This window comes from Canis aureus, chromosome 27 (assembly GCF_053574225.1).
Source record: "Canis aureus isolate CA01 chromosome 27, VMU_Caureus_v.1.0, whole genome shotgun sequence".
Lineage (NCBI taxonomy): Eukaryota > Metazoa > Chordata > Mammalia > Carnivora > Canidae > Canis > Canis aureus.
The window spans coordinates 10,338,778-10,457,875 of NC_135637.1; the positions used below are offsets into that span (position 1 = coordinate 10,338,778).

The 119,098-nt window shown below is 38.8% G+C and overlaps 2 protein-coding genes across 11 annotated transcripts; one reads left to right on the forward strand and one right to left on the reverse strand.

Annotated features, from left to right (window-relative positions):
* Positions 1-1,140: 1,140 nt before the first annotated feature.
* KNTC1 (kinetochore associated 1) lies at positions 1,141-92,302 on the reverse strand. 8 transcript variants are annotated; one of them, XM_077875437.1, is made up of 65 exons: positions 91,786-91,972; positions 89,052-89,222; positions 80,622-80,742; positions 78,170-78,285; positions 77,740-77,818; positions 76,198-76,275; positions 75,288-75,322; positions 74,802-74,912; positions 73,454-73,547; positions 73,039-73,091; positions 72,707-72,822; positions 72,321-72,372; positions 70,906-71,004; positions 69,619-69,662; positions 69,452-69,517; positions 69,291-69,366; positions 65,125-65,250; positions 64,944-65,033; positions 64,521-64,574; positions 63,684-63,745; positions 61,817-61,928; positions 60,539-60,682; positions 60,291-60,347; positions 60,097-60,198; positions 57,599-57,718; positions 57,360-57,503; positions 56,500-56,598; positions 55,755-55,858; positions 55,247-55,346; positions 54,281-54,415; positions 53,623-53,742; positions 51,563-51,635; positions 50,892-50,959; positions 46,117-46,397; positions 45,385-45,557; positions 44,832-44,929; positions 44,050-44,188; positions 43,460-43,516; positions 42,781-42,944; positions 41,476-41,580; positions 40,958-41,086; positions 40,214-40,330; positions 38,891-39,000; positions 36,562-36,769; positions 33,942-34,031; positions 32,898-33,069; positions 32,751-32,809; positions 32,410-32,626; positions 31,098-31,171; positions 30,625-30,835; positions 30,399-30,508; positions 27,369-27,415; positions 25,259-25,337; positions 23,939-24,057; positions 23,077-23,212; positions 22,146-22,241; positions 21,719-21,775; positions 19,001-19,055; positions 18,849-18,912; positions 17,750-17,879; positions 16,552-16,641; positions 15,942-16,087; positions 15,049-15,139; positions 2,917-2,974; positions 1,141-1,667 (listed from the first exon to the last, which is right to left on the reverse strand). In XM_077875437.1, exons 2-64 carry the CDS (start codon positions 89,178-89,180, stop codon positions 2,960-2,962), a joined length of 6,618 nt encoding a protein of 2,205 aa, XP_077731563.1. In that variant the 5' UTR covers positions 89,181-89,222; positions 91,786-91,972; the 3' UTR covers positions 1,141-1,667; positions 2,917-2,959. The 8 variants fall into 8 exon arrangements, with proteins under 8 accessions (XP_077731563.1, XP_077731560.1, XP_077731559.1 ...); XM_077875434.1 differs by lacking the exons at positions 2,917-2,974; positions 91,786-91,972 and adding an exon at positions 91,979-92,302; XM_077875433.1 differs by lacking the exon at positions 2,917-2,974.
* On the forward strand, positions 92,132-113,201 carry RSRC2 (arginine and serine rich coiled-coil 2). 3 transcript variants are annotated; one of them, XM_077875444.1, is made up of 12 exons: positions 92,147-92,292; positions 95,636-95,743; positions 96,227-96,383; positions 97,806-97,849; positions 98,659-98,736; positions 100,318-100,530; positions 101,772-101,975; positions 104,201-104,323; positions 107,444-107,523; positions 109,646-109,878; positions 110,312-110,401; positions 112,218-113,201. In XM_077875444.1, exons 5-12 carry the CDS (start codon positions 98,729-98,731, stop codon positions 112,395-112,397), a joined length of 1,131 nt encoding a protein of 376 aa, XP_077731570.1. In that variant the 5' UTR covers positions 92,147-92,292; positions 95,636-95,743; positions 96,227-96,383; positions 97,806-97,849; positions 98,659-98,728; the 3' UTR covers positions 112,398-113,201. The 3 variants fall into 3 exon arrangements, with proteins under 3 accessions (XP_077731568.1, XP_077731567.1, XP_077731570.1); XM_077875442.1 differs by lacking the exons at positions 95,636-95,743; positions 98,659-98,736 and having other exon boundaries at positions 92,132-92,292; positions 100,340-100,530; positions 109,649-109,878; XM_077875441.1 differs by lacking the exons at positions 95,636-95,743; positions 98,659-98,736 and having other exon boundaries at positions 92,132-92,292; positions 100,340-100,530; positions 112,218-112,864.
* Positions 113,202-119,098: the final 5,897 nt, after the last annotated feature.

The following is a 119,098-nucleotide window of genomic DNA, read 5'->3' on the forward strand; positions in this document are numbered from 1 at the left end:
TCTTCACAGCATTTATCACACTGTGAATTAAATAATTATTTGCTTGACTATTCCTTTAGTTTCAATCTCATCCACCACACTGTAAGCTCTGTGAGGACAGGAGCTAAGAGCCTCTGGCTTACTACCACTTCCGCAGTGCCTTGTGCGGTGTGGAAGTAGTAGGCACACAATAAATATTTGTGGAATAGAAGCATAAATGGCTTCCATATGATGGTGGTGGAGGCAAAGGCAAATCTGGGTACACAAATCAAAATCTAGAAGACAATTAAATCAATGAAGCACATTCCCATTTGAAGCATCTCGCCAGGGTCTCTGCAAGGGTACTAGAGGGAAAGTGCACTCTGGATCCACCAGGGTCATCCCTCCAATATTTTTTAAGAGCTTCTACTTCACATGGCTTTGAACCACTGGCATGCTATTTATTATGACTCTAGTTCCTACACTTCTTCATTAAGACAACTGTTTATAGAATAGACAATCCATAAAGGAAAGGTTGTTTGACAACTAGAACAGAGAAGTTCACACCCATGAACAGGATACAGATTACTCTAATAATATTGAGGGGGTGGTTGGCAGAGAACTTGCCTACCTGCGTCATGGTGTTTGTGCTCATGGTTACCACCTTCTGCAAATGGCCTTCCTCCAAGCATCTGTGTCCTTCCGAGGTGACTGGGTTCAAACCTAGCTACAGGGTGTGAATCTTGTGAGTTTAGCCAGTCATAGTGGTCTTATTCTCCTTGCAAAGACATTGTTGCAGGCCTGGGGTTGTGAAGCAGTTCTGACCAGTATGATGTGAGGGTTAGTCTTCTAGGGATACTTCTCAGAAAATGTCCCAGCGATGTCATTGCTAGGTATATGCCCCAAAGAACTGAAAATTGGTTACTCAAACAAATACATGTACAAGCATGTTCATGGCAACATTATTCAATAGCTAAAAGGTGGAAACAACCCAAATGTCTGTGGACATGGATAAACAAAGTGTGGTGGATTCATACAATAGAATATCACAAAAAGGAATGACATGTTGTTACAAGCCACACTGTAGATGAACCATGGGAACATTAGACCAGCTGAAAAAAGCCACAAAAAAGGCCTCGTATTGTATAATTCCAATTTAATGAAACATTTAGAATAAGCACATCCTTAGAGACAGAAGGTAGATGAATGGTTGCCGAGGGATGAGGGAAGGAGGAATAGGGAATGATTGTTTAGTGGGAATGGGGGTCTCCTTTGGGAGAGATGAACATATTTTGGAACTAGAGAGAGGTGATGGTTACACAACACTGTGAATATACCAAATGTCCCCGAATTATTCATTTTAAAGAAGGTTAATTTCATGTATGAATTTCACCTTAATTTAAAAAGAGGATTTGGGGTGGGGAATAAAAAAGGATTTTTGGAAATTCTTGCCTACAGATGTCATGCTGGAAGCTGATGAAATCTTTTGCATTGTGAGGAGACAAACTAAGGACAAACCAGCACCCTAGAGGATGGCCAAGTGGAAAAAATGGAAAGGATCTGGGCCCTTGATTATGTCATTAGCAAGTTGGGGGAACTTGTTCTCCAGTCTTCTGATTATGTAAGATATAAATGCCTTCTTTGCTTCAAGCTGCTTTTAGTTGGGTTTTCTATGACTTGCAGCCAAAGTCAGTATAGATTTCAAGGTTCTGAAAAAGCAAGGCAAAGGCATTAATTTTATCCAGACGGGAGCAAGAATCACAATACCAACAGCATCCACCTTCACACACTTTAAGTGTCCTCTCATGGGAGAGAAAAGATGACATAACGCATTGTTACGGCTAACGTGAAAGAAATATATATACCTCTTGAGCTTGTTAGGTAAATAGCAAATTTGATGACAAATTCTTGAGAGCAGTTAATCCTCCAGGTTAGATGTGGAATGTGTATGTGTCTATGTGTGGTGGTGCTCTTCAAGATGAACCCAGATCTCATCCGCCCTGTGGTCTCTAGCCAGTCTTAGTATTTCAAAAACAGGATGGACTAGCTTTAGATGCAATCTTGACATAATTATAGAGTTGTTGGCTCTGAACACTATAGGTGAGATGGATTCACTGGCCACGCCATGGAGTTTGTGTGGCTTCTCTTGGGATTTGAGAGCATAGCATCTAACACTGACATGTGACCAAGCATTATAGAAAACTCAGGCTTTCTCTGTCCAATCTATTCAATGAAGGTGAACACTTCCCTTTTCAAAGACAGGTTGACTTTTCTGCATCACTAGGCTGTGACAGGGGAAAGCAGAGGGAGATAAGTAGTCCTGTCTCCACTGCCTTTCTCTCACTTTCCCACAGCTCTGGAAAGTCCTGGCAACGCCACCCTAAAAGGTTCCTGCTCTACTCCACACATAGAAAGCTTTCAAGAAAAGGATAATGCAGCTAGGTGGACTTTTATAAGGGCATTTAAGGGCTAATATTAGGGATTAGTACTTGAAGTGTTGTTGGATTTGATCTGGTTCTTCCAGAGTTCTTGGCACCTAGTCCTAAATTGTTGTGTAATGTGTAAACTATGAAAATAAATGACTTAAGTTGCCTACCATAAAAACCTGTTTCACAGCTGTTGGATTAAAGGAAATAGGTCCTTTGCCTGTGCTGATTAAGGTGCTACATTTGTTTATAAAGGTTGCAGGGAATTAGCCATGATGAAAATGAATTAAGTTTTATCCCTCTGAGAATATTTGACAGGGATATTGCATTACATTCCTCCCTGTTTTCACTCAGTAATTTTTTTTTAAGCTAGGAATTCAGATAGTCAATGCGTCTTATCTATAAAGAGGTGAGTTATTTATTCAAGGAGTCTTGAATCTCCTGGAATGTGAGGTATTTACAAAACAATAGGTAAGTATGCTAAAATAAAAGGAAACAAAACACAAATCTTGCTGCCTTTCAGAGGGCTTACCTGCATGAGGATATTGAGTTGAGTCTACCGATGTCCTGGGGGGTTAGCCCGGAACCAGCTTCAAAGAAAGGTAGAGGATAGAGAAATAAAAGATTGTTTTTTTTTTAATTAATTATTTATGAGAGACACAGGGAGAGAGAGAGAGAGAGAGGCAGAGGGAGAAGCGGACTCCTCCCAGGGAGCCCGATATGGGACTCGATCTTGGACCCCGGGATCACTCCCTGAGTTGAAGACAGATGCTCAACCACTGAGCCACCCAGGCATCCCTAAAAGACTGTTCTTCGAGAATTGTCCTTCTGGTTACTGTTATCCATTTTTTAAGTCTGTTGATTCCTTAGCTTTCCTATAGACTCAGTAGTGGGATAATTAAAATGCACATGATGTTGGTTCACATGGCCAAAACTGATGAGGGAACAGAGGACTAGCTCAGGACAAAGCACATTGACAAGCCCTTGAAACAGGCAAAGGGATATTCCTCTACAGACTCAACTGCCTCGATATTCATACTTTGCTAAGGGCAGAAGGCAATCTTAGCTCGTAAGTCTACTTTAACATATAAAAATTCCTTTAGGGGATCCCTGGGTGGCGCAGCGGTTTGGCGCCTGCCTTTGGCCCAGGGCGCGATCCTGGAGACCCGGGATCGAATCCCACATCAGGCTCCCGGTGCATGGAGCCTGCTTCTCCCTCTGCCTATGTCTCTGCCTCTCTCTCTCTCTCTCTCTCTCTCTGTGTGTGTGACTATCATAAATAAATAAAAATTTTAAAAAAATTTAAAAAAATAAAAATAAAAATTCCTTTAGAATGATGGTTCCTGATGTGAAATGTTGGGGTCTGGGAGTGAACGGTCAAGAAAGAATTCCTGAGGTGTCTTCAGTGCAAAAAAGGTAGTGTTTTTTTGTTTTGTTTGTTTGAAGCTCAATCTGTCTATTTAAGAGACAGAGTGTGTGCATAGAAGGAGAGGGAGAAGCAGACAACCCACTGAGCAGGGATCCTGATGTGGGGCTCTATCTCAGGACCCCAGAGTCATGAACTGAGCTGAAGGCAGACGCTTAACGGACTGAGCCACCCAGGTGCCATCCCCCAAAAAGGTGGTTTTATTAAAGGAGCATGGGGACAGGACCCATAGGCAGGAAGAACTGCACTGGGGTTGGGAGGGGTAGCTGATTCATATACTTTATAGGTGGCGGTTAGAAAGAAAGAAAATCTCTAAAGAATTTGGAAACAAGATTTCCAGGAATTTGAGGGGCTAGCTACTGTTAAGATAAGGTCATTCTGGGCGGCTCAGGTTGTGATCTCAGAGTCCTGGGATGGAGCTCCTTGTTCAGGGGGGAGTCTGCTTCTCCTTCTCCCTCTGTCCCTCCCCCTGCTTGTGTTTTCTCTCTCTCTCTCTCTTTCTCTCTCTGTCAAATAAATAAATAAAATATTTTTTAAAAAAAGTTAAGGTCATTTACTACTGTCCAGTAAACCCTTAGTCATGAGACTCTTCAGATGTACATCAGTGCCCTGTATGCTTGGAGGATGATTGCTAACATACATCTGGGAGGGACAGAGATAAAAGAAGTCTCTAAAGGGATTTTCATATGTTAAAGAAGACTTACAGGATCCTGGAGGTCTGGCTGACATCAAGCTAAGGTTGCTTTTCTCTTCTAGCAAAGCATTAACTTTAAGGCAGTTTCAAGTTCCTTGAGGAATGCTGTACTCTGCCCCCTGAAGTATTTGTCCACGGCCTGCAGGTTGTAAGGAGATTTAATTTTATCTACATTTCTTTTGGGGAGTTAGATTATTTGATAAGAATGCTTTTTTCTTGTAAATCACCAAGACATTTGTAACTTGAGGGAGACTTATCTTGCAGGACTGTGATCTCTATTAGTTAACCATTCGTCTTTCCTTTCCTCAGGTTTAGGGCAGCCAGGAGGGCCTAAGGAAGGTCACAGCTTCCACCCCAGAGTGGGGGGTGTGGTTTGCAGGATGTCGGTTTCTGCTACGCTCCCAGCTAGTCTTCTGCTCCCTCATCAATGACCACCTGGAATATGACCTTATTTAGAAATAGTGTAAATGCACTATTGCAGATGTAATTAGGGTAAATATTAAGATGAGATCACACAGGATTAGGGCGGGCCCTAAATCCAATGACAAGCGTCCTCCTAAGAGACAGAAAAGGACGTACGGAGACACAGGGAGAAAACCATGTGATGATGGAAGCAGAGACTAGAGTAAAAGGAACATAAGCTAAGGACACCTTGAGCCACCAGAAGCCAGAAGCTACACGGTGGGATTTTCCCTTACAGACTTTGGAGGGAGCATGGTCCTGCCAATGCCTTCATTTTGGACTTCTAGCCCCCAGAACTGTGAGGCAATAAATTCCTGGTTTGTTTGTTTGTTTGTTTGTTTGTTTGTTCAGGCTCCATGCCCACTGTGGAGCTGGTGCTCACAACCTGGCATCCCCGATTCCTGTTGTTTTAAGGCTCTCAGTTAATGGTAATTTTTTTATGGCAGCCCTGGAAAGCAAGAGACATTCGGGGCAAAACTGGGGAGAAACTGTTTTCTACCACTGCCTTTCAAGAGACCTAACACAGGAGGCCAGCAGAAGACACGGCGAGAGTGTGGCTGGGTTTCTGGCCTTCGCCTTTCTGGGCCTTTCTTCCTTCACACTGAAGATCTCTTCAACTCCCTATGACCCTCACCACTTATATTTTCTTTCCTTCCTCACTGTCAGCGTCTCTTTTCCTCCTCTGAGCCCAGAAGTAAAAATAAAAATACAGAAAAATCCCACCAGCAATCCAAACTGAACCAAAAGCCTGTCATTTTCTGAGAAAAGGTGACCCATTAATCCATGACTATGCAGAATTCTTATGTCTGCCTGGCAAACTTGTGAATGATTGAACTCAATGTTGAAGACTGGGCTTGGTTAGGAGTCTTTTAAAATTTTTTAAATTTATTTTTATTATTTTATTATTATTTTTTAAAGATTTTATGTATTTGAGCACGCATGCATGCCAGATGTGGAGCAGAGGGAGAGGGAGAAAGAATTTCCTGCAGACTCCTCGTCAAATGCGGAGCCAGATGCAGGGCTTGATTTCACAACCCCAAGATCACAACCTGAGCCCGAACCAAGAGTTGGATGCTTAACCAAATGAGCCACCCAGGTACCCCTTAATTTTTATGTTTTTTGTTTGATTTGTTTAAGTAATCCATACACTCAACTCGTAACCCTGAGATCAACAGTTGCATGCTCTTCTGGGACACCTGGGTGGCTCAGTGGTTAAGCATCTACCTCTGGCTCAGGGCCTGATCTTGGTGTCCTGGGATCGAGTCCCACATCGGGCTCCCTGCAGGGAGCTTGCTTCTCCCTCTGCCTATGTCTCTGCCTCTTTCTGTGTGTCTCTCATGAATAAATAAATAAAATCTTAAAAAAAAAGAGAGAGAACTAGGGGAGTGCCTGGGTGGCTCAGCCAATTAAGCATCTGAATCTTAGTTTTGGCTCAGGGCGTGAGATTAAGCCCGGTGTTAAGCTCCACACTCAGCACAGAGTCTGCATGTCTGCCTCCCACATTTTAAGATTTTAAAATCTTAAAAAGAGAGCAAGAGAAGCACCAGCATATGCACTCATATCATTTGATGATGAAGTTTTCCTACACATTCTGGCTTCTATGACTATAAAAACAGCAATTACAAGACATGTGACATTATAGAGTGGGAAGGAGGGGAGGAAATTTCGTAAATTACTACTTCTTCTTTTTGATGACATAACAGAAGGCAAGCTGAGGGCAAAAGGCAACGTGACACGCCACATACTCCCCTGTCCCAAGGTGGAGTGGAATACATGTGACATTCTGAGGTACTCATGGCTGCCCAAGAACAAAGGAAGGAAAAAGCAAATGGTCAACTGATAAAAATCACAGTCATGAAGGATATAAAACTCCATCAGTCTGTAACTGTCTTAATGATTTACAAGAAAAACACAATCTTGAGAATAGTCAGATTTCCAGAAACCTATAGAGACTCAATTTCCTGGAGCCCTAATGTCACCTTCCCCTTCCATAGGATAATATGTATTCAGTCACTCCGCACTTACAATTTGGCTTTTTCTGCCCACGTGTGGTGTCCCTATGCTTTAATAAAATCACCTTTTTTGCACGGAAAATGTCTCATGAATCCTTTTTGGCCGTTTGCTCGCAGACCCAAACTCCAAATTACACTATTTTGAGGTATGAAATATAGAATGGATTATGAGTAATATATCATAAGACTAAAAAAAAAGACTTAAAAAAATCAAGTCTATACGAAGAACATTAGAAAAAAATGAGTTGGGAATAACTTTGGTTTCGAGGAGGACTAGGGTGGCTCCATGGTTAAGCAGTCAACTCTTGATTTCGGCTCAGGTCACGGTCTCAGGGTCATGAGATGGAGCTCTACATCTGGCTCTGAGCTGAGCTTCAGTCTGCTTGAAATTCTTTCTCCCCTTCGTCCTCTGCCCTTCCCCCTGCTTGTACTCTCTCTCTCTAAAAATCAATAAATAAAATCTTTTAAAAAAAATCTTGGGAGGGCCCCTGGGTGGCTCAGTCAGTTGAGCGTCTGATTTTTTAATTTCAGCTCAGGTCATGATCTCAGGGGGTCAGATCAAGCCCTACATCGGGCTCTGTGCTGGGCATGGAGTCTGGTTATGATTCTCTCTCTCTCTAAAATAAATAGATCTTTTTTTTTTTTTTTAAAGATTTTACTTATTTATTCATGAGAGATACACTGAGAGAGAGGCAGAGACATAGGCAGAGGAAGAAGCAGGCTCCATGCGGGGAGCCAGATGCAGGACTCGATCTTGGGACTCCAGGATCACGCCCTGAGCTGAAGGCAGACACTTAACCGCTGAGCCACCCAGGTGCCCCAATAAATAAATCTTTTTTTTTTTTAATTAAAGAATAATTCTGGTTTTGAGATTCTCCTGGTTATCACTTATCTTTTTGATTACAAGGAATATCCTAATGCTTCATCGGTATACATGTGCATAATCACATAAATTAGATGTTCTCTTAAGTGATTCAAGGAACTTGGATACTGAGTAAATATGTAATGAAGAATGAGGGCATCAATTAGGCAAAACAGAAGGAGCAAAGACTCGAAACTGCATAGTATGTGCAGAGAATTGCTCCTCAAGACAGGTAGGGAATGGAAAACTCTGATCATTGAATCTTATCTGATATTTTGGATAAGTCTGGGTATACATGTTGAAAAAAACCTAGAGTATCTAGGTGGTTCAAAAGCTATAGGATATAGTGATGTTTTTCATAATAGCCAAAAGGTAGAAACAACCTGAATGTCCATCAGTCGATGAATAAACAAAATATTCCATCTATAATATGGAATAAAATTATTACACCATAAAAAGGAATGAAGCTGTGACATACAGAGTTTTGTTTAAAGGTAATGTAAATAGGGATGCCTGGGTGGCTCAGCGGTTGGGTGGCTGCCTTCGTCTCAGGTTGAGATCCTGGGATCCGGGATCAGGTCCTGCATCGGGCTCTGGCGAGGAGCCTGCCTCTCTGTCTATGTGTCTCTCATGAATAAATAGATAAATCTTAAAAAAAAAAAAAATAGAGGTAATGTAAATATTCTGAAATTGACTGTGATGATGGTTGTGTATATTTGTGAGTATGTTAAAAACCATCGAAGTGTACTTTTTTTTAAAAGATTGTATTTATTAGAGAGAGAGAGAGAGAACGGATGTGAGCATGAGTGGATGGGAGGGGCGAAGGGAGAGAGAGAAGCAGGGCTCCTGATGAGCAGGGAAGTCAAATCAAGGCTCAATTCCAGGACCTCGGGGATGACCTGAGCCAAAGGCAGATGCTTAACCAACTGAGTGAGGCACCCAGGAACCCCCCACTGCGGTGTACACTTTAAATGGGTGAATTGTATGGTATGTGGACTATATCTCAATAAAGCTGCTTTTTAAAAAGCTTTAAGAGTAGTTACCAAGGGAAAGTCAGTTTAGAGGTCACATTCTTGAGTACTATGAACACTGGAAGGAGAATTCAAAAAGAGAATACTCCAGAAATTTCTTTAATCCCTTTGGAAAACACTCAGCTTTGGTTGAGTCTAGAAGCACATGCTCTTGTTTTCTAGTTGTTTTCAAATATGTAAAGAATGCCAGAAAACCACACCACCACCACCACTTTGTCTTTCTCTAATGTTTTGTAGAGTTAATGGTAAGGCCTAGCTGTTGTGAGTTAACATTCAGACTCATTTCAAGGGATGCAATGTGTTAACATAAACACTGCCAACAGGTTCTGAATCTTTGGGCCCCAGAAGAGACAGTAGAAAGAAGACTGAATATCTTATGTTTTGCCAGGCCAGGATTTCTATCCAGAAGAGAATGAAGGGAGGACACTTCACTAATAAAATTCTTTACTCCAAGTAGTGAAAGTAACGAAAATTTAGCCAACTCATTCACAGCAAGAGATGATGAAAGAATGGGCATGAGTCATGAGAATTAAATATAGTAGTGCCTTTACTTATTTAGAAGTTGTTGACTTCCCCCTTTCTATGTAATGAGGTGCTGTCACGTGTTCACATGATCATGACACATTCATGGAAGGAATTTTACCCTGAAAATGGATAGCTAATTTATTTCATAACATATTTATTACATCTTTTTTTTTTAATTTTTATTTATTTATGATAGTCACAGAGAGAGAGAGAGAGGCAGAGACATAGGCAGAGAAGCAGGCTCTATGCACCGGGAGCCCAACGTGGGATTCGATCCCGGGTCTCCAGGATCGCGCCCTGGGCCAAAGGCAGGCGCTAAACCGCTGCGCCACCCAGGGATCCCTTATTACATCTTTTTTATGAGACTCTGTTCTAGGGTTTGGGGTCAACATAATGAGTAGTGAGACCATCAATAAACAGATCAACCAAGAAAAATAAAAAAACCAGATCAACCATGATAACTGGATTGCATTGAGAAGGAAGTAAATACAAAACACACACACACACACACACACACACACACAAAGAGAAGGAAGTAAATATGTTAATGCCATAGCCAGTGACTGGGGTGGAGGAGGGGAGGCAACTTTAGTTTGGCTGGTGGGGAAGGCTGGTGAGAGGAGAAAGTGGTAGATATACAGGCTAGAAAGGTAGGTGGGACCTTCTAAGCCACTGTATGGATGGGCAGGTAACAACAGGCACTGAAATCCAGCTTTTTATTTATTTATTTATTTATTTATTTATTAAAGACTTTATTATGTATTCATGAGAGACAGAGAGAGACAGAGACACAGGCAGAGGGAGAACCAGGTTCCATGCAGGGAACCTGATGTGGGACTCGATTCTGGGACTCCGGGATCATGCCCTGGACTGAAGGTAGGCGCTTCACCACTGAGCCACCCAGGGATCCCCTGAAATCCAGCTTTTTTAAAAAGAGAGAGAGAGAGAGAGCATGAGCGAGTACGCACACCAGTGGGGGAGTGGCTGAGGGTGAGGGACAAGTACACTCCCCACTGGGCAGGGAGCCTGAGGCGGGGCTTGATTCCAGAACTCTGAGATCTTGACCTGAGCTGAAGTCAGATGTTTAACCAACTGAACCACCCAGCGCCCCTGAAATCCAGCTTTTAAATCCAGTGCTTTTTACAAATGTAACTGTTCCCAGGGAGTGCCTTTCTGTACTAGGAGAGCCCCTTTTTTAAAAAAGTGGCTCCACTCCCAGTAGGGAGCCCAACTCAGGGCTTGAACTCATTACCTTGAGATCAAGGCCAGAGCTGATATCAAGAGTCGGATGCTTAACTGACTGAGCCACTCAGACATCCCTGAGGAGAGCTTTTATAACTCATCTCATCTTCCTAAAGAGGTTTGTTTCTATTTTGAACAAAGGTGCCTGTGTGCCTCAGTTGGCAACTTAGGTCTTGTGCTAAGTGAAATGGGGAAGCCAGTGAAAAGGGTGTGGCGGGCATAGACAAGATCCGGCTTGTTTTAAGGAGAAACAGTATGGATAATGGCTGTATGGAGACAAGAGTGGAAAATAATCAAGGCTAATAAAAATATAATAAATAGAACAAGGATCCCAGCTAATTGTATATTTGAACTACAAATGAACTGAAAATAAATTTAAATATATGTGTTTCAAAAAATACTTCTCTGGCAGACCTAAAGCTAACCCTCTGGCTATCAGAACTTTTTTTTTTTTTTTTTTTTTTAAGATTTATTTGGGATGCCTGGCTGCTCAGTGGTTGAGCGTCTGCCTTCGGTTCAGGGCATGATCCAGGGGTCTCGGGATCGAGTCCTGCATTGGGCTCCTTGTGGGGAGCCTGCTTCTCACTCTGCCTATGTCTCTGTCTCTCTCTGAGTGTCTCATGAATAAATAAATAAAATCTCTAAAAAAAAAAAAAAAGAAAAAAAGAATTTGGGGCAGCCCAGGTGGCTCAGCAGTTTAGTGCCGCCTTTAGCCCAGGGCCTGATCCTGGAGACCTGGGATCAAGTCCCACATTGGGCTCCCTGCATGGGGCCTGCTTCCCCCTCTGCCTGTGTCTCTGCCCCTCTCTCTGTGTGTCTCTCGCGAATAAATAAATAAAATCTTAAAAAAAAAAAGATTTTATTTATTTATTCATGAGAGACAGAGACAGAGACATAGGCAGAGGGAGAAGCAGGCAGAGACTTGATCCTAGGACCCCGGGATCATGATCTGAGCCAAAGGCAGACACTCAACCACTGAGCCACCCAGGTATCCCTGCCTATCAGAACTTTATTTGAAACAATGAAACCAGTGTTAAGATTGGGAAAAGGATCATTCAGTTTAGCTTGAGCCCATCAGGCATGCAGTCATTTCATATTTGTTACCTTCTGGTGCCACCATTTGACCCCTTCCCTTCCTTTCACTTTTTATGGCCAGGAAGACAATTCCAGGCTCTGCTTTCAAATACAGATAGTTTTCTTAAGGTTCAATTAAAGAAGTATCAAAGAAATACAGATGTAAATAGTCAGATACCATTTTCACCTATCATGTTAGCAAAAGGTTTTTAAAAGTCAGATTGGTCCATGTTAGGGAGAAGAGGTAAAGCAGACATGCTTCTTGCTGGTAGGAAGGGACATTTGTGAAAAAGATCTTTTGAAACACATAGTCAGGCAACCCATATCTAGAGCTTTTAAGCTGTTCTTCATTCCCTTTGATCTGGTCAACCTGTTCCAAGGAATGCATCTCAAGGAAATAATCCCAAATATAGAAAAAGCTTTTTGAAAAATGTTGTAGTCTAAATAATCAGAACAGAGCAAGGGGAGGAACATTTAAACCTCCTTAGGAGGTTTTACAAATAAGGGAACTAAGGCTTTGAGAAGTTATATAACTTGTCCAGGATCACACAGCTAGTATGGGACAGAGCCAGGATTCAAATCCAGACTAGCTTTACCCCCAAAACCCACGTTTTTAATTACAATGCTACATTGAGTTTTCTGTATAGAAATAATGTTTTTCCTAACTGGAAAAGCAAAGGGAAACTCATTCTGTTTTATAAAATTCAATTTATTCAAGTTACACACACACCTAGAAAAAGATTGCCAAGGGGGAGAAAGGTGTGAGGAGGTCTCTGCACGCTGGGGGGGAGGGGCGCAGCGGGGTGGGGCGCCCCAGGCCAGCCTCCGTACTGCAGCGGCTGACAGCCAGGAGGTGCCTCTCCCGGACCCCCTGCCACACGGGTTACGGTTTGGTTCTGTCATTCTTGGCCTTGGCAGGAAAATCAGAAGGTTGAAAAAGGCAAAGACTTGCTTCTTTTCTCTCTTGGGGGTGGCCTGGTAGCAGCAGCCATTGCTGGGGGTGACTGAGGGTTGCTGTGGGCAGCGGCTCCCCCAGGCTCAGGGTTGCGAAGCTCCCCCCACCCCCAGCCTCCAGCTCTCAGGCCCTCCCACTACTGCCTCTCTAGCCAAAACCCCCTATCCATCCTTTGCCTTTCAGTCCTTTCAACACCCTTGTAACCAATTCCTGGCATCCAATCCTTCTCTGCCTGAAATACCTAGAGTGGTTTCTATTTTTCTGGCTGGCCATTAATATGTTCTGCAGCAAAACATAAGATACATATTTGCTAGACTTACATTAAAAATATTGACACTATTCTTATTTGTAAATGAAGATACAGGATATAAGCAGTAGCTTTTCTTATGAGGGGAGCAAAATATTTTTGCATAGTTTCCTTTATGTGGGGTGCAAAAGATAGTCTCTGTAAGTCATGCAAGTAACTGGTGAAGAAAAGGTTTATTAGTTTAAGACATGAGTTCTTTAAGGGATAATCATACTGCTATTAAATGCTTCAGCTGTTACTTGTTGGTTAACATTTGACAAGTTAGAATACATCAATTGCACAATTTTGAATCTGTAATAAATATGATTAGTTAATAGTAGACTCCAGACTTCCCTCTGTTCTTCTTATAAAAGGTTGGATGATCTACTATGATGCACTAAGAAACATCTAAATGGGAAGAAACATAGAAGCATTTTCATTAGTGTCACTTAGTTTTTTCAATAGAAAATGGTCTGATAAACCATAAAATTTAAGACTTAACTATTGCTAAACTGCTACATATATAATTATTTGGCATTTAGATAAGATAGGACTAGAGAAAAACTGATATATTTTAAGGGTCACAAATTTGTATCCTGAATCAATAATCTCTATTTAAAAAAAAAAAAAGTAATCCTATGCCATTGAACACAACAAACTGGAAGTGAACAAGAGAAGTTATTAATGAAAGTTAACAAAATGGGGATCCCTGGGTGGCGCAGCGGTTTGGCGCCTGCCTTTGGCCCAGGGCGCGATCCTGGAGACCCGGGATCGAATCCCACATCGGGCTCCCGGTGCATGGAGCCTGCTTCTCCCTCTGCCTGTGTCTCTGCCTCTCTCTCTCTCACTGTGTGCCTATCATAAATAAATAAATAAATAAATAAATTAAAAAAAAAGAAAAATTAAAAAAAAGAAAAATTAAAAAAAAAAAAAAGAAAGTTAACAAAATGTAGGCTTATTTTAACATGCCTGATCTGGACAAAGGGAAGGAAAAGCCTCCACAGTAACTTTAATAAGTTTACTAAAACTACCAAGACGTGATCAAAGTAAAAAATATTAGGGGTGCCTGGCTGGCTCATTCAGTGGAGCAGATGACTCTTGGGCCTCAGGGTTGTGAGTTTGAGCTCCACGTTGAGTATAGAAATTACTTAAAAAAAAAAAAAAAAAAAAAAAAAAAAGAGGCAGACTTTTACCTTATATTTTAGTTAAGAATAAAAGTAAGAGGGCAGCCCGGATGGCTCAGCTCCCTCTTTCTCTCTCTTTCTGTGTCTCTAATAAATAAATAAAATCTTAAAAAAAAAAAAAAAAAAGAATAAAAGTAAGAATAGTTTACATGTGTATTTTACACATGAAAACATTTGGAAGGATGTATACTAAAATGTTAACAGTGATCCTATTTCTGGATAGTGAGATTTCAAGAGATTAGGGTTTTGTGGGTTGTTGCTTTTTGGCTCTTGTAAAAATTTTTTCTATAGTGAACATATGTTTTTGGTAATTAAAAAGGAGAAGAATTAAAATCAATTAATGCCCAAGTACAACATTAATTAATGCTTTTTGAAATTTAGTTTTTCTACTTCTTTTTTTTAAGGACTTTATATATTTATTCATGAGAGGTCACAGAGAGAGAGAGTCAGAGACATAGGCAGAGGGAGAAGCAGGTTCCCCTCAGGGAGCCTGATGTGGGACTCGATCCATGAACTCCAGGATCATATCCTGAGCCAAAAGCAGAGCTTAACCATGAGCCATCCAGGAGTCTCTCACTTGCTTCAATATGAAAAATAGGATTTTATGAGGAATCATAATGCTGTAGAGCACCCAAGAGACCATGTGGTCCAAATTACAAAATTAAACTCCATGCAGGCTCAGTGAGTGACTGGCCTGAGGCCACACTGTTCAGAGAGCAGAACCATGGCCTCTTGATTTCTGGTCTAGGACCCCCTTATACTAAAACCAAAATTTCAAAATACATTTATGTATTTTTATACATAAAAATACATTTATCTCCACAACACCAGAATAAGTTGGTTCAATATCAAGACCCTAAAAATATAAATGGTCCCAGGTTAGAACCCAAGTAATGGTGGGCCAGCTTTACCTTCAGGATTTCAGAGGGAGTGGTATCTGGTGGTACAGGTTTCCCACGATGCTTTGAATATTCAGTTATAAAGACTGAAGCTTCATCTAAACTATGGAATCAGAAAGAAAAAGCATCATGAGGACATTCTTTTAAGTGATAAATATGTCTGCTATCTTGATTGTGGTGATGGCTTCACGGGGGGAGGGGGGGATATATATGTCAAAATTTATCATACGGCATATTTGAAATATGTGTCGCCTACATATATATGTGTGTATACCATGTCTCAAAAAATAATGTTTATAAACAACACATGATCTATGGTTAGATCACAAGTGGTAAACAAACAGAAGGAAATGCATGGCATGGTAATGAGAAAGGGACACATCCCAAGTGGCTAGCATAGTTAGACTAAATGTGGTGATGGCCCAGGAAAGACTTCTGTCCTGACCAGGTTTTCTTTCCTTAGTACTAGCCATTCCTCCCTTCTCCTTTTCACTTTCTAAATCCATCCCAACCCTATCCCAAGAAGCTGACTTCCAAACTTGTGGATGTGGGAAAATTAGACAATCAAGTTTAGCAAAAATTATATTACATAAAAGCCCCCAATTCTGAGCAAGTGTCTAAGGAATAAAGCTGTAATTCAGGTTTTAAAGTAGGATTGTGAATCACCTATTTTGGGGGTTCAGAAAGCTTACTTGATTGTCTGATTCCAAGTTCATGTTTGAAGGGACTGAATTATACAACTAGCCTCTGGGTATGTGTAATAATGCTACAACTTAATACACAGAGCCCTTCATTACAACCAAATAGTTGTGCAACTGTTTGATCTTTTCCTCCAAAATAAAGGTAAATTTTAAGGAAATTCTATGGTAAGGCATTTTTGTTTAGTAGCTTGTTAATTAACTTACCTTATCTCGCTTGCCAAATAGTTTACCAGGTCTGTGATGTTGTTGGTATTCATCATGTGCAATTTCAACACTTGAAAGTATTTTGTCTTTGCCAAAATCCCAAAGTCTTTCTTACTTATGATATTATTCAGAATCAGATTTCTGATCTATAGAATAACAGGTATTTTTATATAAAAAATGTGTGGAAATGGAAAAAATTCCAAGGCCTTATTCAATACCCCAAAATTTCTTATAATCACAAGTTAAATTACCATTGTATTGTGACTAAGCCTCTTTTTTCAGGGATTGGGGAAGGGGAGATGTTTTGGCCCATTTTAGTAACAGATTAAATCAATAAGTAATTACTGTTAAGCACTCTGGGACTTTTTATGAGGAAGATCTACTTACAACAAGCATTTAAGGCTATAGATTTTCCACTGAGCATGGCGGCAAATAAGAGAGATGATGTCTCTGTCTTTTAAAAAATTTATTAAGGTTTAATAAAAGCAAAATGATTTTATATATTACCAAGCAGAGATAGTAGTTTTCAGCTTAATTTTGATTTCGGAAAAATTATTACCTTCTAATATCAAATTTTTCATAGTGAAAAGAAGAAGAAAATGCCTCTTACTTGATGTGAAAATCCTGCCAACTGGCCAGTATTCATATGCTCTTCTAATTGCTGTAAAATGATCTGAGGATTACATGACCCCAGAAAATTCTAGAGGAAAAAAAATCAAAACACAGTTAATGGGAAAGTATTATTACTATTCTGTCAAATCTGAAAGGTTTTCATTTTTAAATTTGGAATATCTTTAGGAATTTCTATTATAGGAAAAAAAGCCCACCTCTATCATATAACAAAAAATTATGGAAATAAGGAAGGAGACATTTTACAAATACCTATTGTAATAGTAAGAGCTGTTTGACAAGCATTTTGTCATCCTAGGTGCCAAAAGGAATCTATTTAAATACTGAAATTTTGAAAAGCATCAACGGATGAGTTTATGAATAGTAAAAACAAACAAACAAACAAACGAACAAACCCCAAGTCAAAGACAAGCACAGATGGCTGTGAAAAAATGCAATGAACAGACAAAACGACAGATAAAAAAAAAAAAAAAAGTGTGTTTATTTATATAGTTCTCTATCTACTGGCTTATCTACCTTTGGGGAAATACTGCAAAACATTCCCAAGTGCTTTGTTCTATTTGTCTGTGTTGTAAAGGGAATGAGTTATTTTTTAAAGTTCTGTCCTCAAACTGCTCATGGCTCCTTTTGTCAGACACCCACATACAAAACCTTCTCTCTTATCTCTCACATCCAATCACTAAGTCAAGCTGCTCCATCCAGTTCATTCTCACTGCCACCATCCTACTCTAGGGACATATCCCCTCAAGCCTTCCCTGCCCATCCACATCCCTGCTGTTGTGTGTGGATCAAGTGAGATTCACCTCCAGTCAAGTGCAACAACTTCTCACTCATCTCTTCTTGCCTCCTCTCTCCTCTGATCAAGCCCATGGATTGTTCCTTATAAAACAGTTCCTGAGCAATTAATTCACTTTACTCTTCCAGGAAAAGTGATTGCCCTCCCCACCTGCACCCGATAAAGGTCCAAATCCCTCTGAAGGCATCCCTCAGATGGATCTTGATCTATCTTTCAGGGTTATCGCCTGCTAAACCTGCATACAAATCTCCCACCCCAATCACACTGATGCACTCATGCTTCACAGGTCTGGTAAAAAGAAAATGCAACACTTTTGCAGGGGACATACAGCATGAGACTTTCTGTTTCTTTGGCAGCCCCAGAGGAATAATTTGCGAGATACCTTAATTTGCTGGTGTCTTTTTTCCGAGTGGGGCATGAGCATTAGACAGGCTAGTGCAAAAGCTGGAAGCTCTAACTGGACATACTGCCTGGCTACTCCAATCATGTCGAGATCATCTGAAACTGGACATCTTCAAGAGAGCACATGAATTTGTTAATACCAATCAAATTAATTTATGAATTAATTTGCTACCTGACTCTGCTTAAAAAGATTTTAAACATTGAAGTGCTGAGGCATAACATATGCTTAGTAATGAGCAACTTGAGTCTTTCACTGCATTCTTCGTGGAATAAAATAACCTGCCTACTGGAACACAGAGTACTGGTTGCTGCTGTGATTATGTCTGAAAGCCCACACATGCCTAAAGATACATGTCTTCTGAGTGTTCTCAGAAGACTCAAAACTTATGAGGTAACACTGCATAATTTAGGGTAGTTGTAAAAGTACTGTGTACATACATTAAAACTAATTTTAGAGAATGCTCACTGACCATGAGTTTATTAGCTGCACTGCATATGGAAAGTAGACATGGTAAAAATAGAAGACCGTCTATCTTAAAAGCAAGTGACTGGGCAGCCCAGGTGGCTCAGTGGTTTAGCGCCACCTTTGGCCCAGGGTGTGATTCTGGGGACCTGGGATTGAGTCCCACATCAGGCCCCCTGCATGGAGCCTGCTTCTCTCTCTGACTGTGTCTCTCCGCCTCTCTCTCTCTCTCTCTCTGATGAATAAATAAATAAAATCTTAAAAAAAAAAAAAAAAAAAAGCAAGCAGTGTGCTTAACTTCCCCAGAATGAATTATTGGAAAGAGAGGGGTTTTTTGTTTTTTTGTTTTGTTTTGTTTTGTTTTTAAGATTTTTTATTTATTTATTCAGAGAGAGAGAGGGGGGCGGGCAGAGACACAGGCAGAGGTAGAAGCAGGCTCCATGCAGAGAGCCCGATGTGGGACTCGATCCAGGGTCTCCAGGATCACGCCCTGGGCTGCAGGTGGCACCAAACCGCTGCGCCACCGGGGCTGCCCGGAAAGAGAGGTTAATTAGAAATGAATTTTATAAGCAACACAGAGGACTTTTGGGGGTAGGAAAACAAGTATCTTACTTACTCTAGAATAGCGACGAGACTCTCACAGCAATCTGATAACTGACTGGGACTCAGAGGACAAGATGCTGAAAATAAACAACAGTAATGTGCACATACTCCCACGTATAGAGTTATAAAATGCTACTGTCAATGTTTCAGGGGAGAGAAAAATACCTGAAAGTAGGGGTATCTGAACCACACGCTGCCAAGCTTTGCTGAAGTAGGGAACCTGGGGAAACAAAAACACAATGGGATTCAAGCCTGGGGTATCACTAACTCTCTAGGTTCTGCAGTCGCAGAACTAACTATACTGAGAGGTTGTGTTCTGGATGCTAAGACCAAAATCATAAATTGGTATCTCTCTGTTCGAGATGGTTAGATTTTAGGATAGTATTCTTTCTTTTTTTTTTTTTTCCCAAAGTAAACTCTACACCCAGTGTGAGGCTCAAATTCATGATCCTGAGATCAAGAGTCAAATGTTCTACTGACTGAGGCAGCCAGGTGCCCTTGGATGATTTTCTTCATAAGCGTATGGTTCAAGATCTTATCTTGATCTTTTTTTTTTTTTTTTTAATTTTTATTTATTTATGATAGTCACAGAGAGAGAGAGAGAGGCAGAGACACAGGCAGAGGGAGAAGCAGGCTCCATGCACCGGGAGCCCGACGTGGGATTCGATCCCGGGTCTCCAGGATCACGCCCTGGGCCAAAGGCAGGCGCCAAACCGCTGCACCACCCAGGGATCCCTCTTATCTTGATCTTAACGAATCTTGGCTGATTCGTTATTGTTTCATTTGAGGAAAAAAAGTGTCAGAACCAACTTAGAAAACAAAACTTACACTGCTGTGTGCCAGACATTGTGTAAGAGCCACAGGAAAGGCACAAGCATGTAAGAGAAAGGATTTCAAAAAATGAATAAGGCAACAACATCAATTTCCACTCATAGGGGAGGGGTAAAGTGACTTAATACATTTTACTCCTTATTATAGAGAAAAATTAAGAGTTAAAACTAATGAGATGCTAAGAGCATTAAATATACAGGTCTCTTAAGATCCAACAATCCCACTCGTAAGGATATGCTGAAGAGAAACAAAAACATACATCCACATAAAAACTTGTACACAAATGTTCGTGGAACAGCATTATTTATAATAACCCAAAAACCCATCAACTGATGAATAGATAAATAAAATGTGAGTCTGTCCATACTGTGAACATTAGTTTAGAAAAAAGGGATGAAACCATGAAACGTGTGACCACACAGATAAACCTTGAAAACATGATGCTGAGTGAAGGGAGCACAAAAGGCCACATACTGCATGATTCCACTGATACAACATATCCAGCATAGACACTTCCAGGGGCTGGAAGAGGAAGGAATAGGGAGTGACTGCTAATGGATCTGGGGCATACTTTCAGGGTGAAAAAAACGTTCTAGAATTAGAGAACGGTGATGGTTGAGCAACATTATGAATATACTAAAAGCCACTTAATTGTACAATTTTTATTTCTTTATTTTTGAGAGTTTATTTATTTTTTTAGTAATCTCTACCCTCAATGTGGGGCTTGAACTCACGACCCCAAGATCAAGAGTCACATGCTCCATGGATTGATCCAACCAGGCACCCCTTAACTTTATGCTTTAAAAGTGTACATTTTAGGGATCCCTGGGTGGCGCAGCGGTTTAGCGCCTGCCTTTGGCCCAGGGCGCGATCCTGGAGACCCGGGATCGAATCCCACGTCGAGCTCCCGGTGCATGGAGCCTGCTTCTCCCTCTGCCGGTGTCTCTGCCTCTCTCTCTCTCTCTCTCTGTGTGTGTGTGACTATCATAAATAAAAAAATTAAAAAAAAATAAAATAAAATAAAAGTGTACATTTTACATGGGAATTGTATCTCAATTAAAAAAAGAAAATAGATCTCTATGAGTTCTGTGGAACAGTCTCCGAGGCACCAAGGTTATATGGGAAAAAAAATTTTATCTAGAATGTCACTGCATTTATATGTACAAAAATGTATATACACCCACAGACACACAGACAAATACCTATATAATAGGAGAGTTCTAGAAGAAAACATAAGATCGTGTAAATAGTAGCTATTTCTGGGGAGATAATTTTTCCCCCCCTGGGGAGATAATTTTGATGGGAAATGGTAAAGGAGAATTTTCATGTTTTACTCAATATATTTCTATACTGTTCTAATGTATTAAGCTAAGAATAGATTACTTATTTCCACATTATACATCATTATACATAGTAATGATTATGTGGTACACAACTTGTGAAATTTAGAAAAGATTAGTATGACATGGTGTCTGATTTAACTATCTTCCAAGTCCAGGAGGGGCAGCCAAATTACACTGAGACAGGTGTTACTGTAGAACCAGGGTCTGGAGAGCAGACATGAGGGTGTGGCTCCAGAGGCCTGGAGGGCTGGGACTGGTGAGGTCCTCCTCTGAGAGGTGACCTCTGAGCGAAGTACTGGTCCCGACACCACCTTAATGGGACATCGATTCCGTTCTTTACCGAGGAACCAGTTACTTTACCTAATGCACCCGGGTGCCACAAGTCCACTGAGTATTAATATTAAATTATTTTTGTTGTTGTTAAAGATTTATTTATTTATTTGAGAGAGAGAAAGAGAGAGCGCGAAGAGCGAGAGAGTGAGAGAGCAAGAGCATGAGTGTGTGTGAGCAGGGGGAGGGGCAGAGGGAAAGAGAGAGAATCGCACTCAAGCAGACTCCCTGCTGAGCACAGAGCCTGATGAGAGGCTCCAACCCACCACCCTGAGATCAAGATCTGAGCCAAAATCAAGAGTCCATACTTAACCAACCAAGCCACCCAGGCGATCCTAAAGATTAAATTCTACAAAATTTACTTTAGGAAACTACATACCTGCCATAAAGAATGGATACTAGAGATGGAGGTTAAAACTTTCCTTAGATAAGGAATCTGTGAAAAAAATAAAATACAGTTTGGAAATTACCAAAATGGAAAACTTAAACATAAAATAGCAGATTCTTCAATTTTCAAAAGAAGTATCAGTAAAATGTATTTGCCATGAGAACGATCAGGGAAGCTCACTTACTAAATCACAAATATCAAAAAGGGTCAGGGAAGCTTCCATTTCTTTCCAGCAAAATTTATGTCATTTTTGAGTTAGCACTTTCTCTGGTCCAACACCAAGTTAAGTTTGGCACAAACCCAAGGAGAGTGAATGTTTGCAGCATACAGCTGTTCAATCACAAGTATGTGCAGAATGCTGAAGAGTTGCTCTGCAAGAGCTTTTACAGAACCCTCAGCCCAGGGCATGGAGTCTTACCATATTGAAGCCAAGGAGCTTTTGCAAGAGTCCATTCCAAAGCTGCAGGTCATAGATTTTGTATTCTAAGCAAAGCTCAGTCACCAATCTGACTGCCTGAAGAGAAAAGAAAAAAACAAAACAAAACAAAACAAAATCATACTGCTTCAAAATACCAGGAAATGAAACCACCCATAGAAAAGGTAGGCAGGGCAGCCCCGGTGGCACAGCGGTTTAGCGCTGCCTGCAGCCTGGGGTGTGATCCTGGAGACCTGGATCGAGTCCCACATCGGGCTTCCTGCATGGAGCCTGCTTCTCCCTCTGCCTGTGTCTCTGCCTCTCTCTTTGCTCTCTCTGAATGAATAAATAAATAAATCTTAAAAAAAAAAAGAAAAGGTAGGCAGCTAACACACAAAATACACTCATAATCTAGGTGCGTCTATTGCCTGATTTCAGTAAAGCCCCCTATCTCTCTAATAAATCAAGGAAAAAAATTCTTCTTGCTGAAATGAATTCAAACAGCATTTTGGACTTTCCCCGCTGTCTTCTTTCTACCCAAGAATGGTTTGCCTTTTGGCCCCATAATCTTTATGCCCTAGGTTTCAACTGCCTCAGAGACTGAATTCCCACAGTCAGTGAGGAGGAAGAGAACCAACACCCCTCCTGGCATAGGGACAGCCTCTTCTCCCCACCCGGATGAGGACACACAGGCTCTAGGAAGGGATTACAGAAGTGTCCTCTTGCTGGTGGGGATCAGGACCTAAGCATTAAGGGACAGAGGTAAGGGGAGCCTCCAAGTTGCTTGTTACCTGTCAAGCTAGGAAAGTAGAAATGGTCTCAGAGCAGTAGACTTGTTCAGGAATAAAGAGTTTCTCCAGTTTCAGGCATTTGAGTGAATACAAGAGCATCTGAGAAGATGGGGGCCCCACCCCAGACAACTCCATGTACATACCAAGGATTCATGGCTGTGGTTTTTCCATAGACCCTTAATCATTCCTTCTTTAGGACTGTTGCAAAATAATTCATATGTGATGGGGATATTCAAAGTCTCAAATGATGCCAGAAAAGTTATACATTTCAAGTAAGATCTGGAAAACAGGTATTAATGGGAATCATTCTTACAAGCCACATTTACATTTAAGATAAAAGCCACCATAGGGCAGGGCACCTGGGTGGCTCTGTGGTTGAGCGTCTGCCTTTGGCTCAGGTTGTGAGCCCAGGGTCCTGGGATTGAGTCATGTATTGGGCTCCCCATGGGGAGCCTGCCTCTCCCTCAACCTATGTCTCTGCCTCTCTCTCTGTGTCCCTCATGAATAAATAAAAAAAATCTAAAAAAAAAAAAAAAAAAAAGCCACCTTAGGGCAATGTTAGGCCTGCTTGTTTTCAAATGTCTATTTTTTAGGCTTCTAAATATATTCACTGAATATTAGAAAGAAATCAATATGAGCAAGATTAAGAAAGCATTCAGTTCCTAAATGCTTCAAAAAACTAGGGGAACAAAATGTTTTCAGAGGTCTATGTCCCCTTTGCTAAAATGGCAAGGACATTCAACGTAGCAGAACTAGGTATATACACAGCTACTCTAATGCACTCTTACAAAGTAAGGGGCTTAAGTGTACGCTCCCAAAGAACCGATCTATTTCCTGTTTCTTTTTTTTTTCTTTCTTTCTCTTTTTTTTTTTAAAGTAAGCTCTACACCCAACTTGGAGCTTGAACTCATGACCCTAAGATCAAGAGTCACATGTTCTACCAACTGAGCCAGCCAGGCACCCGTGTTTCCTATTTATTAACACAATTTTAAAAATTCTACTTACTTCACTTCTTCCATGGGTTTTTTGAAGAGAGATTCTATAGTTTCCTTGTCAGCCAAATATAGGAGACACTGAAGAGCTCGTGCTCTGTGGGCAAAAGTTAACTGGCGCACACCCAATGTCTGTAAAACCAAAGTAGGTTTGCAGAGACACGCATGCTGTAGTTGGGTACATGAGTTTCAACTTAGGTAACATAAATGTCATTAAAAAAAAAAAAAATCAGTCAATCTCTTCTCTTAGGGAGCCAGTGATTCTCAAAGCATGGTCCATGGACCCCTGGTAGGCCTTCCTCAAACTTTTTCAAGTAGGAAAAGGTCAAAACTACTTTCACAATAATACTAAGATGTTATTTGCCTTTAGACTGTGTGATATTTGCGCTGATGGGTAAAACAACCAGTGCTAGTCAGGGTAGGAACACCCATTTGCTGGGGCAGCCATGGCATTCTTTACAGCCAAACAAAAGTGACTTCCACTTAACAAGGTTCTTGATGGAGCAGTAAAAATTAATTTTATGAAACTTCAACTCTTAAATATATTAATGAGTTCATGCTTGAATACATATTAATTAATTAAGATGTATTCATCAATGTTCTGTGTGACCAAATGGGAAGCATATGTAAAGCATACTACAGGACTGACGGTTTCTCAGGGAAAAGCACATGTATGAATGAACTGTGAGCTGAACTAGGCACTTTTCACAGACCACTATTTTTATTTGAAACTATGACTATCAGATAAACTAATATGCAAGGGGGAAAAATGGATTTTCTCCTCAGTTGCTGTCGAGGACATACAACCAGCAACCTCTGATTTCCCCTCTTTCCTTCCTTCTATCCAAGACCCATTTGCCTCCTGGCTCTACACTCTTTCTCTCCCTCAGTTCCAACTACCTCAGAACATTCCTAGAGACAAAAGCCTGAAGGCTAAAGAGATGGTGTTGCCTTTAGATAAAAGGGAAAATTTAGCCAGCTAAAGTCTAGTGGAGAGAGAAGGAGGAATGGCTGGAGGGTACAGCCCATCCTGCAGGGCCCCTGGTAGTAGGAATGTTGCCTAACCAAGGAGTTAATAACTTTGAATGTAGATAACCATGGGAATTGTCAATAGGTTCAGTTTGCCAAACAGGACGTTATGGAAGCCAGCACTAAATGGGGCTTGCTGACACTATAATCCTGATTACAATGTAAGATATGCAGTACTCTGAATAAGTGTGTAAGTGAGCATTATGTTAAACATCTGTTAATGATACCAAGCATGGTAAATATGCAGGAAAAAATGTTAAGCTCTCATGCAAAGATGAGTTTTGACTCCATGTCTAGGGCTTACAGTTGTAGCTGATGTTGCAAACACGAACAGCATTCTTGAACTGTAATCAATCGGACGAGGCAGAAGAAGATACAAGACTCTGGGGAAAAATATTTTAAATTACATTTAGATTTTAATTTAGTGATAGAGCACCTAAACAACAGACCTGTTTTACAGTCCTTAGAAAAAGTCACAAGGCATCCCAAACATGGGCCTGAAGTGTTTGGGGTCAAAGACATTTTTGCCTTTCCCCTTAATGGATGCTTAATCTTTTCTTGAGTGAGTTCCAATAATAGCTAAAGATGATAAAAACAATAAATGTTAGGCCTCAGTCTTCTCATCTATAAAACAGCTCATCAATCTCTGACAGTTTTTTAATTTTTAAATTTAAAAAAAAAGATTTTTATTTATTTATTCACGACAGAGAGAGAGAGAGAGGCAGGCAGAGACACAGGCAGAGGGAGACGGAGAGAAGCAGGCTCCATGTGGGGAGTCCAATGTGGGACTCGATCCCAGGTCTCCAGGATCACACCCCGGGCTGAAGGCAGTGCCAAACTGCTGGGCCACCAGGGCTGCTCAATCTCTGACAGTCTAAATTCTACTTAAGAAATTAATACAGACTATAGGGATCCTTGGGTGGCTCAGCGGTTTGGCGCCTGCCTTTGGCCCAGGGTGTAATCCTGGAGTCCTGGGATCGAGTTCCGCATCGGGCTCCCTGCATGGAGCCGGCTTCTCCCTCTGCCTGTGTCTCTGCCTCTCTCTCTGTCTCTGTCTATCGTGAATGAATGAATAAAATCTTAAAAAAAAAAAAAAAAAGAAATTAATACAGACTATAGGGCAGCCTGGATGGCTCAGCGGTTTAGCGCCTGTCTTCGGCCCAGGGCATGATCCTGGAGACCCAGGATTGAGTCCTACGTCGGGCTCTTACATAGAGTCTGCTTCTCCCTCTGCCTGTGTCTCTGCCTTTCTCTCTCTGTGTCTCTCATGAATAAATAAATAAAATCTTTTTTAAAAAAAGAAATTAATACAGACTATAGCTACAAAGTACATTGGACACTATAATGGAGAATTCTGTTTTAATTCATAGGACCTGTTAAATGTTTAACCTCTAGACTCAGACCTGACTGGCCCCCTTCCAGAGGAGAGTAAGATGGATAGGGTGGGTGTATGTGGTACGAAGGAGGGAGAGGGTAGAACTGTCAGTGGGAAAAGGCAAGAAGCTACAAAATTGGTAGGAAATATCCCTTTGGGAGCTCCCTAGGATTTTTCTTTTCTTCTCTCTCTTTGAATGGTTTCCCTCTAAGACTTTCTGTTGTGACTGATTCAGTTACACACTGCAGGATGAATCTACCTCTTGCTTATCAGACAAAGGTGCCCCTGTGTTTAAAAGACTAAGCAAGGACAAGGTGGAGTCCACAGGAAAGGAAGGAATGGAGGGGGTGGTAAGCCAGCTCTGCCCAAACCAGGAGAAATTCTTCTCTTGGGTTTGTTGTTCTACATCCTTTCTCACTATCAGATCTCCAAGGCTGATGCAGAGCTTCACAGGTGACTTGACCTACTTTTGGTCTAGAGCAGGAATGGCAAAAAACTGGCATGCATGTCACCAATCCCTCCCCCATGCCTATGCCAAGCATCATTAATGGATTACCACATCCTTTCTGATTTAGGTCCAGATATAGTAGGCAAGCCGTGACCAATCAGATTTAGCCCATTAGATGAAACCTTGGTCTCAAGTCTTCGGTTAGAAGGTAAAAGGAATCCTAGTGACCCATATCAGAACCAGCCTAGCTCTCCAGAGTAAGAGAATACATAGGGGTCTGGAGCCAGAGTTGTAGAAAATAAAAGAGTTCTCCTTTGCTTGAGGTGCATCCTCTGCTAAAGGTATTCTAGGAACCCTCTACATTAGTAGGGACTCACTGAGGTTTCAGAAATTCTGGGTCTTGGTTGTTTATTTATTCCACTGGAGACAGTTGTATATACTCATGGCCATATATCAATTAAGTAATTCTTCTCAGAGACTCTGACCCAAGTTACATGAAGAAAATCTTTTCAAAACCAACCTCTGACAGATTTATTGTAAGATTCCAACTCGGCAATAAGATACAAACACATGTAAGTAAAGAAAAAGTACCTTTGTAGTGCTTCATCTTCTTGAAGTTCAAATAATTCTGATGGTTTCTTTGAAAAAGTGAAAAAAAAAAAGGTAAAAAAAAACTACAGAAAAGTTTGTTGACTATATAAGATAACACAACTAGATGAAAAACCCAATATACAGAATTATGTTTACAGAGAAGAAATTAGATTTTTCCTTTTAAAAGGGGGTTTCCTCGGGGTACCTGGATGGCTCAATGGTTGAGCAACTGCCTTTGGCTCAAATAGTGATTCCAGAGTTCTGGGATTGAGTCCTGCAGCAGGCTCCCAGAGTCTGCTTCTCCCAATCTCTCTCTCATGAATTAATAAAATCTTTAAAAAAATAAAAAATAAAAAAAAATTGGGCAGCCCTGGTGGCGCAGCGGTTTGGCGCCGCCTGCAGCCTGGGGTGTGATCCTGGAGACCTGGAATCGAGTCCCACATCTGGCTCCCTGCATGGAGCCTGCTTCTCCCTCTGCCTGTGTCTCTGCCTCTCTCTCTGTGTCTATGAATAAATAAATAAAATCTTAAAAAAAAAAGAAGGAACTTACACATATTTTAAAAAAATAAAAATAAAATAAAAAATAAAAAAAAGTTAAAAAGAGTTTCCTCACATTTATTCAGTCAGGAAATATTTGCTGAGCACTTACCATGTGCCAGGCACAATTCCAAGCACAAGGGTTGCCTGAGTGAACAAAATAAATGCTCCTATCTCCCAGTGCTTACAGTCACTGGGTAACTTTTAAAAGGAAAAGACTCCATGGATTAGAAATGAGTTGGTCAGTAATTCAGTATTGAGCTACAGGGACTTACAAAGCCATGTGCAAGATGCTAGATACAGACACAGGTCCTGGCCTCAAGGTGCTTGAGTTTAATTCTCCAAATTTACATAGAGGTTAAAACATGCTGGTTTCTGAGTCAACCATAGATTCTATATGGCCTAGCTATGCTTCTGGGTACAATAAAGCTCAGTCCTTCTCTTCATAGACACTTAAAAAAATATATATTTTATTTGAGAGAGGGGGCATGGACCAGGGGTAGAGGCAGAGAGAGAAGCAGGCTCCCTGCTGAGCAGGGAGCTCGATGTGAGACTCGATCCAGGACCATGAGATCATGACCTAAGCCAAAGGCATAGGTCAACCATGTTAGTTGGTTGAGTCAAAGATGGCTCAACCAACTGAGCCACCCAGGTACCCCTCTTCGTAGACACTTAATAAATAAATACTTGTTACATTGAATACTAAGGGATATCAACACTAATTAAAAACCTAATGTCATTTCAGTTACAGCATTTGTTTACAAATAGATTTTTTTTTTCAGGCATATCTGCCTAGGCAGATAAAGGAAGTCTCCCTGATTGAGTTCTGCCTGAAAACACAGAAGCAGTACAGAAAATTCTGCATTTGGATTGCTGAATTGTAGCATAAGTTTAGATGTTAACGACACTATTTCTCTAAAAAATTGAAACTATATGCCTCCTGATGTCATACACTGAAAAAAAAATCACCTACATGGTGTTCTTGCCAAAAAGACATAACCTGAATCTAATCATGAGACATCGTAAGAATGAGACATTTTGCAAATCAATTAGCCAGATCCCTTTAAAAAGATCAATATCCTACCACAGTCAAAACAGACTGGTGGGCAGCCCTGGTGGCTCAGCGGTTTAGTGCCGCCTTCAGTCCAGGGTGTGAACCTGGAGACCGGGGATGGAGTCCCACATCAAGCTTCTTGCATGGAGCCTGCTTCTCCATCTGCCTGTGTCTCTGCCTCTCTCTCTCTGTGTCTCTCTCATTAATAAATACATAAAATCTTTAAAAAAAAAAAAAGCAGACTGGTGTAGAAATCATCAACATATGCAAAACTGGGTTATCTGTGTGGTGGGGAAAGGAGTTTGAAGAGAAGCAAATTAGGGACGCCTGGGTGGCTCGGGGGTCGAGAGTCTGCTTTGGCTCATGTTGTGATCCTGGGTCCGTGGATTGAATCTTGCATCGGGCTCCCTGCAGGGAGCATGCTTCTCCCTCTGCCTATGTCTCTACCTCTCTCTGTGTCTTTATGAATAAATAAATAAAATTAAAAAAAAAAAAGAGCAAGTTATTAAATTGTCTCAGTTTAATAGTTATAAAAGGAAATATAGTTAACTATGTAATAGGGACACCCGGTTATTTAAATTCACATGAGCTATTAGGGCAAATTAGACATCATATGCTTCCTCATTTCATACCCTGAGAAGGACATGATACCACTTAGGCAGGATTCTCTCTCTCTCTCTCTCTCTCTCTCTTTTTTTTTTTTTTTAAGATTTTATTTATTTATTCACAAGAGACACACACAGAGAGAGAGAGAGAGAGAGAGGCAGAGACACAGGCAGAGGGAGAAGCAGGCTCCATGGAGGGAGCCCGATGTGGGACTCGATCCCGGGTCTCCAGGATCACACCCTGGGCCAAAGGCAGGCACTAAACTGCTGAGCCACCCGGGCTGCCCAGATTTGAGCTCTGTGTTGTATCAATAGTGTTATCAATTTTAAATTATTTAATTTTGATCATTATAATGTGGTTAAGAGAAAAGCCTTGTTCTTAGGAAATATCAACTTGTTAAGGTGTAAAGAGGCATGCCATATGCAATTCATTCTCAGTCCAGAAAGATATTACAAGTAAATATATTATAGGGCAAAGAAAATATGGCAAAATATTAAACACTGAAGGAGCTGGGTGTATAGGAATTCTTTAAAACTATTGCAACTTTTCAGTATATTTAAAATTATTTCAAATAAAGAGTCACATTAATCTAAGAACAGGCCACTTCTTTTATATAAGAGTTCATCTGGAATCACCAATTAAAAAAGTAAAATAGTTGCAAAACAATATTTAAATGAAAAGAAAAAGGAAACTTCATTATAACTCATCAGATAACAGAAGGTATTAAAAGCAGCAAATGTTCCTTGTTCTAAGAGTGTGAACTCTTAATTAGAAGCTTCTGTCAGTGTGGGATAACAGATGTAACAATAGATCCTCTTGGAGAATGGACTTACCTCACTAGGTTTTGTGGACAGGCACAGCCACTTCTCCAACAACATGTCCCAGACCTTCTCCAAATTAATTTCATTAACTTCGGCAATTTCTTTGGCGGCTGTGTGAATATCTGAGATATTCAAGATAAAGGATTTTAAAAAGAAAAACCCAAGTTTTCAATGAAAGATAACTGAGAATCAAAATGATAGTTCTTGAGCAGAAAGATAAGTGGCATTTTGTCTTCACCTGGATAATCTTTGCCAGACGAGTTCTGAATTCTTTGACTTATGCTAGGGTGTTCGTACAGATTGACAATGAGATGTGCTGGTTTTCCTATCACTCTTAGATATTCCGTGGAGTTTAGCTTGTGGGCTATGAGCACAGCTTCAGTGCCTGATCGTCGGTACTGAATATGAAGCTTCTTCAACAAAGCCTCTGCTTTTTCACGTGTTTCATCCTTTAAAAAAAACCCACACAGGTAAAAAGAGAATCTCATGCTCTAAACCTCAGGTGAAATGAAGAATCTATCTTTGTCAATTGAGGTCCCTCCCTGCCTTAAGTTACATTCTTACATAGCTACATAAACCCTAATCTTTCTTCATTTTAGGCATACAACCCTTAAAGATGCCCGATATGAGGACAAGATGAGAAGGTATACCAGAGGAGCACAATTTAAGTGAAAAGAGACAGGAACCATCCACTGTGTAATTCAGACACACCTGAGATGGAATATTCTGTAGCCACCTCTCAGCCAGATACAGGCAGAATTTCAAGCTAGACATCTTGAAGGAACCTGAGAAGACAAAGATCCTTAATTAAGCAAATGTTAATCTTTTCAAGACAAATGTATTTGAGTCAAATTAAAAAGACTATTTTTTAAAAATGAGAATGCATTCTCAGAGTAAAAATACAATTTAAATAGGACAGAAGGATACATACATTTTAACCAAAACGAGGTAAGATCATAGAGGTAGTACAGTTCACTGTTCTCACTTAATATACTTTATATATATATGTGTGTATATATATATATATATATACATATATATATACATATATATATACATATATATATATATATATATATATAGCTTGGGTATCTTTCCAAATCAACTACACAGTATTTTATTATATGAATATGCTCTCTCTCTCTTTTTTTTTTTCCTATATGCTCTCTTTTTAAAACAAGTTCCTGACAAATAAGCATTAAAAAAAAAAATTAGTTGGGCAGCCCAGGTGGCTCAGCAGTTTAGCGCCGCCTTCAGCCCAGGGCCTGATCCTGGAGACCCGGCATCGAGTCCCACATCGGGCTCCCTGCATGAAGCCTGCTTCTCCCTCTGCCTGTGTCTCTGACTCTCTCTTTCTGTGTGTGTGTGTCTCATGAATAAATAAATAAAATCTTAAAAAAAAAAATAGTTCTGAGGTGCCTGGGTGGCTTAGTCTATTAAACATCTGCCTTCGGCTCAGGTCATGATCCGGGGGTCCTGGGATCAAGCCCAAGTCAAGCTCCCTGCTCAGCAGGAAGTCTGCTTCCTCTCTCTTCCTCTGCCCCTCCTCCCTACTTGTTCTCTCTTTCTCTCTCACATAAATAAATAAAATCTTTAAAAAATTTTTTTAAGTTATTTTCAACTTGTTACAAATAAAAACATGGCAATAAGTGCCTGTGCTTGTGTGTTCTTTGGTTATGCAAGAACATATAAAGATTTATCACCAGAAATGTGACTGGATATTAGGAAACATCAGTTTCTATCCCTACCAACAAGATGGAGGAGCGCCCACATCTCTGCAGCCTGATAAGCTTCAGGGACCCTTGCTGAATTGACTGGAGCCTTTTCAATATTCAGCAAATTTTAACAATGTCAGCAATGCACCAAGTGCAGTGAAGTGAAAACAGGACACACAACATTTTAAACTAACATCAATAGCTTTAAATGCCTCTCCTTAAAGACAGAGAAGTCCATTTTCTTTTTTACTGCAAGTTCAAAACAAGAAGCCAAACATTTTGAGCCTATTTAGAGGAAGAATCCATACCTTCTGGGATATCCTGGGCAAGACTTATGCCAATAGCCACAGCCCACTCTGGGTTAACTATAGACAGTAAGTAGGATTCAATGGTTTGAGTGATCTTAGTTATTTCCTTGTTAATCAGTGTTGAGGATTTAGCTTCTGTTAACTTCAGGAGCTTGGGCTTCAGTTTTTTTTCAAAAACATGCTTGGCAGTAGACACATACAGAGTGTCCAAAGAGAACTTCAAAGAGAGGAAAAGAAAAGTCTGTTTTATATGAGCACCTTTAAGGGTTTTACCCGAAAGCCACATAAAATCCTTCTATACGGGGTCTAAGTTAACTAGAGGGTATAAAGATACATCTTACCTTCATTAACTTAGAAATCAAGAGCAGTGTTGGGAAAGATTCTTCACTGAGTTCTGTAGCTAAAAAGGAAATGAGAAAAAATATGATTTGGTTAAGAAATTTTTTTTTGGCTATTCAATAACAGTCATAAGAAATTAAGGAACATACATAAAATTTTCCAGAAGTTCTGTGCTGTGCCAAAGAATATTAGGTGAAAAGGCAGTCTAGTTTGGGCGGCTGATGGCAAACTTATCACATGCTCCAACATATACTGATACTCTAGGTCCACTGGAGGAGATATTCTTCTGTATGATTTTAAATGTTTCAGAAGACTCAATGCCTATATTAAAATATAAATGTAATTTCCTGTGAGATTAAACCAATCCTGTTTCTGAATTGTCTAGCTTGATAGCATCATGGATTTCCATTTCTGTGATGGTCTTGTTTTCAAAAAGATAAACAAAACTTCTATAGTTTTACCTCTAAGGTTATCCTTCTAAATCAAAACCATAATTTATACAATGATTAAAGAAATTATGTGTGGAGAAACTAATGGAATCCTGTGGTTGGTGGGGTCTTTGTGAATTTGACAGTTTCCCATGCCTTCTCCCAACAGTATGAGAGATCTAAAAAATATTTGGTTTCATTTTAAATACATAAGCAGTAGATCTAAAATTAACCCTTTACATCCTTTACTTTTTGTTAGCTTAAATCTGATATTTTGGGGGCCTGCAAAACCTTTTGAATCAACACATTGTCTCTTAATTTTTAAAATCCAATTTAAAAAGAGATAAAAGCTACTATGACCAAAATTCAGAAAAGACTAAGAAACTACTGAAAGCACTAGAATTGAGTCAGTCCTACCTACCAATGTAGTAAGTGGACTCGAACTCGGGTTCCACATAATACATCTTTTCCCCTTCTTTTGAATCACAAAAATTTTGCTTTAATTCTTCCAAATTAGTATTTCAGTGACTTCATGCCCTTGGACAAGTTTAAATTGCTTTAGTAAAGCAAAAATAGGATTAAGGTAAATGATAAAATATAGAAAGCATGAAAAGTCTTTTTACTTCTGTATGCCTTTCAAAGAAGACAGGAGTAAAATACAGAGCAGAAAGGATAGTCCAGAAAGATAATACATGACTGCAATTCTGTAAATGTCCAAAAAGCAGCATAAAGGTAATTTTTAAATGTATAATATATTAGTTATACCTGATTAATATTGATGTTGGTTATCTCATCATCAGCTCTTTCTATAACTTTTAGGATGACTTCAATCATTTCATAGTCATAGGGATCCAACTATATAAAAATTTAAAAATATCAAAACTTAAGATCATGCCAGGCCAAAAGATGGTTTTATTCAATAATGGTCATCAGTACAGATCATAAATATAAAACCTTAGTGCACTATGGTGTTAGATTATTGTTTTAAAAATGAACTGAAATGGGGAAGTCTGAGTGGCTCAGTCAGTTAAGTGTCTGGCTGTTGATTTCAGCTGAAGTCATGATCTCAGGGTCATGAAATTAAGCCTCAAGCCCCTTGTTTGGCTCTATGCTGGGTGTGGAAACTGCTTAAGATTCTCTCTCTCCTTCACCCTCTGCCCTTCCCCCCACCCATGCCCTCATGAGCACTCTCAAAAAACAAACAAAAAAGTCAAACTGAAATGGTTTTATCTGAAATGTTTTTATCTCTAAAACTAGCTCTTTATGAAGATAAACATTCTTTAAAATGTTTCCAAAGTAACTTTAAAAAGAAAGCTGTAAATAAAAATAAATAAATAAATAAATAAATAAATAAATAAATAAATAAATAAAATAGAAAGCTGTTCTTAGGGTACTAAAAATCTAGAAAGAATAAATATATCAAAATTTCAAAATTTTGTAAGACTTTTATTTTATTACAAGATTTTATTTATTTATTCATGAGAGACACAGAGAGAGAGAGAGAGAGAGGCAGAGACACAGGCAGAAGGAGAAGCAGGCTCCATGTAGGGAGCCTGATGTGGGACTCGATTCCATGACTCCAGATCAGGCCCTGAGCCAAAGGCAGACACTCAACCACTGAGTCACCCAGGCATCCCTTGTAAGACTTTTAACTTAGAATTCTATGTATTCCATTTAAGATGGGAAAAGTTAAAAAAAAAAAAAAAAAAAATAGATGGGAAAAGTACAATTGGAGGAAATGGACCTTTTTTTGGAAATGATGTAACTGGAAATGAGGCCTCCAAGAAAAAGTTTCTCAAAGGATTCCATTCTGGCTCTAATCATATACTGAAATGCAAAAATTAATTGGGTGGCACCTATATATGTTCATAAAAAGAAAGAAGTATTCTCTTTGTTCTTTGTTTCTGCCCACACATTACTTTTTTTCCCATTTCTTAAATGCCAAATAAAGTCACAAGAATAACCACAGTGAACTAAGTGGGAAGATGATTTCTTGTTTTTTTTTTTTTTAATTTTTATTTATTTATGATAGTCACACAGAGAGAGAGAGAGAGAGAGGCAGAGACATAGGCAGAGGGAGAAGCAGGCTCCATGCACTGGGAGCCAGACGTGGGACTCGATCCCAGGTCTCCAGGATCGCGCCTTGGGCCAAAGGCAGGCACCAAACTGCTGCGCCACCCAGGGATCCCCGGAAGATGATTTCTGTAGTACCTAGAACTTTTGAGCAAGTCTGTATTATTTTTGGCTGAATTTCACGCAAAATATAAAACTTTAGTATTTCTTGTTGTCTTATAATTGTCCTCGCCCTTCTATCCACTTTTACTCCCCCAAGAAACAATCCCTCAAACTAAAAGTTCCAATTCTCAGGAAGATCTAAGAAAATAATCAAACGAAGAGGGCAAATACGTACATATACATATATGAAAATATTCATTTTAACAACGTAATAGTGAAATGTACAAACAATTTAAATGTCCATCTATAAAGGCCTGGTTAAATACAGTGTGTTTCGGGATACCTGAGTGGCTCAACGGTTAAGTGTCTGCCTTCAGCCTTCAGCTCAGGGCGTGATCCTGGAGACCCGGGATCGACTCCCACATTGGGCTCCCTCCATGGAGCCTGCTTCTCCCTCTGCCACTGTCTCTGCCTCTCTCTCTCTGCCTCTCTCATGAATAAATAAATAAAATCTTTTAAAAAAAATAAAAAAATAAATATAGTGTGTTTCATCCATATTGTGGAATAATATGTATCTGTCAAAAATGAGACAGATATATGTGTACTGACATGTAATGATAATATATTAAGTGAAAAAAAAAGAGTAATAGGATAGGATATTTAACCTAAGATAGTCACCAAACTACTAACATTTTTAACATAGATATGGGCATGGGGTTATAGAGAAATTTCACTTTTTGATTTTATATTTCTCTCTAGTTTGATCTTTTTCAAAGAATGTGCTATCTTCAAAAATCTGGAAAAGGCTATTTCTATTTTTAGAAAAAAAAAAGACAGGAAAACTACTATGTTAAATTATATTAAAAAGAGGGGTGCTTGGGTGGCTCAGTGATTAAGCATCTGCCTTTTGCTCAAATTGTGATCACAGGGTCCTGGGATTGAGCTCATGTTGGGCTCCCTACTCAGCAAGGAGCCTGCTTCTCTCTCCACCCCTCCCCAATTTGTGTGTGTGCACACTCTTGCTCTCTCTCAAATAAATATTATAAAATAAGCTATATTAAAAAGATAGAAATCTAAAATTATCAAAATTAAAAATTTATAAAAAATATAGGACTTACATTTCCAGCTTGTTACTCTACATATCTAAATGAACTAAGGGTAGGAGAGATGTTTGAAGTGACCCAATACATTCACTTCCCCATTCATCTACCTTATACAGTACTCCGCTAAGACTGATGACCAAATCTTTTGTGCTTGTCAGCAGAGGAACCATTTCCAGAGCTTTAGCCAGGATTTTAGGGTGCTGCTGCTTTGCAGACTGTGTGTTCGCGTCTCCCTGGCTCTGGTTGGCACTGGTGTTGTGTAGCAGTGTTTCGATGAATAGCTGAAGAGCTGCATCGCAGTTCAACTGAAATGTGCTAAAAGAAGCATTCCATTAAAAAAAAAAAAAAAAGAAGTATTCCATTACATTACTAACTTCCCATATGCATGTTTCTGTACAATTTCTCCCTAACACATTCCCATCACTGGACTCCAATAACTTTCTCATTGCCCAGCCTCATTATTCGATTGTATAGCTGCCATCAGAGTTAATAACTGCCTTTTAAAAATCAGATCTTATTCTTGGTGGCCGTGTTGACACAATACTGGGGAAAAATTTGTAATAAAATTGAAAATATTTAATTCCTCTAATAGGGCAATTCACTTTCTTTTTATTTATTTATTTAATTTTTGCAATTCCACTTTCATACACTTCACAGATGTAGCCAAGATACACAAATAAGGATGTCCACTGCACCAAATGTTTGTAATATTTAAAAATTGAGAACTCAATCATCTATCAATAAGGAGTTAGTTAAATAACTTATTCACACAAAGGAATACCAGAGTTCAAGAGCTATGAAGAAGGGCTATATGTACCAGTCTTATAAGACATCTTGTTAAGTGAATGACGTATGCTACAAAGTGGTTTGTAAAGTATGGTTCTGTTTTTGAGAAATTTAAAGAATGTGTGTTAGTATGTGCATAGGGGAAATAAAAAAACAATATAGGCCAAATTCTTAACAGTGATTATTCCTGAAGGGTGAGATTATGTGGAACTTTGATTCTAGAATGTTCCATTTGAATCAGAAAAAGAATAAACACTTAAAAATTAAGAATAAGGCTAATATAGACAAAAAGACAATTCCAATGCCTGAAGTCCTATTAATCAGATGATAGTTTAATTTGCTATACAGAATAACTGAAATACCAAGAAAAGCTTTAAGTAGGACCATTTTAAAATTTCATTATTTGAAATTCTAAAGGCCAGCTAAATTTATTCAGCTGGACTCCTTGAGGTAAAAGTGTCACTATCACACAAATACAAATCATCAATGCCACACAAGCAGTAAGATTGTGAAATAAATTTGACATTATTCTAACTATTTACATTTCAGAAATGGGGTCAGTCCCTTAAAACAATATGCAAAAATCTACCAGGAGTTCAAATTAATAAATAAGAAAGTGTGTGCATCCCAGTCTGGATTTGTAGCAGTTCAAACTGAAGAATGGCATAGTTTTGTTATTTCAAAGTATAGTTAGAGCTTCTTAGAGCTATGAACAGCCGAGAGCCTTTGCCTTTACAGGTTCAGGATGGTGATGGCCAGGGTCCTCACTAACCTGTTCTCTGTCTACAGGAAGAGCTGGGTACCTACCTGGTTTGAAAGCTATGTGGCCTGTGTGCCTCTGTGCTAGGCAGCCTCATAACACTAACTCTGACTTCACAAACTTCTGTCACAAACTGGATAAGGGTCATATAGCACCTTTAATATTTTTAAAGCAGTCACTTATTATTTGACCTTGAGCAGGTTACCTAACATGGGTTTGTTTCCTCATATATAAACTGGTGATAATATGCAATAAAAATTGTAAAAATTAAATGGTGTATGAGAAAGCACTTTGAAACTGACAATGTGTCACCAAACTAGTCATCCTATTTATTAGATAAACACCTGAGATATTATTTATTCCTACTCATCACAGTGAATTATTATCTATAAACAAAACGTTCAGTCTTAAGTTTTTTCTATTCACTTATTATTTTTTAAAAATCTCCCTAAATCATACTTTTCATTATGTCTTAATTTAAGATGACCCTGCCCCTGAGTTAATCTGATTTATACGTTCAATTGCTCATAACAATATTCCCAAACTTTCTGAACATGAGGATCATCTGGAACTCCTTCCTATTAAGGATCAGATTCTTGGGGCTCAGCCTAGATCTGCTGAGTCAGAACCACAAGGGAAGGGCCCAGGAATCTATAATTTAAAATCAGGTGACTTAGGTGATGTTCATCACTTGGCAAGTCTGGGAAACACTGTTACATGATAACTTAAGAAAATTTAATCTGGTTCTAGATTTACTCAGTTTGGGGATAAACAAAAGAAAACATCAGGGGTCCATGGACCATAGTCATCTTTATTATCATCTTCTTGCAGTAAGGAGTACCTGTTTTTTAAGCTAACAGCAAAAATACCACTAAGGTTTAAAGAATTACCAGCAATATTCCAAAATGACGCTTGTGTCCATATCTATATTCTCCACGAGAGCTTTAATGAGGTCCTTCTTGGTGAGAGAATGTTGCCTGAAAACTGGCTGAAAAGAAATCTAGAAATAAAAAGCAAAAGAAAAAACCCAATAAAGTAAAATGTACTAGAAAAAGGACACCATGGTAATTTACTTTTTTACTATCCTTTTTATAGAGAAACATTTTTCTAGATTCCTCCATCTTCTTTTATTTTTTTATTTTTTTTATTTTTTCTTTTTTTTTTTAAATCATCCCACCCACTTGACCATCACCCTAAGATTCAGGTATACTTGGCTGTGGGTCAAATACCTCTCTTAGTCACACTAACCTTTGGCTCTTCATCAGTTGAGCATGGTTGTTAGCGATAACCAGTCCCATGACTGCATATGATTTAGACATCAAAACACATACCATTTCTGCAGTGATTACACATTTGATAACCTTACTATGTGTGTATAAAATAAAATGTTTTGGGCAGCCCAGGTGGCTCAGTGGTTGAGCTTCTGCCTTCGGCTCAGGGCGTGCTCCCAGAGTCCCAGGATCGAGTCCTACATCGGGCTCCCTGCATGGAGCGTGCTTCTCCCTCTGCCTGTGTCTCTGCCTCTCTCTCTCTGCATCTTTCATGAATAAATTTAAAAACCTTTAAAAAAACTAAAATAAAATAAAATGTTTTTCATTCAGAGTGTAAAGAAAATAGGGTTTTGTTTTTACAAAGTGAAAAATGATTTTTCCCTGGTAGGAATTCTTTTTTTTTTTTTTTTTTTTTTAAGATTCTTATTCATTTATTCATGAGAGACACAGAGAGAGAGGCAGAGACACAGGCAGAGGGAGAAGAAGGCTCTCTGCAGGGAGCCTGATATGGGATTCCATCCCAGAACTCCACGTCCTGAGCAGAAGACTGGCTGAGCCACCCAGCAGTCCCTCCTTAGTAAGAGTTCTTGGCATACCTATATATACATTGATGTTATCTTTAACCAAACAGTAGCACAAAAGTATGAGGCTACAGGTCAGGTCTGAAACACCTTGGATGTTAATACTAGATATATTTCTATAAATGAGAAAGCTAAGTAGACAAAAATATCAAGCCTCTTCTAATTTCCTTAAAAATATAGAAAAAAGAAATGAAGCAAACGGTCCTTATTTCTTTAAAACATCAATTAAATTTTAATATAACTAAAATTTATGAGTCTACAATATACATTCTTTCTCCAAAGAAAGGGCAATGAGAGCTTTGTTTTCCTAGGGAAATCATCACAATGGATGAAATTTCATGGCATTCCAAAGAATACTCACACCAAGTTTGCCAAGATTAATACCCCACCGGGCATCAGTACTGAGCTCGCAGAACTTGAGCTCCATTTCTATTTCCTGATAGAGGCTGGCCAGGTGAGAGCCCACCAGAGATACTGCCTAAAAAAATCAAAATATAAAATTCAATTGCAAATAAAATATGTGAATATGTTCTAACACCTTTTAGATGAAATCCAACAATAAAAATCATAATCTCTCTTTGTGGTAACGTGTAGAATGTTACATATTGCTTTCTACACGGTCATTATTCATACAATAATTAGGTCATTCAACTTGTAGTATGATACCATAAATTTAGTCTGGCTTTCCTTCAAAGAAAAGGCCAAATTTTGGTTAACCTGCAAACAAAACACCCATAAAAAGCAAATTTTAAGACAAATATCATCAGAGAGAACTTTTGTATCCATTACCCTTGTCCTACAAAAAAAGCATTGGCTCATGTCTAAGATTTCAAATACACTAAGGTAAATATAAGTGAAGATCTATGACTATATACAGATTTAATAAGTAAACAATATTAAAATTTTGGGGGTTGAGCAATGCTTATAACATGCATGTAGTTCATTAGTGTGCCACTACTCAAGGAAAAGCTGGTAGAAAGTAAGTGAGTGAGCTCGACATTTCTTCTGCTTAAGTCTTTAAGATCTGGGGGCAAAGCCAATTTCATTTCTTCCCCTACATCTTTTAATACTTCAAGAACTGAAGCTGTGCTTCCATCGGTCATACCAAAATTTTGTCATAATTATGCCATGCTTCATCTATGAGCTTCCAGAGTTTTTCAAACACTTCTTTTCGGGGTAAGAGAGTGCAGTAACCCAACGCCAAGTCAAGATCCACGAGGCGACAATTAAATACCTATCAGAAGAAAGTATCAAGAGAAGACAGTCTTTACAATCAAAACAGAACCTAGTTTCTGAAGGTTGTTACTAAATTTAATTACAGACCTTAGGAAAGAGTGTTTCAGGAAAAGTTATTTAAAGTAACTTAGTTACAACTTGTTTACTTAGTTTTAACATCCTTTATCATTATTATAAATTTAAGGAAACAACTCTAACAGTTCTATATGTCACAGAACTCCTACTTTCTTCTCCCCTACATGACAATTCCATAGCTTCTCTTCAAACCCCAACACCCCCTCCTCCCCACCCAACTCTTATCCTCACTGAGAGATAAGAAGCAACCAGAAGAGAGGAAGAAAAATAATTAATTTTAAAAAAGAGAGCTTACCAAGAACAGATACTCACTTTGTACAATAATGTTGTAGCATTTCCCCTGATAAATGTAACGGCTTTCTCTTTCAATTCCATAACAACATGCTTTGATTTAACTAATGTGGCCTCTCCAAACAACTTTTAGAAAAGAACAAAAGAATCTTTAGGCCCACTTCAATCTATGCATCATTCTAAAAACTTTTCTTAAATATTAAGGAACTTTGGAAATTCATCATTATATGCAAAATGTATGGGTATTTATTTATTTATTTATTTATTTATGATAGTCACACAGAGAGAGAGAGAGAGGCAGAGACACAGGCAGAGGGAGAAGCAGGCTCTATGCACCGGGAGCCCGACGTGGGATTTGATCCCAGGTCTCCAGGATCCCGCCCTGGGCCAAAGGCAGGTGCCAAACCACTGCACCACCCAGGGATCCCCTGTACTGGCATTTAATCTATGATGACATATCACTATGGCCGGAGGGCATGTGTGGGGGGGTTGTGGTGAAACTGACTAGGAAGGAGCAAAAAGGAACCATTTCAAATACTCTCTCTTGATTGTGGTGTTGGTGACATGGTGACTACATTGGCTGATACACTTAAAATGTGCAATTTTGAAAGCTATACCTAAATAAAGTTAACTTTTTAAAAATTGGTATTTAATAAACATCAATAGAATAGCAGTGAATACAATTCTCTCAGAGACTAGTTTCATAAGAACATTATCAACAGGTACTTTGTCTTCTAGATACTTTAAAAAAATTTTTTTTAATGTATTTATTCATGAGAGATACACAGAGAGAGGCGGAGACCTAGGGATAGGGAGAAGCAGGCTCCCTTCAGTGAGCCTGATGCAGGACTCGATCCCAGGACCCCGAGATCATGACCTGAGCCGAAGGCAGATGCTCAACCACTGGGCCACTCAGGCACCCCTTCTAGACTCTTTTCAATTATGCCATCAGGTAACAATTATAAAAATTTGGGCCATAATAAAACAAATAGCAGAGTTTTGACATAATGTGGTCACTGAGTTTGGAATAAGTAGACATACCACTGCAACTTAAAACCTCAGCCAACTAATTTCACCTCCCTCAGTTGGCTTCCTCATTTGCAAAATGGAGACTCTCGGGTCGTTGAGATTGAGTATGAGTGTGCAAGAACCCTGAACTACACCCGAATCTTAGTAGCTGCTCAGCAACTATTTCTTAACTCTGACAAATTATCAATTTCCTTGCTTCAGAGTCAAAAGAGAAAATGTGAACTCCAAATTCCTTTGTTTGGCAGTACTTTTATCTATATTCATCCAAAGTGAAAGCATTTGTTCTCAAAACTATACCTTTCCACTCAGACTGTCATTCATCAAGCTTGATGCAGAGTGCTGAAGACAGGTACCAAATGAACCAATGACAAATCTTAGGGCCAGCTCCCACTGGCTAGATTCTTGAAGGTTTTGGAGCAGGGCAGAGATGGAGTTTATAATAGGTAAAATAAGGTTGTCTCCTGTGAAATGATAGAAGTGTTTCATTTCAGGAAAAGTATGTTAATCCAGTTAGATTTTTTTCAAGAAAGAAAGATATTACTGAAAATTGTTTCCAGGGACAGCCTATGTTTTCAGTGGAGATGATGATCATAGAATTGGTTCTCAAAGTAAGTAAATGAGAGAATTAACATGGACTTGATTTAAACCGGAAAATAACTAAATATGATTATAACTTGTCTATTTTGAGATGCTTATTAAGTCATTAGCTGGAAAAAAAAACCACTTCTCCATTGGGAAGGCCAAAATTTTTTTTTTTTTTTGGGGGGGGGAGGGAAGGCCAAAATTTTGAACAGATTCATAAACGTTAATGTCATGAGCCAAATAACACACTCTCCTGACCCTTTGGAAGATTAACACTGTGACCATAATAATTAAATAACCATATCAAGAACATTAAGTCAGATTCGTATCCATGATTTCAACAAATTTCTGTATTGGCGTATTTACAACAGTGAACATTTCTGATGTCAAATACCTTCATTAATAGAGCAGTATGGTAAACTTGTAGAATCCAAGGGATATCTCTTGCTTTCTACAAAACAGAGTAAAATATGTAACACTAAATAAAACAACTCCCTCATATTCCAAGAGATATTTAAATATTATGCTATTATCATATAATGTTTTAAAGCATACTGTCGCTTTTAAAAAAACCATTTAAGTATATATTCAGAAAAGTACACAGATTAAGTGTACAACTTGATAAAGTGAATATATCCACAGAACAGCACCCAAACAAACAAACAAAAAAACCAAACAAACCCAGAACCTTACCAATACCCGAAGCCCCCTCTTTCCCCCATTCTAGCCACTGCCCACTTCCAAGGGTAACCTAATCAACCACTCTCCTGACTTCCAACAGCACGGCTTCCTTGTAACCTGTCCTTGTACTTTATATAAATGAAATCAGATGGTACATAGACATTCTTTTGTGTCTAGCTTTTTTGCTCAACATTATGCCTGCCAGATTCACCATATTAAGGTGTTTAGTTCTAGTTCCAGACCTCCACAGTCAAAACTAGTATAAGGCAGAAATACACAGAAAATGACACAAGTGACAATTACCAGCAAGAGGCACAAGTGATGCAATCAATTCATAAATAACAGGGAGCACCATCTGTGTCTCAAGAACTATTCCATCTTCACTGAAGAAGTCACTGTAGGACCACTCTTCATATGGATCTTTGTGAGTTCCGAAGGAAGTCTGAACACCAAATCACATGGAAATGACACAAGTAAAAACACTCCAAAAACACAAATACCACCTTCACCAGGCAGAACCCAGGATCAGATATATTAGAGCCAAACAGCTTTGATGGTCAAAATCAACAGTGTAGTTTGTTTCTTCAGGTCTGCGACTTATAGTATAGTAACGTAATTTAAGATTAAATTGTTATTCTAAAAGAAGGACAATGTCCAGAGATGCCTCATTTGAGGCCAAACCTTTTTTTTTTTTTAAGATTTTATTTACTTATTCATGAGAGACAGACAGACAGAGAGAGAGAGAGGCAGAGACACAGGCAGAGAGAGAAACAGCCTCCATGCAGGGAGCCCGATGTGGGACTCGATCCTGGGACTCCAGGATCACGCCCTGGGCTGAAGGTGGCACAAACCACTGAGCCACCCGGGCTGCCTGAGGTCCAACATTTTAAATGATAGTGCAACTTAAAGTAGCCAATAAATGAGACTGGAAAAGAGGTCTCAAGCCCTTGAGTTTTCTGGCCTCAGATGAGAAAACATAAGAGACAGATTTGGTATTTTTGTAAACTACACAAGTGATTTAAAAGTGGTACATAAAGGATGGGCAGGGGTTTTGTTTAAGGAAAAGAAATCCAAAAGCAATTTACTTTCATTAGAACTCCACAGTCATCCATTTGGCACTGTCTGGAAAGCTCTACTGCCATTAAGGTATATTTACATAGTTCTAAAGCATCTAGTAAAAAATCTGAAAGAAAATGGAGAAAAATCATTACACTAATATTTCATGTCAAAAAAATATTTCATGTCTTTGGAATAAAGAAAATCCTCCAGTAACTGACATACAAAATTCTAAAGGCCACAAAGTAGAGAGAAAAGCTTCCATAAAACTATGACTACCCTAAATAATGCAGTTCAACTTTTTTCTTAAGCTCGGCTGAGAAATAAGATCATATATGGAGATGCAAGGAATTTCACAGTCCCATCAAAGTGAGTATCAACAGTCGGAAATGACATTGTTAATACCTGTAAATATTTTCAAACAGTAATCCCCATAGAGAATTTACTATAAATGGCTCTTTGTAAAATGGAGAGGATCTTTTGTCCTCACCACAACATCCAATTGTATAGAGACAGCATGTGGGAGACCAGTAGGAAATGAAGCCAAGAACACAAAACTATATATATTATAAATCTTGTCACCTGGGCTACAGATGGTGGCAGCTTGGCAAGCTAGAGCATGTATTTCAGAAGGAAGATTGAGGCCGACAGGTATTGCCATCGGAACATCGTTAGCCAACATTTGACAAAGCTTCTGACATGTCAGAAACAGCAATTTCCCGGTGTCCACATTGCAGTGATATTTAAATAAGTCTCTGGAAGAAAGGATGTGTTGGAAGGTAGAGCACGCAGAGCAAAAGCAAACGCATTTGCCTTTCTTGGGTCAATATGTGACCACCACCATCATTTAAAATGTCTTTATAACATTCAACTTACTTGGGACACTATTAACTGTCAGAATACAAAGGCAACCTAAATTCAACAATTAGGTTACCCAATGACTCCATGTGAGTTACTTGCCTTCTATGCTACCACTTTCTTTTTTAAGAGAGAGGGAGTGGGGGCAGGGGGCAGAGAGAGAATCTCCAGCAGACTCCACACCCAGCATGGAGCCCAACACAGGGTTCCATCCATGACCCTGAAATCATGACCTGAGCCAAAATCAAGAGTCAGAAGCTTTTAATTGACTGAGCCACCTAGGCGTCCCTATGATATCGCTTTTGACCCAGAAGTCCACACTAGGCTCTGAGTGAGAAACCAAGAACACTTCTGTGAAAATGAAAATGTCACTGGCCTTACCCTATCACCAAAGAAGTCAAGGAAGCAAGTGTTCCTTCCAGAGACAAGCTGTGCAAGCACAGGGCTGGGACTCACCTGCACCTACTCAGCGCTGCATCCAGATTCCCGTGGTTTAAGGCTCGCAAGGTCAGCTCGGCCTCCTGCTCTTCCATGGACATATGTAGGGCCAGCACCTGTCTGTGCAGCTTGGACTTAGCGCTAAGGCTCTTGTCCTCTGTGGCTGCAGGCTCTGCGGCACTCCAGGATTTGTGTTTGCTCTGTGTGACTTCATAAGCTTTCATGTACTGTTCGCGGAGCTCTGCGACCAGGGAACCATTGCTATAATCTCCGAAGGACAGGAAGACCTTGAAGCTCTCCTAGCAAGGCAAGCAGGATAGCATGACACGTCTGTTTACTTCATCTATCTGTTGTTTTTTCTTTTTACTTTTTAAAAAAGATTTTTTTTTTTTTTTTCACGAGAGACACAGAGAGACAGGCAGAGACATAGGCAGATGGAGAAGCAGGCTCCTCATAGGGAGCCTGATGTGAAACTCGATCCTGGGACCCAAGGATCATGACCTGAGCAGAAGGCAGATGCTCAACCGCTGAGCCACCCAGACATCCCTTCATCTGTTTTTATTTTTTATTTTTTAAAATTTTTTAAAAAGATTTATTTATATAGTTATGATAGACAGAGAGAGAGAGGGAGAGAGAGAGAGAGAGAGGCAGAGACACAGGAGGAGGGAGAAGCAGGCTCCAGGCCGGGAGCCCGACGTGGGACTTGATCCCGGGACTCCAGGATCACACCCTGAGCGAAAGGCAGGCGCCAAACCGCTGAGCCACCGAGGGATCCCCTCTTCATCTGTTTTTATTTTATTTTATTTTTTTTTTATTTTTTTTTTTTTAAATTTTTTTATTTATTTATGATAGGCACACAGTGAGAGAGAGAGGCAGAGACACAGGCAGAGGGAGAAGCAGGCTCCATGCACCGGGAGCCCGACGTGGGACTCGATCCCGGGTCTCCAGGATCGCGCCCTGGGCCAAAGGCAGGCGCCAAACCGCTGCGCCACCCAGGGATCCCTTCATCTGTTTTTAAAAATCACTGGCGGGGGAGGCCTGGGTGGCTCAGTGGTTAAGCGTCTGCCTTTGACTCAGGGCATGATCCATGATCTTGGGATCAAGTCTTGCACTGGGTTCCCTGTGGGGATCCTGCTTCTCCCTCTGCCTCTGCCTCCCTCTCTCTGTGTCTCTCATGAATAAATAAATAAAATCTTAAAAAAGAAAACCATTGGAATGTCTCAAACCTCTCATTTCTCCCTCAAAGATTACTCCCTTTTAACTTAACAATGTAAGACTTTATGTTTTAAGTTATGAAACGAACATTATAAAAAGTTTGGAAAAGAGGAAAAACCATTTTAGCCCAGGATTTTCTCAGCATCAGCACTATTGACACTATTTCTCAGTGTTGGATGGTTCTCTGCTGTGGCAGAGCCCTGAATAGCAAGAGGGCCAGATTAAGTATTAGATTTGGGTGATTCTACTCAGGTGGCTTGAAGAACCCAGCTTTGCCCCTTTTTGTAATTATTCCTGATTGGTATCTAATTCCGCACCTAGAATTTATTTTTCTGACCCAATTAAAAATTCCCACTGGGGCCCATGGAAGGATACCAAGAGGTAGAAATAGTGAGTCAGACCTCTTCCTCCTTTTTTCTTTCTTTTTTTTTTTTAATTTTTATTTTTTATTTATTCGTGAGAGCCATACACAGAGAGAGGCAGAGACACAGGCAGAGGGAGAAGCAGGCTCCACACAGGAAGCCCGACATGGGACTTGATCCTGGGTCTCCAGGATCAGGTCCTGGGCTGAAGGTGGCACTAAACCACTGAGCACCTGGGCTGCCCCCTCCCTTTTTTTTTTAAGTAATCTCTACACCCCATGTAGGGCTCATCCTAAAATCAAGAGTCAGGTGCTCTTCCAAATGACCCCTAGACCACCCCTAGACCTTCTGTTTTGATGCCACACTTTAGAGCAAGGTTTCTCAATCTTGCTGGATCATTCTTTGTTGTGGGGGTTGTCTGTGCATTGTAGCAGCACCCCTAGCCTCTACCATTGGATGCCACCAGCACCCTCCTTGCACTACTTGTGACAATCAAAAATATCTTCAGACACTGCCAAGTATCCCCTGGGTGCAAACACACACCTCAGTTGAGAACTGGTTAACCTAATAAGCAGTGACCATTTGCTTGGTATTTCTTCTCAGTTTCTTTCACCAGCATTTTGTGGCTGCATGGATAATTTCATGTTACCTTCTCCAGTTAACACTATGGCATTTCCCCTTTCTTCATCACTACATAGATTAAAAAATAATGATAATAATTGTAGAAAGATTTGAGAAAGCAAGCGTGTGTGTGTGAGCCGGGGTTGGCGTGCAGAGGGAAAGAAGCAGACTGCTGAGCAGAGCCTGACTTGGGGGTTCAATCCCAGGACTCTGAGATCACGACCTGAGCCAAAATCAAGAGTGTCACTTAACCAACTGAGCCACCCAGGAACGCCACCATAAACATTATTTTTGATGGTTGCATAACTTAACCTATGGTGTAGTCAATATTTATAAAATGTAAAGTTTTGAAACTAATATTTTCCCCAAAATATGAGTGATCTTTCCCAAAGGGTAGCATAATGTAGAAATACTTATTTATGGAAATAAATAGAGGCAACTGGGGAGCTCAGTTGGTTAAGTGTCTGCCTTCGGCTCAGTTAATGATTCTGGGGGGTCCTGGGATTGGGACCTGCATCGGGCTCCCTGCTCAAAGGGGAGCCTACGTCTCCCTTCCTCTGCCACTCCCTCTGCTTGTGCTCTCTGTCAATACATAAAATCTTTAGAAAGGCAGGCAGGCAGGCAGACAATATTTCCTATATTTACTACAGATAAGTTGTGGGAGATTTTATTCATTATATGTTACAGTTCCCTCTTTATTAGGAACCACAGAAATGTTTATGCTTATATATAACCATAGACTATCTGAAAAAATACACAAGAAACTGGTGATGGTGGTTGTACCTAATGAGGGAAACTGGATAGATGGAGTGTCATGATATGAAGAAGACTTGTTTTTCACTATTCTTTTAAACTTTTTAAATCAAAGAATTAATTCCTTATTGTTTGTAACATGTAGTACAGAACTTAAGTTTATTTTTTGTCGTGGTAAAATATACAAACAAAATTAACCATTTTTAAAACCTTTTGAATTATGTATCAGCCATGTATAATCTAGTCAAAGATAAACATAGAGTGATTAAACCAAGAAGTTTCTTTTTTCAATGTGCATCTTTTCCCAAAGGAATGCAGCTTCTACACAGCCAATATATTTCATGACTTTTAAAGGCATATATTTTTATTTTCAGTAATCTTTTTTTTTTTAAAGATTTTATTCGTTCATTTGAAAGAGAACATGCATGGACAAGTGGGGGGAGGGGCAGTGGGAGAGGGAGAAGCAGACTCAGCACTGAGCAGGGAGCCAGATACAAGCTTGATCATGAGACCCTGAGATCGTGACCTGAACCAAAGGCAGTCACTTATCTGATTGAGTCACCCAGTGCCTCTATTTTCAGTAATCTTTTAATTTTTTTAAAGATTTTATTTATTTGAGAGAAAGGGAAGCAGAGCATGAGCAGAGGGAGGAAACAAAGGGAGAAGGAGAAACAGGTTCCAATCCCAAGATCCTGGGATCAGGACCTGAGCCAAAGGCAGAGGCTTAACCAAGTAAGCCACCCAGGTGCCCCCAACTTTCAGTAATCTTAACTGTTTATTGCTGCTGAAACAGTGCCAAAGAGAATAAGCAAGGGGTACTGGTACTGGGGTCAGACAGATGGGTTCTGAATGGTGGTTCACACGACTAGCTTACCATATACTCACTGCAGCATTACTCACAATAGCCAAAAAGTAGAAACAACCCAAGTGTCCATCAATAGAGGAATAAACAAAATGTGGTCCATCTATATGGTGGAACATGATTCAGCAATAAAAAGGAACCAAACACTGACGCCTGCTACACTACAGATGATCCTTGAAAACATCACACTGACTGAGAAAAGCCAGATACAAAAGGATATTGTATGCTTCCCCTTATATGAAATACATAGAATAAGCAAATTCAGAGACAGAAAGTCGATCAGAGATTACAAGGGCTGGAGGGGGAGGGGAGCAGGGAGTTACTACTTCATAGGTAAAAATGGATAAAATAGATAAAAAGCAGAGTTCCTGTTGGAGGTGATGAAAAGCAGATACTGTTGAAGGTCACACAACATTGTGAATGTAACCAATGCCACTGAACTGTATGTTGGAAAACGGTTAAAATAGCAAATTTTATATTGTTATCACAATTATGAAAACTTACTAAGACAATATCCCAAAACCACTGAATTATACACTTTAAATGGATGAATAGTATGGTATGTGAATTATATCTCCATAATGTTTTTTAAATGATAGAGACAAAAAAAAGGAAAACTAGTTATGCTGTATTTAAAATTCCTGAAGGTGGGATGCCTGGGTGGCTCAGTGGTTAAGCGTCTACCTTTGGCATGGGTCGTGATCCTGGGGTCCAGGGATCGAGTCCCACATCGGGCTCCCTGCATGGAGCCTGCTTCTCCCTCTGCCTGTGTCTCTGCCTCGCTCTGTGTGTCTCTCATGAATAAATAAATAAAATCTTTATTAAAAAATAAAGTAAAAAAATAAAACAATAAAATAAAATAAAATTCCTGAAGGTTAGTACAGAAGATTTTAAGGACAGACTAATCACTAATGTCAAATTCACTGATTAGTAACTTAATTAGTAAAGAAATAACGTTCAGGATAACTTAACATCTTTACCTGTAAGCTAGCAACAACTTTAAATTGTTTCAGGAGTTCTTCACATTCATCCTTCTTCTGTAGATTGTCTGTAATTATATTTTTTAAAGTTTTAACAGACATCCAAATTCCCATATTATCAGAATTTTCAAAAGCTACAATTTTAATTGGCTATGGTTTTATCTCAAGTCTTTTCAGAAGCTGAGGGAAGAGAATTTAAGTACAGAAGGAAATCTAATTATTCTTTCTGAAGGTAGAAAACAGAAGTTTATGGGTTGTAAGAGGAATGGTAACTTTTCTGAAACAAATTGCAGCTTTTTTCCCCAAGAGAGTTACTTTATTAATGTTTTACTTAAGTTCAAGTTTAAATAGGTTTTTGCCTGATCATGACCAAATGATAAGTGAGAAATAGGAGCAATAAACACAAGAAATCTAGTCTAGACTTAAATAGCTCACTGAATGAAGTATATATAAACAAATGGTAAGTTGATTTTAGATGCTTCCATTTTCATACCACTAATCAAAAGAATAAAGCAAGGAAGATTTCATGAAAAAAAAAAATGGGTAGGATCAAAGAAGACAATGAAAGTCAAAAAGCCAGGGGTAAGGACAAGGGCTGTCACTGATGCTCCTTTCTGAAAAGGGCTAGCTTCAAAACAAAACCAAGAAGAGAGCACAGAGGTACAATCTACCTTTCTGGATGTCGCATAGTATTTTAAGAATGTCTACAGATGTCTTTGCTACAGACATTCTCCAGGCCTTGTCCTAAAAAGAAAAACAGAAAATGAAATCTACTTCCTTTGTCACTTCACTAGTACACATACAGACAAATACGTAAAAACCACAATATCAGAAAAAAATAGTAAAAAAGGCTGAAAAAAATGGATCCATGTTAGAGGGAGTCAAGACAGCCAAGAAATGGATCATAATTGAATTATACAGAATGTAAACATGAAAAACACCAGTATGAATGCTTGGATATATGATTTAGAAATACCACAAATATGCAAATCCCCCAAATTACCTTTTAGCTACATTTTGTCAGTTGGGTTTCATTTTTTTAAAATAGTTTTTATTTATTACCGGACTAAACATTTAGCAAAGTTCTCTGGAAAAGTTAAAAAGAACTGAAGTTGTTTAAGCCTAGGGAATGGAAGTCTAAGGAATAATCATTATCTTCCAGACTGACAAGTTTAAAACAAACAAAAAGACAAGAAAAGTCAAAAAAGGAAAAGCTTTAATTTTTGAAAGATTTTATTTATTTATTCATGAGAGACACAGAGAGAGGGGCAGAGACATAGAGGGAGAAGCAGGATCTCTAAGGAGAGCCCACTGTGGGACTCGATCCCATGATCCTGGGATCAGGCCCTGAGCCAAAGGCAGACTCTACCACTGAGCCATCCAGGTGCCCCAGAAGGAAAAGCTTTAGTTAAAGACATGATGTAGGTGAAACGCTTAGAAAGTGCAAGGTCTGGGCAGCCCGGGTGGCTCAGTGGTTTAGCACCACCTTTGGCCCAGGGCGTGATCTTGGAGACGCAGGATCAAGTCCCATGTCAGGCTCCCTACATGGAGCTTGTTTCTCCCTCTGCCTGTGTCTCTTCTCTCTCTCTCTCTGTCTCTCATGAGTAAATAAATAAAATCTTACAAAAAAAAAAAAAAAAGATCTATAAGGAGCTGAAAACAGGACCTATCTCACAACCTTGTTGTGAAGAGGAAGTACACAATTCTCTTAAAGTATGTAACCTGGGGGTGCCTGGGTGGTTCAGTCCATTGAGCATCTACCTTTTGCTCAGGTCATGATCCCAGGATCCTGGGATCCAGCCCCGCATCGGGCTCCCTGCTCATTGGAGAGTCTGTTTCTCTCTTTCCCTCTGCCTGCCACTCCCTCTGTTTATGTGCTCTCTCTCTGTCAAATAAATAAGTAAAATCTTTAAAAAATAAAGTATTTAACCTAAGATCCCCAGCATAAGAGCATAATAAATATTACATACAAAAAAAAAAATTAAAAACCAACCCTCATTTCTCTAAAGGTAAAAAATTATTGAACTGGACTGCTGAGGCAGATTGGGGGATATCTGTCTCTAAAGGATAAAAAAAAATCTCAACTATCCTGGATAAATTAGGTATTCAGTTCCTCACCTCTTTAAAGAAGAGAACCAGCACTCTTGTAACTATTCCTAAATTCCAATGTTCTAAGATTCCTTAGATGTCCATGGGTTCTGTGGCTGACATTATTTTTTTAATTAATTAATTAATTTTAGAGAGAAAGAGTAAGAGTGAGCAAGTGGGAGGAGCAGAGAGAGAAAGAGAGAGAGAGAGAGAGAGAATCTTCAAGTAGACTCTCCACTAAGTGAGGATCCTCATAACCCATGAGATTATGACCTGAGTTGAAACTAAGAGTTGGATACTTAATCAACTGAGTGTGGCTGACATTGTTCTTTGATAGTAATGACTATGTCCCACACAACACAAAGCACTTCATATTGCAAAGCTTTACAGAAAATACTTTGTGTACAACAACTACTTCAATTAATCCTTCTGGTTTGTAGATCCTTGATTATTCAATGGAGGCTCAAGCCACTGCTCCAAAGCAGTAATACGTGGTTCTCTCCTATGTAGTAAATTTACAGAGGGATTTTTACATGACATTCTAACAGTGAGAACAGATTTTCTTCTGTTTATCTGTCTTTTCTACCCTGTTAATTAATATCCATAATTATTTGGTTTATCTACATTTTAGTGAAAATCTCACCTCTTTAGAATCATCTGGTTCTTCTTGTAATGCCAATCGTGCCCATATGATTACCCGTTCTGCAGTTTTCTCAGCTTCAGCAGGAGGCAAAGACCTCAACAGAAGGACACAGTCTTCACCCTATAGACAGAGTTTGAAAGAAAAAAAACAGCTGGTACTTGTAAAGGACAGTTTAAACTTACTTCTTGCTTTTCTATTTAAAGGTAAAAAGACAGCACTTAAAAAAACAATATGGTCTGACGTTTTAAAGAAGCCGATAACCGATTTTGAGGACAGCAAACAAAAAAATTAAATTCAAATACAACCCTTTGTATTTTGTAATTCTTAAGTATGCTCAAGGTTATAGAATATCAAAATAAAGACATTTAAAACACAAAAAGAAAACGCACATCCTATTCTGGAATCAGAAGTTTCTGGAGTGCATATAAAACAGGAGTCTACTTTTTATAAACACCAAAGAGTATGAAAGCCCAATAACTAGTCACAGAATACTTCTAAAGAACCTATAAATATGAAGAATGTGTTCAATTTAACGTCCAATGTTTTCACCTTGGTATAGCGTTCTTTTGTGCTAATCTATTCGGATTTTATTGATTTGAGCTTTTACAGATTTACTTAACAAAGAAACCTAAGAAAGGACAATACAGAACTGTCATACCTGTTCTCTATCAATTAGGTCAAGAATCCTCAGACTGTAAATTTCATCACTGGGCAACATATATGCTTGGGCCACCTTCAAAGCATCTTCTAAAGAAGATGGGACATCTTGCTTGAGAATGTATCTGACCACCCTCTGAAACAAAGACCATATATACATTTCTTCATTATGAAATCTCAGAGTATCCAGAAATTCTTTGTTCACAAGGGCAAAGTACTCATCACAATAAAATCAAGCAGCAAAAAAACTAAGTTGTGTGAAAAATTAAAACATGATTTATATTCTACTATCATAATTTTATGACAGTCCTGTCTACCTTCTCCTCACCCCACCCTCCCAGGTCTACTGAGGTATATAAGTGACCACATTGCATATATTTAAGCTGTACAACATGATGATTTAATATACTCCTTTAGCTTTTTAATGCATTTGTTTTGTTTTGTTTCTTTAAAAGATTTTATTTATTTATTCATGAGAGACACAGAGAGAGAGAGAGAGGCAGGGACACAGGCAGAAGGAAAAGCAGGCTCCATGCAGGGAGCCTGATGTGGGACTCCATCCTGGGTCTCCAGGATCAGGCCCTGGGCTGGAGGTGGCGCTAAGCTGCTGAGCCACCAGGGCTACCCTTAATGTATTTGTTACGTGTGTATTTATCTTTACTATTCTAATAAACAAAAATTGGATAATTTTTAAAGAAGTCTGTATTTATTTAAATTTTTTTTATTTATATAAGTAATCTCTGTACCCAAAATGGAGCTCAAACTCATTACCCTAAGATCAAGAGTTGCTTGCTCTTGATCTGAGCCAGCCAGGCGCCCCTGAACAACCTATTCATGCTCTAACAAAAGGGAAGTGGTGAAGAACCTAGCTCTGTTAGCCTTTAAGAATATAAAGTCGTCATTCCATTTCCCAAGCTGCCTTCAGAATGGAACAGCAGGGTTCAGACTTTTCAACTACTGTACTTACCATGATTTCCTTGTTTAAGAGATTCACTTCCCTTACGCCATAGCCTCGTAAAAGTTTTTTCATCTCCATTAGTTTGTAACTTTCCTGCAATAACTTGACTCTAAAAGGAAATTTGTTAATATTTTTTAAATGGTTTTTAAAGAAGATTTTATTTATTCATTTCTTTGAGAGAGGGAGAGAGCAAGCCAAGTGCATGAGCAGGAGGGGGCCAGTGAGTGGGCAGAGGGAGAGGCAGAAGCAGACTCTGCACTGAGTTTGGAGCCCGACATGGGGCTTGATTCTAGGACCCCCAGACCACAATCTGAGTGAAAATTAATAGTTGGATGCTCAATTGACTAAGCCACCTAGGCACCCTAGAAATTTGTTGATATTAACATGGATTGTCTTTTTTTTTTTTTTTTTTTAATGAAATATTAAGGGACACAGTAAAGGGCATAAAGCACAAGTGAATGTCCAGTGAAAACATGAGGCTTATCCAACACAACTATCTGGGAGACTGTCATCTTACTTGGGATGGTCCATTTCTAAGTGCTGTCTCACCAGCTGCTCCACAGCTGCACTCCAGGGAACCACTGCCGCATACATTATCTTAAGCACAGCATCGAATATGAGCTACAAAGACACATAACATACTGACCATGAAGAGCCCTTGGATTTATGTTTCGTGCAAATTAATGACACAACCTAATCTATAGTAGAGGTCTTATATCCACTGTGTAGTACTCTGAGAATATCTCCTCTGACTGTAAAATTGTGTATTTGTTCTGATTCTCACGCATAAAGAACAATTTAATTATTTAGAAAAACTGAAAAAAATATTTTCTCTGCTGAAAGTTGTCATATAGCTCTATTTTTTTCTATAGTCTCTAGTCTGTGTTTAAAAATATTTTTCATGGTTTTATTCATACTTTATAATGGTGACCAGTAACAGTGGAAAGTCATAATAAAAGTATGTTATAACATATCAAAAAATGTGTCTGTGTGTGTATAATTATAGAAAAGCCTAGAAATATATGCACCCAATCATCCATGGTAGTTCTTCTAGGGATGGGAATGAGAACATTTTTACTTCTTATTTTCTATAATTAAAGAAAATGGAATTTGGGTGGATTTATTTATTTTTTTATTCTTTTTTTCCCCAAACTTCACGAATTCTCTTTAACAAATATAAGTTGCTTTTGTGATCAGAGAAAAAGTTTTAAGAAGAGATGCAATGCTCAAAAGGAACATCTACTTGGTCACCATTTACTTACATCTGTGTCCGATAAACATCCTATTACTGCCATGGCTTTTGCTTCCCATGCAGTTTCAAAGAGTGAGGTGGACTTTGAGCTACATCTCTTCAATAAATCCTAAAAGGAGATAAACATATATTTTTTTAACTAAAAGCTTTAAATTTCAATCCAAGTTTTATTTATTTATTTATTTTTTTTTTTTTTTCAATCCAAGTTTTAATTTAAAGCTTACTTTCAAAAAGCAGTAACAACACATTTAGGTAAATAGCTTTTATGGATGTGGAAAAAACTACTTAGCCACGAACCTTAAATAATGCTCAAAAACCACAGAATTGCTAAAGCCTTGGCCATTAGTTTAATAAGCTACAATAATCTCATTTGTAGATTCTTCAAGAATGTTTCCTTAAGTTTTCTTTTCTTTTTTTTTTTTAAGATTTTATTTATCTATTCATGAGAGACACAGAGAGAGTGAGGCAGAGGCACACGCAGAGGGAAAAGCAGGCTCCATGCCGGGAGCCCGACGTGGGACTCGATCTCAGGACTCCAGGATCACGCCCTGAGCCAAAGGCAGGTGCCAAACCACTGAGCCACCAGGGATCCCCAAGTTTTCTGTACCATATAGAACTAGTGTACAAAACATTGCTCACATTTGTTGAGCTCACACTTCTATTATTTTACAATAACCAGTTGGAGAAAGCCCTAATATTATTCCATTCTCCCCAAGGTTACCAGTCAATCAGCAGTGATTATGCCACATTAACCAATACAACATGCTGCATAAAGCCCCACGGTAAAGCATGACATTCCTTAAAGAGCTAAACGTTTATACAATGACACACACAGATGTAAGGAAAAAAGACTAGATCTAAAGTAGTTACCTCTATGTAGAGCAAGAGAAGTTCCTCCTCTTGTAACCCATGTTCCTGCATATAAACTCTTACAAACTTCTCTAAGACAGAAGGGATCAGCTCTGGGGCTAACACTTTATCAAACATGCGGAACACAATGGTGGTTGTATTCTCCTGGATCCCAAGAGAAAAATGGCATAGGTCTAAGTTCTAGTCATAGTGGCTGTGATTACAAAATAATAACATTTCTGATAAATCTAGACTTGTACCTTTTCAAAATCAGAGAGAGCCAACTTGCAGTTGTATTTCCTATGCAGTGTGATCAACTCCTGTAAATTATGTACCAAAGTCCTTAACTGACATACTTCCTCTGTGTTTTGATAATCCTTCTAAAACAAAAGTATGAGGGGAAATATACAAGAAGTCAGAATTATTTCAGACAAAATAAAAAATGACCATGATTATGCATATAAGAGGAAATCTGCACCTAATGTCTTCAAATTTTGTAGAATTTTAACTCATTAATACTAGTGCAAATTAACATCAGAATCCAACAGAAATCCAAAAGCAACTTTCTCAAAAACAAAACAAAACAAAACAAACAGAAATATACACATACAGAAAAACTTCAATGTTAGGGGTGCCTGGGTGGCTTAATTAGTTAAGCATCTGACTCTTGATTTTGGCTCATGTCATAATCTCAGGGACCTGGGATTAAAGCCCCATGTCGGGCTCTGAATTGAGCAGAGATTCTGTTTGAGGAGTCTCTCCCTCTCTCTTGCCCCCTGCTTGTGCTCTCTAAAATACATAAATAAATCTTAAAAATAAATAAATAAATAAAAACTTCAATGTAAGTACAACTTTTTCTTTTAAGATTTTTTTGGGGGTTGGGCAGAGGGAGAAAGAATCTTAAGCAGGCTCCACGCCCAATGTGGAGACTGACACAGGGCTCAATCTCACAACCCTGATATCACAATCTGAGCCAAAATCAGAGTTGGATGCTCAACCAACTGAGCCATGCAGGCTTCCCTAAGATTTTATTTTTTTAAGTAATCTCTACACTCGATGAGGGGCTCAAACTTACAATCCCGAGATCGAGAGTCTCATGCTCCACCAACTGAGCCAGCAAGGTGCCCCTGAATGTTAGTGTAGTATTTTATACTTAGTTACAAAAACATCATTTAGATGGCCCTCAATATCCTATCTGTATAAATCAAGACCAGATATAAAGCTGTAACATTTCCTAAATTTAAATACAAGGAACAAAATTTTCAGTATTGATAAAGACAACAGGGAAAAGAGTAGTATTTTATAGCAAAAAGAAAAAGTTCTTCTATGGAAAGATGTATTATAATGATCAATACACATCACATATTATAATACATATTGACTACATTTATCAATATAATGCTTGAAGAGTATAGAAAAAAATTCCTGTTTCATTTTTAACAGTGTAAAACCAGTATGTATAATTATTGGCAGGAATCTGCTATATAAGAAAGGAGAAAATTTATCATTTAATTTTGGGCCCTAGAAATGTAAAGAATAGGTGTAATTTCATAATGTATATTATGATCATATATAAGGTCATACCTTCTGGTACTTAAATCCTTAATACTTTTGTTTTTTGGGGTTTTGTTTTTGTTTTTGAGAGAGAGAAAGTGAGAACATAAGTGGGGTGAGGGGCAGAAGGAGAAGCAGACTCCCCATTGAACAAGGAGCAAGATGTGGGGCTTAATCCCAGGACCCCGAGATCATGACTTGAGCTGAAGGCAGAAGCTTAACCAACTGAGGCAGCCAGGTACCCTATCCTTAATACTTTTGAGTTGAGATCATACCAGGATATCTCACATATTAGTTCATAAACTAATTTATGGCACCCCGACAAACTTTTCGAAAATACAACAATGTACTTTTTTTCAAATATAATGAATGGTTTCTAGTTTTTAGAAACTTAAAGAGGAAAAAAAATTAACTTAAGAAATTTAGAAGCCAGATAATAAATTCAGTTCATGAACCTCAAATTAACATCAAATATAATATCAGTATTCCTGAGCTTAGTAACATTTCTAGCACTGCAATTTTTTTCAGTCAAAAAGTTCCCAGAACTTTTTTTATTTTTTTATTTTTATTTTTTTTAAGATTTTATTTATTTATTCATAGAGATGCAGAGAGAGAAAGAGAGGCAGAGACAGAAGCAGGCACCATGCAGAGAGCCTGACGTGGGACTCGATCCAGGGTCTCCAGGATCACGCCCTGGGCTACAGGCGGTGCTAAACCACTGCGCTACCGGGCTGCGCCCAGAACTTTCTTTAAATTTGATCTTTTAAAAATTTGGCTAGTACTTAAGCCATAATGGCTATCAGAATGCCTAGGAAATATAATCAGAACTGGGAGTAGTTTGCTGGTTTAAATAATCTTTGAAAACTAATCCTAATGCATTATTAAATTTCATTCATTTAAAGGACTGTGAACTGCTGCCAATGCAGAAAATCCCAACTCTACTACTTAGGAGTATGCTTTATATTGTTTCCTGTTTGGCTGGTTCAATAGAGAAAAGCAAAGCACTAAAATAGGTTGAAGTTCTGATAGGAATATTAGGAAGAAAAAAAGGACATTTTCCTTTTTCGTGAATTTTAAAAGCATACAACAAAAGAACATACAAACAGAAAATTTAAGAAGTGGATATATTTCTAAGTACATGTAAACAAACTATTTAACATAAATTGAATGCTTTATTCCTAAAAATTCATTTTCTATATCATACCAAGGAAATCCAACGCCAAGAAGACACCAATACCAACTCATCTGGCTTTTCTGCTGTAAAAAACACCTTTGCTAGTTGAAGTCCATTTTCTGGCCAGTTTGCCTTTAAAGAGTAACAGAGACCATTAAAAGTAATGTTATATGCCACTGGGAGTGTTTGAAATGTTTTTTAAGGGCTAATTATACTGGTATTACCTTATCAGTTAATTCAAGGTTCCTGGCTGCTTGTTCCAACCATTTTGCAAGAATTTTCTGAAATAGACATATCATTTAAAAATACAATATTCAGCAGATAATCACTAAAATAATTTAAAACCCCCATGATAATCTTTCAACAGAGACACTAAACAAACTACCTGATAATGGTGCCATTTACTATTTGGTGATCTAAGGTAAAGGCTATATTTGAGTCATCCAGAGTAGAAACAATGAAGGCAACTTACCTGCCCTTCAGGTATGGCCCTTCTCACAAAAGGGATCACATCATTTTTAAGCCACGGACAAAGCTTTTGTAAAGAGACTGGTGTAGAAATCGAGTTGAGCAAGTTCTCAAGCATTTTCACATCAAATCTGCTTTCAAAATTTGCCTAAATGATACAGAGTGAGAAATTAAGATCTATTGGACAAATTTAAAAATGACAGCCTCCCCAAAAGGTAAGACCTGTTAGGCAGTCATTTCAATAAATATATTACTGACTTAATTATGAGCACTTAAGGGTGATTTACTCTGTACTGATGAGTCGCTGACAGCCACAAATTCCATGAACTCTCATGGCAACAAGTACCAACTAATCAATCAGGTGACAGTGACTGTGGAAATGGCAAAGGAAGGAAAACTTAACAGGAGGTGAAAGTACAATCTTATTTTTTTTTATAAATTTATTTTTTATTGGTGTTCAATTTGCCAACATATAGAATAACACCCAGTGCTCATCCCATCAAGTGGCTCCCTCAGTGACCGTCAGTCACCCAGTCACCCCCACCCCCCGCCCAAAAGTACAATCTTAATAAGCAATGGGTCCATTAATGACATCACACCAAGTTACTTTTTGGAGCTAACAATACCTCCCCAATCAGAGCAGAAGTGCTAATGCACAATCCCAGCTACAACAGAAACATCCTCTCCAATACTTTTTAAGAAACCCATCAATAGGGCAGCCCAGGTGGCTCAGTGGTTTACCGCCACCTTTAGCCTAGGGCCTAATCCTGGAGACCCAGGATCGAGTCCGACGTCAGGCTCCCTGCATGGAGCCTGCTTCTCCCTCTGCCTGTGTCCCTGCCTCTCTCTCTGTTTCTATGTCTCTCATGAATAGATAAATAAAATCTTAAAAAAAAAAAAAAAGAAACCCATCAATAAATCATTTAATAACAACACGTTGCTTTTTTTTTTTTTTTAAGATTTTATTTTTAAGTAATCTTCATGCCCATTGTGGGGCCCAAATTCACAACCCAGAGATCAAGAGTCACATGCTCCACTGACTGAGCCAGCCAGGTGACCCAAAATATTGCCTTTTGAGCTAAATTTAGGAGTTAATTAGACTTTGGGATAAAACACGTTTCTAAGGTATCTTCACCTCTAATTTAATATCGTTGGGATAATTTTATCAAACATGCCATTTCCCACTCACACCCGACATCCTTCATCCATGTGTAGACAATGGATTCAATCACTGATCCTAGGTTCCATGAAGCCATTAACAACAAAATGCAAAATAGATTACCTGATGTCGAAGCCAAAGGTACTGTGCACAAACAAGGTTTCCTTCTCTTAGCTGTAAAAAGATATCCTTAAGGTCATCTTCATTATTCAGAAATTCAATCCAAGAACTACCACTGCAAAGTCAGAGGAAAAAAGTTAGTAGTTAAAAAAAAAAAAAATTAAGGTCATATGTTACAAGTGGATACTATTAGACATTTAAACTAGTGGTTTTTGGGCAGCCCAGGTGGCTCAGCGGTTAGCGCCACCTTCAGCCCAGGGCGTGATCCTGGAGACCTGGGATTGAGTCCCACATCAGGTTCTCTGCGTGGAGCCTGCTTCTCTCTCTGCCTGTGTCTCTACCTCTCTCTCTCTTTCTCTCTCATAAATAAATAAAATCTTTAAAAATAAATAAAATAAACTAGTGTTTTTCCCCCTCAAAGTTAAAAAAAAGGGGACCCTGGGTGGGTCAGAGGTTTAGCGCCTGCCTTCGGCCCAGGGAGTAATCCTGGAGACCCGGGATTGAGTTCCACATTGGGCTCCCTGCATGGAGCCTGCTTTTCCCTCTGCCTATGTCTCTGCCTCTCTTTCTCTCATGAATAAATAAAATCTTTAAAAAAAAAAGTTACAAATATTATAGAGTAAAAAGTAATTTCCTGCTCCTACATTCCTCCCTGAGAGCCATATCTCTTCTTGTAGGTCCTTCCTAAGATAATCACTCTATATACAAGCAATTATTTTAAGTATTTTTTTGAGATTTTATTTATTTATTTGAGAGAAAGCAAGCAATCAAGTGAGAGCAAGAGCCAGGGAAAGGGCAGAGGGAGAGGGAGAAGCAGACTCCCTGCTTAGCAGGAAACCTGATGTGGAACTTGATCCTGGGACCAGGATCACGCCCTGAGCCAAAGGCAGATGCTCAACTGCTGAGCCACCCAGGCATCCCCCCTCATTCATTTTAAAAACATAAAATAATAAGATCACCTGGGTAGCTATATTTATACAACATACAAATATATATATGTATATAAATATATATATTTATACATATATATATTTATATACATATATAATATTTATCCCTTTATTTCCTTTACTCCTCTCTCTCAAAAAAAAAAAAAAAAATAGGGCAGCCCCAGTGACGCAGCGGTTTAGCGCCGCCTGCAGCCTGGGGTGTGATCCTGGAGACCCGGGATGGAGTCCCGCGTCGGGCTTCCTGTATGGAGGCTGCTTCTCCCTCTGCCTGTGTCTCTGCCTCTCTCTCTCTCTCTCTCTTTCTCTTTCTGTCTCTATGAATAAATAAAATCTTTTTTTTTTTTGGCAGATAAAGGTTTGTTTAAATAAAATCTTAAATAAATAAATAAATAAACAAATAAATAAAATCTTAAAAAAAAAAACCCACTACATGATACTGGTGAATGAATAATATAAAATTAACTGAATACAAAGTCCAGAGATAGACAAATACATGTCAGATTATAGCCTCACACTGCAAACAGCAGGAAAGGGGGACTGACTAGCCACAAGAAAAAAATAAAACTTCTATTTATTAATTTGACAATAAGCTAGTATTATCTTTAAGATAATTCTATCTCAAAAAAAAAAGATAGTTCTATCTCATATGTGTAGAGAATGATATTCTTGTTGCTTATGTTAGTATATCTAATAGAATCAATTGCCAGAAGTGAAATTGCTAAGGCAAAGATATGTGCATTTAAATTTGCCTTTCAAATGTATCAGTTCCCATAGATGGTGTAGAAGAATGTTCTAAAACCTAGTAGGAAAATAATATTTTCTATCACTCAATTCCCAGAAACACATTCGTTCAAAGTAATACTTTATTCTAGACTAAAACCTAAGTCATCATCTAAAACTGAAAAACAGAGTGTACACACCTGAATTTTTCTGGTCCAAATGCTCCATAAAAAGTAGTCAATTTTGCACGAGCCCTTAGAACCTAGAAAGAAATAACCTATTAATCTGAATATTGTGTGTGAGAAAATTAAAATTAAAAACACCCCAAATTAGGTTTTCTGTTTCAAAGTCTTACACACATGCTCATTTCATCCCATATACCACTTCACATAAATATGACCAAAAAAACCTTGGAATAATGAAAACATTTCCAATCATATTCAATCAATAAAACTGCAGAAGAGAATGCATTTGCACATTGATTATAGATGACCTTCAAAATTAATTAGTTTTCCCATTCATTTATAAATGCCCTTATGGTAAAATCTAGCTGGATTATACCAAAAATTTACTTTTTTTTTTTAAGATTTTATTTATTTATTCATGAGAGACACACAGAGAGAGAGAGAGAGAGAGGCAGAGACATACGCAGATGGAGTAGCAGGCTCCCTACAAGGAGCCCGATGTGAGACTCAATCCAGCATCCTGGGATCACACCCTGGGCCAAAGGCAGATGTTCAACCGCTGAGCCACCCACATGTCCCCAAAAATTTACTTTGAAATAAGAATTTAAACCATGATAGTCATCATAACAGCATTTATTTGTGTGCATAACTGATGCCAGACACTACACAAGATGGTTTATATAAATTATCTAACCTGATTTCAAAATAACCCCATAAGTACTATTATTCCCATTTTTCAGTAAGGAAATAAGAATTAAAACAAGTTGCTCTTGAAAAAATACAGGTCTATCTTGAATTGAAAAACATATTGTAAAAGTACATTTATCCTCAAATTAAGTACAATGTAATTACCTCTTTTAAACCATCAGAATAGGTAGGAACAGTTTTATCTTCTTTTTGCAAAAGCTGAGATGAGCAAAGAGAAACAATGTTAGAATATCTGCTGTATTAGTTTTTTTCATGAAAGAAGATAGATTTTCCATGAAAGGAAAACTATCAAATCGCATGAACTGAGATAAATAGTGAATAAAGAAATGACACATCATAAAAAAATAATGCATCTTATGAAAACAGCTCACAATGATTTGCCTATCTGTTACACCTTGATTTTAAGGAATATAATTATCAATGGTATCCACAGCTCACTGAGGGGAACGTACAGCAAAAAATGCACTTTAGAACAGGTCTGCGATTCTTTTTTTTTTTTTTTTTTTTTTTGAGACGGTTTATTTTGCATGAGACAAACTAACAGGTATAGACATTATAAAAACTTACCCTGGTTTTGGCATAATTTAGCATTTCCTGGGTTGTTTCATAGGTTATCCACTGAGCCTCCAAGCAGTAATTCACCACAAATTCATCGTCCTGTTTCAGAAATGTCAGACATAGTAAGGCGACTTAATGTTCACCAGTCCATCAATCTGAATACTCTCATACATGACAGGGAAAAACACACCTGGATGTTACGGAGATTTTCCTTAGCTTCATCTACGAGTTTCTGCCATTCAGTCGGCTTGCTGGTGTCCGCAGAACTCAAGGCTAGTCTCTCTAATATATCGTTGGATTTCACCTTGTAAACAAGCTATAGTATAAACATGACACATTATTTTTTTTAAATTAATTAATTTATTTATGATAGTCACAGAGAGAGAGAGAGAGAGAGAGAGGCAGAGACACAGGCAGAGGGAGAAGCAGGCTCCATGCACCGGGAGCCCAATGTGGGATTCGATCCCGGGTCTCCAGGATCGCGCCCTGGGCCAAAGGCAGGCGCCAAACCACTGCGCCACCCAGGGATCCCAAACATGACACATTAAAGCAACTTGAAGCAAAATGATGCCTATGCAGGACTTGTTAGGCTACAGGCAATAGATTGTCATGAAAAAAGGCGAAGCCTCATGTGGTCCAGGAATAAATAGTAAAGCAGGTTAAGACTCAGATCACCCAAAGGTAATCCAGATTGCTAAGAGTTACAGAGACCATTGAATCCTGAACTACACATGTCAAGCAGTGTACTAAGAGCCTTATATGGGGATGCCTGGGTTGCTCAGTGGTTGAGCATCTGCCTTTGGCTCAGGGCGTGATCCTGGAGTTCCGGAATCGAGTCCCACATCAGGCTCCCCATGGGGAGCTTGCCTCTCCCTCTGTCTCTGCCCCTCTCTCTGTATCTATCATGAATAAATAGATACCAAAAAAAAAAAAAAAAGAGCCTTATGTGAATTGCCTCATTTAATTCTCATAAAAACCTGAGCAAGCATTTATGCCTCACCATAACCCTACAGGGTAAATACTAACACTACCGTTATACCATCAAGAAAACCAAGACTCCAGAAAGGGTAAGTAATGCACCTGAAACTATGCAGTTCCAAAGTGACAGAACTGGTTTGTAAAAGATGACCCAAGGGTTATGGTGCATATCTCATTTCCTAAATCTGCCAAAGGTTCTTTAGCAGCTAGAAACAGCATGAGTTAGAAATACACAAAATGGGGTGCCTGGGTGGTTCAGGTGGCTAAGCATCCAAATCTTGGTGTTGGGTCAGGTTATGATCTCAGGGTCGTGAGATTGAACCCCAAATCCCATGTGGGGCTCTGCCCTGGGTGTGGAGCCTGCTTAAGATTCTCTCCCTCCCTCTCCCTCGGCCCCTCCCTAGGCTAACACACTTTCTCTCTTGAAAGAAAAGAAAAGAAAGGAAAGAAAGGAAAGAAAGAAAGAGAGATCCCAAACTTCAGGTTCCTTTTTTGTAAGCAAAATGCTAACTTTGACAATAACCCTGTAATTCTGAAAGCTAAAATGGTACGAAAGTTGGGATGCCTGGGTAGCTCAGTGGTTGAGCATCTGCCTTCTACTCAGGGCATGATCCCAGAGTCCTGGGATCAAGTCCTGCATCAGGCTCCCTACATGGAGCCTGCTTCTCCCTCTGCCTGTCTCTGCCTCTCTCTTTCTCTATGTCTCATGAATAAATAAATAAAATCTTAAAAAATAAATAAACAAATAAAATGGTAAGGAAGTATAGTTTCTCTACTTGTACTTCTATACTCCCTGAAAACTGCTTTTACTGATCTTGATTATTCACTCCATTCACTTAATTTTATTTTATTTTTTTAAGTAATCTCTACGTCCAACATGGGGCTTGAATTCATGACCCCAAGATCAAGAGTAAACAGGCTCTACTGACTGAGCCAGCCAGACATCCCTACTCTTAAAAAAAAAAAGTTATTATGAAACTTTCAAATGTTCAAAAAGGTAATAAGTCATGTACTCTCAACCTACTTAAAAGTAAATATTACTAATATAGCTTAAGATTTCTTCTCTGCATCCCTAATATATCATCCTCCTTGTCTCAACCAGAAGTATCCATTACTGATTTTGGTGCTTAATATTCCATTAATTTCTCTATGTCTTTACTCATATACCTTTCCAAATACCACACAAAATTATTTCATATGTTTTAAAATGTTACACTTAAAAAATTTTTTTAAAGATTTTATTTATTTATTCATGATAGAGAGAGAGAGAGAGAGAGAGAGGTAGAGACACAGGCAGAGGGAGAAGCAGGCTCCATGCAGGGAGCCTGACATGGAACTCGATCTCGGGACTCCAGGATCAGGCCCTGGGCTGAAGGTGGCGCTAAACCGCCGAGCCACCCAGGCTGCTCCGACACCTCCCAGTTTTAATACTTGATCTTATCTGTAGTATTTGAAACTGCTGATCACTCCCTCCTGAACTCTAAAGTTTCTCTTTCCTTGACTTTTTTTTTTTTAAGATTTTGTTTATTTATTATTTGACAGGGAGCAAGAGAGAGAGAGAGAGCAAGCACAAACAGGCAGAGGGAGAGGGAGAAGCAGGCTCCTCACAGAGCAGAGAGCCCAATGTGGGGCTCTATCCTAGAACCCTGAAATCATGACCTGAGACGAAGGCAGACGCTTAACTGACTGAGCCATCCAGGCACCCGTCTTTCCTTGACTTCTATCTACCTCATCTATCTTCTATCATACATTTTTATGGTTTTCCTCCTTCATTCCCAAATATGCAGATATCCCTTCTTCCTTATTTCCTACATGCTGCTATCCCTGGATTTTATCCTAAGATGAGATCTCTCTACTCTACACATTTGCCCGGAGTGGTCTGAGTGGTCACCTAGCATAACCTACCTCTAGATTCAACTAACATCACTCTCAATCTCCTACTAGACAGTCTGATTTCACAAAATCCCTTCCATGCAAGTTTTAGAAAGCAGACCCTTCATCTTTCCCCACTACCTGCTTTTCTGCACATATTTCTCATTTTATGGAGTACCATCCGCAACCCCTGAGTATGCCGAGCCAGAATCCTGTCAGTCCATCTCCTACAGTTGTCCCTCCCTAGGTGTGATGGTTTTAGCCCCACTGATTCTCCCTCCTCTGTGCCTCTTGTGTCAGACTTTCCCTCTCGTACATCTTCACTTCACTGCAGTGGCTCAGGTCTCACTCAGAAATCTGTGCAATCTCCCAATTTAGGTCTTTACACCCCTAAATCTGCACCATTCCAAACAATTCTTCAGTTTTACAAAGTGATAGTCTGGGGCACCTGGGTGGCTCAGTAATTGAACATCTGCTTTTGGCTCAGGGCATGATATTGGGGTCCCGGGATAGGGTCCTCCATCAGGCTCCCCACAGGGAGCCTGCTTCTCCCTTCTCCCTTTGCCTATGTCTCTCCCCCTCTCTGTGTGTCTTTCATGAATAAATTAATAAAATTAAAAAAAAATAAGTCATAATCTAATCATCTCCCCATCACTGGTCAATTACAATCTAAATCCTCTGTGATGCACACAAAGTTCCCCAGGCACTGACCACCTACTGCTCCATCATCAGCTCCTTTCACTCCTTTGTGCATACAACCTATTCTCTGCTCCTACCTAGTCAGCAGGAGTTCCTAGAAGCCTCATAAGCCTTTGCTCATGCTGTCTTTCCAGCTAGAATTCCCTTCCTCTTCCTGGACTATCTGGAACATCTTCAAAATCTGACAAAAAGGGATCCCTGGTTGGCTCAGCTGTTTAGCACCTGCCTTTGGCCCAGGGCGTGATCCTGGAGTCCCGGGATCGAGTCCAGCATCAGGCTCCCGGCATGGAGCCTGCCTGTGTCTCTGCCTCTCTCTCCCACCCCCTCTCTCATGAACAAATAAATAAATAAATCTTAAAAAAAAAAAAAAAAAGGGGGGATCCCCGGGTGGCGCAGTGGTTTGGCGCCTGCCTTTGGCCCAGGACGCGATCCTGGAGACCCGGGATCGAATCCCATGTCGGGCTCCCGGTGCATGGAGCCTGCTTCTCCCTCTGCCTATGTCTCTGCCTCTCTCTCTCTCTCTGTGACTATCATAAATAAATAAAAATTTAAAAAAAAAAAAAAGTTCAAAATAATTGTAAAAAAAAAAAAAAAAAGATCTGACAAAAAAATGACCTCCTCTGGGAAATCTTTCTGTCCCAGTACGGTGTCAGTCTCTCCCTTGAATCCTTAGTGTTCTCTGGTCATATTTTAATTATAGGCTTGACCATACTAAATTCCAATTACACTTTACGTGTTTGTCTCCCCAGTCTCTATTACATAAAGAAATGCTTGTTGGATGAACAAATGAATTCATGAAAGAATTACCTCAACATCTAGTCCAAACTGAATAGCAAAGCTCTCAGCTTCAGCAAATCTGTGTTTGTGAAGTAATCGACTCAATCTGACAAGTCAAATAAGAAATTTCAGTAAAATTTTTATTAATCAGGGAACTTAAGGGTAAAGCTTAAAAGAAAACAAGAAGTTACCTGTTTTCTGGTAAAGCTTCTGTAAGACACCTGAGTACCACAAGAGAGATGGAGTCTTCAGACAGTCTGAAAAAAGTTTGCACTGTAAGTGTATTTGTCATTAAGTAAGTAAATTGTAACTTATCTGCTATTTAATGACTTATTTAATAAAACAAAATATGACCTACTTTGAATCATTTTTGCAAATTCCTTCCAGAAGGTATACGGTATCCTACAACAATTAAAAAAAAAAAGTTTAAAATTGAAATACAGAAATAATTCATTTTATAGTTACTAAGAAAACACTGATTTAGGTGAGAATTATCCATCAGTGCATCCTAAATTTACAGCAAAAAAACCACTGGGGAAAAGGATATTCCTGGAGTCTCCAAATAACATCACAGAATTTACTTAACCATTATAAAGGGGGGAAAAAGTACCTTACAATGGAGAAATCTGGTAGAACTGCCCCCAACAAAGTAATCACATTTATCATCACTAATAGTAGGACAAATGGACAGGAGGCCCTTAATATGACACAGTTCAATACAGTATTACCTATGTGGTATCCTTGTCAAGAAAGCTTAGTATGCACCTAATTATGACAACCCAAGTAGAGGGACATTCTACAACATGACAAGCTAGGATTTGGAAAATGTTAAGGTCTTAAAAAAAAAAAAAACAGGGAACCATTGCAGATTAAAGCAGACTACTGTGTGACCATGACAACAAAATTCCATGCATAATACTTGAGTAGATACTAGATCAAGAAGAAAAAAAAAGCTTTAAAGTAATTGGCACCACTGGTAAAATCTGGATTTGGATGGTATGTTTCATAATAGTATTGTATTAATGTTAATTTTTCTGAGTGATAATGGCGTTATAGAAGAATGCCCTTATTCTTAGGAGAGATCTGCTGAAGCATTTAGGGGTAACACGCCATGGTGCTTACAAGTAATTTCAAAGGTTTGGAAAAACAGAGAGAGAGAGAGAGTACGTGTGTGTGTGACGATGTGAGACAAATGTAATGAATGTTTTTTTAAAAAGATTATAATTAAAACATAAGTCCATAAAAGCAATAACCTTCCCCCCAAACTATCATTCATACTTCCTGTGGAGACAAAAGAAAACTGAACAAGTAGATGATTCAGGTTTTATTTGATTAATATGCTTATTTATTTTCCTTACATGAAGACTGGCCTTTGGCAAGTGTATTTGAAAGCATCTGGTGATAATAAATATAGTTGTAAACATGAGACCTATCCAGGTATTACATACACCAGTTTCCACTCATGTTTAGCTTAAAGTAAAAAATAATAATAATTTTGTTATTTAAATAAACTCTATACCCAGCATGGGGCTCGAACATATGACCCTGAGATCAAGAATTACATGCTCTTTTGACTGAGTCAGCCAGGCACCGCTTAGTCTCCTTAATGTTTTTATTATAAGGTAAAAAATATACATCAACATACTGTGCTAATTCCTGATTGGACCAGAGATGAAATACTAGATACTTCCAAAGAATACAGTATTTCCATCGTAGGTAATGAATAAACCACGAGATTTTTCATCTAAGAAAAACAGAAGAGCAATTAGTTTAGTAGGTCATATAAATCTACAAGACCAAGATAGTACTTCATAATCAAGGACCTATATTAAAACATTCGGTACAAGGCTAAATGCAAAAGACAATTTCATAACTAAGTTAATTACTGTATTATTTAAATGTTATATATGAAATTATGCTCTATTCCATCTTCTGAATCTTTTTTTTTTTTTAAAGATTTTATTTATTCATGAGAGTCACAGAAAGAGAGAGGCAGAGACACAGGCAGAGGGAGAAGTAGGCTCCATGCAGGAAGCCCGACGTGGGACTCGATCCCGGGACTCCAGGACCACACCCTGGGCTGAAGGCTGCGCTAAACTGCTGAGCCACCCAGGCTGCCCACATCTTCTGAATCTTTTGAATGAAAAACCATATACCTGAAGTTCATTCTACAATTTATATATTTAAGGTAAATTAATTCCTAATAATAGGAGTCACTCTAATGAACATTTCTTGCGGATATTTTTTTTTCTTGCGGATATTTTTAATCCTGCAATGCTCCAATTAGAGCTGAGATTATTTATTTATTTATTTATTTAAAGATTTTATTTCTTTATTCATGAGAGACACAGAGAGAGCAAGAGAGGCAGAGACACAGGGAGAGGGAGAAGCAGGCTCCATGCAGGGAGCCCAATGTGGGACTCGATCCTGGCTTTCCAGGATCACACCCTGGGCTGAAGGCGGCACTAAACTGCTGAGCCACCCAGGCTGCCCATGGAGCTGAGATTTATTTTTAAAAGATTTTATTTCTTTATTTGAGAGAGAGAAAGAGCGAGAGAACACATGAGTAGGGAGAGGAACAGAGGGAGAGCAACAAGCAGACTGCACTGAGTATGGTGCTCAATCTCACAACCCTGAGATCATGACCTGAGCTGAATTCAAGAGTTGGATGCTTAACTGACTGAGCCACTCAAGTGTCCCTCCATTGTTTTTTAATAAGAAAAAAAGAGGGACACCTGGGTGGCTCAGTGGTTGAGCATCTTGCCTTTGGTGCAGGTCATGGTCCTGGGGTCCTGGGACACAGTCCTGCATCAGGCTCCCTGCAGGGAGCCTGCTTCTCCTTCTGCCTATGTCTCTGCCTCTCTCTCGGTCTCTCATGAATAAATAAGTAAAATCTTTAAAAAAAAGAAAAAAGAACTCTGCGGTATTATATTTGATTTGTCAAAACTGTGTCAACAAAAAGCTAAATGCTATAGGCACTACTTAACCACTTTCATATTAGCTATGCTATTTCTATCTAACACATAATGTGGACAAATGTGAAATAAAATTTTCAAATACCTTATTAGTAGTAGTTGTCAGAGCTACTAATTTGAGATTTGTAATCCCTTGCCTAAATAAAAGAGGAAAGAAGGTTTAAGTGACTCAAATAAACTTTGCCAAGTTAGATATAAGCTAAGTCAAAGGAATATTCTAAAAGGTGAAAATTGATTCCCATAGAAGACATTGAACCTCATTTCTTCATGTTTATGGCCCCGACTGACACTCTCTAACACAACCATTTGGAGGTTGGTACAGACTATTTGCTCTCAATGAATTTGACCCCCAGTGGAATGGTCCTTACCCTGTCAGTCTGTCCACAGGGTTAGTTAGAATGTAACATATAATGAATGATCAAGAGACCTGGTTGTAACAGAAAGGAAATCACTACTAGTGTCATAATGTACCACGTGACTGATGAAGGAGAATCTGCTTCGGTGGTAAGAAGAAACTCTTCGATGTGAAGAGAAGGCCAGTTCCATATGGGAGTCAGAGTGTAAATATCCCATATGCTCAGCACATTCTGCAAAAAGAAACATTTCAGACACACCTTCTTAATGATATTTCAAGATCTTACACTGCAGCATCTATTTCTTGATATAGGTACTGAAATAAAGCACAGCACACCAGATAGTAATCCACCCCAGCTAAAATCCTTGTCTTTTTTAAGTTTGACAAATTTTTGTTGCTTAACATAATACCAAATGAAAACAACGAAGCAGAAATATCAGAAACATACACCAGTATCAAGAACAAAAAGTAGATTGTCTATCAACTGGAACTTCTTGGCACCTACAAGAGAGAAATCGAGGTGTGTAAGATTACATTTCTGTGTCACAGACAGCCACGTTTAAATAAAAAACTACCATTATTTATGAAAAGGCAGAACTACCACACTTAAACAAAAAGTTTCCATTCTCATATTCCTGACTCTATATATTTTTAGATGACCGCTAAAATGTAAAGCTCCCAAAATGAAGAGTAAAAATTCCAACAGGTCAAGAACAGTCAATTATGTGGACAGTTATCAAACTAATCTGGCTTCTTTCAAAGAGCAGTAAGGTAAAATGATCCATTCACTAGACTTAGCATATTGACATGAAAATTAAAACTCACTAGTCATGGCCCCAAGTAGTTTCATTAACTTATTTTACCTTTAATAATCTCTGCATCAAGAACATTCTTAATTGTCATTCCTTTCCTGGAAGAGTCTGGTTCCCATTTTGAGAATGCACAATTACCAGTTCCCTACAGAGGTGAAACAGCACATCAACTGCAAATTTGGTTGTTAGATCTGAAGACTCCTTCAAGTAAAAACACCCAAGTTGTACACATATATATATTTCAAAATATACGTATGTATTCAGGCCCAACTTTTATTTTCCAGTCACTCTCTTAGTCTGCTTTCAACAGAACAGAATGGAAAGAATAGCAAATTGGGCTATTTGCCATTATCACTGAATATTTAATAAGGAGCGGGCACATTCAGGCAACTCACTCCAGAGATATAGGGTAAACTCTAAGACTTCCTGCAGTAAGATGAGACAGTTTTTGGTTAAGTTTTTCATTAAAGTATCCACAAATTTTTGAAACAAATAAAATATTAATATTAATAAAAATATTAATTTTGTTTTTTAATATTAATTTTAAATCATTGGAAACCCTGTGAAACACTGAACTAGATACACAGAATAGATAAATGTGACCGTCTCCTAATATAAAATATAAATCTGGCAGGTAAAAATGTTGTCAATGCTGTAATTATATTGAATTATTTTCTACTTCTTGAATATAATTAGATTTTTGTTGTTATTTTTCCCTAGATTCATAACTGAAAGAAATGCTAAATTTCAGGTAGAAATGAGTGAAAATGAAGATGCTGGGCAGCCTGGGTAGCTCAGTGGTTTAGCACCGCCTTCAGCCCAGGGCATGATCCTGGAGACCGGGAATTGAGTCCCACATCAAGCTCCCTGCATGGAGCCTGCTTCTCCCTCTGCTTTGTCTCTGCCTCTCTCTCTCTCTCTCTCTCTTTCTCTCATGAATAAATTAATAAAATCTTTAAAAAATAAAATAAAAATATTTGACAAATAAAGCACACATAACATAATTATTTTTTTTAATGTTTTTAAATTTATTTATGATAGTCACACACAGAGAGAGAGAGAGGCAGAGACACAGGCAGAGGGAGAAGCAGGCCCCATACAGGGAGCCCGACGTGGGACTCGATCCCGGGTCTCCAGGATCGCGCCCTGGGCCAAAGGCAGGCGCCAAACCGCTGCGCCACCCAGGGATCCCCATAACATAATTATTAAAGAAAAAAAAAAAGATGCATTATGTTTTCCAACAGAGAAACTCAGGTGTACTTGAGTTAATTTCAAAATCTTAATTTTACAATTTCTATCTTTAAGTTATACAATACAAATTAATTACCAATTTAACCAAAACTATGTGTTAATGAAGAAATACTTCAGAAGCAAAATTAAATTTTATAGAAAAAATTACCCCAATTATCACGGGAACTTCACTTGCTAAGTCTCCAGCCACAAGATTGAGACAACCAAAGGTATGATAATTTTCAGTAGAAACAAAACTAGACTTGATTTGTCCTTGTAACTGCAAAATTAAAAAAATAAGAATGTCATAGATATGGTCCACAGTCCAAATTCCTTGGAAAGATTGATAAAAATGAGTTTAAATCAATCAGTTATAAATGCATTTTTATTTTTATTTATTTTTAAATACATCTCTCTTTTTAAAATGATTTTATATTTAAGCAATCTCTACACCCAACATGGGGCTCAAATTCACAACCCCGAAATCAAGAATTACATGCTCTACTGAAGGAGCCAGCCCCCATAAATGCACTTTTAAATGGCAATGTTACTAAAATGTTTTATCACTCTAATTCTCAAAATATCAACCACTAGACAATATCCAGAAACACTCTCTTAATAGAAGTTTCAAGAGGACAATGTGGCTTTTTCTTACCTTTTTTGCTGTATTGAAGTCTACATTCTCAATCGCTGCATGAAAGGAGAAAGCAGACTAAAGTTATAGTATTAACCTATAAAATACAAGCAAGTCACCCTTGTGTGTCAAGGCCAAATTACATACACTATTCTCCTAGTAAGAGGAACACTAGTCGGAAGCTAACGAAGCAGTGGCGAAGTTTCAATTTTGCTCTTGACCACTGATATAAACGGTGACATGTCATGGTCAGGGCACCAGCCAGGCTGCATCTTAGGCTCCAGAGAGCCTCTCCATACTTTCCCTTACCACATTTCTCCCTCTTAAGGCGGTCTTCTCCCTGATGCAACTCTCTTCTTCAAGCTCTAAAGTCCTATCTGTAAAGTCTTCATCACTTTGCATACCACTTTGGAAGAGCTCTTTTACTTGTCTGGTTCCTTCATTAAACTATGAAGACCTATGTCTGGTGGTATCCCCAGGACTTTGTATATTCGTGGCACGAAGATTATGAAAAAATATTTGTTGAACACATGCCCTCAACCTTTCCCAGCTCAGAAGGATGTATGGTCCATACCACTCACTTAGCACATTCTATGGATTATCGCCTGTATTAACGTGTTTATATAATCATTTCAGTTTCCAGGTGCATTCATTCCATCAAAAAGCATTTACTCTGCTAGTGTGTATCTTGTCTCCCCAACTAAGCCATGAACTTCTCGAAGGCTGTAAACAATGTACATTTCTTTAGATCCTGTCACAGCCTTAATAGTGAAAATTAAGCAATATGTGAATACTCAAAAGTATACGCAGTATTATAGAATCTAATTAAACTAAACTAATATTCTTAAAGAGAATATTTAAAATTTTACCCAAAAAACTAATAAGAAATATTGCTGCAAATCAATAATAATAAAAAAAATCCATTACTTACCTTGTTGAATTTTTAAAAGTTGAAGATTTGTAATGTAAAAAAATCCATTGTTTGTAAGCAGCAGCATATAATAGGTACCTATTGAAATAAAATCAAGCCAGTTTCTCTAACAGGTGCATGGACATAAAATTTAAGTGTTTGGGGTGCCTAGGTGGTGCAGTCAGTTAAGCGTCCAGTTAAGTGCCTGACTCTAGGTTTCAGTTCAAATCATGATCTCAGAGTCATGAGATCAAGCCCTGCATTGGGCTCCACACTCAGGGTAGAGTCTGCCTGAGACTCTCTATTCCTCTTCCTCTGCCCTCCGCCCCCGACCATGCTCAAGCACTCCCACACTCTTTTTCTCTCTCTCAAGCAAATAAATAAATCTTAAAAAGAAAATTTAAGGCCTTAAAAACATGTCAATTTGCTCACTTAAATTCTAATTATCAAATAATATGGTAATGACACAGATAAAGCTTATTTAGAAAGAATAAGTAAGTCATTTGTAAAAATAATGCTAACTTCTTTGAAACCTTTATAAACTTCACTTAACAGGAAAAAAAAAAAAACCCTCAGATATATTAAATTAAGGTCCAGTTAACATTTGTTGAAATAAAAATATGATAAATATGTTGAAACCTACAAAAACATTTAAAAAAAATATGTCTCCTTGGTAATCTATAGAACTCTTAAAACTGGGCAGCCCGAGTGGCTCAGCAGTTTAGTGTTGCCTTCAGGCCAGGACCTGATCCTAGGGACCCAGGATCAAGTCCCATGTTGGGCTCCCTGCATGGAGCCTGCTTTTCCCTCTGCCTGTATCTCTGCCTCTGTGTGTGTGTGTGTCTCTCATGAATAAATAAATAAAATCTTAAAAAAAAAAAAAAAAAAGAACTCTTAAAACTATAAAAATGAATTTAGAATATTAAGTTCAGGAAGTATATTTAAACCCCTGAAAAGAGGGGCACCGGGGTGGCTCAATGGTTGAGCATCTGCCTTTGGCTCAGGTTATGATCCCAGAGTCATGGGATCCAGTCCTGCATCAGACTCCTGCAGGGAGCCTGCTTCTCCCTCTGCCTATGTCTCTGCCTCTTTCCGTGTCTCTCATGAATAAATAAAATCTTTTAAAAATAATAAATAAGCCCCTGAAAAGAACTAATATACAAAAACTTGGGGCACCTGGGTGGCTCAGTCAGTTAAGTGTCTGCCTTTGGCTTAGCTCATGATCCCAGGGTCCTGGGTTCAAGCCCCATATCAGGCTCCTTAGTGAGGAGCCTTGCTTCTCCCTCTCCCTCTGCTGTTCCCCCTGCTTGTGTGTGTGCATGCTCTCTATCAAATAAATAAATAAAATTTTAAAACAAACTAAAACAAAATAAAATACAAAAACTTATTTCTTATAATAATATTACTTGAATCACTAGAAAATTTAATATATATAAATAATATATATAATAAGTAATATAGGAGGCATAAAGATGAATTCATATAATTTCTTAACTATAAATATTATTTTTTTATTGGTTATATATGTCCTCTAGACATTAAAGAAAAATTCAAAACACTTACCTTCACTTGAGCTGTCCTTCTCAATAACAAGATTCCGGTAAGTACACTGATTTTCATCATTAGCTTTCTGAAGAAAAGCCTAATTGCAAATTCATTTCAAATGATAAGATTAAGCCCAGAAAAATACAATCAAGGATTATATTTTTTCAAACCTGATATTATTGATGACCATTAGCAATAATTCTGCCTATATCCGAAATATTTTAGTTTTAAAATGAAAAACTATTTTGGACAAACATAGTAGGAATATATTCAAAGCTTAATTTTTCAAATTTGCATTTACTTCATATAAGGTAGAATTTTAAAATTTAATATAAAGAATATTATTCTTTCAATTAAAAAATTAAATAATGGTTTGCTACAGTTTTAGTTGTCTCAGAGGTACTTTCAAATTTAAGTGACAAAAATGAAAAATATAACAGTTTCTTACATTAGTGAGTAATGTTTGCTTTGATGTTACATGAATAAGATGTAAATTGCCACTTCTCTCCCCAACCAAAAGAAACTTTCCTTCTTGACATAGGCCAACTACATCCACTTTGGTATCTGAAAATTACAAATCAAAGTTACAAGCTTCCTTCAAAAATATTTATTTTCAGTACACAAAAATGTGCAAATTTTGTCATTAAAACTCAACTATTCAAGCTTTTCTTAAATATGTCCAAAAGGTGGTAATTAAAATTTTTTTTTAGGGGGATCCCTGGGTGGCGCAGCGGTTTGGCGCCTGCCTTTGGCCCAGGGCGCGATCCTGGAGACCCGGGATCGAGTCCCACGTCGGGCTCCCGGTGCATGGAGCCTGCTTCTCCCTCTGCCTATGTCTCCGCCTCTCTCTCTCTCTGTGTGACTATCATAAATAAATTAAAAAAAAAAAAATTTTTTTTTTAAATGTTACTCTTGGTCAGCCTGTGTGGCTCAGTGGTTAAGCACGGCCTTCAGCCCAGAGTGTGATCCTGGAGATCGGGGATTGAGTCCCATATCAGGTTCCCAGCATGGAGCCTGCATCTCCCTCTGCCTAGGTCTCTGCCTCTCTCTCTCTCTCTCTCTTTCTGTGTGTCTCTCACGAATAAATAAATAAAATCTTTAAAAAAAAAGTTACTCTTTAGTCAACAAATATTTACTGAGCACTTAGTACATGCTAAGGCAGTGTTCCAGGCCTTTTGCATATATCTGAGAATAGTAACAAAAGAGTCCCACCTTCATGGAGCTTAAATCCCAAGGCAGAAATAGATGACAAACAATTAGAGCATAATAAATTATATGACATGTAAGAAGGTGGTAAATTCTCTGAAAAAAAAAAATAAAAGTAGAGCAGGGAAAGATAGCTTGGATGAGCCATGCATATTGCACAGCACTAATTGGAGTGCTCAGGGTAGCCCCCTTGGATAAGGTGAGGCATAAACAAAGACTTCCCACAAATGTATTACACATTAACACAGCCCACTATTTCATGGTGAAATTTTGAAGCTTGTAGAACATTCAGGGTAGATACATTAAATTTTACAAAATAAGAGTTCCTTGCCTCCATATTGTAATCAAGATTGCCATCTCACATGCATACCTTCTGATTCCTCTTCTGTTGTCTAAGTTCTTAAACACTTCAACCATCTCTCAAAATTTCAGAAAAAATGTCCACAATGTTTTCACCTATTTTCCAGCATAATTAGTGACTCCTCCCTTAATTTAGTCTTATATCCATATTTGCATATACCTAAACTGTACATCCATATTTGTTTTGTTTTGTTTAAAGATTTTATTTATTTATTCATGAGAGAGAGAGAAAGAGAGAGAGGCAGAGACACAGGCAGAGGGAGAAGCAGGCTCCATGCACTGGGAGCCCGATGTGGGACTCGATCCCGGGTCTCCAGGATTGTGCCCTGGGCCAAAGGCAGATGCTCAACCTCTGAGCCACCCAGGTGTCCCAAGATTTAATTTATTTTATTTATTCAAGAGAGACAAGGTATGCATGAGCAGTTGGGAGGGGCAAAGGAAGAGGCAGACTCCCCATTGAGCAGGAAGCCTGAAGCGAGGCTTGATCCTAGGGTTCTGGGATCAAGTCAGAGGCTTAACCAGCTGAGCCATGCAGGTGCTCCTAGAGAGCTATATATATTCTAATATTATTCAAATATCTGTTGATGGGGATGCCTGGGTGGCTCAGCGGTTTAGTGCCTGCCTTCAGCCCAGGGCGTGATCCTGGAGTCCCGGGAGCGAGTCCCACGTCATGCTCCCTGCATGGAGCCTGCTTCTCCCTCTGCCTATGTCTCTGTCTCTGTGTCTCTCACGAATAAGTAAATAAAATCTTAAAAAAAAATTATCTGTTGATATTGAAATTATGTACAAGATTCAGGAACTTGAACAAAATTGGGCTCAACTGGATTCCACAATATTATAATATAGAAAACCATGCAGGGTGCCTGGGTGATTAAGTGATCTGTGATTAAGTGATCACAGATCACTTAAGGTGATCAGTGTTAAGTGTCTATCTTCAGCTTAGGTCATGATCCCAGAGTCCTGGGATCGAGCCCCACACTGTGCTTCCTACTCGGTAGGGAGCCCTGCTTCTTCCTCTCTCTCTGCTACTTCCCCTGCTTGTGCTTTCTCTCTGTGTCAAATAAATAAAATCTTGAAAAAAAATGCAAGTAGAGTTAATTGTTGCTTTATATGTACTTAAACATACACATACCCCTTAGATTTACTGAGAAGAGGGTTCATCTCAGGATCCCTTGCATCTAGTACTCAGCACAAAAAAGACACTTGAGATTAATTTCTTTAAATCAGTCCAATTGAAAGTCTTAGAAATAACAGAGTAAAGAAAAGGCAATGCAGTAGAAATTTATTGGAAGTAAAAACTTCCAATTTATTTTATTGTACTACATTAGACTTACCAAATATAAGATGCAGTTGAAGCAATCTACAAACATTGTCAAGCAGTATCACTGATTGGTCCACTACAATAATAAACCCATTACTTAAGCTGCATGCTTGTATCTTTGGATTTAATGAGGCCTGTGGGAGGGAAAAGCAAGAGTACAATAAAACATTTTTACACACTTTTAACAATACTTACCAAAAGTATCATCATACACCCAAATACCCACATTTAAAAATTAACTTTTTTCTTTAGTCCATATATCTAATTAGCCAAGTTTTTCTTTCTATGGTATATTGTGAATCCATTCAGAGTCCAAAATAGGGAAACAGTCCAAGATTGCTAGGAAAGGGCAAGGGTGGATCTTAGGCCTGTAGGAGGCGGCAGGCATCAAAATAAATGAATGAGTCGAGACTGGCACAAAGTCTTAGTGTATGAGATATGATGGGAGCTTGGGGGTGGGATGTGAACTGGAGGGCTCACAGCCCCACAGACAATAAAGAGAGCAGAAACAGATTAATGCCTGGTGGAAATGCAATCCTGGCATGGCCACACCCAATTTGCCAAGAAAACTGCATCTTTATGTGAAATGTTCTGAGTTTTAAATATTGGCAGCCAAGTCAGTATTTTAAAAAATACTCTGCAAGCCAAATAGGAATCTCCAGTTTTCAGCTTCTGGTAATTGGAGCTCTGCACACAAATGCATCTTGAAGCAGTTGGAGAAAGTATAACTTAATGACAATGCTTGGTCACTTGCTAGCTGAGTAATTTTGAGGCAAATGCCTCAACTGACTCTCCTGTAAAACAAGAATAATAACAAAAATAATACCTATAATGCTGGCTTATATGAGGATTAAATGAATGAATTTGTGTGAAGACTTAAAAGATAGCCCTATTTATAATATATGCTCAATAAATGTTCTTAGGGACGCCTGGGTGGCTCAGTGGTTTAGCACCTGTCTTCAGCCCAGAATGTGATCCTCGGGACCTGGGATCAAGTCCCACATCGGGCTCCCTGCATGGAGCCTGCTTCTCCCTCTGCCTGTGTCTCTGCCTCTCTCTCTCTCTCTGTGTCTCTCATGAATAAATAAAATCATAAATAGATAGATAATTTTATATATATATATATATATATATATATATATATATATATATATAAATGTTCTTATTCTTCCCTGGCTAGGTTTTAATCTAGTCAGTTCATTTCGTGCCTGTTTCAACAGTCAACTTCTCCGGGTGAAATTCTTGAAAATGCCACCACATTCTGATGCCTCTTATACTTTTTAACTTTCTTCTTCTAATAATAAGAAGTTACACCAAACCACTGCAGAGAAGGATCTAAGCTATACTTTCCTGGGTAAGTACCCATTCAGTTCTCTCTGCTTGGACAGCTCTTCCCCCTCCTCTTCTTTTTTAAAGGCTTTTTAAACATTTTATTTAGATTTTACTATTTGAGAGAGAGAGAGAGAGAACACAAGCAGGGAGGGGCAGGGGTAGAGGGAGAAGTGAACTCCTCACTGAGCAGGAGCCTGACATGAGGCTTGATCCAGGGACTCCAGGATCATGATCTGAGCTGAAGGCAGATGCCCAACAAACTGAGCCACCCTGACACACCAAGACTATTTTTTAAGAGCAGTTTTAGGTTCACAGCAGAATTGAGAGGAAGATATAGAGAGTTCCCACATATCCCCAGCCTCTACACATGGACAGTCTTCCCCACTATCAACATCCCCTACCAGATGGTACATTTGTTACAACTGACACATGATCACCCAGAGTCCATAGTTTACATTATAATTCGTTATTCCTATTGTACCCTCTGTGGGTCTGAACACATGTATAATGACATTTATCTGTCATTCTTATAGAGTAATTTCACTGCCCTAAAAATCCTGGGCTCACGTCCCTCTTCCCCTCAACCTCTAATCTTCTCTAACCATTGATCTTATCACTGTGTCCATAGTTTTAGATTGATTTCTTTCACTTAGCAATAGACATTTAAGTTTCCTCCACATCTTCCTATGGCTTCATAGCTCATTTGTTTTCAGTGCTGAATATTTCATTGTCTGGATGTACCAGTTTATCCATTCACCAACTGAAAGATATCTAGGTTGATTCCAAGTTATGCCAATTTTATTTTTTTTATTTTTTTTAAGATTTTATTTATTTATTTATTTATTTATTTATTTATTTATTTATTTATGAGAGACACAGAGAGAGAGAGAGAGAGATGCAGAGACACAGGCAGAGGGAGAAGCAGGCTCCATGCAGGAGACCCGATGTAGGACTTGATCGTGGGTCTCCAGGACCAGGCCCTGGGCTGAAGACAGTGCTAAACTGCTGAGCCACCCGGGTTGCCCTAAGTTATGCCAATTTTAAATAAAGCTTCTACAAATATCCATGTGCAGGTTCTTGTGTAGATGTAAGTTTCAACTCCTTAGGGTAAATACTGTGGAGTGCAACCACTTTGTTGGTATTGTATGGTATGTTTCATTTTTTTTGAGAAACTGCCCCACTGTCTTCAAAAGTAGCTGCACCATTTTGTATTTCCACCAGCACTGAATAAGAGTTCCTATTGTTTCACATCCTGATTGTCAGTGTTGTTCATATTGGCCATTCTGATAGTTATGCAGTGGTATCTCATGACTGTTTTATTTTTACTTTTTTTTAAATTTATTTTTTTAGTAATCTCTACACCCAGCATGGGGCTAAAACTCACAACCCCAAAATCAAGAGTCATGTGTTCTTCCAAATGAGCCAGCCAGGTGCCCCTCAGGATTGTCTTAAATTGAACTTCCTTGATGACAAGATGTGAAGCACGTTTTCATATGCTTATCATCTGTATATCTTCTTTGGGGAGGTGTGTATTAGGGTCTTTGGCCCATTTTTTTTTCTTTACTTATTTAATGTAACTCCTAGAAAGTTACTTACATGTGGCTCTTGTTACATTACCGGACAGCACTGCTTACAAAGAAGGAGTAGGGAGCCTTGGTGTACTTCACAGAAGCCACCCTACCCTCTTTGGTGGCTGAGTTCTTTACAAGCATTCCCCCAGGTAAAGTGGCCGAGCAACCAATTCTTCCCAATTCCAGGAATACATTTGTGAGAGGTTTACAGTGAAACAAGTTTTTAAAAGAAGTTTCAGTTTTCTAAATGACATCTTACAAACACATACTGCTAAAATGTTACTGACAGGCCAGCCAAATGTACTTTGATGCATCTTAGTGAGCTGTGAGCTGTAGTCTGCTTCCTGCCTGCTTCCTTATGACCACTTACACAGTTAACTGTAGCCAGGTCATAGTTTTTAGGGCAGTTAACAACAGTGGATGAAATGTGTATTGTCAAGCTAAAAACAGAACAGCATCACTTCTTCCAGGGTTAATGTAAGACCCTGGAAGGGAAAGCATCATCACCTGGACCTCAACCCAGATTCAGCTATTCAGAGATAGATACAACCTCCTCTGGTGAACCATGAGCATGATGGTGTGAGTTATCACAAGTCAAGACTTCCTTGTTCACTTCGGGAAACAGCATCCCCCAATGAACATGAAGGCTGTACACAGCTGCAGATGCTCTTGCTACTCTGCTGTAAACTTCAAAACAACCAAGTGAAGCACCAGAGTCCACTGAGGCATTTTATTTGCACGTATGAATTACATCCCTAGAAAAAGAATCCCAGGATTTTCCCTCCTGTGTGTTTTCGTCTTGCTTCTTCATGGTCCATGATGCCAGCTGAGGTTGTCAGTACAATGAAACCAAACTGGCAGGATGGGAGCAGGTTATTCTGCCATTTTTCTAGATCTTTCAGTTGTACATCAAATCTGGGGCTGATCACTCCACACTTGTTTAACCTGCCTGTGAGGTTCACAACAATTTTCCCAGCTCTGTGATCATCGATGATTCCAAATTCGCCAATGTAACCATGCTTCATCATCACAGTGAGAAATCGGACAATGACTTTGGAGCATGTTTGGCCCATTTTTTAACTAAGTTATTTGTCTTTTTATGATTAGGTTTGAAGTTCTTCATATTTTTTTGGATATAAGTTCCTTGTCATCTATAAATTTTTTTTAGTTATAGTTTAGTTTTTATAGTTACTATAAGATTTTATTTACTTATTCATGAGAGACACGGGGTGGGGGGGGGGAGTGGCGGGGCAGAGACACCGGCAGAGGGAGAAGCAGGCTCCATGCAGGGAGCCTGGCGTGGGACTTGATCCTGGGTCTCTAGGATCACACCCTGGGCCGAAGGCGGCGCTAAACCATTGAGCCACCCCAGCTGCCCTAAATATTTTCTCCCATTCTGTGAATTGTCTTTTTTACTTTCTGGACTGTGTCCTATGAAACACAGCTTTTAATTCTGATGAAGTCCAATTTATTTTTTTGTTACTTGTGCTTCTAGCATCACATGTAAGAAGGATTTGCCTGATCCAAGGTCACAAAGATTATTTTTTATTGTGTTTTTATTTTTTTTAAAGATTTATTTATTTATTTATTCGTGATAGACATAGAGAGAGAGAGGCAGAGACACAGGCAGAGGGAGGAGCAGGCTCCATGCCGGGAGCCCAACGTGGGACTCCATCCCGAGACTCCAGGACCACACCCTGGGCCAAAGGCAGGCGCTAAACCACTGAGTCACCTAGGGATCCCCTTTATTGTGTTGTTGTTTTTTTTTTAAGATTTATTTATTTATGATAGACATAGAGAGAGAGAGAGAGAGAGAGAGAGAGAGGCAGAGACACAGGAGGAGGGAGAAGCAGGCTCCATGCTGGGAGCCCGACGCGAGACTTGATCCCGGGAATCCAGGATCACACCCTGGGCCAAAAGCAGGCGCTAAACCGCTGAACCACCCAGGGATCCCCCTTTATTGTGTTTTTAATGTCAAATTCCATTTGTTCATTTCTGGCATGTAGGAAAGCAGCTGACTTTTGCATATTAACCTTATATCCTGCAATCTTGCTATAATTGTTTTAGTTTCAGGAGTTTTTTTGGTCAATTATTTCATATTTTCTACATAGACAATCATATGTGAACAAAGACAGTTTTCTTTCTTCCCAGTCCGTATATCTCTTATTTCCTTTTCTTATTGAATTAGCTGGGACTTCCAGTATGATGTTGAAAAGGAGTAGAGTAGTGAGAAGGATATCATTGCCTTGTTCTGATCTTGCTGGGAAAGTTTCTAGTTTCTTCCCATTAAGTATGATGTCAGCTGCAGGTTTTTTATAAATATTCTTTATCAAATGGAGTAAGCGGCCTTCTATTCCTAGTTTACTGAGAGTTTTTATCATGATTGTTAGATTTTTTCAAATGCTTTTTTTCATTTACTGATAGGAGTATGTGACTTTTCTTTAATCTGTTGAGAGATATATATATATATACACACATATATATTATAGTGTTTTGTGAGGAATTTTGCATTTCTGTTCATGAGAAATACTGGCCTATAGTTTTCTTGTAACGTCTTTGCCTGGTTTGGGTGTTAGGGTAATGCTGGGCTTATTGAATGAGTTAGAAAGTATTCCCTCTGCTTCTATCTTCTGAGATTGTAGAAAACTGGTATATTTCTTCCCTAAATGTTTGGTAGAATTCACCAGTGAACTCATCTGGGATTTGGACTGGTTCTTTCTGGGACTGGTTTTGGAAGGTTATTAATTACTCATATAATTTCTTTGATAGATAGGAGGCTATTCAGATTGTCTAATTCTTCTTGTGTGAGTTTTGGAAGATTATGTCTTTCAAGGACGTGGTCCATATCATGAGGTTATCATATTTATGGGCATAGAGTTGCTCTTAGAATTCCTTGATTATCCATTTAATGTCCATGATATTAGTAATTTGTGTTCTCTCTCTTTTTTTCTAAGTTAGCCTGGTTAGAGACTTACCGATTTTACTGATCTTTTCAAAGAAATAGTTTTTGGTTTCACTGATTTTTCTCTACTGATTTCCTGTTTTCAATTTCATTGATTTCTGTTCCATTACTCTCTTTTCTGCTTACTATGGATTTCATTTGCTCTTCTAGTTTCCTAAGCAAAAAACTTAAATTATTGATTTTAGATCTCTCTTCTTCCTAACATATACATTCAATGTTATACATTTTCCTGTAAGCACTGCGTTTGCTGCACTTCACAAATTTTGGTAAGTTGTGTTTCCATTTTCTCTTTCTCTAATGGCCCAAGTGCTACTTTCTTTATGAAAGACTCTTTAAACTGTCCCCACTCACAATGAGCTCTCCTTCCTCTGAATTCAGACTGCATTTAAATCTGTACCATTCATTTGATATTTAGCATATACTGACTTGCACAACTAAGTAGCTTTTATGGCTGGTATCCTGTCGGCTTCACTTTAAGGAAAGATCCTAAAATAATGGGATAATAGGTTACCTTATATTCTAAGTGTTTAGCATAGGGTTTTTTTTTCCCCTTTAAAGATTTTATTATTTATTTATTTATTTATTTATTTATGAAAGACAGAGAGAGAGGTAGAGACATAGGCAGAGGGAGACGCAGGCTCCCCTTGGAGAGCCCGATACAGGACTCAATCCGCAGACGTGGGATCAATCCCTAGACGTGGGATGATATTCAACCACTGAGCCACCAAGGTGTCCCTAGCATAGGGTTTTGAACATAGTATTTGCTATGAGTGATGAGTGATACTCCAAGCTAATAAGAGAATTTTAGTTCTTTGCTGAATTTGAAGCTTAATACACACATACTATTATTTTTCAACAGGAGTCCTCAGAGCTCAAGAGAGGCCTAGGCCACTTCCATGTTTTGAGGCTCCTGATATTCTCAAATATAAATGCTATTTTCTCATTACAGAACTTTTAATATACCTTAAATTAAAATTTTTGCTTTTAATAAACAATTTAATACCAAAGAAAATAATTTATTTGTACTACTCATAATTAACATTTACAAATTCTGTGATTCATAGTCTACTAAGGCAGTAAAGTCCAACAACAGTATGCAAGCTGTGTAAAGAATGGTACATTTTTTAAAAATCCTATCAGCTAGTTTCTTTGAATACATATAGAACCTCAGTTGAAAAAAAGCCAAAAGTCAACATTTGAGGTCCTTTATGAAGGTCCTCAGAAGAGGCCCTTCCTTTCAAGCCCTAGAAGATACAACTCTTGTCTCTAATATTTTGCTTCTTTTTATTGAAACCTTTTTTCTTAATTGAGGATTAAATATTACATTGACTTACTAAGGGAAATGAAGGGATCCTGGGCTATGCTATAAATAAAAATCAGATGTACTTTCTTTACAAAAAACCCTTTGTTTACAAAAATTTATCAGACAAATTACTGAAAAAGAAAATCTAGGGGATCCCTGGGTGGTGCAGCGGTTTGGCGCCTGCCTTTGGCCCAGGGCGTGATCCTGGAGACCTGGGATGGAATCCCACATTGGGCTCCCAGGGCATGGAGCCTACTTCTCCCTCTGCCTGTGTCTCTGCCTCTCTCTCTCTATCATAAATAAATAAAAATATTTTAAAAAAATGAAAAAGAAAATCTAGGGGATTCCTGGGTGGCTCAGCAGTTTAGCGCCTGCCTTCTGCCCAGGGCACGATCCTGGAGTCCCAGGACTGAGTCCTGCATCAGGCTCCCTGCATGGAGCCTGCTTCTTCCTCTGCCTGTGTCTCTGCCTCTCTCTCTCTCTCTCTCTCTCTCTCTCTCTCTCTCTGTGTGTGTGTGTGTGTGTGTGTGTGTATGTGTGTGTTTCTCATGAATAAATAAAATCTTTGAAAAAAAAGAAAACCCAAGTTAAAAAAAAACTGTAATATTTTCTATAAGGTGCAAAAAATAAGGTTTCAAGCCTGGACTGAGAATGGAATTACTGTTTTAAGATATTATTTATTTAATTGTGAGAAAGAAAGAGAGAGAGAGCACAAATAGGGAGAGGGACAGAAGAAGGGGGACAAGCAGATTTTCCACTGAGTGGGCAGCCTGATGTGGGGCTTGATCCCAGGACCCCGAGATCATGACCTGAGCTGAAGGCAGATGGTTAACCAACTGAGACACCCAGGCATCCCTAGAATTATTGTTAAAAGAAGAAAATTAATATGTGGAAAGAAATGCATGGAAAGGATACATATCAACCTCAGCAGAATGCTTAACTCAGGGGTAGAGTACTGGGGGAACATGGGATTGGGGCTTCAAGTCTAGTGGTAATGATTTATTTTCTAAGGTGGTGTAGCTATTCTTTGTTTATTTACATTCTATTTGTCCAAATATCAAGAAAAGCTATGAAATGTTCAGTTTTGGATATAGTGATCTTAAGACAATGAAGGGAGAATTCAGATGGAAATTTCTAGTAATATGAGACTGAACCTTGATTCCCTGAGAAAATGCTATATGCATATATACAGAACATTTACTGTGTGACTACTGAGCTTACTAAGCACTCAGCAAAAGCACTGTAAATGAAAATAATCAGCATCATAATCATTACCTTTTCAGAGGTGATCTTTGCTAGCAAATCAACTTGATATAAAGCAGTTCCGTGTTCTTTTCTTGAGCCAACACTTAGGTACCCACTTCCTGTATCATCACTTGTCAACAGCTCAATATCATTCCACATATTTCTGAGATTGTCTTCCTGAACCAGGAACCACTACTTTTCCTGTGACAACATGTAGAGAACAAATTATATTGTTGCATTGAATACAATTCCTTGGGAAATGAAAAGGTTTAGTAAAAAAAAATATACATATATGTATGTATACACACATCAGTCAAGACTTTTCAAGACTTTTCTGTGTCTTGACTTTTCTGTGTGATTTCAGTAGTCACCACATACTTTTTTTTTTTTTTTTAATGATAGGCACACAGTGAGAGAGAGAGGCAGAGACAGAGGCAGAGGGAGAAGCAGGCTCCATGAACTGGGAGCCTGACATGGGATTCGATCCCGGGTCCCCAGGATCACGCCCTAGGCCAAAGGCAGGTGCCAAACCACTGCGCCACCCAGGGATCCCGAGTCACCACATACTTCAACCAATAAGATAAATGGAACTAACTATAATAATCATCAGAGAAAAATGTATTAGTTTAGGAACACAGACCAATCTGATCTCACCAATGTATCCTAGAGCTTCCAGTATTTTGTGTGCCTAGCTTAAAATTATAACGTCTTCATTTGAAATACACCTTTAAGCAATATAGAGATAAACAGTGGAAGCTCTAAAGTCAGACTATATGGGGTATCTTAGGATGGTTAAGGTTCCAGATGAACTTTTCAAAATATCCATTAATGTTTCTAGTATTGTTCAGTAAATGAAAATGGTAAGGGGAAAGGGGAAGAATTGGATTTGGTTTCTGACTGAACCAAAGAATATGCCCAGGGCAGTCCAGGTGTCTCAGTGGTTTAGCACCGCCTTCAGCCCAGGGCATGATCCTGGAGACCCAGGACTGAGTCCCACATCGGGCTCCCTGCATGGAGCCTGCTTCTCCCTCTGCCTGTGTCTCTGCCTCTCTCTGTGTGTGTGTCTCTAATGAATAAATAAAATCTCTAAAAAATAATAAAACAAAATTTTATTACACAGCACAGGAAAGGTACTTTTTATTTACAACTACTTGTCCTTGAGCAAGCAATGTAACCTTTCTGTTCCTTAATTCTCTGTAATAGGAAAATATAGCTGTACCTATAAGCAAAGGTTATAAGTTTTTAATATTTACAGAACAATGTTTGGTTCATGGTAAGCACTCAATATTAAGTGTTAGGTAATTTATTATATTCATTAGTGGAAGCAGGTAACATTTAGGCTACGGTCATATGTTTTTAAATATAGGAAAAGAGTTCTTACCAAGAATGTGAGCAAGGGTATAAAACAATGTTAGAATAGACAGTAATTCTAGTGGCCAGTGTTTGGGTGGGATTTGGGAAGAAATTAAGACAGGAGGGACAAGTTGGGGTGAATTTTTACAGGTCTCTATGTCCCACATCTGAAAACAACAGAGAAATATTATCAACCTTCAAGTACTGTCACAGTCAGTTGTTCAACAAATGTTTATTGATGTCTACTTTGTGCCAGGCACTGTTCTTTCTAGGAGTAGGAATACAGCCCAGAAGACAGAAAAGGCCTTTACCATTATGAAGTTTATATTCGTTTAGGAAGGTCAAATAAAATAGTTAACATGTGAGGCACCTGGGTGCTCAGTAGTTGAGTGTCTGCCTTTGGCTCAGGTCGTGACCCTGGGGGCCTGGGATCCAGTACGTATCAGGCTCCCCACAGGGAGCCTGTTTCTCCCTCTGCCTAGGTCTCTGCCCCTCTCATGAATAATTTTTTTTAAATTAGTTAATATGTATTGAATATGCAAGATAATTTTCAGTGCTTTACTAATTTAATCGGCACAACAATCCATCTTAAAGCAGAGAGACACAAGCCAGGTATGAAATAAATAGCCAAGGTAGGGGATCCCTGGGTGGCTCAGCGGTTTAGCGCCTGCCTTCGGCCCGGGGTGTGATCCTGGAGTCCCAGGATCGAGTCCCGCGTTGGGCTCCCTGTATGGCGCCTGCTTCTCTCTCTGCCTCTCTCCCTCTCATGAATAAACAAAAGTCTTAAAAAAAAAAAAATAGCCAAGGTCACCTAAAGCGAGTCAATAGTTAGAGAAGATTCAAATTCACGCCTATTAACTGTTATATAAGTGCATAATTACAAACAGTACCAAAGGTTTTGAACGAAACGATGCTCAGTTTGGGGGGCGGGGGGGGTCGCATGAGAAGTACCTGGTAGGGAAAGGAAAGATTCCAAGAGCTGTTCGCGGAGAACAGAGATGCAAGCCGAGTGCAAAGGCTCAGAGGCTGTAACGAGTTTGGGACGGCTGCCGGGCCTCAGCAAAAATGGAAATAATGAAGAAGCTAAACGAATGGTCGACTTCAAGGTTGGGTTTTTATGGTCGCTGCTACAGGGGAAAGACACTAAGCACACGAGTGACCTGATTTGGTTAACGATTTGAAATCAGTCGAGTTGCTGGGTGAAGAACCGATTAGCGAATTAAGCGAAATGAGTGTCAGGCCCCCAAGCACAAACTTCCCCAGCTGGACAACCGACCAGCAAGAACCGACTTCAAACCCTCTCCCGCCAGCGGTCTTGATGAGAAAACCCCCAAACTTAGCTGAGGTCGCTGTTACTTCGACCTGAACCCACCCCCCGCATCTCTACAGCAGCGCATTTCCCCCTCCTCACCTGCAACTGAAGAACCTAAAGCAGAACACTCAAATAAACCACTCCTCTTCCCGCCGCCCACAACTGTCCCTAATATCTTCAGGGTCTAGAGCCCACGGATTTAAATTGGCGGGAGAACACTAGGCCCAACCCCTTTTACAGCGGCCGGAAGGGGCCAAAACTGCTTTAGAATCGAAAGAGGACGTTGACCCACCCTAAATTCCACCCGTTCCGATTTACAGGCTGCACATTCTAGGGTGTATTCTTGGCCCCGCCCCACTCCTGGCCTTACACGCCCTCTTCAAAATAACAACCAATCAGCTCCTCGAATCGCGTTGCTATAGAGACTCTTATCGACACTTTTTTTTTCCCAGCAAGCTGCGCGACGCGCCGGGCCTCAGCCCCTTTGTGCCATCCGGGTCTCTCGCGCGAGCGATTTAGTCTGTGGCGAAGCGTCTGGGCGGCCGGTACTGTTGAGAGCGGCAAGTGGAGGCGCCGCCCTAGCGGCCAAGACTCTGGACTATGGCGGTAGGTGCCAATTCTTGAGTTTAAAGCCAAGGATATTTTCTTGATACCCTCCAAAGACTGGGTGAACTGCTCCCAGAGCTGTTGTCCGCGCGTGTGTGTGGACAAAATGGCGTCGCGGCCTTCTTTTGCGCCCGCCATCATGGCTGCCTACTGTAAGGAGGGGGAAATGAGGCGGTGTTGGTGGGGGTGGGGAGCCGCAGGGAGTGTCTTTTTTTTTTTTTTTTCTTCCAGAACTTTCTTCCTCTCTTTTCCTAGTTCTCTATTCTGTTCGACCCACAGAGCGGCCTCCAGTTTAGCTTACTTTTGTTGGTCGTTTTTATACTGAGTTTCATTAGGGCTTGGGAATTTATTTGTTCGTGTTGGAGAAGGACTGGGGAAAAGAGAAAAGGGCTGGGGGGGGGGTCTTTGAAAAGTATTGGGTCAGAAAGGCGTTGTCTGCAAGGGGGTAAAATGGGAGAAGAGAATCGACTTGTAACGTTTTGTTTTTTCCCTTATTATTATTGTTTTGTCTCTGAAAACCTTAGTTTATTTCTTAGTATGGAGCTGAGGAAGGTGTTGCTCAAAGGGAGCAAAAAAATTCTACTTAATTACGAGGAGCCTTTGGAACTACGAATTCTGATTGTTCCGTTTCCGAAGCGGCTCGTGATGTAATCATTTTGAAATCTTTGAGAAGCATAATAAAGCCTTAATATTGGCGTTTCTTTAGATTTAAGCACCCTTTCTTGACCCATTTAATTTTAAATAAGAACTACAGTTTTTAAAAAAGCATGCTTTGGGTGTAAGATGCCCAATTCTGGTGGGTCGCGCGCGTTATTGTGATTACTTCATTTTTCTTCCCGTGTTAAAAGGAAAACGCAAGCATTTTGTGTTCCTTTCCACTGACTAGGAAGTTCTATTTATTCATTTTAAAAACTAAGTAGGACTGTAAACGTACCGAAAAATTTGTACCGATAATCCCCTAAACATTGGGGTTATCTGGAATCGAGATGGTTTCTGCACTCCCCTCCCCCAGTACCTAATTGAATTAACCGATTTTTGTTACGGTTTCAAACAGCTGGGCTGTTTGGTGTTTGTGCAACTAATCGAAGTAGTGTTTTCCATTGTTTAAGTGGTGTTTTAGGCCTCTTAATGTATTTTAAAAATGGTGGTGTTTTACTTGGGCTCAAATGTTTTAAAAAATGAAGTCAGTTCAAACAAACATTTGGTCCTGCAGTACCTCCTTCAATAAAAAGACAGTCCCCTGGAGAAGTGGCCTACTATTAAATCCAAGGTACCTTCTTCGCACTGGAAAAAAGATTTGTGTGCTGTCGTGAGCATTATTACAGATTTAAACAAATTATAAATGTTAAGGTAATGGTAGTGGCCTTCTAAAACAAGTGCTAAAATAGAGGACAGTTTTGCAGTTAGATTTAAGATTTACTATGTACATCCCTGATAATTCGAAGTAAAGCTTAGAAATTTTCAGAGAAATTTTTTTTTTAAGATTTTATTTATTTATTCATGAGAGAGAGAGGCAGAGACACAAGCACAGGGAGAAGCAGGCTCCATGCAGAGAGCCTGATGTGGGACTCGATTCCGGGACTCCAGGATCATTCTCCAGCCAAGGGAGGCACTCAACTGCTGAGCCACCCAGGCGTCCCATCAGATAAATTTTCTTCAATTGATTTTATTTTTTGGATATTTTTAATTAGGGTACTATAAAATAGCATCGTGGAAATAAAAGTTTTGTGTAGGCAAAGTGGCCACCTATCATTCGGAATCTATAATGGTAGGGTGATTTTTGTTTTTCTATTGTATATTTTACAGGTGAAAATAGGTGGTTGATGTAAGTTATTGGCTTTGTATTACAGGATGCCTTTGACTTCCCTATTGCTAGGCTTCTGCAATGTTAAGCATGTAAATTGTTGACTGAAAATTTGTACTGTGTGAGCTGGAGCTGACTTCCATATGAAGGTTTTTTGTTGTTGTTGTTTTTCCTTCAGTTCTAGTCATGATCTCTGTAAAAGTTAATGAGCTGTGCCAGTGGCTCAAGAATGCTGGTTTTCGGCAGAAAAGGCTCATGCACTGAAAGAAGTGATAGCAGTGCTTAAGTTATCACAGTTGCTTTATTTTACTAAATGTAAGCTCTACCAGTCACAACATCACAGACATGCCTGAAATAGTTCGTAAGGATAATGATGAAAATCAGAATTAAAAGAAAATGACTAATGTTGTGAAAATCAGAACTATCCTTGATTGTGTGATACAGCACTATTTATTAGTAGTAGACAGCAAAGAGCTAAAGTACCATCTTAAGGGAAAGCAGGTCATGTTGCTGGATCTCCTCCTCTGTAAGATCAGAAAATTGAACTCTTTTATAAGTGATGAAAGCTTTCATCACAAAAATTTTATGATTCCAGAAATCACCCATACATAGAAAACTGGAGAAGGCACTAATGCTTGATTGGTAGCCTCTCCAGTAATGAGTTGCTTCCTCTGTGCTTGGTTGAGGGTTTTTGTTTTGTTTTGTTTTGTTTTGTTTTACCATTGTTAGAGGCTTACCACGTTTATGTCTGTCATCCCAGCTAAGCTTGTAAATCTCTTTTTTGTCATCTTATTCTGAGTCTAGCATTGAGTTTGGCACATTTGTGATTCTTAGTTGTTGAGATAATGCAATCTCTTCACACTTTGTTAAATTACTCCCCTTTTAGTTTCCTTTCATTTTTTTTTTTTCCTGGACTAATTTTCCTAAGGGAAAGGAGTTCGTTGCCTTGTGATTATTCCTCCTGCTGAAAATGTACAGTGATCCCTATTTATCCAATCCAGATTCTTCTGTAAAGAGTATGGTAGTAAATATTTTAGACATTATGGATCATATAGAGTCTCTGTCCCATTCCTTGCTTGCTTAATCCTTTCAAAAATGTAAAAATCCTTCTTAGTTCAAAAGCCAACTAGTCCACCTTCCACATACTGAAACTGTTTCCTCTACTTTTTGTCAAAATCCAACTCGGGAATCAGGTTTTAGCTTTTCACAGCTTTTTTTCTAGGACTCATTTAAATCAGTGGGCTTTTTGTGATACTCTTATTTGGATGACACATTTCAACAGAGCCTCAGAAATCCTCTTTTTTTAATTGAAAACAAGTTAACAGGAATTCATTTCTTCATCTGTTGATTGATTGCTGTGCTGAGTACTTGGTTATGAGCAAGTAAACTGGAAAACAGGGAACTGATATTTAGATGGAGGAACCTCTTTTTAATTAAAGGACTCTTTGGAAAGAATGTGTACTTTTTTAACTTTACAAAATTTGCATTGTGAAAATTTATAAAATGCTTTAAAGCAGAAACAACTTAATGTTTCCATAGCCCAGAGCATATGTGAGGAGAGGCAGACCATATTTTGCAGCAGCACTGTGCCAAGGGGCTGTTTTCATTAAAGAGGGTTAATGAAATTAAGATTGGGTTCTCAGATAGGTAAGTTAATTTTGTTTATTCTTTTATAATCTAGAAGCATTCTCTGCTATTCTTAGATTTTTACATACTTAAGTCTCTATAAATTTTACCAGTTCGTTTTTAAATGCTTTTGCTAATGTAAAATAAAAGTATTCATTAAAGTCAGGTAAATGACTTTACAAATCTAAAATGGGCTATATTTTCTCTGCTTGAATAGTTAATTGGAAATATTTGGAGCCCTGATTGTTCCCCTTCCCCTATTGTTTTGAAAGTTATGAAAATAATGATTTTTGAAAGTTAAGGACATTAGTCTCTGTTATTGGGTTAGTCATTTCAATCTATTCGGGCTTATTAGGTACAAATAATATTTATTTAGAAATTGGCCTTTAATTTTGTAGAACTCAGAGATGATTTTCTATTCTCTTCCTCCTCTTTTAAGAAATTAAAAACATTTTAAATATGATTAAGAACTTAATAATCATTTCTCTTTATTTAAACTTTTAGGCTAGTGATACAGAGCGAGATGGACTAGCCCCAGAAAAGACATCCCCAGATAGAGATAAGAAAAAAGAGCAGTCAGATGTATCTATTTCTCCTAGAGCCTCAAAACATCATTATTCAAGATCACGATCAAGGTCAAGAGAAAGAAAACGAAAGTCAGGTATGAATTGTTGCAAACTAATTACCACTATCAGCATTTGTTAAAATCCATGTCGTTGTGTGTATAAGACTCATACTTAGTTTTTTATATAATTAATACATATTCTTTCTAGTTGAGAAATGAATAAAGTACATTGGTAATTTTCCGGAGAACTTTTCAGTTCTGAGAAACATAAATGTCTTCATGCGGAAATTTTATAACTTGTCCATAGGCAAAATTGTGTTGTATCCTGAGATTTTGGGGAGGGGGTAGGTTTTTTACCCTGAGACGTTTAAATTTCATGCTTTCAACATAGGCAAAATGTTTTGAAAGATGTATCTGGGCAGTGATATATTATTCAGAATTGTTTTAACATTTTGATGTAAGTTACAATAACATTTTTAACTTTGTTTCTCATTTAATGTTAGAATGTTTCTGAAACAAGAGGTTTGGGCATTTTAAGATGTTTCTTATTTGTTTACTTGAAAAAGAATTAGACTGATGTGCTGTAGAAAGTAAGATGTTCTGCTGTATTTTTTTTATTTTTATTTTTTTTTGTTTGTTTTTTTTTTTAAATTAGTGTGGCTATTTAATGAAGAGGTTAATTGAGCATCTAAACTATAGCACCCTTGGGGATCCCTGGGTGGCTCAGTTGGTTTAGCGCCTGCCTTCGGCCCAGAGGGTGATCTTGGAGTCCCTGGATTGCATCCGGCTTCCTGCAGGGAGCCTGCTTCCTCCCTCTGCCTGTGTCTCTGCCCCTCCTTCCCTCCACCCCCCTCTGTCTCCTCTGTCTCTCATGAATAAGTAAATGGAATCTTTAAATAAATAAATAAACTATAGCACCCTGGGACCCCTGGATGTCTCAGCGGTTGAGCTCTGCCTTTGGCTCAGGGTGTGATCCCTAGGGGAGCCTGCTTCTCCCTCTCCTTTGGCCTATGTCTCTGCGTGTCTCTCATGAATAAGTAAATGAAATCTTTTAAAAATAAACTATAGCACCCTTTGACTAATGCCAAATATAGTTCAAACTGTTTATTCTCTTGCATTCTTGTTTTCTTTGTTCATGTTTACCTCTGACATATCCCTTTATAAATTTTCTGTGCAGTGGAAAACAAGATGGGCTAGTCAGTATGTTCTGTGAATTAAGAATCTATGACAAACTGAAAGAGAGTATCTGTTTTTGACTTGCCTCAGAAGGTTTGGGGTGGCAGGTTGCTTACTCTGTTATATTTTGGTTTATTCAGATTGCTTGATTTGTTTCTCATACACACAGTGGTATTTGGTAGAATAAACTCACCCTGCCATAAAAAATAGTCTTTGGAAAATAGTAAGTAGAATTTTAATTTAGTAAAATGGGTTGGAAATTGTCCTTTATTTGAATATTAGAATTTGTGTTTGAGATGTTTCTGTATCTTGTTTATGGTGAATTTTTATGTGTATTTGCAGATAATGAAGGAAGAAAACACAGGAGCCGGAGCAGAAGCAAAGAGGTAATTAACACTTTGTAGTGAATAGGCACTTTAAAATACTTGTAAAGTATCTGGTAGAAATGTTTGTGTGATATATGATATTATCAAGGTAAGTACGAAAACTTGAAATTTAAAAGGTTAATTGGGTTATAAAATAAGCATGATATGGATTCATCATTATTCAAGAAGATAGTTGTTTATATGAAAATTTCATTCAAAAACTATTAATTTTATTATGTTGTGAAAATATTCACAATAAAAATTTCATATGAAGATTATAATTGGTTTTTTTAGGCCTGTCACACAGAGCTTCCATTAATCTGAGGTCCCGAGTCTCCTTATACCTGACGACTGCTCAGGATTTTCATATAGCAATCATCTTTAAGTAGCAATAACCTAGGTACCTGTGGGCTTTTTCTTTATGGAAGAGAATGCGAATCCTCTTTTCATTAGCAGCAATTTCCGTTTCCCTAAGAATAGTGTTGAATTTTGAAATAAAAGTGTCTGTGAGGGACAGCTGGAAAGGTGGCGGTGACAGCAAAACTTGAGGAAAAAGAAAGGCAGCACCTGTATTGCAAAGGAGTTAACTTGCTTGCCCACCTGAGAAGACCAGGAATGAGCCAACAAGGAAGAACAGAAGTAGGAACCAAAAAGGGAGGAGAAGAGTCTTACGGGGGCTGGGCAAGGGACTCCTAAAAAAAATGTGGGCAGGGACTTCACCTCTTCCCCTAATGGAAGCTCTGTTAAATTTTTAATTTAGGAGAGTTTTTGTGAAAATGACTATTTTGTTTAGCTCACATGATAACATTTCTATAATAAATCATACTCAGCGTGCTAATGCGCGAAGAGACTGAACTGAAGACGCTGCAGACTCAGATAGCAAAATAATAAGCCTACTTCATGATAAGGTAACTATTAGTCATTCAAACTCCTATTTCCCTTAAGTATATCTTAAATCAGTTAAGGGTTTTAATGTTTTTTTTTTTTTTTTTAATTAATAGTAATGTTATGTTTGGAAAACTGGTTTGAAATAACTATAAAACCTTTGGAAGTTGAACCACTTAAAGCTTTTCCAGTTTGCCACTATATGGCAAAAACAAGGAAATACTTTTGTAAGTTCTTATTATAGAGAACTGGCAATGAAACTAAAATTTAGCTGTCTCCAGGTCTCTTTTCTGCAAAATACTAAATAACGTTCTATGATTCTTTTCAGATATATCATGCATGTTCCAAAATGTTTGGCCAAGTTTTTTGTTTTTTAAGGAAAGTTAATCTTGAGTGGAAAGAAAAATGTTTTGGTCTGTTTTGGGAAACATGAGTTAAGTGTCCTGTTGTGGTAGAAAAGCAGTGGCCTGGGCATAAGAAGAACCATGGGGTCTGGGTTCAGCTGCTACCATGTAGCTTTGTGACTTTAGATCTTAGTTGTACTTAAGGGGAGTTAAGAGGATCTGAGTTTCCTTCCAGCTTTAAAATTGTGATTTCGAGATGTCAAGGATTTTAAGCTTTAGCTAAAAGTTGGATTTGCCAACTTAATATGAGGAGATCTAGTTTATCACTTCCTAATTTGGTACGTGAGTGTAGGATGGAGACTTGATCATGCAATTAATTTTAGCTCAGTCTCTGAATGCATATGTTGTGAAAGCAAAAGCCTTGGTTTTTAATCTTTCAGAGTATGGAAGAAATCTATATTACATAATGGTTTAGGGATTAATTATGTTATGCCTAATTTGATTTCATAAAAATTAAAACAGATACGGTTGCCATTTTCTGCCCTAGGTACATGAAATGTAATAGAACTTGAAGCTCGTTGGGATATTGCAAGATGAAAAGTGATTTCATCACAGTTTAGACTTTGGGAGAAAAATCAAGAGCCGTCTTTTAGAGAGGATGTGGCAGTATAGCTATAAAAAGGACACTTCAACTCTGCGTAAAGTAATTTAAAGTTGCAGAAAATACTAATAATTAGTAAGACTAATCTTATTTAGCTACCTAATTGAAATGCGTTTTCCGGTGCATTTCTTTGTGTCCTGATCATCTTCATTATTGCTAAGTTTTTAAATCTAAAATAATATGTACTTTGGTTTTAGAAGTTGATGTATATGTGTATATATGATGTTTCTCTAAAAGGTTTGTTGAAAGATTTTGAAAGTTTTGATATATATGTAATTCCCTTATTCCTTTAGATAAAAGAAACATCAGGAATTCCTCTTTTTCTGATAATGGGTTTTTCAGTATTATTTTAACATTGAAAATCATTGTCAACATTGAAAATCATTGTTTTAATTATGTTATTTTGGGGAGGAAACTGCATTTTTGAGATTTATAAAGACAAGATTAGTAATATTCATCAGCAACATTTGGGTGATGTGAAACTAGATCATTTTTTTTTTATTTGCCACACACTCCTAAGGTTACTAATGTTGCATCACAACATTTTTGTCTACTGATAACCCATACTAACTCTCTTTGTTGCACTATTTTCCTGAAAGAACCAACTTCTTCTTAAAACAGGCAAGAAGACATGAATCCAAAGATAAATCATCTAAGAAACACAAGTCTGAGGAACATAATGATAAAGAACATTCTTCTGATAAAGGAAGAGAGCGACTAAATTCATCTGAAAACGGCGAGGACAGACACAAACGCAAAGAAAGAAAGTCATCAAGAGGCAGAAGTCATTCAAGATCTAGGTCTCGTGAAAGGTAAGTAGTTTTTGGTGTTTATAAGTCAGTGCCATTTAAAGAGCTATATTATGCAAAGCTACTCATGAACCCAGAGATACCCAAACAATCTTTTTAATTTTTATTTATTTATGATAGTCACGAGAGAGAGGCAGAGACACAGGCAGAGGGAGAAGCAGGCTCCATGCACCGGGAGCCCGACGTGGGATTCGATCCCGGGTCTCCAGGATCGCGCCCTGGGCCAAAGGCAGGCGCCAAACCGCTGCGCCACCCAGGGATTCCCCAAACAATCTTAATTAGATTAGAAAGTAAGAAATTTTTTTTGGTAGCTTGACCACTAATGTGGTCCTTTGCCTACTAATGTCTGCTTATAGCTGAAATCTTTGGAGCATTTTCTGATAAAGGCAAAAATGGTGTTCAAGGCTAGGAGATAAAGGATGATTATGATTGATTAACTTGTTCAATTAGCAAGTATGTTTTGTTTTGTTTTTTAAGGATTTGGCTTATTTATTTGAGAGAGAGCAAAGCAGGGGGAGAGGGAGGAGAATCTCCCTGTTTAGCAGGGAGCTTGATGTGGGGCTTGATCTCAGGACCCTGCGATCCTGACCTGAGCCAAACCAAGGCAAACACTTAACCAACTGAGCCACCTCCCGGAATTTTTATTTAAAGAAACCAATGTTGGGACGCCTGGGTGACTCAGTGGTTGAGTGTATGCCTTTGGCTCAGGGTATGATCCGAGATCCTGGGATCAAGTCTTGCATTGGGCTCCCCACAGGGGAGACTGCTTCTCCCTCTACCTATGTCTCTGTGTCTCATGAATAAATAAAATCTTCCAAAAAAGAAAGTAAGCCAATGTTTAACATATGCTTGGAGTTTTCTGTGGAAATACACATACATATGATGTATCTGATTGGGTCAAAATTTTTCAGTAGTAGATTAACTTCAATATCATCTTTAAGTTGCATAAATACTTCAGTAAGACAGTTAATAGACTTTAAAGTGTTAAACAGAATCTTGAGTTAGGGTTCATTGCATTTTTGACATGTAGTTTTTTCATGCCCCTCAGACATCATCAAACAAGAATAAAGGCTCATTTGTTAGAACTTCTTCCCTTAGAAGGCTCAATTATCCTTTCTACACACAATGCAGAGCAGTTTATTGCCTGGCTTGACAGCACACACTGCAGATAATTAATTCATAATGTCTGTAATTGGAAAAGACACAGCACTAAATACCTTTAAATTTGTGTGCTTAAATTTCAGGCGTCATCGTAGTAGAAGCAGAGAGCGGAAGAAGTCTCGATCCAGGAGTAGGGAGCGGAAGAAATCAAGATCCAGAAGCAGAGAGAGGAAGAAGTCACGATCCAGAAGCAGGGAAAGAAAACGTAGGATCCGATCTCGTTCCCGTTCAAGATCAAGACACAGGCATAGGAGTAGAAGCAGGAGTAGAACAAGGAGTAGAAGTCGGTAAGTATTCGTCATCTTGAATAAAATCAGATAGGTCCCTTACAGGGTCTGGTTATTATCGTCTTTTTCTTTTTTTTCTTTTTTTCTTTTTTTTTTTTAAGATTTTATTTGTTTATTCACGAGAGACACGGTGGGGGGGGGGGGGGGGCGCAGGGGCAGAGACACAGGCAGAGAGAGAAGAGTCTCCATGCAGGGAGCCTGATGTGAGACTCCAGGATCACACCCTGGGCCAAAGGCAGTGCCAAACCGCTGAGCCACCGGGGCTGCCCAATGTTTATCTTCTTTCAATAACATTCTGACCAATAACAAATCTAAACACCTTAGATAGCATATGTAATCAATCAGATCTTCTTTAAAGTGCAGGTAGAAATAATCCTCTATTAAAATTATTTCAGTTGGGGCACCTGAGTGGTTGAGCATGTACCTTTGGCTCAGGTTATGATCCTAGGGTCCTGGGATCGAGTCCCACATCAGACTCCCTGCAGGGAGCCTGCTTCTCCCTCTGTTCTTTAAAAAAAGAAAATTGAGTTGTTTTGAATGTTGAATTGTTAATTGTATAATCACAGTAGCTTACATTTATTGCTTATCCGCCATACACTATGTGTTACGTCAATACTCTTTTCCATGTACTAGGTCATTTCAGTTTCAAAACAACTTTTGTGAGTTAAGATCTCTTGGGCTTAGAGAGCTTAAGTAACTTGGCCAGAAAGCCTCTAATCATAGTTATTAAATGGTAAAAAGTTATTAAATGATCAGGATCAAGTGCCAAGTATGTCTGAATGCAAAGTCAATATACGTACTTTACCCACGCATATAGCATGTATATATTATCTCAGGTACTCAAAAAGTTGAGCTTAATTCAAAACTGTGTCTCTCTCTCTCTCTCTCTTTTTTTAAGATTTTATTTATGTATTCATGAGAAACAGAGAGGAGAGAGAGGGCAGAAGGTGAAGCAGGCTCCATGTGGGAGACTGACTTGGGACTTGATCCTGGGTCTCTAAGATCACACCCTGGGCTGAAGGCAGCACTAAACCGCCGAGCCATCCAGGCTGCCCAATTCAGACCTGTCTTGATCGAGAGGAAGCTTTAATTTGTTGAGACAGGAAGTACAGTAAAGAGAACTACAGAAAATTTTATAAATAATCAGGAATATATTTAGTCTATTTACTTACATCAATTGTTAATAGTGCATATGCACAGATACTGATATTAAATAATTAAAGCTGTTTTTGTTAGTTTATTCCTCAGGTTAGTCTATAAAGACTGAAATATAGACTATGTTACTTATTGTGACTTAGCTTATCACTTGTTAATCAGGTAATTGGTTTTTGCTTTTTTGTGTGTGTGCAAAATGGTTTTATTAAAGCATAGGGACAGGACCCGTGGGCAGAAAGAGCTGCTACTGTTTATCAGTTTTTTAAAGATTTTATCGATTTATTCAGGAGAGGCAGAGACCTAAGCAGAGGTAGAAGCAGGCTCCACGGAGGGAGCCCGACGTGGGACTCGATCCCAGGTCTCCAGGATTACGCCCTGGGCCGAAGGCGGCGCTAAACCGCTGAGCCACCGGGGCTGCCCTAATTTGTTAGTAGTTTATTAATTTGAGCTTTGCCAATTATGAAGTTTAGTGGACTTAGGATAAATAATAATTTCACCATTAATTATCATTAGTTTTTTATTTTCCATCTGGGCAATGTAGGACATCATTTATGGCATTTCTAATTTTGACCACTGCTACTCTATTTTTTTCTGGTCAGTGCCTATTTTTTTATCTTTCCTAATTCTTTTCATGATTATGTGCTTGGGGCCTTTTTTTGTTTTTGTTTTTTGTTTTTGTTTTGTACAAATTAATTCACTGTAGAGTAAAATACTAGGAACATTTGAACTATGGATCCACTACTAGGGATTTATCCTGCATATTGACCTACATGAATGTAAAATGACTGATGTGTGTATTAAAGCTAGCCTTTGTTATAGTGGGCGTAATAGCAAAATATTGGAAAACATCTTAAATGTCTAACAGGGATGGTTAAGTGAACTTACAGAAGATTAGCATTTTCAAAGGACTTCCATACTTTGTGGAAGCTGGAGGACAGAGGTGGAGAGGAAAGGATTCCTAATATATTGGCTACTATTTTCATTTCTGTTCAACCTATGTAACTATAATTGATTTGGATTAAACTATTACTGCTTGGCCATATTGCAATGTGTGAAATGCCTGTTTACAGAGATAGAAAGAAGAGAATTGAGAAACCAAGAAGATTTAGCAGAAGTTTAAGCCGAACTCCTAGTCCACCTCCCTTCAGAGGCAGAAACACAGCAATGGATGCACAGGAAGCTTTAGCTAGGAGGTAGGTATATTTTTATTTGATGCATTTTTCTTTTTCAACTTGAAGTAGGTAATCGTGTGGACAAAAATGCTTTTAGAGTTTAAGTCAAATAATTAAATCTGTTAATGATACATTCTGTGCCAATTCTGATCTAGAACTAAGTATGTCAATTCTCATTTTAACATTTGCCTCTTTGTACAACTGGAAAGATAACAATGTCAGCAGCAGTTTCTCTGTTTTTCCTCATTAATTCATTTTTATCAAATTTAAGCTCCTAAATATTTTTTGGTTTGCAATTGAAACTTTTTTAGAAATCTTAAATCTGATTCAAGAAATCTTAAATTTTGCCTCTGAAAGTTCATTGTCCCTTTTGTTTTTCTTCCTCAAGAAAACAAAGTCTGAAACAATTCTCTCAATAGGTTTCTTATTTTAAAAGTGGCAAGTAATAAACATTACAAGGTGATTTATTGGATATTGTAAATTTTACTGCTGATAGCATAGCAAGATCATTGTATCTTTTAATTCTGTAGCATTTCAAAAATATTCTGGTAATTGGTGGGACTACACACAGCAGGGCTGTCTGGCCAAAATGTGCAAAACCCTTGAAAGAACTGCCTCATGTAGAAAGGCAAGAAGTAAAGTAAAATCCAAGCACTTGTTTGCAGGTTTTCCCATATTCTGAAAACTATACTCTTGATTTTGGGGTTTTTTTCCTTATGAAATTGAGTTTGTATTTTTTTTTCATTACAAAAATACAGTTATCACAATGTAAGCTGATGGGCTGCTGCCCTGTGAACCCAGCCTGGCAGAAACTCCAGCTGAACAGCAGCAGCAGCAAAGGTGTGAGCTCGCCCCTTCTTCATTCCATTCACCTCAGTGAATGGTGTTAATTCCAACCTGCAATGGCCATTTTAAATATGCACCAGTAGTAGTCAATCATTTTCTTTCTGAAACTAAACTCAACAGAACTAAATAATACTTGAAGTAAATTATAATGAGTGGTCTGTTACGTGTGACCAGTATTTTTTTTAAGCCCTAAAGTCTATTATAAGTTGGTTGTGTTTTAATTTTTGGCTTTTATTAAAGTTGAAGTTGTTACTAGCCTCTAAAACTTAAGAAAAATAATCTATTTAGTTATTTTCAGATGATAAGTTTACATGAAATAACTCATTTAAGAATACTAGGTTGCTCCTTGGCTACAGTTGAAATTTGAAGGGAGATCTTTTATTAATAAACAACAGTATATAGACTGGTTTTTGTTGTTCCTTTTTTTTTTAATAAGGACAGAATATTTTTATTTTTTATTTTATTTTTTTTTAAGGACAGAATTTTTAAACTGCTTTGAAAATAGTTTTGATATTTGTGTGCCAAAATTTTAATGTTACCCCTAATCAGAAACTTTTATTCTCAAGGACAAAATCGAGTCATAGTACTGTGTCTTTCTTGTACGTGTGCTTAGTAAAAGGGAATAAAACTGTATTATTCATTTTATGTAAATTTCATTGATAAAGCCAATGCCATTTCACTACCCATAGTGCTCTAAAATAATAAAAACCTTTTCCTTAATCTTTGCCCCTTTATACACTTTAAAGGAGGAAGGGAGGAGTTGCTTTTAACTTAAGATTGGAGAGTTAAAGGGTCTTGAAAAGGGATTTGTCTTTCAGGAACTCACGAAGATATCACTTAAAGTTTGTTGTATGAGAAGTAGATACTGTCTTGACAGCACATTTAGTATATGTATTAATAAATTTAGTGTGGACAATTTTTATTTTGTCTGAGGATGAATTTGTTTCATGTTTCCTGTTCTTTTGCTAATGATGAATTTAAGCTGCTGAAAGTTCATTCTCTAATACTGAGGTCCCCCCCCCCCCCATTTTATTAGATTGTAGAGAATGGCTGATAGGGTTTCTGCCTCTTTTATTTTTGGCTTTTTAAATTTTTGTTAACTTAAAAGTCTGTTTAGATACAAAAGTCATAATTGGCATATTTTGATTGACCTTATCCTGTATCAGCCTCCCCCCTAAGAAGCATGTAGATAATTCTGTAAACATTGTTTAATATTTTTAACATACTCTACTAAGATTTTCTCAGCTCTCAATATGTCATTATTGCAAGATGTAATTTTATTCTTACTCCTGTAGCCACTGATAAAGGTTGAGTAATTTTTACTTTTTAAAACAATTCCCTGTGAGAACTGTGTTTAAAAACTTTCTGGGGATCCCTGGGTGGCGCAGCGGTTTGGCGCCTGCCTTTGGCCCAGGGCGTGATCCTGGAGACCCGGGATCGAATCCCACATCGGGCTCCCGGTGCATGGAGCCTGCTTCTCCCTCTGCCTATGTCTCTGCCTCTCTCTCTCTCTCTGTGACTATCATAAATAAATAAAAATTTAAAAAAATTATATTAAAAATAAAAAATAAAAACTTTCTGGGGAAAAAAAAAAAAAACTTTCTGGGTTTTTTGTTGTTGGTTGGTTGGTTGGTTTTTTGGCTATTCCACTTTAAAATGTTGAAAACCGGGCAGCCCCGGTGGCGCAGCGGTTTAGCGCCGCCTGCAGCCCGGGGTGTGATCCCGGAGACACGGGATCGAGTCCCACGTCGGGCTTCCTGCATGGAGCCTGCTTCTCCCTCTGCCTGTGTCTCTGCCTCTCTCTCCGCTCTCTCTGAATGAATAAATAAATAAATCTTAAAAATAAATAAATAAATAAAATAAAATGTTGAAACCCAGTATTGAGAGAGACCTGACTGGCTCAGTCTGTTAAGGATCTGCCTTCAGCTCAGGTCCCCATCCCATAGTCCTGGAATCCAGCCCCCTGCATTGGGCTCCTTGTTCAGAGAGAAGCCTGCTTCTCCCTCTCCTCCTCCATCTACTCACCTTGCAGTTCTCTATCTCAAATAAATAAAATCTTTTTTAAAAATTCAAAAGGAAAACATTTTCTTAAACCAGTATTGAAATATTCTCTAACAGTAACTGTATTAAGAGTAAATGCTTTCCCCCCCACACATACAGATACCAAATTGTGTTAAACTTAATTTAAAAATCTATGTAAAATGTGTGTCATGTCTATACATATGGAGAAATACAAAGATAAATACTGGTTTATATTGAGTGTTATTTTAAATGCATTGAAATTGCTTTTGATAGGTTGGAAAGAGCAAAGAAATTACAAGAACAGCGAGAAAAGGAAATGGTTGAAAAACAAAAACAACAAGAAATAGCTGCAGGTAATTTATTTTATTTATTATGGAAGTATGGCATTTTTTGTAGAAAATCTAAATCTAAAACGTTGAGAAAAATAATAGGAAGCAAATCACCCATGATCCTTGCTCTACCCATCAGTGCACACTGTAAACCTCTTTATTATTGTTGTTATTATTGAAATGTGAACATTTTATTTTCAATGTTAACTTTTCATGCCTCATAAGTACTTCATGTATGTGTGGGTTTTTTTGTTTTGTTTGTTTTTTCTTTAAGATTTTATTTATGTGTTCATAAGAGAGGCAGAGACATAGGCAGAGGGAGAAGCAGGCTCCATGCAGGGAGCTCATTGTTTGGCTTGATCCTTGAACTCCCAGATCATGGCCTGAGGCAAGGCAGGCGCTCAACCTCAGAGCCATCCAGGGGTCCCTGCACGTGTATTTACTTGGTTGATGCACATGATTTTGGCATGTAAACAGTCACTGTTCTTGTTCATACAACACTTTAACCATGACTGCACATGTCTTTTAGTCATGATTTTTGGGAAAATGCAGTTTATTAAAGATGATGATTGAACTGAGGTAAGAAATTAGGTTATTAGGGCAGCCCCAGTGGCGCAGCAGTTTGGCGCCGCCTGCAGCCTGGGGTGTGATCCTGGAGACCTGGGATCAAGTCCCACGTCGGGCTCCCTGCATGGAACCTGCTTCTTTCTCTGCCTGTGTCTCTGCCTCTGTGTGTGTGTGTGTGTGTGTGTGTGTGTGTGTGTGTGTGTATTAATAAATAAAATCTTTATTAAAAAAAGAAATTAGGTTATTAGACATAACACAAACATTGCCTCTGAATGACTAAAGGCGATCAAAGAGAGTTTGTTGAATTGCATGAAATGTAATTTGGAAGGTGTTTTTTTGTTGGCTTTTTGACATTCCTAGTAAATTGGTATTTCTTGAAATAATCTAAAATTGGGGCACATGGGTGGCTCAGTGAGTTAAGTGCCTGCCTTTGGCTTAATTTATGCCATCAGGCTCCTGCTCAGTGGAGAGTGGAAAGGCTTTTCCCTTTCCCTCCGCCCTGTCCTCCAACCATTCTTGCTCATGCTGTCTCTACTCAAATAAAATATTTGAAAAAAAAATAAAAAATTGGGACGCCTGGGATGCCTTTGGCTTGGCATGATCCTAGAGTCCTAGGATCAAGTCCCACATCAGTCTCCCTGCATGGAGCCTGCTTCTCTCTCTGCCTTTTTTTATGTTTAAGCTTCTCTCTGTCTCTCTCATGACTAAATAATCTTCTTAAAATTTTTTTTAAGAATCTAAAACTGTACAAATTGGGGTACCTGTCTGGCTCAGTTGGTAGAGCATGCGACTCTTGATCTCAAGGTTGTGAGTTGGAGCCCATGTTGGGTGTAGAGATTAGTTTAAAATAATAAATTTTTTTTTAAATGTTAAGAAATTGTACAACTTACCTTTATTCATTAATTTTAGGGGTGGAGGGGTAGAGGGAGAGAAAGAGAGAGAGACCTAAACAGGCCCCATGCCCAGTGTGGAACCCAGTGCAGGGCTCTATCTCACAACCTTGATCTTGATTTGAGCCAAAATCAAGAATCAAATGCTTAACTGACTGAGTCACCGAGGAACCTTTTTTTTTTTTTTTTTCCTTTAAGATTACTTATTTTAGAGAGAAAGCATGTGCCTGGGGGAGGGACAGAGGGAGAGAATCCCAAGCAGACTCCCTGTTAAGTGCAGAGCCCAATGAAAGACTTTCAAATGAATGTCTAAATAACCATTTTGTAAGCTTTTAAAGAACCATACAAATAGTTTTTATTGTAAGTTTAGATACAAGTACCGTAGTTCCATTTTCATTGAAATCACAAATCTTTTTACTATTTGTAGAATTCTTATATTTGTAGACATATAAAGTATTAGTATATATAAGGGATAATATCTAGAAATGTCTATTACAAATATATACAATACATTTTGTTAAAATGCTAATTGCTTTATAAACCTGCATTTATTTTGAAGATGTTAGTGCTTTCTTATAGATTAGTTCTTAAATATAAACGCACTAATGTAAATCAGGACGTTGCTTTGGTTAGTTTTAAAATCTGTGCTTAAAAAAAATAAGTAAAATCTGTGCTGAACTCCTCTTTAGCAGCTGCAGCCACCGGAGGTTCTGTTCTCAATGTTGCTGCTTTGTTGGCATCGGGAACGCAAGTAACTCCTCAGATAGCTATGGCAGCTCAAATGGCTGCCCTGCAGGCTAAAGCTTTGGCAGAGACCGGAATAGCTGTACCTAGCTATTATAACCCAGCAGCTGTGAATCCAATGAAGTTTGCTGAACAAGAGAAAAAAAGGAAAATGCTTTGGCAAGGCAAAAAAGAAGGGGTAAGTTTTTTAATTCCCCTCTTTTGTCATTTATTCCTAATTAGCAGTTGTTTAGGAAAACAAATTTGGATTGGAAAAGATTGGGTTTATTTTTCTTCTGAAAACCTGATCGTAATATTTTTTAATTTACCACACAAATTAATGTTGGAAAATCATAATCTAAGAAAACCAGTATTAATGCAAAGCAAAACAGTATTCCCATATGTTTATAAGGGGGAAAGATGCTTCTTGACTTAGACTTTTTCATAAAGGATATATTATGAAGCACTTAATTCTGTTTTGCTTCATTATTTTGTGATAGAAAAAATAATTATAAACACTGATAAAGTGCTATAAATGTTATTGTTTCTTTTAGACCTTATTACAGAGATTTAATATCCTAATAAAAGATAGCTAAATTTTATGAATTATAAAAGTCACTGTTTCTTTACAGGATAAATCCCAATCTGCTGAAATATGGGAAAAATTGAATTTTGGAAACAAGGACCAAAATGTCAAATTCAGGAAATTAATGGGTATTAAGGTAAGTTACACACTTTGTTTTTGTTTTGTTTTGTTTTGTTTTGTTTTTAATTTTTTTTGTTTTATTTTTTTTTTTATGATAGTCACACACAGAGAGAGAGAGAGAGGCGCAGAGACATAGGCAAAGGGAGAAGCAGGCTCCATGCACCGGGAGCCCGATGTGGGATTCGATCCCGGGTCTCCAGGATCGCGCCCTGGGCCAAAGGCAGGCGCTAAACCGCTGCGCCACCCAGGGATCCCAAGTTACACACTTTGAATTAGAATTCATATTAGCATTTTCAGGTTAACATTGGTCCTCATCCTAAAATTTATTTCAGTAATGTGTGAACCCTGGGTACTTTCTGGTGTTCTTTTGATTTTTCTTCAGATTAATTTGACAGAATTACGTTATCAGTAGTTGACAAGACAAATTATTCAATTTAACGTGTTTGTTGGTTATAACTTTATACCTTAGGTGAACCTTTTTCCGATCATAAGCTTTTCTAAGTAAATAAAAATGAACTTGTAAATGGAAATTATTATTTTTTTTAATATGCTCATTTAAAGCTAACTGTTCTTGGAGTAAGACCACAATATTTAAAATTTCCAGCAAGCTTTTTTAAAGATACAGGTTTTTGGTTTTGGGTTTTATTTTTCTTGGTGTTTTTTTGTTTGGCTTTGTTGGTACAGTTCCAGTACTAGATTTCATATAAAAACCTGGAGGAGGGAAAAATTAATTAAAAAAATAAATAAATAAAAACCTGGAGGGACATCTGGGTGGCTCAGCAGTTGAGCGTCTGCCTTTGGCTCAGGGCATGATCCTGGAGTTCCGGGATCGAGTCCCACAAGGGACTCCCTTACATGGATCCCTGCTTCTCCCTCTGCCTGTGTCTCTGCCTCTCTCTCTGTCTCTCATGAATAAATAAATAAAATCTTTAAAAAAAAAAAAAAAAAAAAACCTGGAAAAGTTCACAGACACTCAGGTATTGATTATTACTTAAGGGAGTTGGTTTTTCACTGAAGGCATATTGGCTTAAACTAAGCTGCACTGAGCTGGCTGTTTTGGTTTTTGTTTGGTTTGGGGTTTTTTGCTTTTTTAAGATTGTATTTCTTTTGAGAGAAAGAGCACAAGCAGAAGGGGATGGGTAGAGAGGGAGAAACAGACTGCCTGCTGAGCAGAGGGTCCAATATGGGGCTCAGTCTCCGGACCCTGGGATCAGGACCTGAGCCAAAGGCAGACACTTGACCAACTGAGCCACCCAGGTGTTCTAAGCTTCCCCTCTTCTTTTCTTCCCTCAGCTCCCTACATCATGCTTTGGTTTGGTCTCTGCTCAAGTGTCAACTTTTTTGAGTCCTTTCTCCCTTGTTTTTTAAATTATTTATTCATTCATTGATGGAAGACACAGAGAAAGAGGCAGAGACACAGGCAGAGGGAGAAGCAGTCCCCATGCAGGGAGCCTGATGCGGGACTCCATCCCAGGATTCCAGGATCATGCCCTGGGCCAAAGGCAGGTGCTAAACCGCTGAGCCACTCAGGGATCCCCTCCCTTGCTTTTTAAAAATAGCATTTTTTGCTTTTCTTCTAGACTTTACTTATTTAAAGGTATGTTCTACATACCCATTAATATGAAGTTGATTTGTGTTATATCCTGGCTTAATCCCAATACCTAGGAAGGGCATTGCCTTGCACTCTATAGGTGCTGAATGAATGGAAGCTAAATAATTGAGGTCAAATACATATTCTAAAAATGTAATTTATCAGTCTATCAGTTGAAAAGAACACCTTATTCCCACTTCCATTTATTATTTTAATAATATATTTTTTATTTGATATTTAGAGTGAAGACGAAGCTGGATGTAGCTCAGTTGATGAAGAAAGTTACAAGACTTTGAAGCAACAGGAAGAAGTATTTAGAAACCTAGATGCTCAGTATGAAATGGCAAGATCACAAACCCACACACAAAGAGGAATGGGATTGGGTTTCACATCATCAATGCGAGGAATGGATGCAGTTTGAAAGAGATCAGACTTAATATTTGAGACTTTATGGACTTCTGGTTCTGATGTCAGGTCCTTGTTCACCAAACAGCTAGCATTCTAGCTTGCATGGGTGTTGCATTGACTTTAATTTATTGAAAAATACGATTTTTTGTAAATATCAGATCAGTGATACTGGTGTTAGTGTTGTAATCAGGTTAAACACACTTCCATTAAACTTGACAGGACTATAGAAGGACAATATTTTTTAGTTCATGAATTCTACTTTTCAAATATATAAAAGCTGCAGGTGGGATAAAATCTCATACATGGATATTTCGTGTCCGCTGTCTTGTGTACTTTTGTACTTAACCTTGTACAGTTATTTTCATCTCTTGAAACATGAAAGAAATGTTATGTAGATGTTCTTTAGAAGATCTGGCCATTTGGTACATAATCCAGCACAAATATGCTGGGTGGTGATGACAATAAAAATGGTTTTCTCAACACTGGTGTTAATTTAAGTTACCTGGAATTCTTATTTTGATTTTGTTTGATGGTTTTTGTAGCATTTTGCAATTGCTATTAGAGAACACTAGGAAGAAATTTTTTTTTCTTTTAAGAACAATTAACTATGCTCTAGGCAATACCATGGTGAGCAAAAATGTAAAAGGGAAGTTGGGAGGAGTAAACAAACTACTACAGTAATACTGTTTTCCTACTACTGTAAGGAACACAATTGGTGTACAGTTATTTGTTCAATATTCCATATGTTATTCAGGAAATAGATTAATACATTAAAGGGATGTAAGCACTTTTATTTTAATAAAGTGCCTTATAACAAGTTCTTGGTATGCCCTTTGCTCATTATCCCTTTGAAGTCTTCAGTAGCACAAAGTACTAAAATACTAGAAAATACTTTGTCACTAAATTAAATAGGGCATAAATCTGGTAGAGGGAGGGAATTACAAAACTTGTAATTCATTTGCATTTATTACTACAAAATCATGATTCACCTTATCCTAGAAAAATCCTACAACTCCACAATGTATTAGCACAATACAAGGGAAGTGTACTTAATGGTAAAACTTCTACCTTTATTTTACTTATTTTGAGAGAAAGAGTAGACGTGAGTAGAGCGAGAATCCTTCAAGCAGACTGCTGAGTACAGACCCTGACTCAGGGCTGATCCCCAGGACCCATGAGATCATGATCTTAGCCAAAACCAGGAGTCCTACCACCCATTGAGCCACCCAGGCACCCCTTGTACCTTTATTTTTAAAATGAGTTCATAAGTGACCAGCTTGCTTGTTGGGCATGTTTTTGTGGTAAATAAGGTATAAGTATTTTGGTAAATGTTTAAATCTCATTTTCCTAGAGCACAATACTTTTATGAAGAAATGGCTCTTCAGGGTGCCTGGGTGGCTCAGGTGTCTGCCTTTGCCTTGGGTCATGGTCCCAGAGTCCTCGGATCAAGCCCTGCATCAGGCTCCTTGCTCAGCAAGAAGTCTGCTTCTCCCTCTACCTGCTGCCCCCCCTGCTTGTTCTCTCACATGCTTTCTCTGTGTATCAAATAAAATCTTAAAAAAAGAAACGACTCCATACTTCAGTGACAAGGTCAAGTTTCTGGAGGAATGGGGGGGGGGGGGTTTCCTTCTGGTGTCCCCAAACCAAAATTTTCAAGTTCTCTGTACCTTCTCAAATAAGTTTAATTAGGAATTTCCATGGGCTAGGGCATATGGGTGGTTAAGTGCCTTCAGCTTAGGTCATGATCTCAGGGTCCTGGGATAGGATAGAGCCCTATATTGGCCTCCCTGCTTAGCAGGGAGTTGGCTTCTCCCTCTCCAGTTCCTGCACGTACATGCACTCAACTGAAAAAAAATTTTAATTTCTTCTCAGGGGACGCCTGGGCAGGTCAGCGATTGAGTGTCTTCCTTTGGCTCAGCTTGATCCAGGGTCTGGGGTGGAGTCCTTTATGGGGTGCTCCGCAGGGAGCCTGCTTCTCCCTCTGCCTGTATCTGCCTCTTTCTGTGTGTCTCTCAAGAATAATTTTTAAAAAACAAATTTTCATGGGCTTATAAAAGGCAGTGGAGAGGCAGGTGGATGGCCCAGTGGGTTAAGCGTCTGCTTTCAGCTCAGGTCTTGATCCCAGGGTCTTGGAAGGAAGCCCTAGGTTGGGCTCCCTCTGCTTGTGCGCTATCAAAATCCTTAAAAAACAAACAAAAAAACGTGGAAATGAAAGCACACGTTAACTGCTGTGTTTTTCTATAGTATTTGAAGAGCTGACCATACATTATAACGGATATGATCCATCCTGCACTCCTCTAGAGCAGTAATTTAAAACACCCAAGTAGCCAAATTTAAACAAATGAAACTAACTTCATTCGTACAACATGTACTTTAAAATAATTCAATCAGTAAGTATTAGGTAATCAGTAATTTAAGATTTTACATATTTTTAAGACCCAGTGTGTTTTAGTACATCCCAATTTTTACTTCATAGCCAGTCCCAAGTAGCCAGACAACCAGATTAGACCGTGTAGATCTAGAGGGAGGTATATAGATAGATTTAAGTTACATAATTTAACTTGAATAAGTAATTTTTAGAGTCCTGATTGGGGGGAATGATTTGGTGATGGAAACCATTGAGCTGCTTGGCTCAGTTGGGAATTGATTTATAGGGGAGATAAATTCAATGGTTTTTATGTGTTAACCTTTTGTTTCCCCCATTTTCCTGGCTATTACTGTGCTTTCAGTTTCAAAGCCTTGTACTCCATGATGGATGTGTTAGGATTAATCCCTGTAAGCAACAAGAATGTAGGTTGCTGTCCAAGAGATACTTTATTTTTTAAAGTAGGCTCCACTCTGGCAGCCCAGGTGGTTCAGCCGTTTAGCGCCGCCTTCGGTTCAGGGCCTGATGCTGGAGACCTGGGATCGAGCCCCGTGTCGCGCTCCCTGCATGGAGCCTGCCTCTCCCTCTGCTTGTGTCTCTGCCTCTCTCTGTGTGTGTGTCTCTCATGAATAAATAAATAAAATCTTTATTTTATGAATAAATAAATAAAATATTTTAAAAAGTAAAAAAATAAAGTAGGCTCCACTCAACAGTCCTGAGATCAAGACCTGAGCTGAGATTAAAGGAGACACCATAAGGAGGGCGTGTGACCGAATGAGCGCTGGGTGGTTTTTTTTTGTTTTTTTTTTTTTAAAGATTTTATTCATGAGAGACACAGGCAGACCACAGGCAGAGGGAGAAGCAGGTCCATGCAGAGAGCCTGATGTGGAACTTGATCCCAGGTCTCCAGGACCTGGGCTGAAGGCGGCGCTAAACTGCTGAGCCACTCCGGCTGCCCTGAGCACTGGGTGTTATGGAAGACTGGTGAATCACTGAACTCTACCTCTGAAACTAATAATACACTATATGTTAATCGAATTTAAATTTTAAGAAGTCGATGCTTAACCAACTGAACTACCGAGGTACACCCAGAAATATTTTTTTAAGATTTTTTATTTTGATAGAGACCATGTGAGAAGGAGAGAGTGGGTGAGGGAGAAGCAGACTCCCCGCTGAGCAGGAAGGGACTCAGGGCTCCAGCCCACTGGGATCATGACCTCAGCTAAAGAAAGTTGCAACTGAGCTACCCAGACAACCCCCGCCCCTCCCCAGGAGGTATTTTAATGATGTGGTAGTGATGTGAGAGCAATTGGCTTTGACCGTAACTTGGAAGGTAGAGTAAGACCGGGTAGTTGTGGGGGCAGCCTGGGTGGCCCAGTGGTTTAGTGCTGTCTTTGGCCCAGGATGTGATCCTGGAGACCCAGGATCGAGTCACATGTTGGGTTCCCTGCATGGAACCTGCCTCTCCTTCTACCTGTGTCTCTGCCTCTCTCTGTGTCTGTCATGAATAAATAAACTCTTAAAAAAAAGACTGGGTAGTTGTGTATGGGTGTCAAAAAATTCAAAGATGAGGTTTCCAGCTTGGGTAGATCTTTATTCCATGAACCTTAGAAAACTTAAGTATCATTGAAGAAGTAACTTGGTGCAAGAAGATGGAAACAAGTTTTATATATCATTCCAAGTACACATTTCATAGGTCAAAAGGTGATTAAAGTGTATACTTAGGGCAGCCGGGGTGGCTCAGCAGTTTAGTGCCGCCTTCAGACCCAGGATCAAGTTCTGCGTCGGGCTCCCTGCATGGAGCCTGCTTCTCCCTCTGCCTGTGTGTGTGTCTCTCATGTAAAAATAAAGTATTAAAAAAAAAAATAAAGTGCATACTTAAATATAACTTCTAGGGGTGCCTGGCTGGCTCAGTCAGTAGAGCACACAGCTCTTGATTTTGGGATTTTAAGTTTGATCCCCACATTGGATGTAGAGATTACTTTTAAAAATATTTAGGGGTACCTGAGTAGCTTGGTTGATTAAGCAACTGCCTTTGGTTTGGGTCATGATCCCAGGGTCTTGAGATTAAGCCCCACATTGGGCTTCCTTGCTCTGCAGGGAGTGTACTTCTCCCTTTCCCTCTGCTTCTCCCTTTGCCCCTCCCTCAGTTTGTGCTCTCTCTCTGGCTTGCTCTCTCTCAAATAAATAAAAACCTTTAAAAAGGGGCACCTGGGTGGCTCAGTGGTTGAGCGTCTACTTTTGGCTCGGGGTTGTGATTTCAGGGTCCTGAGATCAACTCCCACATCGGGCTGTGTCTCTTTCTCTCTGTGTCTCTCATGAATAAATAAGTAAAATCTTAAAAAAAAATCCTTCTTAAAACAAATATTTACAAAAATAAAATTGTATATACACACAATTTCTATTGGATCCACTCCTAGTTCTCTCACTCTGGCAATTCACCACCAATTTCTGTATTTCTCTTGTCAGTTCCATCCCATTGAGTGTCTCAAGACTCAATCATAGACTCTTCTCTGTATTCTTCATTATGCAATTACCCTTTACCGTAGTTATATTTAATGTCCTTAAAAATGTGGGGCATCCAAATGTTAACCTTTGGGCAGCCCCAGTGGCTCAGTGGTTTAGCACTGCCTGCAGCCCGGGGTGTGATCCTGGAGACTCGGGATCGAGTCCCATGTCGGGCTCCCTGTATGGAGCCTGCTTCTCCCTCGGCCTGTGTTTCTGCCCCCCTCTCTCTCTCTCTGTCACTCATGAATAAATAAATAAAATAAAATAAAATTCATACATCTTAAAAAACAACAACAACAAATGTTAACCTTTAGTGCAGACTTTTTTCTCAGAGCTTTACTCAAAGATTCAGCTGCCTAGAAAACAACATCTCAATTGGGGCTCAGATTTTACCTTAAATATATCAATGTGTAAGAGTCCCTGGGTGGCTCAGTCATTTGAATATCCCACTCTTGATTTTTGTCCCAGGTCATGATCTCAGGGTTGTAAATTCAAGCTCCACGTTGGTCTCTATGCTCAGTGCAGCATTTGCCTTAAACTCTTTCCCTGCCTCTTCCCCTGCTCTGGCTCTCTCTCTAAACAAAATCTTTAAGAAAAATATATCAAATGCTTAAAAATTTTTCACCAATCCAGTTTTTTTTTTTTTTAAGATTTTATTTATTTGGGATCCCTGGGTGGCTCAGTGGTTTCGCGCCTGCCTTTGGCCCAGGGCGCGATCCTGGAGCCCCGGGATCGAGTCCTGCGTCGGGCTCCCGGCATGGAACCTTCTTCTCCCTCTGCCTGTGTCTCTCTTTCTCTCTCTCTCTCTCTCTGTCTCTGTGTGTGTGTCTATCATAAATAAATAAAATATAAATCTTTAAAAGTAATAATAAAAAAATATTTTATTTATTTATTCATAACAGACACAGAGAGAGAGAGAGAGGCAGAGACACAGGCAGAGGGAGAGGCAGGCTGGATGCAGGGAGCCCGACATGGGAATCGATTCCGGGTCTCCAAGATCACATCCCGGGCCGGGGGCGGCTCTAAACTGCTGGACCCCCGGGGCTGCCCCTTCAGTTGCTTCTTTATTGCCTCTGAGGATAAAATTGCCTCAAGGTACCACATAACTTCCCTTGTTGCTGCCAAACCTGATCCACATCCATTGATCATTTATTCAGTTTCTGAAGTCAGAATCTTGAGAAATATTCATGACTCATTTTCTTTCATTTGCTATATCCAACTCTCCAATTAATTGTTGATTTAATTTTATGTTCTATTTTCTACTTCTAAATATCAACTCTCCACCATTATTTCTACTACCCTAATCCAAACTAACATTTATTGGTTTGACTACAAAAACCTATCAATCTGCTAGGCTCGGAACTTTACTTTTGCTGGGTTTTCAATCGTTTTTCTTTTTACATATATTTATTAAAGATTTTATTCATTTATTCATGAGACACACACACACACACACACAGAGTGGCAGAGACATAGAGGAGAAGCAGTCTCCTCACAAGGAGTCTGATGCGGGCCTCAATCCTGGATCATGCTGGGATCATGACCTGAACCAAAGGCAGACGCTTAACCTGTTGAGCCACCCAAGCATCCCTGAATTGTTTATCTATCACATAATCAAGACCATCTTACCAAAATGAAAATTTGTGGGTCATGAGCTCACTACCTGTTTAAAATTTTGAAATGACTTCCCAATTTTGGGGGTGTAGAAAGAATTCCCTAACCTGGTCTGAGTACTGGCCTAATGTGACCAGCCTCATGTGCTCCACTCTCTTTTCATTTCATATATGATTTCTTCAAGGAGGATGCTAGGTCTGCACGCAGTGCATTCACCAACTTTGCCC

Bases quoted from the DNA above. Each gene is read 5' to 3' on its own strand.
- KNTC1 (XM_077875434.1), bottom strand. From the start codon at position 89,180: ATGTGGAATGATATTGAGCTGTTGACAAGTGATGATACAGGAAGTGGG. The intron at 69,518-69,618 runs GTAGGTCATATT...AACTTTTTTCAG, and splicing joins ATTTGCAAAAATGATTCAAA to ACTGTCTGAAGACTCCATCT. The intron at 40,331-40,957 runs GTATGACCGATG...TGATTTTTTTAG, and splicing joins ATAATTATGACAAAATTTTG to GCAGTATCTCTGGTGGGCTC.
- RSRC2 (XM_077875441.1), top strand. The intron at 100,531-101,771 runs GTAAGTAGTTTT...CTTAAATTTCAG, and splicing joins AGATCTAGGTCTCGTGAAAG to GCGTCATCGTAGTAGAAGCA. The intron at 109,879-110,311 runs GTAAGTTTTTTA...GTTTCTTTACAG, and splicing joins GGCAAGGCAAAAAAGAAGGG to GATAAATCCCAATCTGCTGA.